Below are 144179 nucleotides of genomic sequence, written 5' to 3' on the forward strand. Positions count from 1 at the left end.
TTAGTTGAGTAGGCACATCTTATAATTGGACTAGTTGAGTGATCACTTCATATTGGCCTTGATGAGTGGCCACCTCCTTTTCCTATTGACCTTGGCTCCCTCCTCTTTTTGTTGGCCTTGTAGGGGTACTGGCAACTTCCCTTTCTATTGGTCTAGTTGAGTGGCCACTTTCTATTTACATTGTTGAGAAACCATTTTCCTTTTTATTGGTAGTGTTGAGTGTCTATTCCTATTAGCCTTGTTGGGTGGTCACCTCATATATACTCCTCCTCGCCATGGTGGGAGGCCATCTCTTATTGGCCTTCTTGGGTGCCCTTTCTGCCTCAATTAGCTTTCTCTTGGGTGGTGGGCTTGGTGTTATATATATCCATGCCCAACACCCGTTCTAACAACCACTCTTAGCTAGAGTTCCTCAGTCTCTCCCTCTTAAGCTACAATTCTCTCTTTTATTTCTTCTTTCTTTCTCTATGTCCCTCTCCTAGTGTTTGTCTTTACTTTTGAAGTAATAGAGAAGAGTCCCTCCATTGTTGTCATAGAAGGTCTTGTGGCTACTCTATAAGTTTTTTTCTTTCTCTTGTATTTTTTATTAGCGTAGAGACAAGTCATGTATTTGAGCCAGAAGTCTGTGTATCAAGAGGTTGTTCGAGGTGATCATGTCGAGGTCATTGGTCTCACTCAGTGTAGGACGTGGACCGATTTCGTGCAAAAGTGAAGCTCGGTTGTATCTTGATAGTGGAGTTGTGTTGACGCCCATTACACCTAAAGAATTATTCATAGTGGGGCAACTCTCGCTTTAAAGATAGTGTGTCTAACAAGTGCCCTTTGAGCCAACTAATTGAAGTGTAATTGTCATAATATGCAACCCACTAGACAAAAATTTTCAATAATTTTTAAGTGTGAGTTATGAAACATGGCAACTATGCTAAAGGTTGGCGATTAGGAGAATTATTTGCAAGTGCAAGATGAATTATTCAAATCATAGAAAATTGAATGGTGTGAGGTATGCTCTTAATCCCATATTAAAATTTATGTAAGCTTGGCTATAAACTTTGCTTTGTGGATCTGTTGATGACAATGCACTCATTTTCCTAAGCATAGAAAATCTTTGAGATATTTTTATGATATTTTTCAAAAATTGGGACTACCATTATATGGTTGAATTGTAGAAGTGTTTTCTTGTATTAAAGGGTAGAATATTAGAAGATACATGTTCTTTTATGTGGACCCTATATTATATCCGAATTTGTTGTTTGGATCTTATCGCATATCCATATCCAAATCTTCTTTGCATTTTGGGTTGAAGTTCTTCTATATTCTTTTATTGTTGATGGGCATGCGAAATAATGTTTAAGTGTTCTAGCATTGTGTTGCTATTACTAGATCTTGCATGTGGTCTAATTTCTTTTTACCGCTATTTGATGCATTAGGATCTAGATCCTTATCGGATTATTTTATCTCTCAAGTCCAGTGTATTTGGATCCTCTAAAGTATTATATTTATGTTTGGTGAAAACATATTTATGGTTAGACCCTATCATGAACTATTTTAGCGAAATCCATCACTGTTGTGTTTGGTTATTCTAAATATGAATATTATGACTTTTGGATCTGAGTATGGTCAAATATTAAAATATGCTTTTTAGGTTGGATATGCACTTTATCACGATTATATGTATTATATCTTTGTTTAATTTGATAATTGCATATCATTTGTGTTGCTCAAACTATATGTGTGTGGATTCGATTGTATGAACTTAGTGACCTTCATGCTATGTTTGTGAATTCAAAGATTTTAGACAATTTTAAATTTTTATCCATGTGCAATAACTCTTGATCCAAATCATGTGTTATTAATTGTGGGGGTATGAATCTTGATTAACCATCCAAGTAACTGATTTGTTGAGAAAGTGTAAAAAAATTATTTGAACATGTTCTTTAACTTTTGATTTTAGAACTAAAGTAAATATGATTACGTATTACCAAGATTCAAACCCATCTTTAGAATCAAGAATGAGATTTGTCTTGTTTTAAGAACAAAGATTTGGTATCTTATTTTCTTTGTCGCTAAACCAAGGTGCTTTGCGAAAATGCAAATTTTAGTTAAATTCTTTTATCACCTAGATGAGCACACATGATGACAACTTAGCGACAATAGTAGGTGAGATGTTAGTAATCAATTCAGATAAAGGGTGGAACATGTATTGTAGACTTATGGTTCATACATGAGAAATTGTGGGGGTAGACAATTAAGACTAATCTTATGGCCGGTTTATATGGCAAAGGGAGTGTGGTACTTCTCTCCACCTCCAAGAAATCCGTTACCCACTAATATGTATATCATGTACCTACTATGACTAACCTAACAACCTACCTAATATTCATAATTCTATGATTGTATTTATCTGTCAGTTTATATTGTCAATGATTCATAAGCTTGGAGACTTTTGCTACCAAGTTAAATATAGTAAATATAGCTAATGCTATGCATGATTATCATGATGTATGATATGTTAGTTTTGGGCATATGTTCTTTAAATTTTTTAGGAACATGTGCGTTTGGATTTTTTCCCTAAATGGATAATCAAGCATAAATAAATGAGATGAGAATCCAAGTTAAGAATGTAAAACATTAAAGTTCAAATTTTAATAATGTGAGTGTCTTCTAAACACCCAAAGTCGTGAGGGTAATAATTAATTATAACATTTATAAATGACCTTTCAAATTACATTTTGCATCTTATGAATGGGTCATTTTTCTCAAAGTTTGCAAGGAGTGAGCATTTTTTTTAAGCCTTAAAAAGAATTTTCTTAGAGATCCACTATATGTATATAGTGTTGAAAATTAAATTTTGGTCTATAGAGGTTTTGACAATGAGTTTGCATCCCTTGAGAAAATAACCAAAAAGTTGAAGAATTTTGATTTCAAAAATCATAAATTTTGACAAATGCAACTTGGTAGTACTATCATAATTTGTCTATTTATGAATTTTAAAAAAATGATCATAAGTTACATTGTGAAAATTCATAAATCGAGCTTTTTGGAAAAGATGTGTGATTTTACTTGTTAATACCTTGTATAAATATTGAGTAATTTTGTGAGGGAATATGTGAAGAAGATTTGAGAAAACATATAATCGTTTGATCTATTGTATGATTCTAGTGTTACTAATGTTGAAAGAAATATGTCCCAAATAAAACATGTATCATTGGCCATTTTATGTGCTAAGAATTGTCTAAGTAGACACACAATAAACATAAGCTAGATGAGCCAAGATATTGGAAATTCAAGAAAAAACATTGAAATTTCATCTAGTCTTGAAGAATTCAAGAACTCTGCAAAATATTTATGAGAGAAAAATCTTTGTACTTGGTAGGTACAATATTGTTACATGCAATTCTAATTTTAACTTCTAACCAAAGTTGGGTGAAGTTGCTATCCTTGAACCTAGAGCATTTGCTTGAGTATTCAAGAAGCAAATTGAGACAAACCACTCTAAAAATCTCTTAATTAAGATATCATTGGGCAATAATCCTATGCCTGCTATGCATTGTGATAGTTATGCAACTATAAGGTAAAGAATATTTATGGTGAATGTAGACGTGTCTAAAGTACATTCATGTGAACAACTTACTCAAGCAATGAGTAATCTTGATTAAACATAAAAAAATATGTGGGAATTTATGAATTCATTGACTAAAAAGACTTTTACAAGAAATTATTTAGCATCGAGAGGAATGGGGCTAAAGCCTATAAAAGAATTACCTATGATGAGAATCCAATCACTTGATATGGGTCAAACCAAGTTTAGTGGTTTAATGAGAAAAATAAATCACTGGAGTAATTGGATGGACACTAATAAATATAATGATAGTGAATTCTTTATTTCATTCTTGATGTTTAGTGCTTAATTAAAACCCAAGTTAAAGGTTGAGTTCATTTGAACTCTCGATGAAATTCATAGACCGTATGGTTTAGGTGTTTAAACAAGTTTGTCACCTTTAATGGACTCACCTATATGAGTGGGTCACCTTCTATGAGACTTAGGCTTGTTTTTAGAGCACTCATGAATCTGGTATATAATATAGAACCCTTAATTTGTAGCTTTTATAAATTATTTGACATATTATGATCACCTGAAGTAAAAGTATATATTAATTTGTTTGAAAAGTCAATTAGGATTTTCAATTCAAAGTTCATGCTATTGAGGTCTCGTACCGACTATGACTAAGTAAATACTATTGTGAATGTTCAAACTCAAAAAGTACCTTAATTTATGCACTGAACTTTTTGAATAGCCTCTTATTTCCTTGTTTCTTAATTTTGCCTTTGTTTCATAATTTTTATCCACATGGGGGGTTGTTGTTTTTTTGGCTCAAAGTTATTTAATTATACTAAGTTTTCTTAGTTTCTTTTTCCTTTTTTTCTAAGTTGGTCTTGTAGGAAAATTATACAAAGAAAAAAGTCTCATTCTATTTGTTTTGTTGTTTGGCTACTTTTTTTCTATTGGCCTAGCTGAGTAGTCCCATCCTATTGGTTAGCCACTTTCCTCCAATTGGCTTAGTTGAGTAGGCACATTTTATTGGCTTAATTGAGTAGCGACTTCCTATTGGCCTTGATGAGTGGCCACCTCCTTTTCCTATTGGCCTTAGTCACCTCTCTTTTCTGTTTTTTTATTGGTCTAGTTGAGTGGCCATTTCTTATTGGTCTTGTTGAGAGTCCATTTCCCTTTCTATTAGTTTTTGTTGAGTGGTCATTTCTATTGGCCTTGTTGAGTCATCTTATTGGCCTTCTTGGGTGGCCACCTCTCCTATTGGCCTTCTTGAAATTTTTCCAACACTTTCTTGCAAAAAACGTGTTGGCCAGTGAGGCAACTATTGGATCTTAGTTTATTTGGATTAGGTAACACAGATCCAAGTGTGGCTATAAGGGCTCATGTTGGATGCTGCATGAGCTATTATAAAACTCATATTTAATTGCATATGAACAGTTACAAGACTCATGAAGTTCCATATGAACTATTACATGAGAAACTAAGTCGTTCATTAATTTTCTATTTTTTAGTTTCATTATAGAATGGGCATGAAAAGGCTACTCCAGAGGTGGTAAAGAGAGCCAAGAAATCAACATAGAGAGGAAATTCTCTATGTTAAAACCCCTTTGAGAAGGCCCTTAATCATCCTTCTCAATCCTATTCCCTCTCCTTGATGGATTTTCTTTAAAAACCAACAACCCTGTGGCCTCGATGTTTTCGTGCAAGGCATGATATTTCATATGAAATGGAGGGTGAGGTAGCCCTTTTTCATGTATACGCAGCACTGCTATATGGTGGGCATGTAGTGACCTACTTGATAGCTGCCCATTTTGGCATTTCTTGATATGGGTGTGGTGTCCATCTCAAGAAATGTTGAGATGGATGGTCATCACAAGCGCCGCTGCATAAAAAAAATGACACATGCAACAAATAATTGCATTAAGGATCTGTTTAGGAGCTGGTGTTGAGAGCACAAAAAATTGTAGAAACTCCACCATTAGGGGCACATGCCCAACAAGAAAAACACTCATAGAAAAATAAAATTTTGCCTATGAGAAGATTTGATATCATAATTTTTTCTAAAATGAAAATTTTTCACTTGTAGCATGAGAAAAGAAAAATAAAAAATCTTAAAAACATAAGAGAGGAGGAGGGGGTGGTGGTGAACCTTCTTCGACGCAGTTTTTCGAGAGGTGGGTGATGGTGGGTGGTGATAGTAAGATGGATGGTGGTGGTGATGGTGGAACTTTTTCGTTGCAGGTTTTTGGGAGGTGGGTGGTAGTGGTGATGGTGAGATAGATGATGAAAAAATTGTAGGGAGGGCGGTGTTCTGGGAGGTGGGCGGTGGTGGTGGCCTGTGAGATAAGTGGTGTGGATTGTAAATCACCAATATGGTATTGTGGGAAAGGCCAACCCCGATAAGTGAGTAAAGGATAATGATAGTAGTGGTTGGTATGATTTTACTTATTCTTCAAAAAGTTGGGGAAAAAATGTCTTTCAGCAACTATCATGCATGAGGTCCCGACTTTGGTCACTTGGTTGGGATATAACCCGTGCGTCGATTGCTGGATAGTGCATCTTTGGTCGGGGCTCCACTCTTCCCCTCTAAAGTCCTTCCTGCATGAGAAACCTCTTCGTGGTCGCCTTACCTTTAATATGTGGCTAGGGTTGGCAACGAAATGTTGTCTTCGAGGCCCAACCAATCTTTAGGAACAATGAGAAGCCTGACAGAGGTAGCTCGACTGACCGCAATTGGGTCTGAAACTAATGTCACCAATGAGAGTCTAAGTCATTCCATCTGCGATGAATTCCAAATTCATCCACAAATTCGATAGAAGGTCTAACACAAAATTCCGTGGTGTTCTCATGGAGGATATCAAAGCTCGCCTTCAACAAATCTCGTGCATGTTGCAACTCCAAGTGGACTTATGACTCACTTGTCAGCTGCTACGACCCATTGAAATTGATTATGAGTTGCTCAGAAAGAAGGATGATGAGTCAAATGAGAAGATCATGCAAGAACCCTTTTGTGAGGAGTGCACGAGAATGGACTGAGTTCTCATAAATGAGATTTTGGAGGTCAATTTTGCTGATCCTATTGATGCATCCTCTGCAGGTGGTGTACGCTCTCTCCATTGACAGCGAACGAAAGTGGTTGCAACCATCCTTTTGGTAGAATTCATAACTTTGCGGGAGGAAGTGAAGACCTCGATCTCTAATATTGCCGCAACTTGTGTCCCTCTCGACAAAGCACTCCTTAGTTCAGAAAGGGAGCTAGTTGACTCGTTCCCTTCGAAGAGTGATGCATGGAAGGTCTAGAACAAGGATGGATCCTCGATTGTCATACTTGCAGCCATGAAAGCCCGCAATAATACCGTTTGCATGCTCATGCTTGTGGGAGTTGATGTGAAGCATCAGAACCATGATAGAGAGTTGGCCATGCCCATGGCCAAGTTACGTAAGATAGATGACATATTCGAGAAGGTGATGCTTGAATATGCACCTAAGAAGAGCAACCAGATTAGAGAATCCCATATACCTTATGGTGCAGTTGCACGTGAAAACAATCATAGACAAAAGGAATCATGTCAAGTTTAGTTCCAAGTTCCTCGGCATAAAACAAAGAACAAAGCAACATCAACAAAGATGCATGAAATATATCAAACTCGTGTGTTTGATTATGGGAGAGGCCAACTATGAGTGCACCATGGGTGAATGTGGCTCCATCAGTTGGAGTCTCACCTCAACAGGCCACTTGCGTATGCAAGATACACAAGTGTTGTGGGGGTAAAAGGCTTGAAGAAGAGCTTGCTGAGATTTTGTTTTTATTTCCTTATTGTTCTTTACTTTCCTCTTTGCTATGTATGGTCATGTAGAATCTCTCTAATGAAAACCAAGCTTGTTCAAAATTTTGAAAAATACCCCAGTCGCATACCCAACTCGTTTCCCTTAGCCCAACCAAGTAAGAACCACATATACCCAAGTGTGTCTAAACCTAAAACCCATAGCAACCCAAAACCTTGTTAGACTTCGAAAACTTCTCTAGCCCAAGTCGTGGTGAATTTGGATCTAAAATTTGGACCCAAGATTCTTCATTGTGTCCTTAATTTTCACCCCAAATTTTTGGATTTATTGAGTTTTCAATTATGAGAACTTGATTTTTCAATCCAGTTGGTTGTTAACCAAAGACTAATATGTTCTTTTGTAATTCCAAATTTTTCTAAACTTCAAAAATCCATAGCTCCCTATCCCCATACCCTCTACCCCTAACATTTTGAAAGAACCCTCCCTAGAATGTCTAATACCAGTTCCCAAACTTTTAGTTTTTTTCTGTTACACAGTTTGGGAGATGATTTTTTTCTTAGGCCCTGCACGAGTCATTTTGTCCAGCCATACAAACCTTTAGTAGACTATCCCAAGTAGGTCTACTTGAGTTCTGTAAGTTAACCCAACCTCAACCTAAGTCTAAGCCCACATTTTCAACCCTTAGACTCAAACTGGTTCCCAAAACCCAACCCATTCTGTATGTTGATAATTGCAGAAATAAACCCGACTTGTAGACCTTGTATCTTCCTGACCAAACCTCAACTACCTCTTTCATTCTTCTCTCTATCCCTTGTGAATCCCTACCCCCTGATTTGTTCACCCTATCTTAGGGCTTCTCTATCGGTTACTAAGGTGGTCTCAACCCTCCAAAGGTTTGGAGCTTACCTAAGGACTAAGTAGAATCAAAGCTCTACTTAGTTCTCATACAGACTACATCAACTTGCAGTGGATTCATACCAACTAACTCCAACGTTGTTCCTGTACCAACCCAAAAGGACCAGAGATCTCCGTCTTGCAAGCGATCTCCGACGGGTCGAGCTCTCTTCAGCGGAGTGCTGCCCCTCACGGCAGGCCGATCACCTCATGGCAAACCCCAAGGTGCCAACTGACGTTGAGGAGAAAGATAGAGAGAGGAAAAAGGGAACTAAGACCTCTTTGGCTTGAACCCCAAGGCATCCGACCACCACATGCGTCCCTACTGGTCTCAGATATGACCACCACCAGCCTCTAATGGCGTTCGATCAGACCATCACCGATAGATCTGGGGGTGGAAGAACAAATGACTCCCTTTTTATTTTTTCCCCCCTTTTTTGAATTTGAGACTGTAAAATTTTTATGTCACAGAAATCAGAAATGGCTCCACCGATCTCTGGTGATGGGTCTAGATGATCACCGATTGTCAGAAAAATAAGCTATATTTATATATATATTATTTGAAAAACTTTACCCGGATAAACCGGTTTTCCCAAATCACTGTTTGATAATACAAAACAATAAATGTCTGATTGACTTTAATTGTTTCTTTTTTCCTGTTTGACTTATTTATTTCTCTTTTTCGGCAATGCACGAGATACTGATTGGCGTGCACACGTTTATCGATAGAGATCTGTCGAACCTGGCTCTGATACCAATGTCAGAATCTACAATTGCAGAAGCGCAAATTTTGTGGGCTGAAGCATGCGCTGTTACGCTCAAAATCGCTAAAAAAGTCTATACTTTTCAACCTCTTACACGGTAGTAGTTCTCTATAGATCTAGAGAATTAGATTTTTGTTTTCTATATGAATTCAAATACCTTTGCAGTACATTGTATTTCTTGGATATCTATAATTCTATAAGAGGTTCAAGTTTGAAACACCACAATTGGAGAAATCCCTTCAGCCCTAAGAGACATATATCTTGGTGTTTTATACATGTAACTGTATTTTAAATATATATTATTATCTGATTAATTTATGTTTAATTTGTTTATGATTTAATTGTTTCATGTATAAACAATTGTATCCTTTGAGAGAAAGTGATTGTTGGGACAATCATTTTATGGCCACATGACTTTACAATTTGAACTCTAAATTGCTTGCTTACAAGCCAAACACTTCAACCATGTTCACTATATGATATAAAATAATCTTATATTTATTATTAATTAAGGAGCCTATACGAATTGAATTGAAGATTCATTGTTTAAGTTCAAGCTTAATTACCAAGCCTATTTCATGAGTTACCATCCAAACATGAGCCAGGTCACGAGCGACTCATCTGGTTTTTCAGTGCTACATCTAAATATATAATTGAGTCGAATTCTCAATAAGTTGACGGGGACCAATATGTGATGTTTTTTTTTTACAGCATATCTTTCTTCTTGTGATGACATGTTTTTTCTATTTTTGGGTGAAATATTTGACATGAACAAAACATCAAATCATTCATTAAAAAACAACTGTACTTGTAGTTTGGCATGGATGGATTGTATGGACAGGAAAACCAGCAGGGTTTGATCCAGTTAGGTCTTATCTCATCAGATCAGACTCCAAAGTGTATATCATGTTGGCTCAGGTGGAGCTGGTCCAATGTCCACTACCATGACCCATTAGCGAGGTCAATTTATCGAACCCAAGCTGGACTTAGGGATACAGATTTGATTTTGATGTGACCATACGGGTCTGAGTCTAGGTCCAACTAGAGCTGGCTTAGGTAGGTTAGATTCTGGTCCAAGTCCAATTAGCAGACCACAAACGTAGTAAAATCCCTTTCTTTTTTATATATTCTGAATTGAAATTTCATTACATAATCATAAGTAGGCTCTTGTTTGTAGGGATGTCAACGAACTGGATTTTATCTGATATCCGACCCAATTTGATTCCATTTAGTTGAATTTGTTGAGCAAAAACAATGTCTGATTACAATTGGATACGGATATGTTTTTTTTATTTTTTGCTACCAAATCCAGTAAATATTCAAATTTGATGGGTGTCTGAATCCGTTTACATGTAAAAAAGCGGATCTAGTATGAGCTTTCCATCATCATCTGAATCCAAATCCAAATATGAATCCCTTTAGCCAACATCTGACTGCTCGAACAACATCGGATCCGAGTCTGAACCATTTACATTCCTACTTGTTTCGAAATTTACAAACCAGACATAGATCCATGGGTTTCTTAGATCTTGTGGTTTCGACCCAGATAGCTAATTAAGCTCATTGTAATTGCAATAACACAGAACCTTCCGGGTCGGTATCACGAGGCACAAGATGGTTAATGGATTCTCTTTCTCAAAGTTGCTTGAGCTCCAGTGAATTCAATATACATTTTCATTCGTGTCTTGCTTGGGTTGGATCCAGATTAGTCAGATTGGGAGTCGGACTCTGGACAATGGATGCCCAAGTCCTGAAGACGATTAGTTTATATACCATAATGTGTTTACACCTGTTGCGTATGACTTTGTTGGATTTTGAGTGAGACCCAGATTTAGATTCGGATTTGGGTGTAAAAGTACAATAACTGTATTCATGTCCAATTAGTAATTGGATAGAGTTTTGTCTACTGAATCTAACAAAATGAACTTGGATTCAGCAAAATATTTGACCCAAACCCGAACCCATAATTTGTTTTTGCCTTGACATTAGGGCAGGTAAACAAGAGGAACGAACCGGACAAAGAGTGTTCAAGCTTGGTTTGTTTTTTGTGTCGAACTGAGCCGAGTTTGAACTCATAATAAGTGCAAAATAGAGTACAACTAGTTTACAAAAAAAAAAAAAAATTAAAATAAAAGTTGAAAACAATAAAATTTGAATCCTAAACCTACTAAGTCGAATGCAAGGTAGCCCATTTACAAAATTAATAATCATTTCAAATTTATAAGCAATAATTATTTTTTTTTTTAATTTTATAACCCAAAGAAACCACACCCAGCACTAAGACCTGAACACGCTGGCTCAGCCTACCATAACTACGGTCGTTGTGCCAGTGGCTTAAAACTCCTGAGGCCAATGCTATGCATTAGCATTAGGGGTGGCAATCGTGTGTCGGGTTGGCGGATCAGCATACCTCAACCTGAACCCGACCTGTTTATTAAACGGGTCGGCTGTGGCAAATCCGGCCCGTTTAATAAACGGGTAACCCGACACGACCCGCCAACCCATTTAATAAATGGGTTGGGTCGGGTAAACAGGTTCTCAAGTTCGCGGGTCGGGTTGGCAGGTCAACGGGTTGACCCGTCCGCCTAACCCGTTTATTAAACGGGTCAGCCGGGTTGGTGGGTTGGCATACCCCCAACCCAAACCCGACCCCTTTAATAAACCCCCAACCCAAACCCGACCCCTTTAATAAACGGGTTAGGCGTGTCGACCCGTTTATTAAACGGGTTGGCTTAAGCCCAACCCGAACCCGCCTAAGAGGCGGGTTGGCGGGTCGTGTCAGGTTTTGCCACCCCTAATTAGCATTAGCTTGTGCATAGGGGTGACACCCATGAAAATTGAACCTTGACTGCCAGTCAAGCAGCCAAAGCCCCCACCCCACTACTCCAACTCCAAAGGCATAAGCAATAGGATTTGAAGTCTAAACTTATTGTTTGCAAGCCAAATACTTCAACCATCTTCATCTTATAATATAAAATATATGTAAAATACACTTATTAACAAACAAACTTATAAAAGACAAACATTAGCTCCAGTTTGTGGATTGAGCTCGAGCTGAGTAGAACATGAGTAAAGCCATGAGCGGCTCATCTCGTTTCCCAGCTATGTGATGGGGAGACACTAGGGTGTGTTCCTGATGACACAATCTGATACGCCGACATACACAATATTATTTTAATAATATTTTAATACTTTTTATATTTTTCAATAAAGCATGTATTTGTATTATTAAAATATCAAAATTTATTTTTTATTGATTAAAAAAATAAAAATTTCGTGCCCTCGTACATATTTTTCGAATAAATTTTTGAACTTGGAAGTCAAACTTGCATCACGTGTCCTCGTGTCGACGAATCTTTGTAACATATTTTCCCAGACATACTTGGATTTTACTCAATTATACGGAGCCACAGGTTAACTATAAATTGCCGGACGGACTCAGCGTTGTTTCGGTAATTCGTTGAATGACAAGGCTATTTCAGTAAAATCATGATATAGAACGAATCGAAGCCGTCCAAATCTGTCCACAAAAAGACGGTCGAGATGGTAATCCGTGTGCTCGCTTCTGATTGGTCAATTCTCTTCCGAAGAATAGCTCGCACTATAAATACGACGACCGAATCTCATCCCTCACCCGCTCTCTCTCTCTCTCTCTCTCAAGTAAAAACCGACGGAAGGCGATGGCGGGAAGAGGAAAGTCTCTCGGAGCCGGTGGATCGAAGAAGGCAACCTCCCGGAGCAGCAAGGCCGGCCTGCAATTTCCGGTCGGCAGGATCGCCCGGTTTCTGAAGGCCGGCAAGTACGCCGAGAGGGTCGGTGCCGGAGCTCCGGTCTACCTGGCCGCCGTCCTCGAGTACCTCGCCGCTGAGGTAAGATCCCTTCCTTTCCTCCTAGGGTTTCTTGGTTTCAAGTTGTCGTTTATGGGTTCCTTCTTTGGGTTTTCTTGCTGTACTACACCCTTTTGATTTCCTCGCCGGTGTTATGTTTTTGATTCGTTTCGTCATTCCTTGTGAAGGTGCTTGAGCTTGCTGGGAACGCTGCCCGTGACAACAAGAAGAGTCGGATCGTGCCTCGCCACATCCAACTGGCCGTGAGGAATGACGAGGAGTTGAGCAAATTGCTCGGTGCTGTGACCATTGCTAATGGTGGGGTGATGCCCAACATCCACAATGTCTTGCTCCCAAAGAAGGTTGGAAGTTCTGGTTCGGGTAAAGTTTCGGGAGAGGACGATAGTTGAGGACAAAAAGCCGTTCCTGTTCAATTTCTACGTACTGTTTAAGCTGGTTTTCTTAATGTCCGCAACAAGTTCCACTTTTTGGTGGTCGTCTCTGTATCTCTGTAGATTTCTCTAACTGCCATTGGAACAATCATGGTGACTTTTAATGAGAGTTCATGCTGATTTTCTTAGTTCTCGTGTCATTTTTGTGCGTTAAAAGAGATCCGCGCAAGTGTTTTAGATGGGTTGTGTTTGATCAAATGGCACCATCCCATTTTCAGCACTGGATTCATCTCAATCGAAGTAGGAAGGAGGCCCTAGAATGGCACTGCGTTGTGTTTGAGTTCTTGAGTTTATATTAAGTTTCTCCCCCTCTCCTCGTTGATGACCTCCAATTCAGTTTCTGTCAGCCTCTGTCTCATTCTTGTCCAAGAAAAATTGAACTTGCAAATTTTGGTATTCAGCAATCACTAAAAGACATGGATTTGGTTTCTAATTGAGCTCAGTTTGATCTTGGTTAATTAGGTTTGAAGCCTAAATTATAAAAAAATGATTTCATTGTTAACAAGGCAACTCGAAATCGACTGATTCAACTCGAGCTGGCACTGAGCTCCCTCTGTTGTGTTTGTTTTGCACACTCACCAATCCTACGCACCGGAGCCAGATCACCACACCTATTATCTGGCAATCCTAACCATTGGATCCCATACACCAGATGATGACATGTGGCTCCACAGTTTTCCACCTTAAGAAGGGATGGTAGTAGACTGAGGTGGGTGTGGGGGACAAGGTCTCCATCTGTTAGTTTGAAAATAGTAACCTCCATTCCTGTGTTTGGTGGCCAGGGGGGCTTCGTCCCTTTACCCTGTCTTGTCTCCATCCTCACCCTTGTTCTCATATTTCAGCAAATTTACTGTGCCTGTCTGGTACTGTTACATTCGTTAGGAGAACAAAAAACCGAGTTATAGAGGGGCATGAAGAGCCTTGAGAGGAGACTGAAACTGTTGACAATGGTTACTGAAAGAAGAGAATTATAGTAAAAAAGGTTGTTTTAGGTTTTAAGGTTAGAAATTCTATATTAAGAACTTATATAGGAGTTACATGTAATTTTATTAAACAAATAAGAGTATTTTAATCATTTTACTAATGAGAATTTACTAACCAGAATTGAGGGTGAGGGGCAGAAAAATGTCACCGCCCCAAGCGAGGATCTGTGCAGGGGTGGTGGCGGTGATCTGAAAAGGGACCTATTATGAGTTGAAGATGGTGCAGAAAGGGATGTAGCTAAACCTTAATAGATGCCAACAAGAACCACTTTAATAGCATGTGTAGAATTTCTTAGTCCACATGCATCCAGTCTCTTTGGGACTATACGATTCGTTTGAGAAACATTGAACAAGTAGGGAAAATGTTTTTTAGATGCAGCTGCATGTAGACCTCATGCAAGCTAGCATGTTCTTTTGTCGAGGGAACATAGTGATTATCAATGTTTGGATAATGTAACTAAGGTGATGGTCTAGAGTCCCACGTATTCAAATTTTGTGCACATAAATCCAGAATTATATTCCTTCTTTGGATGGTGTTGAACAAACTCACTATTAATGTGTTCTTGACTAGCTGAACTTCGAATATTTAGAATTCTTGTCAAGGCCCTTTTTCTTGTGCTAAATGATCAGGCATTCAGGGGCGCTACTGGGTACTATTTTGAGAGAGGCATCCATAAAGAACCTGCTGGGACGACATCCAATTGAACTAAAAGTATTATTTTGAAGTGGTAGAAATTCAAGTTAATGTATTTACAAAAAAAAATGTTAACTTTTGGTGATGTGTATGGTGATGCTTTGGATACAACTGACAGCAAGAAAAGATCCAGCTCTTACGTTTCAAATTTTAATGGCGGTTCTGATAGATATAGAACAGAGGAATCATATGTAAATCTAAATTCTAAAGAGATGCAGGCAAAGAATGTTCTATAGTGTATGCAACTGCAAAAGTCCATCTGAGTATTGAAATAGCGTCCAAGATTAGATGCTGTGGAAAATTTCGATCATTCAAGTGCCGCCAGATCATTATGAGATGGAATAAAGTTTGGTGAGAGCAGTAGGAAAATAAATGCTGAATGCCTGAAGCACAAAATTCAAAAGCATGTTCACTGCACGCCTGAACACCATTTAATGCCCCTTCAACAAACGCATGAACCTTGCTGCAGCCATGTTCCTCTGATGGCTTAGAAGGTCAATCCTCAGCTCGAAATAACCTCCAATCGATCAAGACAAAAACCAGAATCAATGAACAGAAAAACTGCTAATCTAACAAGTTTGTAACAGTAACTCACAAAAGGTCTTCGCTGCAAAAGCACAAGCATACAAAAACACACCCATAGATAAAAAATATTTCATATCAACTTTTTAGAAACTTGAACCAATTTCATTTAGAAATTAACGTCTTCTAACACAAGACAAAAAAGAAAGCATTGCATTCTTCCACGTACAAATATCATCAGAACCAAAACTTATACCAACAAAAAAAAAGAGAAATCTAAAGCAACCGTCTTCACCAATTTACCTCTAACAAAAAACTTAGAATTCAAGAATTTGACGCCCTGAATCCCACCAACGCCAACTTCGTAAGCTCGATATCAACCTCCAGTTGCTTCAAATACACTTTCCATGTTTTCTCAAGTAGTTCATTCTCCTCCAGCAACCTCTTCGCTTCCGACCCCCTAACTGACATCAATCCTTTCCGAATGAGATCGGCCGCGTTGCTAAACTCAAGGTCCCCGCTCCACCCCAAATTCGTTCCGAGTACCCCTAAACCAGAGTTCCTTCGTGAACCCAAAGAATCCTTCATTACCACCAATCCATCCGGCTCAGAACCATCCTCTTCAATTGCTTCCTCACTCAATTGAGCCTTGTCACGGCGGCCATCGGCGTCATCCAGAGCTGGAATTTCAATCCCAACCTCGTCTTCTTCATCGCTCTCTGTCTCTTGCTCGCCCCAAATCTTCCGAGAGACTTCATAGACCTTCTGCTCGTGGGGAGTCTTGAAAACCAATTCCTTCCCGGCCAGCACCCTCTCCGCATTCTTCTGATACTCCCCCCTCAACCTCCCGAGCTTGTCGACCAGCTGGGACTTGTTGACGTCGAGACGGAGAGAGCCGCGGATGAACTTCAAGAACGCGGCCATATCGTTCATCGAACCCTTTGCCTCGCGGAGATACGCAGCGAGCCCATCCAGAAGCTCGATCTCACGCACTTCGGTCCACCTCCGGTGATCGCCCATCTTCCGATCGTCACATTGAGAGGCAGAGGGGTTCTTCTCAGTAGCCTCCACCTCGCCATTTCCCTCAACCACCTTCCTCTTCTTTCCCTGCCGGTCATCGTTCCCGGCGGCGGCAGAGCGCTTTGGGCGGACAAAAGAGGGTTTGACGGAATCCACCACCGGCTTCGAACTTGAGGATTTGATGGATGGCGACGATGGAGGAGCGGCCCGGGAACGGGCAGGGATCCGGGAGGCAGAGGGCTTTGGCGGGGAAGGCTCAGGATCGGAATCGGAGATGGACGAGCCGACGGGAGAGGAGTCCGGAGAATCTGAGGGATTGGCGATGGCTCGGGGCCTTGCTTCGAATTGAGAAGCAGTCGGTGAAGCGATTTCTCCGTCTTCCTCGTCGGAGGAGGAAGGCTTTGGGGCCATTTCGAGGGGGTTTCTTCTTCTTTCTTCTTCCTCTCTGGTTTTCGGCAGAGCAGCGAAGAGGCGGAGAGAGGGCTTTAGGGAGGGAACGACAGAGAGGTGAAGGGTTTTCGGGTATTTGTAAGGGAGCTGAGGTTTTAGGTTGTCATATTTACCCTTGGTCTAGAGTTTTTTTTTCGTAGAATGCTAGTTATCAGGGAAAGAATAATAGAGAATTTAACGGGTACTTTAGTTAGAAAATATTGGACGGTTGAGATGATTCGTTATTAAATTTCTTTCCCTCGCGGCTAGGGCTTGTAAACGAGACAAACAAGCCAAGCTTGGTCTGTTCGGGCTTGGCTCATTAAGGGCATGTTTGATGCCTGTTCTCAGCAGGATTCGGATGAAAATCCCACTGAGAACAACGAAAGTAGACAAACATTGGACGCCGCAGATGGCGTTCCGCGCGTCTGCCGCATCCATAATGGTTTGTAATTTTTGACCCCCCTCTCCCCGCTACAAAAAGAACCGGAACGGAAGGGACTAAAAAAAAATGCATCGATTGGCTCGCTGCGCCCGTCGATGCACCTCTCTCTCTCTCTCAGTATGCAAGGGCTCCGCTGGAGCAATGGGTGGCGGCACCACTGCCTTCGGCACCAAGAGGGGGCATCCCTTCGGCAGCAAAACGGTGGCTCCTCCTCGTCTGCCGCTGGCCACGATAAACCTCTTTCTAGATTTTATTGTTGTTATGTGAAAAGGATAATCTCTCTCTAGATTTTGTTGTTATTTCTAGGAAAAGGAGAAAGGGAAGAATAAAATGGAGTATTTGTAGCCATGAAAGAGGAATAGAATGGGTTTCTTGCTATTTTGGATTTTGCTTCTTCTGCCTGTCCTTCGTGCCACTACTGATCAAGCCGACGATAATTTCTTCCCGACACTTGCATTTTGTAAAATAACGAGCAGAAGAGGGAAAAAACCCATTTTTGTTTATGCAATTTTTTTGGTATTTCTCAAATCAAAATCTGGTTTTTCTCTTTGGTTGTAATGAAAGAAATGGATATCCTTCCATCATTTCCTGACTAGTGTTTTATTTATGTGTTAAAGAAATGATAAGGAGAAAATGGTTTTATTTGTTCTTCTACTTAGTTGCATTCATGTCTTTTTGCCATTTGATGGTTTGTTTATCGTTGTTGTTGGAGTTGCATTTTCAACAATAATAATCAGAAAGACATCACCACCATCAATAATAGATGAAGATGGTCTCTGGGAGAAGTTATAAAAGTATAATTTTGGTTTTGGTATCTCAGTTTTTGTACCTATCAATTTATGATTAACCATGAGAGAAAATTTCATGTTTGATTTTGTAAAAATTAGTTCTTTAACTATGTAGGATTCTGTAAAAGGGCATAAAAAGCTTCATTAAAATATCCCATTTCGGTTGACACCTTACTGTTTATTGATCTTCATCTGGTTAGCATCGTTAAGAACAGTGCTTGACTATAAAACATGCAGTAATCTCCCAAATGTTAAAATTCCAAGTACTATTTACCTGCAATGTCGCTTGTTTGGTGTGCATAAATAATATTGGTTGTGGAATGTGTAAGTCTTGACTATAAAACAAGAATGCAGTTGAATTTCTTTTCATCAGACGAATGATTCTATCCATTGCAACTTTGACCACTTTTTTTTGTTTAATCTATGGTACCAACCATCATCCTTTTTTTGTTTAATTCAAGCCCTTCAAGTTATATACAACTCATTGAACCAACCACCTCAGTTAACTGGTTGGAAAGCGAGCGGAGGTGATCCATGTGGGGAATCGTGGAAGGGAGTATCCTCTGTGGGGTCGTCAGATGTATTTATGTATGCACAATTTTTCTTTTAAATGTGCTTTGATGCTCTTTCAACATATTTTCATTGTTTTAATTCGACCCGTTGTTCGCACATCGCCATCAAACAATGGACATTTGGAACATAGCATTTGAGTACGGTCCAAACAAACGTTGAACTTCGAACAGTTGTTATGAAACGAACAAAACCAATGTTCCGTTTCATTCTTTTTGTTCATTTCGTCCCACCATGGACAAGCCATCAAACATACCCTAAGGATACACGTCCTGCACACAGGCTCTACTCGTGATCTGGTCACGAGTAGGGATGGCAGTGGACCGGGGGACAACGGTTTGGACCGGGGATGAAGGGCATGAAACGGGGATGGAGGCGAGAATGAAGGTTAAAATCTATCCCTGTGCAGGGATGAAGACGGGGATGGACTTACGCTTTTCCCCTCCCCGCCCCGCCCTGCCCCGTCCCGTCCCCAATCTTTTAAGGGATGACTATAGACTAAGGGAAAATGGGGCCCCGCCCCGCCCCCATTTGAACCAGGGATGGAGGACATGAAACGGGGATGGAGGAAAGGGTGGAGGTTAAAATCCATTCCCGTGCAGGGGCAAGGTTGAAGGTTCAGATTTTGAAACGGGGTGGGGGTGGAGACCTTGTCCCCCTCCCCAGTCCACTGCCATCCCTAGTCACGAGCTGAACTGAGCCCAATCTCGTTGCGAGCCCATCATGCGTTAGCTCGTCTATTAATAAATTATATGGAGATTTTCATAGGTTTTTTTATAAATCTAACCCTGTATATGCATAGATTTTTCGTGTTTTTCTGGCGTTGTGACAAACCAACTCTAAGGGGTCGTCCCTCGTGCCGCATATCCATTTACCTCTAGCTCTAGATGTTATTCATCTACATCATGAATGACAGAAAATTTTTGTGGGGCACCATTTAAGAAGCATTCAAATGGTGGAGGTTTCGAATGTTGTTCGTCACATGGATGGATGAATGGCATCAAAGGGACTCCTGACCTAATTTGATCTCAAAATAGATGGCTAAGATTCCTTCACAATAAGGAGCTTTTGATAGGCTCTAGGCCTTGGTCATTTTGATAACGAACGGCATTCAAGGAATCAAGGGGCCGTAGACAGTTCACTCCACAAAAGTTGCTTTGGACCTGATTTTTTCCAAGTTTTTTAATTGTACGGCCAATGAAATTGTATAAAATGAAAAAAAATCATATGAAAAGTATTTTTTTTATTTGGAAGTGCATAAAAAAAAATTCCCCCTTCATTTGGTACCCAATTTCCCAAATTTGTCACACTCACAAACTTGACCAGCCGCATTTGAAGGTACTGAAAATTTTCACCAAAAGAAACAAAGTTCTTCAATGGAAAAAATTACTTATTTGAAAAGCATGAGATTTATGGCTGACAAAACCATGCACATGCGAAATACAGTAAAAAACATTTCTTTTCTAATTGAATTTTTTTATGGCTGGCTGGAAACTTGTAAAAAACCAGGGAAAAATTCCCTAAATCCGAGTAGCACCAAAAGAATCTATTTTTCACATTTCTAAGAAAACTTTCTCATTTTCCCAGTTCCGGGTATGTCATAGAGCTAGGTCTGGATATTATATCGAGTCAAATTGAGGATGGATCGATCGCACTCGAGCCAACACTTATGAAAAAAGACCAAGGTGGTCTCATTGGTCTTGGCGTGGTCCGCATTGAAAAACCTGTCAAGATCAATTGGGCCCGTTTGTTTCATTCCAGTGGACAGGAAGGATCATTCATGGGAAAGGGCATGGATTTCTAAAAACTTCAGTCAGCTCAGCCTTCCCATCAAAGTTCTTTTATACCGGGGAGGTATGAAGAAATTTACACATAGAAGTGAAAGCCGAAAGGTGGTGAGAAAAACTGAAGCCCACTTGTGGCAGCATGGCACTTTCCTATCATGATACTTGGATGTTCCCCTGAAGGAGCTGTTAGTGCACGTCATCATGTGTTGGGACGTTGCAAGTTCAAAACCCAATGGAATTTTGTGTAACTGGTGGGCGGCTGCCTAACCCCAGCTTACCTTTCCAAAAAAAAACTTGGAATGGGATGCCAATCCAGCAACTTCCTACAAAACTACATGAAACGAACAACGATATGGCAGGAACACTGGTTCGTATCTATATTATACATGTTGCACTATGGCAAAACCATAAAAAAACAAAAATCACCCAGATGCACCAAGGTTTTTCCTTAGCCAAGAACCCATACAGAGGCAGGAAAAGCTCAAGCAATCAGAAAAATTTGTTGCTACATTTTCCCCTTAACAATGGGGCTTTGTACAAATGAATGAGATGAATCAAGAATGGGCTTACATTAAAAGAATGATAAAATGAACATGAAAAATGAACAGACTTCATACATGGAACACATCAACATGCCTTTTTCCTCTTTGCCCTCTTTAGCTTTTGTTGATCTGATGATAGTTGGTGATGCAACTACCACAAAGAAGCGATGGTGGAGCCCTTTTTTAGGTCCTCCATTCAAGGCAAGCCCCTTTTGATCCGCATCCTTGAGTACTTTTTGTAACTACCGACAGCTGAGGAGTATGTACAAGCTGGTCCCCCTAGCAGATCATGAGAATGCCTTCACCAATCGATTGCCCTCTTACAAAAAGGATGTTTCAGCTAGAAGTGTGGGGAACGGTGGATTTCCATATAACAAATGTATCTGCAGTTTCTGCCAGTGTATTAACTTTCAGGAGAACACCATGAAAAATTTCTCCAGAATTACCTGCCAAAAGCACCAAACAGGAAGATTAAAGACCGGAAATTCTCAATACTGCTAGAACATTGCCTATGAAAACATCTCACATTTGAAAGAGCAGTATTGTGATCTTTGAAATCAGCCTTTGTTTTAAATAATCTTACTACACTGGGTAGCAACATACCAACAGCCACTTAGGCAACCTTGATTCGAGCTTTACAGTAGATCACAGAACTGGGATACTTTAGATGCAAGAGGAAAAGTGTACCTCATGGTATAGCAATTGTACTAGGGAGACGGACTTTCATCATCATCCGAGCAATCTACCTGCCTATCCATTATGGAAGGGAACAGTAGATGCTTTGGGTTTGGAACTGGCATGGCTTGTGGCCCTTTCGTTTGTGATGTCGGCGGTGCACATCTTGGAGTCTCACGAACCTCTTTACATGCTTTATCCAACATACATAAAAAGTCACGCACTATGACAAACAGTCGTAATCCTTCTTCTTTCGCAGAATTACCATGGAAATAATCTGTCGTGCTCTTTACATGTGAGATTATCCTCTTCTCCTCATTCAGCAGCCATGCGATTTCCTTTTCCGCATGTTGTATAAAACACGTCAGGTTATGGACAAAGCGTCCACTTTCTTCTATGCCTTTCATCTCTGAATTCAAAAATTTATTTGTTTTCATAAGCATATTGCCAAGTCTTGACACAGTGCCTGTCAACATGTCTCCATCAATACCTGCTGCTTTTTTTACATTCTCAAGCTCACCCCCCAGCCCAGACACCACCTGTAAACCTAAGCTACGGTAATGATCTCCTGTTTCATGGGCATGTTCTTCCAAACTCTCCTCAGAATTCAGACTAGAGATACTCCCACTTTCTCTAGATGCCCGTGCTGCACGTACACCTTCAGATCGTATAATCTCCTGAACAACAAAGTGCAATAGAGTTGTCTTCCCATCCATTCCTTTGACATCAGACAGTTTTAGCAATGTGTCAAGCTTGAATGCCTGAGCACCTCCCCGGAATGTCCCATCATTCATGCGGTTTCCAGTTTTGAGAACAGCCTCCAGCAGTTTCCTAAAAAGACGACTGTTTCTGAGCTCTTTACAGGCCACCTGAAACAAGACACAACCAAAGGTAGCATGAAATAATAGGAAAGTATCAAAATGAGAATGAATACTATACAACTGATTTTGGGAATTTGGACACTTACCTCTAGAGTCACAAAGGACGTCTTGACACTAGCTACTTCCTCCTCAGCAATGCCCATGAAGAGCAATGCTTCAAGCCGCTTAAAAGCAAACGGGATATCTACCAGCGTCTTGAGAAACCGCTCTGCAGGTCCAAGCTGTCGAAGCTCACCAGTGTACAACCTAAGTTTAAATTCTTCTTCAGAAGTGGGTTCCATCTTCAGTAAAGTTTGAAGTAGCTCAGTGCTAAGCTCATTTCCTGAGTGTATAGCAATAAAGGTTATGCCAGCAACAAATTATGCTCAAATTCCTAGTCTCAATTAATCATATTAATGACAAGAAGCTGGCGATAAACATGTCAACACACAAACGAATGCAAAAATGTGAGCACTCAAGGAAAAAGTGCTCATAAATCTTAATAAAACCCATCAAGTGAGGTTCTCAATACAGTTTAAAGTTACTACATAAAGCTATCCTCAAAAAAGTTATTACATAAAGCCCAAAAGATTGACAGATGAATTATGAGATTTAAAGCAAAAGGTCATCACACTTCAAAACTTATGCATGAACCTGCATAAATGCATGATGTGGTTTTTTACATGAAATGTAGTGGAATGGAGTTTTTTTTTCAAGCATGATACCCCTCCAGACGCCATTTCAGAAATTCTGAGGAAATATTAAGCCTTTGGGCAGATAAGTGCATGCATGGGCACCAAGTATCAAACACAGATATACACATGCCTCCTAGCATATCATTGATCCACCAGAACCGCATGTGTCATAATAATAATCATTCAAATAAAAGTTGACGGCAATGGAGATGCTGTAGGCAAAAGTTCTTGCTGATTCAAGAAGAATGCCTCTTAGGAGGATTCATGTAAACATATATATCAATTACCTAGGTAGGAGGCAATAAAAAGTATTATACTAAAAAAACAGTCACCAGACTTGGAAAATTGCAGTCTCTCAGCAAGGCAATTTCTTAGTAAGTTCTCAAAGAAATGATCATTTCAGGAAAATATTAGGAAGGTCTCAACACATTTTCCTTGGAAAAACAGGGAAATGATCGGGAGAGAGAACTTTATTTGACACAGAAAGCATTTTTCAATCAATTTTCAAACTCCACATGGAAGTCATAAAAGTTTTTATTTCTCATAGGAAAAAAAGTTTGACATCAAAACATATAATTCACAATAAAAATCAACACATTGTTATGCCATAACGACTACCTCACTCCATTCTTGTAAATTTCTTAACCTATCACCTGACATACTAACACAAGAATAAGTGTATGTTGGGTTGCTGATTAACATGCTCGTGTTATGCCATAACTACTACCTCACTCCATTCTTGTAAATTTCATCACCTATCACTTGAAATACTAACATAAGAATAAGTGTATGTTTGGTCATTGATACTATCTCATGATCTGATCAGCAGAATGAGAACTCATTAGAAAAAAATTCTCACCTTCCAAAAGTGCATCACAAACTTCTTCGGTGGTCACATTAAGAGCTCGTAGAAGAATGGATAAGTTCTGCGACTTCTTGGGGTCAAGAATTTGAAGCCGCTGGAAAGCAGCATCACGAAGAGCTTCTTTCTTTGGATCATTCTTTTGTTTATCTGCAGATCGGAACCCAAAGAGAGATTCTATCATTTCTTCATTGAATCTGCACATGCATAAGCAATCGATTTAGAGATACTGCCAGGCCCGATTCATGACAGAGTTACGCAGGGGACAGAAGAGAAGAGTATCCTTACTGAAAAGATCCTGCTTTGATTTGATGCCAGACCATTGAGTCGTCAGGGTTCGCAAGAACTTTATCCCAGAAAAATGGTTTCAGCTTTGGCTTTGGAGCTCTGGATTCATCCGTTTCAGCAGGTTTGCTTGCAGATACAGAAGTTCCAGGATTACTAATCCCAAGAGGTGAAGGCCGAGTTGTCTTTGAAGGAATCAGGTTTGAAGGTGGTGGACGAGGAGGGATAGCGCCCTTTGGTGGTGGTGGTGGCGGCGGTCGTGGACCTGGCTTTACACCCGTGGGCAAGGCAGGAGGAGGAGGAGGAGGAGGTGGTGGTCCAGCAGAAGAACGAGAAAGAGGAGGAGGTGGTGATGGAGGTGAAGGGGAAGGTGAAGAAGGAGGAGGAGGAGGAGGAGCAGGAGGAGAGGTAGGGGGAAGAGGAGGTGTAGGGGAAGGAGGAGGGTTAGAGGGAGGACAAGGACTTGGCTGAGTACTTGAAGGTGTGGTTGGCAGATGAGGTGCTGTGAATGATGGAGTCTCAACTTGTGGAAATGGGTACTGAGGATTTTCAGATTCTAGAGGTGCAGAATTAGCTTGAAGAGATATTGACTGAAATTTTTGCCAAGCAAAAGATGGAGAAATCCCCACCTCATCAGCCTGCTTACTTTCGCTTGGGTCTGGTGAAAACAAAAAGGCTTCAAGTGTCGCCTTACTCATTCCTGCATATGATGCATCCACTACATGGTTATCCATAACCTGCAACTTTCGTGAATTCCCTTTAGCCATTCCTGCATATGATGCATCCACTACATAGTTATCCATAACCTGCAACTTTCGTGAATTCCCCTTAGCCATTCCTGCATATGATGCATCCACTACATCCATAACCTGCAACTTTCGTGAATTCCCCTTAGCCATTCCTGCATATGATGCATCCACTACATCCATAACCTGCAACTTTCGTGAATTCCCCTTAGCCATTCCTGCATATGATGCATCCACTACATAGTTATCCATAACCTGTGACTTTCGTGAAGAGCCTGAAATTTCATGTTCCCAGAAAAAGAAGGATAAATAAATAAGAGAAGACCAAAGAGCTGTATACAAAAGAGAGATGTAAAGGGTTGAGAGAACAAATCTAGTTACCAACTGAAAATGCACTCATGCTTAAGGAAAGAAGAGGCCTGTCATCCTTATGCATATACCCGGAGTTGGCACCACTGATACAGAATTTGTGATAACAATAAAACAGAAATCCAGTAAAAAGAAATGTAAAAGCTGCGGTTATGACAACAGCCTCTGTAATAGTCCTTGTGATGTTAACCTGGTTATCTGATTGCACAAGGGGAGCAAAATTCGGGCTTTTGTTTGTTGTATTTGTACTGCTTATAGGCGGCGCACTGAAGGAAACAAACTGATCCGATGGAGCAGTCTGGAATTGGGGAGTTGGAGTTTCAACAGGCACCTGGTGAAAGGGAGCAGAAGCGCTTGCAGGCTGGGAAAATGGAGATGGAGCAGGTGGATGAACTGAACCAGCAAAAGATACGGCTTTACCTTTTCCTTTTGCATCAACCAAACTTCTTCTCCCGTCTGTATGCCATCCAAGCAAGTGTTCAAGCTGCTCAATGTACCAATTGTTGGGTCTGTCATTTTTGCCTGAGACACTATGTGGAAAGTGTACTCTCATAAAACATTCAAATAGCAAGTGCTTCATTTGAGGTGGCAGCATCTTTATGATCTTCCGTAAACTGGCACTTGATGATGGACTTAACTTTAAATTGATTTCATTCGTATCCCCAAATTCTGAACTTCTAACAGAAGCTTCAGTATCCATCGCATCCTGATTGCAAGCATTCCATAGCCGGTTCACCTAAAGTAAAAGTTCAGACATTATTAAGGTCAATCTTGTAATGAAATGGTAGGCTCCACGAATGCACTTGAATCTACTCAAAAGGAAGTATCTAAAAGATACTTTAGACAAGACCCATAAAAGGGTATAAATGGAAAAGCATAAAAATAAATAAAACTTTATTTATGAGAGAAAAATGCTTAAAAAACATTTAGAGGAATGATTTACACAAGGGGGCACACCCCTATTTATACAACCCTTTTTAGCTTTTGGAGCTTCCAGAAGCTAGAATTCTAGCCGTTGCACTAGTTCCAACAGCTAGAAAGTTGTTCAAGTTCCAACTGGAACTTGACCAAACTAGATGTATCTAGTTCTAATAGAACTAGATACAAAAAACAAAAACAAAAATTACAAAAAAATAAAAAAATATAAATACAAAAATATATAATAATATTATTATAATATTATTATTATTATATATGTGTTGTTTACATTTTAACACTCTCCCTCAAACTTACGATACAATGAGCGAAAGTTTGTCTAAGAGGAAGTGAAATCTGAGAGCCGCGAGAGGCTTGGTGAAGAAGTCTGCTAATTGATATTCTGATGTCATATATGGCAGATCAATGGTTCCATGCAAGTACTCCTCTTTAACATAGTGACAATCCATCTCAATGTGTTTGGTGCGCTCATGGAAAGTCCGGTTGCTTGCGATGTAGATTGCATTCTTGTTGTCACAACACACTCGTGAGACTTGTGTTGCTTCAGCTCCCATATCAGCGAGCAGTGGCCTGAGCCAAACAACTTCCATTGTGGTGGTTGTCATAGCTTTATATTCAGCTTCAGTGGAGGAAAGAGAAACCTTCTGTTGCTTCTTGCACCTCCATGATATTAGAGATTCACCTAAAAATACATAGAAACCAGTGGTTGAGTCTCTATTATTAGGATCACCTTCCCTGTCAGCATCAGTATAAGCAATTAAATCTAATGATGACGATGCAGACAAGAAGAGTCATCGTAAGAGAGAACTCTTTAAATATCTAATAATACGTAAAACTGCTCCCATGTGAACAGAAGTGGGAGCATGTTGAAACTGGCTAGTTGTGTGTACAACATATGTTATATCTGACCGAGTGATGGAGAGATAAGAAAGTGCTCCAACAAGTTGTCTGAACGGAGTGGGATCATCAAGGCGCTCTCCATCATCAATTTTCATTTTAATATTGACCACTTCTGGAGTGTTCACCTTCTTATCATCTGTAATGCCAGACCTGGAAACAATATCAAAAGCAATGTTAGATTGAGATATCAAATATCCACGAGGGGAATAAACAACTTCTATTCCTAAAAAGTATCTCAATAATCCTAAATCAGACATTTCAAAATGAGTTTTAAGAAGAGTTTTGATATTGGTAACTCCCTGTTTGTCGTCTCCAGTGATGATCATATCATCCACATAAAAAAGAAGGATGATGATACCTGCATTAGATTGCTTAATAAACAAGGCAATGTCAGTCAAATAAGAATGAAATCCAATATCAGTCATAACATGACTAAATCTGTCATACCAGGCTTTTGGTGCATGTTTGAGGCCATAAAGGGCCTTCTCAAGACGAAGTGTTTTACCCTTAAGAATACTAATACCAGGCGAAGCTTCCATGTAGACTTTTTCAACAAGACTCTCATTTAAGAAAGCATTTTTAACATCCATTTGAATATATGTCATTTTTTCATAGAAGTCAAAGCAATTAAAGTTCTAACAATGGTCATACGGGCCACAAGGGCAAAGGTTTCTTCGTAGTCAATGCCATACTCTTGAGCCTATATAACAGGGATTCGGCTAGCAAGGTGTTGCACCCGCATCGACGCGACTCAACGCGGGTGCAGGTGCGGCACCGGGTGCGTTGACCGCACCCACGATCATTTCAGTCTATTTTTTTGGATTTTTTTTAAAAGAAAATTGCCCTATGAAATGGACCCGCGCCGGGGGAAACCCCCGGACCTCCCTTCTCTCTCTCTCTCTCTCTCTCTCTCTATATATATATATATATATATATTACATTTTTTCCCCTGCCACACCCAAGGTTTTTGAAAGTGCTGCACCCGCACCCGCACCCGCACCCGCACCCGCACCCATGTGACATAGTCTTGAGCATAACCTTTGGCTACGAGTCGTGCCTTATATCTTTCTAGAGTCCCATCACTTTTGCTTTTGACTTTATAGACCTATCTACAACCTATAGGTTTCTTTCTAAGATGAAAGTCTTGAATGGACCAAGTGTTGGCCTTCTCTAATGCATCCAATTCTATTTTCATAGCTTCAACCCATTCTTCATAGGTTTTTGCTTCAGAATAGGAGGAAGGTTCAACATAAGATTGGATTAATGCAAGGGTTGCCCTATACGAGGGTGAAAAAGGTTCGTAAGAGACAAATTTTTTGGGTCGTCGAAAAATTCTAGAAGTCTTACAAGGGAGAACTTCAGAAAACCTTTCTAATGCACATGATGGGTGTTGCTCTCCAACTCTTCATCTTGAATATTGCAGACCAACAACCCTACTGGTTTGGTCTTTGCTATCATTTTAAAAAATAATAGGACTTTGATCATTGTCAAAGTTATATTCAAAATCCTCTTCATTGAATTTTGAAGTTAAATCGATTAAAAAGGAATATTCAGTAATATCTTTGGATTTTTCACTTTCAAAAGAACTTTCTTTTTCTAGAAAAGACACATTTCTTTATACATATAATTTGTCATTTTAAAGATCATAGCACCTGTAGCCTTTTTTATTTTCAGCATATCCTAAAAAGGCACATGGGAGTGCACAAGGGGAGAATTTATCATTTTTGTTTGTAAATACAAAACATTTGCAACAAAAAACTCTTAATCTAGAGTAGTCTGGAGCTAAATCATAAAGTTTTTCAATTGGAGATATATTTTTTTAATGAAGAAGATGTCATTCTATTAACGAAATAGGTGACAGTTAGAGCAGCTTCAACCCCAAAACCTTTTGGAACTTGACTTGCAATTAGCAAAGTCCGAGTGGTTTCCATAATGTGGCGATGCTTGTGTTCCACAAGACCATTTTGTTGAGGGGTGTGTGGGCATAATCATTGATGAGCAATGCCATATAGATTAAGATAATTTTTAAATTCTCAAGACATAAATTCTCCCCCTGAATCAGTGCGAAAAATGAAAATATTACTTTGAAATTTGTTTGTGACCATTTTATGAAATATTTGAAAGTGAGCAAAAACTTTGGATTTATGTTTAAGAAAATAAATCCAAGTGTGTCTAGAAAAGTCATCAACAAAGATGACATAATACGCATAACCACCTTTAGAGATAACTTATGCGGGTCTCCAAACGTCCGAATGTATTAACTCAAGAGGTTTTGTAGAGACCAAAGTTCTACTAGAAAAAGATAATCTTTTCATTTTACCAAGAATGCAGTCTTTATAAGCAAAATTTTTAGATTTACAAAATTTTTCCAAACTTGGGAAGTATTGGATTTTTGACATATAAGGATGGCCAAGTCTTTTGTGCCATAATTCTGTTTCTAATTTATGAACATTTAAACAAAATACATTCTTTGGTAGTTCCAAAAAGTCCATGTAATATAGTCCTCCTTCTCTATGGCCTTCCCCAATCAGCTTCCCTGACTGGTGATCCTGTATCCAACAACCATCAGAAGAGAAGGATATATTACATCCATAATCAGAAATTTGTGAAACAGACAAAAAGTTCAAATTTAATTTTGGGATATATCTAACTTCTGGAATACAAAAAGTTTTGGATTTTTGAAAACTTTCAAAACATCCTATTCCTTTTATTTCAAGAGATGTTCCATCTGCTGTAAAGACTTTTGATATACTTGAGTTATTTTTAAGACATTCGGATAAACATTTAGCATTTGGGGTCATATGAAATGAAGCACCAGAATCTAAGAGCCAAAGGAAGTTACCTGGAGCAGATACAGATGCAACTGTCGCTCCAGTTGAGGCTTCAGTCGAAGAGGATACCCCTTTGAGAAGAGGTTGAAGAATCTCCATCAATTGAGCCATGAAAACAGATGCATCTTGATCTTTTGGCTCAGTTTCAACAGATGCTATAATCTTTTCGTCTCTCCTTTTTAGCTTCGAACATTGAGGCCTATAGTGCCCCGGTTCATGACAGTGGTGACAAATGATTTTTCTTTTATCAAACTCACTACTCTGTCTCCCAAAATGAGGCGGTCTATAAGTGTGAGTATGATTCCCTGGTCTAGACACAACTAGAACTAAATCATTATCAAATTTTGGAGTACTCTTTCTAAGATGATTTTCTTCTATAGTTAGTTCTTCAATAGTATCCACAATAGTAGGGATTTTACCACGATGAAGTAGAGCCGATTTGGTGGATTCAAATTCCGGCCTTAATCCATTCACAAATTGGTAAAAGTGTTCCATATCAAGTTGTTTTTGACGAAGCTCGATATCTTCAGCGCAATGCCATTTTGGCTCTAGAATAGCCAACTCTTCCCAAAGTTTGGACAACTCATTATAATATTCATGAATAGTTTTGTCATTTTGAGTTAATGTCTGAATTTTTTCTTGAAAATTGCACATATGGGCAATATCTTTAAGGGAATACATTGATTAGGGGTGGCAATTTCTGACACGACCCGCCAACCCGCCTCTTAGGCGGGTTCGGGTTGGGCTTAAGCCAACCCGTTTAATAAATGGGTCGACCCGCGTAACCCGTTTATTAAACAGGTCGGGTTCGGGTTGGGGGTATGCCAACCCGCCAACCCGTCTGCCCGACCCGCCAACCCGTCAACCCGACCCGCCAACCTGCCTACCCGATCCGTCAACCCGACCCGCGAACCTGAAAACCCGTTTACCCGACCCAACCCATTTATTAAATGGGTTGGCGGGTTGTGTCGGGTTACCCGTTTATTAAACGGGTCGGGTTCGTGTTTGCCACAGCCGACCCGTTTAATAAACGGGTCGGGTTCGGGTTGAGGTATGCTGACACGCCAACCCGCCAACCCGACCCGCCAACCCGACCCGATTGCCACCCCTAACATTGATGTATTCCCATGCCTTATTGGCATGTTCAAATTTATCGAGGCTAGAACATTTTTTAATGTCTATGCTATTAATAAGCCATGACATTATCTTTGCATGCCCCATCCTCCACTCTTTCCATTTCTTTTCATAAGAGGCTAGAACCTTAGTCTTCTCCTCTTCCGTTAGAGGGACTTCCTTATCACCCTCTTTTTTGGTGAAAGATAGTTTAGGTTCTGAATCAGAACCATCCATTATTCCCCATAAGCCTTTTCCCCATATGTGGTGCTTCATAATTGAAGCCCACATCACATAATTAGTATCATTCAACTTCATGAGTATGATGGTGACCTTATCATGGTCATCCATCATTTACAAGGGTGTAAAGAAGATAATAAGGAGAAGAAGAAAAATAGAGAAAAAGCAAGAAAGGGATACAATGTTGTTGCTCAAGTCCTTTTCTCCAAATGGATCCTCTTGTAGTCGATAGAAGAGTGATAAAACACTCTTTTGGCAAGTGATGAAACACTCCTTTGCAAGTGACAAAACACTTTTTGTAAGAACAAGGTAATAACACACCTTTACACAAGAGGCACGAAAATCGAGGAGAAAGTTGTTAAAGATCTAAGAGTTCCTTAGCTCTAATACCATGTAATGAAATGGTAGGCTCCAGAAATGCACTTGAATCTACTCAAAAGGAAGAATCTAAAAGATACTTTAGAGAAGACCCATAAAAGGGTATAAATGGAAAAGCATAAAAATAAATAACACTTTATTTGTGAGAGCAACATGCTTAAAAAACATTTAGAGGAATGATTTACACAAGGGGATGCACCCCTATTTATACAAGAGTATTAAGGAGAGCTCATAAGGAGCTCTCCCTTTCTAGATGTTGGAACTTCCAACAGCTAGAATTCTAGACGTTGGACTAGTTCCAACAGCTAGAAAGTTGGTCAAGTTCCAACTGGAACTTGACCAAACTAGATGTATCTAGTTCTAATAGAACTAGATACCAAAAACAAAAACAAAAATTACAAAAAAATTAAAAAGTATAAATACAAAAATATATAGACCCAGAATGATTTTCTTTTTTGGTTCATATCGCCGACCCCAATTGTTTTGGGATGAAGGCGTAGTTGTTGTTGTATATAATAATATTATTATATATGTGATGTTTACATTTTAACAAATCTACGCATAATCACTCACTGGAACACAAACAAACAACCAGCCATGTTTTAAAATATTATCAGTGCACCACCAAAGAGAACATAAAGATAAGAGATATAGGAATTAAAAAGCAAATACATATATCAAATAAAATTTTCAGAACATATGCTATGGATATTTCCATGTCCAACTACTTAAGTTTATAGATAAAAACTGGCATACATTATTGAGAGTCATATGGTGCCATACTTAAAGCTTTTGTGAAAGATTTTGAGAAAAAAAACATGCAGCCGGAAAGAAAACTAACAGCCATACAGTCCAAAAAAATAGAAAAGTTTTCAGTGCTCTTACCATGTCTTGCTCAATCGCTGTCAAAGCCTGTAATGAATCATCATTTATAAGCATTAAGAATTCCTCAACTCTCTGCCTCCCCACTGCTCCATCAATGATTGATAAAATCACAAAGACCACAACACAGCTTGCTCTGAATGTGCTGTGATCCATCTGCATGGAAAACAATTTTCAGGTGAATACGTGAAAGTTATCAGTACAAAGAGATCAGAAGATAATCCACAATACATATGACAACTCAGCTTGCAAAAGAAAACTGCAGAGTAACTTGGTAGCAATGCCACAGGACACTTGATTCACTTCCATGTTGTGTCCCTTATAACCTATTCTCAATAGGAAACTACACAAGAATTGTTCATCCGTATGTCCGTTAGTAATGTCCATGTGACATGGATTGGTAGTGACAACTGTTAGAGGACCAAGAAAGGAGAGGCGAAAACTTGTATGAACCTTCTTGAGAATGAACATGAAGGCATTGAGAGAAACCAAAAAAAAAGATATAATTTGTATCAACTTAGGACCAGATTTGGTCAGCAATCAAATTAATATGCAGATATACAAAGTAAAATACAGTTCACAACAAAAAATATATATAATTGGTATCAACTTAGGACCAGATTTAGTCAGCTGAGTCAAATTAATATGCAGACATACAAAGTAATATACAGTTCACAAATGCAAAGAAGTCCATAAGTTGGCATAACTCATCACTCATCAGGATCATGAACAGGTTATTGTGCATATGTCACTGGCGATCATATTGATCTTAGTATTATATGTTTTAGATCATCTGAACAAATTCTGGAAAGGATTGCAAATAAAGTAGAAACATGAAATCATTCATGGCGTGTGCCTCTGGTGGATGAAGTTGGAGGTTGGAATTATTCAAACTACAATAGTGGCCGTGATTATGCATGCATGATGCAAAAGCAGAATCGTCAGTTCTAGCCACAGTGAAAGATGCCATCCAATTAGCCACTCATTATATTTTCACTGGTTGCCTTGTCAATTGTAGCCAGTGTGATCACACGACTGACCAAGGTGCAAAATGGACGAGCATAGGCATACTTCATAGAAAAAAAAAATACAATAGAAATGAAGTGTATGGAGAAGTTATTTTTCCTTAAATGCAAGCAAGGATTCAACTCAAGCATCATCTTAAGAAACAAGAAGTACTACTTCCAGGCAGTGAGATACTGGAAAATGATCCATGGGGATACTAATCAGTTTGACGTTCATAGAGTTCAAATAGCAACCAAAAAGTTCTGAGAGAAAGGGTCTAGGCTGTTAATAACCAACGGGGGGGGGGGGTGGGGGGGGGGGGGGGGGCTTCACTCATCTAGTAGGAGCAGTTTGTGCACGTCACCATGTCATGGGATGTTGCAAGTTCGAAACCCACTGGTATATAGGTGGTTGAATAACTGCTGTAAAAGGAGGGGGCCTTAATTCCCCAGCTCTGTTATGGGAAAAGAAAAATGGCTAGGCTGATAATAAGACTTGGATTTTGCATTCAAGCTTGAAGGAAGGTTTAGTTCAATCATGCTAAAGAAGAAAAAACTTCAATTGGCATTTTACTGAACCCATTGTCTTTGTTCTTAATTAACTATTACCAGCATTTGGTTTTCTTGCAGAACCTGATGTTCCTTAGTGCATTTGAGAACATGCATAGAAACATAACCCAGTGCTAGCACTAGCTGTGGTATCAATCTCAAGTATGACCATACAGTATAATGTTAGCTCATTCTTGCAACTCAACCAGTCTTCTTGTCCCAGTTTGGAGACTGATGATTCCAATATCGAATTCAAGTCTGGCTATTTATCTAATGTAATGATAGATATACTTCATGTTGGAAAAAGAAGGCTGCCAAACTTAGAAAGAATAAAGGCTACTCCTATATAGAAGGTCAAGGGCTCTCAAGGATCAATCTTAAAAGGCCATTGTTTCATATGTTCAAGCACACATATAATGCATGCATGCATGGTGGTACTGAGCCACCATAACTCATTGTGGTAGACTCTTAATTTACAAAGATGTGATCTCCAAAATAAAAAACTAACCTTTGGACATGTTTTGAATGTTCTTATAATTTCCATGTTTCAAAGTTGACTGACTTCAATATGATGTTTTGAACCATTCTTGAGCCAGCCTTTTCTTCATGAACTGTTAACTGTCAAATTTCCATCACTGTGAACATTAAATAGTAAATTGGATATGATAAACCTACTAACAAAGTCAATAAATCATGTTAAACACATCCGTACAATGATATCCAATGTTTGGCGGCTAGGTTCTACCAAACAAGAGCGTGTACCGCTGTATGGCGTCTTGGTTCAGAACCATAATGAATTATCTGTTTTCTATATATATATATATATATATATATATATATATATATATATATATATATATATATATATATATATATATATCGCCATAAATTAAGGTGAGAACCACCAAGACCCCAAAGAAAAGTATCACGAATTTAAGTCCTTGGTAAATGAATACATAAGAAAATTAGAATCGAACAACGAATCCAAATTTGAATGAGGCTACCAAAGGCCAACAAATCGTCCTCTGTGAAGAAACGAAAAACAGAGGAGAACCATCGTTATCCGGCAAACGCATTATATGCAACCCTTCTTCGCTCAGAAACAAATCATGCATCACGAAATCCGAAGCAAAAACAGAAAATTCAGGCGCATGGAAAGATCGGCAGCTCAATCCATCCATTAATAGAGCTGAAAAAACCACCGAAATTTGTCAAAATAACGCAATAAACCTAATAACAACAAAAAATTCACGCATTGATAAATAATCATAAAGAAAAAAAAATCCGAACCAGAGCGAAAACCACGAATATTTTCCGATCAATAGAAATCCGAATTCTCCATCTCCCGACATCCAAAAAATTCAAATCGTTCCACAACTACGCGTAAAAAATTCAGGAAAAAGGAACGGAAAATCGAAGCATGAAAACGGATCGATTGTAGCGGTCTGCGAAGGAGGAGGAGACGCATTTGAATCTCCCCGCCACGATCACGTACCACGTGAAAAGAAAAACACAAATCCCACACATTTACGTCCTTTTCCTCCGCGAATTTAGGGTTTCTGATCTTCCTCCCCCCGTTTACTGACATGCTTTGCGATCTGTGTGTGTGTGTGAGAGAGAGAGAGAGAGACCTGGAATAGAATGAACGAATCAGTGCCTGTGATGGAATCCCTGGAGAGCGAGGGAAGAGGACGACGACGATGGCGACCACCGTCGGACGAGAGAGGGGAAGCTTTCGCGGGTGGAAGCCTTCCCCGTGGGGACCCAGGCCCCCAATTGGTTCTCTCCAACGGCGGGTGGATTTTCAAAAAATAAAATAAAATAAAGGATAAAAAAAATTCTTTTTTCGGTTTTGTACAACGTTGCGGAGGGAGGACGAGGATCATGAGGGGTTGACTATATAAAGCACCTTCAAGTCAAGCCTATTAACCACGTACCGGGTGAGGATATTTTGGAGGTTAAAGAAACTGGTAAAGAGCATTTTAGGTAAAATCGTTAGTTTAAAACGATGCTGGCTCCGGTCATTTGGTAGTAGGGGTGAGGACTGCTACACCAGATGGGATTACAATATATTTGTATTAATATTTTTTACTCTGTTCCAGGCCCAGAGACGAGAGGGTTGTGTATGTTCGCCCCGATGATTCACTGAATCCCACGTCTGTGTTCGGGGCTTTGAATGAGCACCACGTATACAAGCACATGGGGCTCGTATTCCCGTGTATGTTGACATAACTTTGCATCGGACTCTGGTGTTGTTGCAAAGACTTAAGTACCCTTTCTTGTTATTTTTCTCATAAAGTGATGGTTTGAGAAAATGACAAAAATGCCCTTCATTCAAAAAAGAAAAAACAAACAGTTCAAAAAAAGGACAAACATGTCCTCCATCCAGAAAGTCGAGGATGATGTTGACTCTTCAAAGTCTTCTTTTTTTTCTGTTCAAAAAAAGGACAAACATGTCTTCTTTTTTCTCCGTAAAACACTGTAAAACCCTCTCTCTCTCTAGAGAAGAAATCAAGGGAAACAAAGAGTTCTTCCTGGAGAAGGCCATGAACATCAACCCTCTCACTCTCTCTCCCTTCTCTCTCTACTTCTGTGCACATCCAACAGACGATCCTACATTGCTCCATCGTCATCTTCTTCTTCTTCCTTCTTCGTAAAACACTGTAAAACCCTCTCTTTCTCTAGAGAAGAAATCAAGGGAGGTAAAGGGTTCCTCCTGAAGAAAGCCATGAACACCAACCCTCTCACTCTCTCTCCCTTCTCTCTTTACTTATGTGTCTGATTTAGAGTTTTTGCCCTTACAGGAGGGGGTCCGGGGGCTCCCCCCGGCGCGGATCCCGCTGCGCGGTCAGCGGGCGGGGGTCCAGGGGGGGCCGCCCCTGGCGGGGGGCTCGGAGGGCAGCGCCCTCCGGACCAAATTTTTTTGGGCCTTCCAACAATGATTTGTAGTATTATCGGGCTTTCCTACAGCAATTTGTAGTATTTTCGGGTTTCCAACGAAACGCTATAGTGATTTGCAGAAGACATTATAAATCGCTATAGCGATTTGCGGAAGACACTACAAATCGCAAATCGCTATAGCGATTTGTAGTGTCTTCCGTGAATCGCTATAGCGATTTGTAGATTCTTTCACAAATCGCTATAGTGATTTGTAGTGTTTTCGCAAATCGTTATAGCGATTTGCGGAAGACACTACAAATCGCAAATCGCTATAGCGATTTGTAGTGTCTTCCGTGAATCGCTATAGCGATTTGTAGATTCTTTCGCAAATCACTATAGCGATTTGTAGTGTTTCCGCAAATCGTTATAGCGATTTGTAATGTTATTCAGTAAGCAAATCGTTGTAAATCGCTACCCGAATTAGGACCAACTTGTCAGGGCCATATCTCCCTAACCAGAGGTCATGTTCCAAATCCGTAAAAAGTGGGGTCTTCGTTATTGAGTCTAGTTTATTTCTGTAAATTTTCACAAATTTTATTGTCATTTCATTCCCCATTTTAACTTCAACGATACATTACAACCACAATCATCAAAAGAAAGATTGCCCAAGCTAAGAGTCACTGTTCTCGCCCTCCTCCTCGACAGCAACCCAGTCGGTGCAGTCGCGCTGAGGATGGCCAGCAGAAGCTCCACCACGTCGTCTTCCTCTCCCTAGCGAGGAGGTCTCAGCAGAGCCGCCGTTCCGGTGACGGGTGTTCATCTCGTTCCGGTGACGGGTGTTCTACGAAATGTAAATCCCCCCTCCTGTAAGGGCAAAAGGCCATGAAACACTGGGAGGAGCCCTCAGACCCCCCTTCTGTAAGGGTAAAAGCTCTGAATCAGACTCCATAACTATTCAAGTTGAATGATGCTACCCACACTGGTGATGCTACCCACGCTGGGAGGAGCCCCCAGACCCTCTTCCTGTGCAGGTCAGTCGGTGCTTGATGGAGCAATGTATGATCTTCTAATGGATGTGCACAGAAGCAGAAATAGAAGGGAGAGAGAGAGAGTAAGAGGGTTGATGTTCATGGCCTCCTCCAGGGGAGATTTCTTTCTCGGATAATCCTGCAGTGCAGAAACTGGGTCTTAAATAATCATCTTCGGGGCACTTAAGTCTTTACAACCACTCCTTTTCATGAACCGTCATTTTTTTTTGCACCAATGGAGGAGAGGGTACTTAAGTCTTTGCAATCCCATCAAACTCCAACGCTAATTAATGCTGACAAACATGGGGATACGAGACGCACATGCTTAAATACGTGGTGCTCTTTGGGACCCCCGATCATGAGATGCCCTGTTCGGGGGGGGGAAACATATAACCTGCTTCGCCCAGAGACCTAGCCTCGCTAGCCCATCATCCATGTCGGCATAAAACTCCACCAAGGGCTTACCCCTCGACTCAGTGAGTCGCCATTCGCCAAGCTTCGGCTTACACAGAGGGGTGACACCCATGAGATTTGAACCTAGACTGTCCAAGAGTCTAGGCTCCATCCCACTCCGTCTAACAGAATATATTTGTATTATTATTATCATAGTAAACCTACAATATACTTGGATCATGGTATGGTTTCATACACATAACATGTACCGGCATCAAATGTATTTACCAATTAATATAAATAACAATGTGCACGACCAGGACAGGCCTGGTTGATTTTTGTTCCAATCCTATGCCCCCCTCTTTCTCCTTGTCTTCCCTTGTCGAGATGCGCAGTCAGACCTCAACCCGACCCGGTTCCAAATTATTTAGGGTCAGGGTTTGGTGATAAGGAGGTCTGATTAAAATTTGGGTCAAACTCAAAAGTTCCAATTAGTATATGAAATCGGGTATAGTTTGTGAAATTTCATAATAAACCTGAGTTCTGATTAAGATCAGTAATGTAAAAAAGATTATACATATATAATTTTGTCGGATATGGTCTGGGTCTGGTCACATAATCCTTAAAGGATCCGGATATGGTCTCTTTTGGTGGGTTTGATTGGACCGGGTTTAAACCCAATACCAGCATCTCAAAACAAATATGGGTTTGGTTTCACTGGGTCTGATCCAAACCTAACCTCTTGACACCCCTATTTGGTAGGCATGACTAGATTTGAGAAATGAGTTGTGGCTTGGCTCATGTTAGGCTCATTCAAACTCAAAATGTAAAATAGTCTCAACAAGCTAAATATGAACATTAGGTACTTGGCTCAACTCGGATAGACTCGACTCGTGAAAGATGAGTAAGTAGTAATAAATATATCTTACATATTTTTTACATGAAAAAACCAGCAAACTATTTTTGCTGGTTTGAACCACCATGAGTTGTTCCGGTGTTTCTCCTTTTCCTTTCCTTTCTTTTCCATTTTCCCTCTCACCACCTCCACCACCATTGACCTCCTCCCCAACAACCACCGTAGCCACAACATCCTCCGTCCAAGTTGCCTGCCTCTTCCCCACCTCCACGCCCCTTCTGCCAGTCCTTCGGTTGTCCGCCCCCATCCCGCTGTCCATCCAGTCTGCCCGCCTGCCCCTTCTCCACCATCCATGCTACCTGTGAGGTGGTGATAGTGATAGAGGTTGCTAGGGTTGGGGTTTGGAAAGGGGAATGAAAGGAACCAACAAGAGTCGTTTGACCCCCAAATTATACGATTCTTGTTTGTCAAACCAGCAAATGCAGTTTGCTGGTAAACATATTTTAGTTTCCCTATTTTACATATTTTATACAAAAAATAATGTATTGTCCTTACTAAATAGTGTTTTCTTAAATACCTAGCAATTTGACAAAATTCTTTACATATCCAAAATTTTAATTCTCTATCTTTTTAAAATATTTTTACCCCTTCATAAAACTCTTACTAATGACTCCAAAATATGCAAGGGCAAGAAGACATTTGCAAATAGAGTATAACCTTCACAACTATGAATTGTGAATGTCTTCATGCCTATCATTTTTTTTACGAAGATGTTTGCAAATGTATCAAAACATTCACAAATGTGAGTCTTTAGTTAAAGGAGGTTCACACATTTTTTGGAGCTTCACGACTCATGACTGTAAAGTTTCAAAAAATGTGTGTTTAACTAAACACTCTCACATTTGATAAAAAGTAATAGTTGCTTAATCGATAGCTACCTAAATAGAACGTACCAATGGGTGATTAGCGCATAAAAATGATCAAAAGCACTTTGAAACACAAAAGAATGCTTTAGCGGTACTTTTGAAGCATCGCTAAAAGTCCTAGCCACTTTAAAATGCTACCCTTACGCAAGGGTGTCAACAAGGTTGGGTTTGGTTTAGACATGGGTAGAACCAGACCTGGCCCCGATTTTCAGGTATGGTATTGGGTCTAATCAGGCCCACCATAAGAGAAACCATACCCGAACCTTATAAGAACTACATGAACTAGACTTGAGCCATACCCGATAAAATAATATTTTTTTATCATTTTTACATTGAAAATTTGAGTCTTGATCAAAACTCGGGTCATACCCGAGTCTGGTATAAAATTTCACAAACTATACCTAGATCCACTGTATTAATCGGACCTTCGGGTCTGGACCTAGGTCTTAATCGGGTCTTCTTATTTATCATCATACCTGGACCCACCCATTGACACCCCTACCCCTGCGGGATGTGCCCATCAAATTTTTAATTGGTTTTATGGGCGCTTTAAACATTTGCGAACATCCTTAGTAAAAAAAAAATGGCATAGGCAGGAGGACATTCACAACCATGGAGTTAAGAAAGTCGTATTGTATTTGTGAATGTCCAACCTTTACCCATTTTTTTTACGGAGGTTCGCACATTTTGATGATATTCACAAGAGTTGTTCACAAGAGTTGGCCAAGCCCGAACCGCCTCTTTTTGGTTGATTTGGCTTGTTCACCAGCCTTCCTTACTGATAAGAGTTACGACTCATGAATGTCACCAAGTTGACAAGCACCCGTTCAAAACCCACGGGTGTATGTACTCCCTAATGGGGCAAAAGGAAGCTTGACGTTTTCTTTTTTTTTACCTGAAAGGCAAGTTAGGGTTAGGCAGACCCCTACCAGTTATACAAAGATACCATTGGGATTTGAACTTGCAACGTACGTCCCAGCACAAGGTGACGTGCACTAGCTGCTCCAACCAGACAAGCTGAGCCCCCATTGGTAGAAGCTTGAGGTTTTATGCCAATGAACTGGATGAGCTCAGCGGTTTTTCCCCAGTTATCCCAACAACAAGCAAAGAGTAATGCCAGAATAACTACGGGTTGCAAACAGGTTGATCATGAACCCATGAAACTTTTAAACAGCTCAGAAGGAATCTAAGGATGTCAATGGATCAGATTCTATCCGATATCTGACCGAATCCAGCTCCATTTAGTTGGATTTGGTACGCCAAAATGGTATTTGATTATGATCGGATGTGGACATGGTTTTGACTTTTTGCTACCGAATTCAACAAATTAATATCCGGATTAATGGATATCCAAATCTGATTACATGTAAAAAAATGGATATGATATGAGCTTTTCGCCATCCGAATTTGAATTTGAATGCATTTAGAGGCTTTAGCCAACCTCCTATTAATTGGATTTGGTACTGGGCACACCCAATCTGAATCCGAACCATTTACATCCCTAAGCAGCATCCAAATTATTTTGGACCCATATCTGGTTTGCATATGACTTTTGGGAATCAAGACTAAATGATTAAAGAGACATTATTGGTTTTTCAACCATGAAAAAAAGAGGTGACGAATTTTACTAATAATGGTAAAAAATGTCTTATACCCTATTGTGTAAAGGGGTGTGACTGGGTCCAGTATAGCCAACCCAACCCGATGTCGTGAAACAATTATGCCTGACCCGAACCAATATTAGTGGACCCATGGATTTGGGTACGTCCAAAATATAAACCTGTATTGAAATGGGTAGGGTCTTGGGTATTGTATATAATGACCCAAACCCGAATGGACCTGACCCGATTATGTAACCAGACCAAAATGGTTCTCCATATTCTAAAATTGAGCTGACCCGAACCCAACCCCATTATTTACCCGAACCAATTATACACCCATAACCGGACAGACCCATACCCGAACCCGCTTCATACTTGATCTATCTGAATGTTTCTAATCGGTAAATATTATATATTCAATTAAACATTTAAAGATGTTGACAAACTTAGAATTAATATGCATTGCATTTTAGTAATCTAAACTTTAATTTATTTTTGCATATACTTCCTATTGCCCTTTTTGTCCTGAAAATTATTGGATGAAAGTAAATCCCAAAATAATACTTGAGAACTCATTGAATTTGATACATTTTGAATATGATATATCATTATTTTTCTGTTTCAACTTAAAATGTTTGGTTGGCGTGGATATGTTTTGACATTATTTAGAGTAGATATTAAGCTTTTATTTTGTTAGCATATAATCTTCTTAATAAACAGTTGATTCCATTAATTTACATATTTTTTTACACCCCTAATTGTGTACTTGAATATTTAAAAAATAACAGAGGTTGGTCGTAATAACCAAAATGCTAAGCAGTTTTTTTGTGCACAAAAAGAAAAGAGTTATTTCACAATTAAAAGATTAAATTGTTTGTTTATACCATAGCCACAAATATGGCTGATATTTTGAAAATATGCAACTTTATTGCAAAATTTTCAACCGATGATATTAGCACAGGAAAATGTGATATTTACAAAATGTTGCTATGTCGACAATAACATTTATTTAGCCTGATACTGTTTTTTAATGACCTGATACTGTTACTAACACGATAAAACATTTTTACCTAGTTTTCATATAATTCATATTTTATTTTTAACACGTAGTTTGTATATTGATAGATACCCATATTTTCCCAACATTTTCTTGAGAAAGGCTTATTTTACAAACTATCATGAGAGTTTCCCTCACCAATATTTTCCTGAGAACCAGATTTGCAGCTATGTTTATAGTTATACACTTGTGTACTCGAAATGCATTTGGCAAACAGAGTTCAAGTGTAATAAACAAACTGTCAAGTGTCATCTTTGCAAATAAGCCATATTTTGGGTTTTTTTGTGATTTACCTAATTACCTCATAAATAATGATAGCATTCCATTTCTAATAATGCAGTCTAAGTTAGAGTAGTGTGAATTAAATAAGCTCCCTAATTTTGACATGAATGTAGCTAGTCAGCAGACATCCAATTTTGAAATGAATGTGTGGATTTTTTTGTCACTCCAGCAAGGAAAAAAAATCCTTGACCAAAACTGTTCCAATATATCCAATTCAAACAATTAAAAGTATAATGCTTGCCATGCAAAACATTGTTTAAAATCTGCCATTCTTAAAATCATTAAAAATCATTTTTATTAGAAAAATGAGTAATAGTTTATTATGTACAACCTAAACCCAACCCCAATCTGAATATTCAGAAATGAACATAAAAGTACTAGTCCAAACATCATTTGGATTGACTCGAATCTAACTAAAAGGATATTTAAGTCAGGTTTGGGCTATGATTTTTGCTAGATATCTGCCCCGAGTTTACCCTTAGTGAGTCTTTATATATATTTTAAACAAAAGAAAGTGCAGACTTAATCTGAGCATTCTTTAAACTATATGGGTCAGGTTTGCACTCTCATTTCTCTAACCAACATAATCCGAACCCGACTTCATGCTAACTGGGTGGATTCTCATCCTAATAGTCTAGTTTGGGCTTTCATTTGGGAGCCTTGCATTGGGATGGAAACACAAGTTTCATGTGTCGCCAAAATGTAGTACAGAACATAGTTATCCGAAGCGCTACCATGGGAAACTCACTTCCCATTTGGGAAAAGCGCACTTTCCACTCGCTTCTTAAATTGCTTCCCTCTCACATCCATCCGTTTTTGTTTCTCATTTGTTTCTTTTTTGCTTTTCCTTTGGTTTTCGTGTTTTTCATGTTATTATTCATTTTTTCGCTTACCGTCACTTCCCACTCGTTTCCTTTACATTTCCTTCTTTGCTTTTCACATGTTTTCACAACCGCTTCTAAAACGAATCCCGCTTCATACTACTTTATAACACTTTACTGCTTCAGCTTCATGCATCGCTTCCTATTAACTGTTGTAGATGATAGACTTGACAAAAACATTCTCTTGTAAATGGTGTTGAAACGTGATGTTGAGGCTGTCAATGCAACGTTTTGGAAACACCACTGCTTCCAAAGAGTCAAAGAGCATGAAAGCACTGGTAAAACAAAGAGTCTTGGGCTATGTTTTGGAGCCTTGCGTTGAGATGGAAACACCATTTCCATGTGTTGCCAAAACGTGGTGTTGATGATGGAGTTGCCAGCATCATCCTCACGTGAATGGTGTTGAAGTGTGATGTTGTGGCTGCCAACTCCACCCTCAATGGAGTGCTTTAGCAACACCACTAGCCCCCAACATCAGAGAGCATGAGAGAACTAGGAGAACCCAAAATATACCCCTTATTCATCGCTCCCAAACAGAGCCTTAGAAGCTTTGTGAAACTAGGGGTGCAGACAGATCGAATTCAATAAAATTCAGTTGGAATATGACTTATCTTTATCTTATACAGATCCTAAAATAAGATCAAAATTCATAATCATGTGGATTTATAACTTTTTGAATTCAGATTCTAATCGGAATCAATGTTTTTTTTTTGTTATATCTACATTTTGGTACAGATTAAATCCAGAGAGAGAGAGAGATCACTTCTGCATTTATTTGTGCCTGGATTTGGCAGGCCGAACATGGGCCAGGTGTGGACAGACATGGAACAGCCTGACCCACTATAGTCTATATATTTATATATAGGCTGGCTCGGCCCAGTGCAGCGGCATCCAGCCCTATTTGTGATCACAAGCAGGGCTGAACTTAAACAAATGCACTTTGATCACACATTGCCACCGAATTCAACGGACTTGGATAATACAAGGGAAAAGCTCCCCCAGCTGCTGGCCTTCGGTTGGTAAAACAGGGAAGTACACCCAGCTTTGGCCTTGCAGCAAGGGAGGCCACCCGTGGGCTTTGAACTTGTGACATCCCATCAACTTGGTGACATTCACAAATTGCCCCTACCAGATGAGTGGAGCCCTCGTGGGCCCAATGGACCGGATATTGAGAGGAAATGATAAATTGCATGGAAATGGGAGATAACACTGGAGTAGGACTTTATGAAATTTTACATATAAATGTGGTTTTGGAGAATTCCCTCCTAAAATAAATGTATAAACCGGGGATTGCAACTGAGTTCAAAGATTAAAAGCTCCGACATTCAGATTTAAAAAATGACATTATTACCTTATTTAAACAGTCTTCCTTGTACTTTCATGAAAAAAATAATTCTCAAGTTCTAAAAACACACATTTTCCAACAAAGAGCAGTAGATAGGGAGATTGAAACATCAACATTTTCATCTTCTCCAATAAATCATATGAATTTCCATATTTTCAAATGGAATCCAAATAACTTGGCACAAAATTCCCAGATACACAATGATTTGGGATCTCAGCTACAAAAAATGCTACCCAGAAAAACTTTTGAATAAAAAATATCCAAATAATTGGCTAGAGAACAAATAGTATAGTACATGTTGTCTAGAGTTACAATGATCGACCCAATCCACTCATTCCAACCTCTAAAACATCAATACTTCAAGCTTCTTTCCTGGTAATCCTGTCCAAAGATTAAAAAAAAAGGATTCAGAATGAAAGTCGGTAAAAGAATTTATTGAAGCTGGACCTTTAGCAGAAACCTGGCATAATGCCCAAAGAGTCAACGCAGACTAAGAAATGCCCGCTTTTCTTCAACTAAGATTGGAACATTTAATGCATTGGGCAATTAGGACCATCAGAGCCAAATTCTGTTGGTTGCAAGTGGAATTAATGACACATTACACAGTCTATCACTGATTCCTCTACAGTGCAGCCATCTTAAGTAACCTTTGTCAGACTTGAGTTTCAGATGGTGCTGTCGTAAAATTCCTTTTGCAGTCAAATAGTAATCTGACCTTAAGTCGATGTGCACAAGTAGTGCTTTGGACCAACACGCCTATATGCATTACTGATCCAAAATACTACTGACTGCTACCTTTAAGCTGTCTGAGTTCATTAGCAACTTGAACATGGTTTAAGTTAGTTTCGAGTCACTAACCAACTAATCCTGAGTAGTTTTTCTAGTGACAACCTTGATATACAACTTGTATTCCTGTGTGGAGCATCAACTTTCAAATATCATTTAGAGTAAACTAGGATAATTATTATACCTGAAGCAATATATACCAAGAGCAGATGTAATTTCATGGATGACTGAGGTGGCAAAATGCATGTAGAGAGCCACTAGAGCACAGAAGAAAAAGAAAGGTGAGACCACAGAAATTCAGCACCATGCAGCAAAAAAAAATTTGCAAGTAATTTACCGGTAAATGCACAATATCCAAGAGCAACTAAATACTCATCAACATACGGACTCCTGCAGAGAAACAAGCAACCAAGTTAGCCTTACTACATTTCCAAATTCTTAAAACTTAAAAGTCTCCAAATGCATTGAGTCATGTACCCGCCAAGAAGGCTTGAAGAGAGAGCATTTGCTATTGCAAATGGAAGATACAGCAATGACTATTCAAGGCAAAAGATGTTAGCAACATAAATATGCAAAAAAAAAATTGCAAAAGGAAAACGTCATTCCCTTGTTCCCAAGCCTTTTTAATGGAAATGAGATAGAGAGAGAGCAAAGGACAGCCATATACCATGCACATTCCAGTTTTTAAACCTTTTGGTTCATCACATAAATGGGCCAAAATCATTCTTCCCTGCCAAGAGATAATTTTAAAGTTCATGAGCAATACTAGACATATAAGAATCATACCAGTGGAAGAAATTCTAGCCATGTCGCAACATGCCAACAAAACATATCTTCCCATACGTGCATGCCCATATGTGCTTGAAAACTGTTGTCAGATGGCGAGCTCAGGTAAGATTAGCAGAGTGTAGAGTTAGTTGGGAGGATCCTTTGCATGTTGCAAAATTGGTCTCAACACCTAGTAAGTGACTGAAACTTATTCAGTCACTATTTTATCTTAATGATTATTATGTAGATATTTATAATAGTAGTTGAAACAGTATCAAGGCCATCCATGAACTATTTCTTAGAAATAAAACTTAAAAATACAAAGCACTTTTGGAATCTTCAAGTGATTATATGTAGCCCCAAAGGGGTTTGGCATAGTGGGATGGGACCTAGGCCGCTAGGCAGGTGGTCTAGGTTCAAATCCCATGGGCATCACCCCTTGCACAAGCCGAAGCGTGGCAACTAACTGGGGCAAGCCCACAGAGTTTTACGTTGTCAGGACAACGACAGTAAGTACAGCAGGCATAGCCACGACTAAGTCTCTGTTCCTGGGGACGGTTTCTCCATGTAAATATCAAAAAGAAAAAGTGATTACATGTACAAATAGTTGGTTCAATGATGAACTGATTAAGCCAGACTTTATTCTCTTTCTCACAATAGATAACCCAGATTCCAATTCAAAACTTCTTTTCTACTGTTCATACTTGAAAATTTGAGATGGGCACTGGTGACATAATTTTCCATGCATAAGTGCCATGGTTGATATATCAGAATTTAACATTAGTAAGATGACCTGTTATCAAGTTGCATACTGAACATTTATAAAAGATTAGCTATGGTGCAGCAGATAGAAATATATTGCAAGATGATCAGAAATTCTTGAAAATACATGAGGATATGGATAATTGAAGGCCTTCGCTAACCAACTGCTTGGGCGAGCTACCCTGGCTTGATGGATCTTCCATTACGCTATCAATACAAAGATTTTGTTCTGCAAGCACCAGCTTGCTCTGAATTCTCATAACATTCTTTAAGGTTGCGTTTAGCTTTAATAAATGTTCAAGCATGTGATAATTTAGCTTAAAACTAATAAACATCAGAATGTATGCTAAGGCAAGAAAACAAAGCACTTCTCAATTGGCAAATGAACCACAAAAGTTTAATGGGTACTCTACCACAAGAAACCCAAATGCAAATCCAGTTCCCACTATAAGCAAATGAGGATGACTACGCATGACATCTGATGGAGACAAGTAACACCTGAAGAATGGTTCAAGAGGTTATCTTGTTACCAGTTTTTGCCACTAATCGAGCTGACTTCAGAGTTCCATACAAAATTGAAATTTCTCTTACCATGTCAGAACTCCACCCAAGAGCACACTAAAAGGGAAAAGCTGCAATAAATAAGACATGAGTAACAAGATAAGGCCCTAAACACTTGCATAAGTATCGTTTCAAAGGAAAAATTATACCATAGCTAATGCAAGAAACATGCTTCCCCTTCTTGCTTGAACGACTTCGTGCACATTGAATATACTGCATAGAGGAATTATTACCACCAAATTAGAGTAGATTACCGATTGTTTCTTGCCAAGAAAGATCCATGACGAAAAGCACAATTTGCAAGAATTTTGTGAATACTCATAAAAATAATGTAAAAGATAGGCAACATGCTGCCAGGACAGTGACCATAAGTGTGGCAGGCAGTGACAGTGTGGCTACATCTCTGATCCTGGGGGTGGTTTCTCCGTGTAAATATCAAAAAATAAAATAAAATAGGCAACATGAACTAAGCATTTGGCCATCCAGTTAACACCGAATATTATGCACTCAATATACCATTGGGCACTAAACCAATTCCCAGCAAACCAATTGACAATTTCTGATAAAACAATTAATAATACTTTCAGATACTCTGAACTGCATACTTCTGTCCAGGAATGATGATCATATTCTGTCCTATTGAAGGCACTCTTTCATTTGAGATAGTGATGCAAATTTTTTTTTCAGAGAGAATTTCAGGCATAAAAAATCAAAAGATGCTTAGATGACCATTGCAAGCTACATAGACAATGATAAAGGCATCAACTTCAGACACAAAAATGGAGCGTCAAACATATCAAGGTTTAGAAAACCAGTATTTGTATATCTAGATGACATGGACATCAGAGTCAGAGACCAGCATGGAGTGTCAATTGTATTGAGACTTAGAAAACTAATGCTAACGCATGCATACACCCACGTTTAAACTTTAAACTAGAAATTTGTCAGAATATGAGTATTATGTCCCATGATTCTATGTTTGATGAATAAAAGAAAACCCATAAAGACATGGTCTCAATAAATTGGATATGAGAATACTTGTAATCTTTGATAAACCTAACAAAATTGATTTAAGAAATTATTCAAGTCCAGAAACAGAAAGCTTAAAGAAAAAATTGCAAAGAAAACTTCAATACTTAACTAAAAGTTGGACTCTCCAGAAGTGTCAGTGTCAGAATCAATGGCTAGTGTTGCCAAGTGCCTGACAGAACATGTCTGGTCAATAGGAGTGCACGGGTATCATGGGTTGCAAGAATGCATGATAAATTTGACTATGGTTGATCTTAAAATCATATCAATTTATGTGCATCACTAGGGTAACAGGTACAATTTTTGGTTGGTTGAAGCTGACCCATGTGTGTCCTGACTACTCCAAGATGCCATAATAGTACTGTTCACTACAGGTTCAACCATAAGAATACTGACACATTGGCTGACTGTTGCAAAAAATCTGTGTGACCAAGTCCCAATATCTAAGTGTTTGAAGTTATGAAAAGCTTGCTCAACCAACAATTTGAGCAAAATCATCAAAAGGAGCAGCCACAGCATCATTAGCATTAAAATTTTAAATCTGATAATGTTGATAATCATATTGCCCAATAGACCAATACTGTCCCAAAGAAGCTAACTAACAACCTCTTGAGCAGAAGAAAAAAGTCACATAAAATGAGGAAAGCTTAACAGTGCAATAAATTATGCTGATATAGTCACACGATTACCCTAATGAATAGAACACTTATCTATACTGAAACAGTACAAGAAACTTCAATGACCATCAAGCTGTAAGAACTAAGGAAAAAGACATTGCCAATGACTAGAAAGGCTAGGCATTTAATAAGCATGTGTGTCCCGTATCTGCATGACACAACACTGGATAGACCATGGTTGCCAGTTGAGGAAGCGGGAGCGGGAAGCGGGAAGCGAGGCACTTTCAAAATTTTAGGAAGCGGGAAGCATGGGACCACTTAGGAGCGAATCGGGAATCGTCTCGGAAGCGACCTAGGAAGTGAACCGGAAGCGACCTAGGAAGCAAGGGGGAAGCAAAAAAAATAAAAATAAAAAATACAAAAAAATAAAAAATAAAAAAAAATAAAAAAAAATGGGGGAAGCGAGGGGAAAGTGTGATGGGAACCGCGCTTCCCATTAAAGGGAAGTGCGCTTCCCATTAAAGAGAAGCACACTTCCCATTTAAAAATGGCGCTTCCCCGTGCATTTCGGAAGCGCGGCGTTTCGCGCTTCCGAAGCACGCTTCCCCGCTTACCTAGGCGTTTCCGGTAACTTTGAGATAGACTGACACTTCATAGCCACAGCCAAACATGCATCGGGCACAGTCAATACTTTTTTTCTAACTTATTCCATTTCTTTTTATGATCTCAATTGTTCATTTTGCATTTACTTGCATGATTTTCTTTTAAATTTGTCATTAATTATATTAACATCAATTTTCAACTTGTATTTACTATTATTGATTATAATAAAAAAGATTTAGAACAGTTGTCCAAGAATTTACACTTGCAACAATATTCATGATGTATTGCTTTAAGAATTTTGAATGTGCACACACACACAAACCATGTGTTGTGCCCTAGTATTACACAATTCTCGCTTGTACCAAGCATTTCTTTGTTGTGTTACGTATGCATGTCCATGTCTATATGACATAGGTGAAAGGAGCATTACTTCTTGAACCATACAAAAATAGCACTGAACAAGCATTTATAGATGCCTTGGTAAAAAATTGCAGCCTTACATACATACCAGTTCTAAATAGCAGAATATAAGTACAGAAGTTGACTTACTTGTATGAAACAGTAGGCACCACACCACCAACAATCAGGAAAAACAACACCACTTGATACGTTGGAATTTCTGAGAACAATAAATTTTAAGAACTTGCAGGTGCTGCAAGAAATTGAGAGAAACTCATGATAGAAAAGTGATTATGTAATAAATTAAAAAACAAGAATTCCAATTTTAGGAATGAAACACACACACACACACACACACACACACACACACGCGCACACACACACACACACACACACACAAGGTTGACAGAAACAGATTTTGAAGGATATTCAGTGTGACATTGCAACATTAAAGTATTACATCCAGAAAGCCATACAAAAATGTTGTCTAATTCCTAAAAAAATTCAAATCAGATGACAAAAAAGTAGGCGAAAGTTTCTCTTGGTGGATCCCACAATTTATTTTTGTGTTGTCCTACTACATACCAGAGTTACCGGAAACGCCTATAGAATAGGGGAAGCGCGCTTCCCCGGGATGCGCTTCGGAAGCGCGAAACGCAGCGCTTCCGAAACGCGAGGGGAAGCGCAGGTTCAATTGAGGAAGTGCGTCCCCCTTTAAAGGGAAGCGCGTACCTCTTTAAAGGGGTACGCGTACCCCTTTAAAGGGGGATGCGCACCCCGATAAAGGGAGACACATACCTCTTTAAAGGGGTACGTGTACCCCTTTAAAGGGGGACGCTATTGTGGAAAGGTCGAATTTGCCCTTAAAAAAAATTTACACATGAATATATTTTTTATTGAGGATAAAATGGGTATTTTACAAAACCCGTGAAAAAATAAAATCGAAAGGGGCTTAGGGTTTTGTTTTTTCATGTGTATCTTCTGACTCCTCTCTCTCTCTCTCTCTCTCTCTCTCTCTCTCTCTCTCTCTCTCTCTCTCTCTCTCTCTCTCTCGAGTTTTCGGCGAGCTCCGAGTTCAGGCGACCTCAAAAAATTCTGGTGGCCTCCACCGACTTCCGTCGATGAAGATGTTCAGGACCTTCAGGTACACTATCTTCTCTTACCCCTCTCTCTCACGCTCTGTCACTCTCTCTATCTCGAATATGGATCTGTTGGGTCCTTGGTGAAAAGGGGACGACAAGAAGCAAGGGTTTGTAACTTGGGTTGGAGGGCTCGACCAATCCCAACACGAAGCAAGGGCACACTGGGCGTAGGGTGACCTCCGGCCACAAAGATGCAAAGGGCTCGTGAGGAGTTGATGGCGGTTGGGTTCTGTAAACTGCGAGCCCTAGGGAGAGGAGGACCTCTGTCTGACCACCTGTGCATGGCAAGTGGCTTGGGCATGGGGGGGGTGGCTCGACAGAGACACACAAAGAGGGAGAAGGTTGGGGGAGGAGGCTCCAACAGGGAGCACCACCGGCAGTGGCGTAGCTAGGATTCATTGGGGGGGGGGGGGGAGGGGGGCAAATAGGGGCGTAGCAAGAAAAAAAAATTGTGTGATAGGGGTTCGGGGGCAGCGTCCCCGGTTTTTTTTTTTTAGATAAAATAAAACATGGCTACAATTATTAATAAAAATCTATTTCATATGGACAAATCAAACTATTTGCTGCAGTCAGGGTTGGGCTACAAAAATGGATAAAAATCTATTTCATATGGAATTAGAGTTGGGCTAGGACTGAGCTTTTAAATTTTTTTTTTAACTAGACCGGGAGGCCCATATTTTGCTTTGATGAAGAGTTTTCGAGTGATATAGGGCTGGTGTCTGACCTGTGTGGTGTGAGGTTCAGCTCGTGAGTAGAGGTTTGATTCCTTCATTCTCTCTAGAAAGTACATTTAGGGAACAGGGGATTGTTAGAGACTATTTGTTTCATTTTCCTGTTGCAATAACATGATGGTCTTTATCTTTTGTATTATCAATATGATGATCATTTGTATTCTTATTTGAGTCCCATGAATGAACAATATATTGGTTGAGAAACATTTCACATTTTGTGGTTTAACTGAGTTTATTTGGTTGTCTTTTTTAGGAATAAGGGTTAATGCAGTATTTTTTTATCATTCTTGTATGTTTTAACTTTTAAGTCATTTTGACGATTGCTTGAATCCTGATTCCTGATCAGATTGACTGGATCACTTTTATTATTCTTTTACTGTTGGATATGTATGGATTATTGATTTATTGTTTTCAATTTCAAAGTCAATGAAAAACATGTTCTGCCTCCACAAGTTGTTTTATGGTTTCATTATGGTGTTTGATCTTGCAGACTTTCATTCTCTCCTTAATCTCTTGAAGTGACTTTGCTTTATGTGAATTCTGAACTTACATGTTGATCAAGTGAACCAAGCATGATAAAAGAAACAAAACAAAAGAGATACTTATAAGTATCCTATAATATATAAAAAAATATATTATAGGAAAATTCTTGAATTCATATTATAAAAACATATTATACAAAATGTATACCAAGCATGATTGAGCTTATCATCCCTATTAAGTATGAATTCTTTGATATACCGAGCGTGGGCACACCCAGGCTCGACTCATTTACTCTATCAGAAGAGTGGGGCAACTAGTATGCTGCAGCTAGTTGTTTAAAATTTTAAATAAATATCATTATTGCTAGTAACAGTCGGCCAATATGAATTTTGTTTTTCTTCGTTGTTATGTTATCTTTCTTTAGCATTTTTTCATAAATGCAAACTTTTGAAAGAACTTTTTTTTTTTAAAAATTTGTCTGCTTTATCATAGTATATTATAGAATCATAGATCTTTCACCTCCTTAAATGATGTTTATTTATTTGTTTTAGTAATTGATAAATTATGAGTAATGATTTGTGTTCTTCACTCTCCATCATTTACTGTTAATAATAGCTTTTTTAAAGTGTTTTAGGCTGATTCTTATACTTTTATGATGCAGATATATTTGCATGTTCTTTGCTTCATTAATGACCATCTCAAGCTATGATCACGATAATTCTGATGACGATGACGATGACGATTCTTTGTACAATTTGGATCATGAATCATCTAGTGGTGTTGGGAAGGGCAAGAAGAGGTTTTCTGCTTGTCCATATCAGTTTGAAGACAAAAACGAAAATTGTTTTGACAAGGAAGATGAAGAAGATGACTTGGATGACTACAATTTTGAAGATGACCAAGATGATGAACCACCTAGCATGCATAAAACAACAGTGTTATGGCGCCATGTATTGAAACAAAAGAAGAGTGGGCAAGAAAAGCAAGGTGGAACCCAAGTTTTTATGTGCAGGCACTGCCAAAATATTTATCATGGGTCATATACTTGAGTTTTTGCACATCTCATGAGATCTCCAAAGGGACAAAGTGTTGGAATTGCCTTTTGCCCTGTAGTTGCAAAAAATGCAGAATTGGCAAAAAAAATTAAGAGGCAAGTTCGTCGAGTGGAGGTTTCATCAAGTGCATTTGAGTTGAGAAGATCAAGAATTGATACTCCGAAGAAGCCTATTAGTATGACTACATCATCTAGTGGAAGCCGAAAAACAGTTGATATTCGTGATACCTTTAAAAAGGTAGAAAGAGATTATGTAGATCACAAAATTATCAGATTTTTTTGTGCAAATGGCATACCTTTCGATGTGCTTCGATCACTATATTGGGAAGAGATGATATCTGCAGTTAGTAAAGTACCCGGATATAAACCCCCATCATATGAAAAACCGCGAACAGCATTGCTTGACAGTTAGAAAGAGTGTGTTCACAGGGAGTTAAACGAATTTCGAGAAAAGTTTAAGGAGTTTGGAGTTTCCATTGTATCAGACGGTTGGACAAATATCAAGAACAAACACTTGATAAATATATTTGCCTCAAACTGTTTTGGCTCGATGTTCTTATATGCAAGCGATTTTTCTAATGTGCAACAGTCAACTGCAAACATTGACGAGTTTTTTAAGACGGGATTTAAACTTGTGGGGCCTTCTAGTGTAGTGCAAGTGATTACAAACAATGCAGCAAATTGCAAGTTAGCAGGTGAAGAATTAAAACAAACGTACAAGTATATTTTTTGGTCACCTTGTGTTGTGCACACTTAATTTGATCTTCAAGGATTTGGCACATGAGTTTCATTGGTTGGGAGAAACATATTTGCAGAGTAAAGAAATTGTGAAGTATATCACAAATCATTCAAAAGCACTAGCAATCTTTAGAAGCAATGAAAAATTAAAATTAATAAAGATTGCAAAAACAAGGTTTGCTTCACATTATACTACTTTGAAACGCTTGCTTGATGTGAGGGAGAGCTTAAGGCTCACAGTAATTTCAGATAGATGGAGCGATTGGAAGCATGCACGGATGAAACTATGAAAAAAAGGGTTGTTACAACAGAAACAACTATTCTTAATGAAGAATATTGGGATATTGTATGTTTAGCATTATTGATTATAAAACCCATATATAAGATGATTAAATTTTGTGATCAGGAAGGCCCTATAATTGGTGAAGTGTATGAAGGCATGGACAACATGTTGGGAGAAATCAAAGACAATCTAAAAGGACAACCAGATTTATATGAAAAGATTCATAAGATTGACTCAAATAGATGGGATAGAATGAATGTGTTTTTCCATAGTCTAGCCCAAGGTTTTAAAACCCGTGACTCGGAACTCGACTCGTTCTTTATTGACTCGTGACTCGGCGGGTCAACTCGATGACTCAGACCGGGTTTTGTTAACTTTTGATTTTAAAAGAAAAACAATATATAAATTATCATTTAAACATATAAAAGTTTGTAGAATGACTTAATTACTAATGTAATTGATTAATAAGTAAAATAACATCAAGTAAAACTAGCACGATCAAGTTATCAACAACAAAAAAAAACCATTAGTGCATGCTTCGTTGCCAAAAAAAATAAATAATGGATCCATGCTAATTTTTTTGTCAAATCTGTTTGGTTAAAATAGCTAAAGAAATGAACTTGATCAGCGTTCACACATAATACATGTACACATGTATCCACGTAATCAAATTACACCTTTCCTTTTGCATTTTGTTTCCCTGAAAATACTGGTTGCTGAGATTTTACAAATGCATTTTTTGGTTAAAGTCATGACCATCAAATTGATATTGTTTGAGAGGAGCTTTTTCTTGTCCTTTTTGTAAAATTATATAAATACCCCTGGTGATGTATAATTTATATAACCATGTGGAAGTTCTCAATGCAAAAATCCAGTGAACTTGTCATATATTTATTAAAGGCTGAGGAATTTGACTTGCAGTATTTGTGTGTTTGTGCCTAGTTTTTAATGTGTATCCCTGATAACAATTCAGCTCCTGAAGTCATCAGAATTTCAGTGTGCAGGGTTGTATGTGTACATGCATGGACATACAATATGTTTATCATATAGTGATTCAGATTGTCCTTGGACACAATTCCCCCAAGCATAGAGAGCCAAATGAAAGTTTGGAATTTGATGGAAGGATTTGAAGTCACATGATTTGGTGTGGAGAAAGCAAGAACGTGTTGTAAAAATGAGCACCTTTAGTTTAGATCTCTTGGAAGGATGAAAGATAAATTTCATCGAATCAAAAGCAAAGGCATGATAAATTAGCATGCTTTGAGACAGTATCGATAGCGTGCGCCTTAGTACCTAGAGCGTGTGCCTCGCCTGTGAGGCGTACGCTTCAAGTACTGAGGCGTACACCTCGCCTGTGAGGCGTACGCTTCAAGTACTGAGGCGTACGCCTCACAGGCGAGGTCGCAGCAGCTGAAGGACCACCTTGAATCCTTGAATCCTTTACAAAACTCGCCGGAAAATCTTGCCGGAAATTATTGCAGCGGCAGAAAGAAACACAAAAGAGGAAAATTTGAAAAAACATACCTGGTGGCATCGAAAAATGTCGCCGATGCACTATTTTTGCTGGAGAAGACACGTCGGAGCTGCGACGATGCCTTACTATTCAGTATTCACCGTCGATGTGCCTTCGTCGGCGTCACTGTTCACGCCGGAGTTACTGTTCGCGATGCAAATACAAAACGCAAAAAAATAAACACTATTCACGCCAGCGTCACTGTTCACGCCGGAAACTCCTTTCCGGCATTGCTTTTCTCGCCGGAATTCTCGTCGGATGGCTGGAGCTGCAGCCGCACCTTCTTGGCTTTTCCTCTCTTCAGTCGAGGGTTGAACACAATGAACAGTGAAAACCTTAAGGGTTTTCGACTTTTCGTTAACAACTTAAAGGGTAAAAGAAATAATATTGCAAAAATGCCATTAACACAAACCATCCGAGTTGTTCGATTATATTTGACCCATGACTCGTCCCGAGTCGCGCGAGTCCTCCAGCGAGTTTTGTAAATCCGAAAACGACAGAACTCGTCTGAGTTCAACGTGACTCGTGACTCGTGACTCGGCCGAGTCAAGCCGAGTCATGCCCGAGTCTTGGCAACCCGAGTATGCCTTACCAGGTTGACTCGCTGGAGGGTCGAGCCAAGCCGAGTTGACTCAGCGAGTTTTTAAACGTTGGTCTAGCCCACATGCTTACTCTAAAATATTACGAGTCGGAGTATCTCAAAATCCCAGCAGTAGGAGGGGTCAAACGAGTTTCTCCTGGTAAAAATTTTATTCTATCTATTTAATAAAGTTTAAAGTTTAATGATTTAATTATTTTATTATTTCATTTGCATTTTCTTGTTATAGTTACTAAACATTTTTTTTGCAGAAAAGGATAATGATATCTTAGACGGTGCAATGCTCGCGCTTGAAGTCATATCTTCTGGAAATGAAGAGTTATCTACACTTTATAGGTCACAACTTGTGGTTTTTGCATCAAGAAGTGAAAGATTTAGCCGAAATGCAACAAGAATAGATGAACTGAATCCTACAATGTCAGTGCTTAATTGGTGGCGTTTTTATGGTGGTAATACACCTGAGTTGAGAGCATTAGCCATTAAGGTTTTATCTCAACCTATTAGCACATCTTCTGCAGAAAGAGTGTGGAGCACCTATAGTTATATTCACAATGTTAAAAGAAATAGGCTCAATGAAGATCGTGCTGATACCTTAGTGTATATTCATTTCAATCTTCGATTGATTGATAGGTATAATTAAACTGTGTTGTACTTTTGTTTTGGTATTTTTTTTTCTCTTTTTCTATCATTGATTGTTTATTAGCATTCATATTTTATATTCTTGTTATAAAAGGTGCAACAATCGCTACAAAGAAGGGCCTAGTCGAAAATGGGATATCAATCCAGAACTTCCTATTGTAGAAGAAAATACGTTGAGATTAGAGGATATGCGATGGAGAGATTTGGATGATAGTGCACAACAATCAAGCACTATTTTCAAATCCAAACGTAAAGATGCACAACCAAGAGCTCCATTACCTCCAATAATCATACGTACAAATGAAGTTGAAGAGGATACAAATCAATCCAACAAAGCTAGTAGAACTGCAGATATACAAGAGCGACCATCAGTTCTTCATGGTCGGATTGATCGTTTATTTAGCCGGAGACCTAAGCAAGGTATGTTGATATTGTGTTTTTTATATTTTAAATTATGATTTTTGAACATTTTAATTTTTTAACGTATTCATTATAGGAAATGAAGGAAGGAGCAGAAGACATGGTCGTGGAGGACAAGAAGCACGTGATGATGCAGAAAATTCGCGATCTATTGCTGACTTGAAGGGGAAGAGAAAGATGACAGATTAATGAACTCTTGAATTATTAATTTTTTTTTTATGATGTAGTTGGAGTAGTCCAACTTAAAAACTTTTATGTTACTTTTTTGTCATGGTCTTGTAATCTTTTTTTGGTATACTTTTATTTTGAATCTTGCATAATGAAGTGAAGTAGTGGATTATGTTAATTTTAAGTTTAGAGTTTATAACTTTGTAGCTTATAATTTACAATTTAGAAATTTATAGCTTAAAAATTTAAACATATCTCTATGTAATCTTTGAGTTTATTGATTTCTCGTTTTCTATGTTGCAGAGATGACAAGATTTACAACATCAAATAACAAGTCATTTGATTCTTTCGTTGAAAAAAGTACGCTTTTTAATCAAATTTATTTGTTTTCTTAATGCATTATTTAGTGTTTGCATGCATTTGTTAAATGGTTGCAACAAGAATGTGAATTATGATCTTCTCTTGATGTATAATTTTTTAAATGCTTGACAGTTACAATATGATGCATTTGTTAGATAATTACAACTTATATTATTTATTGTCTATATACGTGTTTTATTTTGTCAATGATGACATAAATCTTAGTTTTTGATAAAATAAAAATATATAATTACATTTTCGCTTCCCTTTCGCTTCTCACTCGAATCCTATGTCGCTTCCTTCTTCGCTTCTTAGGTCGCTTCTGGTTCGCTCCCTAGGTCGCTTTCGAGACGCTTCCGAGACGCTTCCTGGTTCGCTAAGTCGTCTTGCGCTTCCCGCTTCCTAAAATTTTAGAAGTGCCTTGCTTCCCGCTTCCGCTTCCCGTATCGCTTCCTCGACTGGCAACTCTGCTACATACATAGGGAGGATACAAAGAGTGGGTTTTTTCAAGTATACAAAACCAAAAGATTTTTGAGAAATCGAGAGGGTATGGCAAATGAGCTTGATACGAAGGTAGGCTTAGAGATATGCATTGGACACGCTTTCTTTAAAGCGTTGCTCCACTTGGATAAAGTCTTTGGTGCAATGGGATACATGCAACCTTACTCTCAAAATACAATCAAGCTTTGCCTACACGAAATGATCGATCCATGAATTGCACTGGTAAGACCGAGCTTACTCGACACAACCCACCTTTGACTAGCCTCTGGACTTGAACCGATCTAGGCTTAGACTAAGTCTAAGCTAGAGAGAGAGGCATGGAGAAGGAGATTGAACAGAGGAGAGAAGAGAGGTTGAGACTTCAATGGATGAAAAAAGGGGGTGGGCTTGGATTTATATAGGCCCAAGCCCATCAGCCACTAATAAATAATCAATGGCTAGCTATAAAGGCCAAACGGCTAGTCAACCATTGTTTACAAGATGGGAACGGGCAACGAACCAAAAGGTTAAGTCAAGGGTCTAAACTAATCCTACCAATCCGAATTATCCAATAAATAGGATGTTGGTCAAAGGTCAAAGCAGGTCAAACAATCAGGTATAAATAGGGTGGCTCTGGAACGTTTGACCATAAATCGTGCATGCAGGGATGTTGGACAAGTTTAGGTCTGGTCAAAGGTAGCTTAAATGGTTAGGTTGATTGGGTCTAGGTAAAAAGGACTTAGGGATATAATCGTCCCAAATACTAAAAAGATAGGACAAAAGTTTAATATGACCATGACCACACCAAACGAAACCGAACCGTACCGAACTGAGTTGAAACTGCAACCTAAACATAAATCCAAATCCAAGTCCAAACCCAAAGCTAAAGGCAAATCCAAAGTCCAAAGTTCAAAGTTCAATTGACATGCCTCCAAAGAGCCTTTCCCATAAAAGCAACTCTACCCCCTTATAAAGCCATGTGAAGGTTCCTCTTCTCTTTAATCTAGGACTAAACAAATTTCAAAGCAGTGTAGTTTTCCTCTAAAAGTAACAAACAAAAGGCTAAAACCCACATAATTTTGAGAGATAAACCCAACAAAGATCATGTACCATGTTGTGCATACCTCTTTTAGCCATAAAAGTCTCAATGTGATTTGTAATTAAAGAAAATAAATTAACCCCTTAAGTTCTTTGAAAACTTGTAAATTTGGCAAGAGAGAAGTGTTATGATATAGAAAATTGAGCATTTCAATGGAAACCCTTGAAAAAACAAGATTTATGGGGATAGAACATGGGGATAGGAGAATCTTAAACTCGCAGAGATTCATCAAACTGCGAGTAAGTACTACAGAGAACCTTTGGGCATTCGAGGACTACAAAGAAAAGATTGTTGTGGATCATATATTTCTTAATTGAAACAACTCCTAAACGTTCAAATTGATTCATATAATCTGATCTCTTCCTAAGCCAGCAAGACAACTGCCTAATCAAAACCGAAATGGCATCGGAGCACTTTGAATGCCTCAAAGAATATCATGTCACTAATTTTAAACAGTTTAAGACCACGTTGCCACCAAATGTTAATTTTACATATGTCCATTTATAGTTGCAAAGTAAAGTAGCTGTTAGATTCTGATATAAAAACACGGCTTTTCACCACAGCAGAAAACCAAAACCAAATATAAACACATATAAAACCAAAGTTGTGAACGACATCGCACTGCCAAAGAAAGTTCACTTCAATATGTCCAGAACCAGAAGTGTTGAATCAAAGATATCATAAAATTCAACTGTTAACAGGAGTGGTGGTGCACAGGATGGTTAACAATCAACCTTACAAAATTTGCAGACTTTAAAGTTGAAAGTGGGTAGGTTAACCATAACATCTTACCAGAAGATCTTACCAGGAAACAAAGGTATCCAACTCAGAAAGGGAATAGATGCCCTGAAATCCTGCACCCACCATTCAGCACCTGAAAATGCATGAAAAAATAATTGATACCAGATAAGGAACTAGATAAAGAAACTAACTAGTCTCTTTTTGCCCTATCATGTAATTCCAAATCATGCAATATAAAGAAAAAGAATCAGGAAAACATCAAGATAAGTTGCAAATGAGTGTAAGTAAACTTGAAAGATAGAAGGCAAAATCACTGATAAAGCAACCAGAAAAATGCAATTATGCACTAGTTCAAATACAAAGCACATGTACAACAACCAAATGTTGAAGACAATTCACAGGATGAATCAAAATGAACAATCATTGACATACCTACAGCAGCTGTGAAAAAATGAGCCGCATAAATCAGCATGAGCCCTTCTGTAGGTCCATTTATTTCTGGAAGAATAAGTGTATTTGTAAAGAAGCTGCAAATGACAAGAAATAAGTTTTATTTGAGATAAATAGATGCCTATAAAGCTTGCAGAGAAAAGTAATATAAAAAAAATTCTCTGGGCTTTGCAACAGTCTAAACAAACATCACTTACTGCTCCCATGTAGCACAGTAGAATGGAACTGCTGCCATCACCCAAAACCAGAAAGCATGCTTTCCACACATGGCAGTACTCCCAAAAGCCAGTGACTCAAACTAAGAAACAGCAGTTATTCAAGGAAAATATCTAATAAGGTCCCAGTGTTCAACATGGAAGATTGAAAAAAAAGGAGCATACCGCACATGCAAGGGCATCACATCCTGCAATAATTCACTCAAATAGTTCAATAGAAGAGTACTACAAAATTGGGTAGGTCTCTAAAGAACAAATATGATGAAGAAAATCACCATGATCAAAAAGTTCACCCAATGGACTAGATGAATTAGTGCGCCTGGCTTGCTTCCCATCCACAGCATCAAATGTCTGGAATACAAAATTCTCAAAAATAAGATATACACATGACAGAAACAAGAAAATCTCACAGATTCTTTGAAGATGCTCAGCAAGAACGTGAAGGGAATAATAGCATACACATCTCATAGCAGATTCGATAACACTTACTAGAATGACCTCCACTAGGCCAGTATTAAGGATGAATTTTAATATCATTTAACAATTTTATTAATTTTATACCACCACTCATCATGTGGATAGTTGTGCACAGAGGCTTGCTGGTGATGACAATCAGTTGTATACTTGCTTACCATCAAAAATAAAAACTTTACTTACCAAATCTCAACTTTTAGCATTTTCTACATGAGGAGCATGACTTCAGTGACAGCAAAATGCCAACAAAGGAATGTGCAAGCTAACCATATAAGCGAACAAGTTTTGAGAGATGTATGCAATACAAGCATACATCACTTAATTACAGAAATCACATCTGACTAAGAAAAACAGCACAACATACATATGGTTCTCATTGTTCACATATGAGGAAAGGGGGGGGGGGGGGGGGGGGATTGCAAACTGCCAAAAACACAAATATATAAGATAAAGAGTAAGAAAAAAATTAGAAAAAACAAAAAATAAAAATACTCTTGAGACACCATGATAATGTCGAAGCAATATCATTGCAATAATATCAAGATATTTTGGTGATCTCTATGATAATGACATTATAATATCATGATATTTTGGTGATCTCTGTGATAATGTCACTATAATATCATGATACTTTGGTGATATCTGTGGCAATGATATGTAGTATTTGAAGATATGGATGTACATACTACATAGATAGGTATCTGCAAATATGGTGTTTGCCAACATGCATGAGAAAAAAGAAAGAGAGGGCAAACTTGAACAAACCTGATACAGAAAGAGAAGCAATCCGTGTGCAAAATGCACCCAACGTGGTGGGGCTGAATCCAGATGAGGTGAATAAATCTACAGTCATAAAACAAAAACATGAGAATAACATGCAGATCATCTCAGGCTACCCTTTCATGAACTCTGATCCAAATAGCAAATGATAGAAGTGTGAAAAAGTCTACGAAGAGACAATATGTATACAAGCACAAATACTTTACAAAAGATGTGCACGAAGGCACTCACACAACACTTGAACAACTACGCACAAATGCGTAAAAATAGCAAACATGCACTAAGGCATGTGTTCCAATAAAAAAGGAGAATGCTTGAGACTCTCAAGCTTATCAATTACAAAGGAGGAACACCACTATTTATACAAGCACAAAGGGACCACATGAGGGGCTGCCAAAGGAGTCGTTGGGGGGCCCAATGACTCTATTGGGAGGCCCCCAATGTGATACGACACTTAAAAAGAAGAAAATAAAAAGAATAGAAAATAAAATAAAGAAGAAATTACAAGCATTATTCCAAGTGGAATATGCATAAAAGGTGAAATTACAGAAATACCCTTTAGGGTATTAAGGACAAATATATATATATATACACATAGAGATATGTATACATACATACATAGTATGTATGTATATATATATACTTACAATGTTGGTTTGCAATTACATTTTAACACCCCCCCTCAAACTTACGATGCGATAACCGCAAGTTTGCCAAGAAGGAAGTAAAATCTAGGCGAGCGAAGAGCCTTAGTGAAGAAGTCCGCCAGTTGATACTCAGACGTCACGTACGGGAGATCAATGACCTTCTTCAAGTATTCTTCCCTGACATAGTGGCAGTTCATTTCTATATGCTTTGTTCGCTCATAAAAAGTGTGATTCTTAGCAATATAAATTACACTCAGTGTTGTTAAAAACGCGTCTCAAGGCGCAAAAAGCGCATCTCGCCTCGAGGCGAGGGCCTTTGTGCCTTGAGGCGCAGTTAAAAAGCATAAATGCATAAGGGCCTCATGCGCCTTGAGGCGTACGTCTTGAGGCGAGGCGTGCATTAAAAAAAAATCTGATGGGCCCTTATCCGAGTCTGACCCAGACCCGTATTCTCGAAGGTTCGAGAGAACCTGTGTCTTTAAAAAAGACACAGGCGCCTCGGGCGAGGGGCAAAAGCCCTCGCCCCTTCTCTCTCCACTTTGTCCCCTCTCCTCCCCCGCGACCGCTGTCACCGACGACCACCCGTCGTCGGTCATTGTCTCTTCCACCTTCTTTCCTCTGTTGAGAAGGCGCCGACGACCCACCGGCCACCACCATCTTCTTTTCTCTGTTGCGAGGGCGCCAGCGACTCACCGCCACTGTCGTCCGTTCCGGCGACCTCGGCCGACATCCTCGACACCGCCTTTCCTCTGCGTTTTCCGGTGACGTCGGAGTCGCCGCCGCCGCCAGGTAAACCCCTCTTCTTTACTTCTTCTCCGTGAGGGGTCGACCGACAAGGGGGCAGAGCCCCCTGTCTTCGCCTCACGTTGACAGGAGGTACCCCCTACCTTTCTTATGGGGTCGACCGACAGGGGGGCGGTGCCCCCTATCGTCGGCAGGTGGTCCCCCCCCCGCTCTGTTTTTCTCTCTTGGTTGACCGACAGGGGGGCGGAGCCCCTATTGTCGCCTTTCGTCGATCAGGGGGGTTGAACTCTCCCCCCCCTGCCTCTTTCTTTGGGTCCACCGGCAGGGGGCCGGAGCCCCCTGTTGTCGCCTCTCGTCGGCAGGGGGCCGGAGCCCCCTATCGTCGCCTCTCATTGGCAGGGGGCTCCGCCCCCCGTCGCTTTCTTTAGGGAAGGGGGCTCCACCCCCCCCCCCTGTCGCCTTCTTTCTCGGCAGGGGGATTCGCCCCCTATCACCTTCTGTTCGGCAGGGAAGGGGGCTCCACCCCACCCCCCTTGTCACCTTCTTTCTCAGCAGGGGGCTTCGCCCCCTGTCGCTTTCTTTTTCGGTATGGGGCTCCGCCCCCTGTCACTCACCTTGTCATCAGGCAGGAGGCTCTGCACCCCTTGTCCTTCTTGTTTTGCCAGTAGGGGGCTCCACCCCTCCTGCCATTTGCCTTGTCGACAGGGGGCTCCGCTCCCCCTCTTCGCCTTACATCATGCATGGGTACACTTTAATGAAATTTTAAAAATTAAATTTGTATTCATTTAATTCGTAAGAATTCATTAAGGCGATGCAAAGAGTTATGTCCTTGTCAACCTATTTTAATGAAAAGACTTGTTTTTTAAGTTTTAGTGTAATACAATATGCTGATTTTTAGATTTCTTTAAAAATCTGACTAAACATGACAAGTTTTGAATGCAGTATGTGTTTTCAACTAAAAGAACTAAAGAGATCACAATCATGGGTCTGGTTTACAAAACTTGCAACGAACCAAACCTGGTTAAGATGGACAAATTACTTAATGATTTTTAGATTTTTAGTTTTTTATTAAATGAATGCTCATATTTTATTTCTTAGATACTTACATAGATCAAGTTGTTGCATTAATGTTACTTTTACATGTTAATCTCATATTTTTCCGTATTTAATTGAGATTTTTTATTTCATGTTGGTTGGTGCTTCATTAATAAAGCATTTCTTATTTATTTATAATTTTAGATAATTTTTATAGTTTTTTTAAGTTTAAAAAAAAATTTAAGGCTTACGCTTTGCGCCTCGAGGCTTAAGCCTCGCCTCAGATTTTGGTGGAGCGTCTCGCTACGCCTCAACGCTTTTCACAACACTGTTTGCACTCTATTTGTCGCAGCATAACTTGGTTGGTTCTCTAATGAAAACTCCCATATCTTCTAGAAGACGCTAAATCCATATAATTTACATGGTGGTGGACGCCATGACTCTATATTCTGCTTCGGTGGAGGACAGAGAGACCTTCTGTTGTTTTTTACATCGCCAAGAAATCAAAGACTCACCTAAGAAGACACAAAAACCAGTGGTGGAGTGACGATTATTAGGGTCACCTCCCCAATCTGAGTCAGTATAAGCAGAAGAAGAAGACAAGAATTCTCCCTTATTTACAGTTCCCTTTAAATATTTGATGATATGAAACACAACACTCATGTAAACGGTTGTGGGAGCATGCTGGAACTGACTGACAATGTGAATTGCATGAGACAAATTAGGCCGAGTGATGTTAAGGTACATCAACGAGCCTACCAGTTGCCGGTAAGGAGTAGGATCAGTTAGAAGGATCCCGTCATCGATCTTCATTTTTGAACCAACTATTTCAGGAGTTTCGCAAACTTTGTCGTCGGAAATTCCTGACCTGTCAATAATCTCACAGGCAAGTTTAGATTGAGATAAAAAATAATCACACTGAGAATAAGCAACCTCAATTCCAAGAAAGTATCTCAGAAAACCTAAATCTGACATCTCAAGTTTCGAAGTCAAGACGGACTTAATACCCTTGACTCCTTGAACATTATCACCTGTAATTAACATAGCATCAACATAGAGCAATAATATCACAATCCCTGCATCAAATTTTCTAGTAAATAATGCAGTATCAGTATAACAAAGAAGAAAATCCATTTTCTAGCATTACACTGTTAAATCTATCATACCAGGCTTTGAGAGCCTGTTTCAAACCATAGAGGGCTTTTCAAAGGCGAAGAACTTTATCTTTAGAAATCTTCATGCCTGGTGGGCATCCATATAAACTTCTTCGTTAAGATCACCATTTAAAAAAACATTTTTCATATCCATTTGAAAAATGTTCTAGTTTTTTATAAACGCAATAGTAATAAAACATCTAACTGTAACAATTCAGGCTACAGGAGCAAAAGTTTCTTTATAATCAATACCATATTCTTAGCCATACCCTTTTGCTATTAAGCGAGCTTTGTATCTCTCCAGAGATTCATCGCTCTTAGTCTTAACCTTAAATACCCAACGACAACCTATAGTTTTCTTTCCAATAGGTAGAGTTTGGAATTCCCATGTCTCAGCTTTCTAAGAGCATTGAGTTCATTTTGCATAGCTTCTTGCCATTCTATACATTTTTTAGCTTCTTCAAAATTTATTGGTTCAAAGTAAGAATAAATAGCACTAAGATAAACCGTATATCTGGGTGAAAACGAATCAAAAGAGACAAATCGAGTTGAAGGTCTCCTATTTCTTTCAGATCTCCTGTGATCAGGAGTGGAAACAGACTCACTATATTGATCAATAGCACTTCTGAAAGTATCTCGATTTCTACGAGAATACGTTATTGGGTCACTTGAAATTCTGCCTTCTTGGATATTGGGTGAGTTAAGTTCATCAATATCTACTCCATTTTCCCCATCATGATTTGATGATACTTGATCATTACGAGACATATCATCATTACTAGACAATAAGTCAAAAAAAAAAGAATAATCAGTATTTTCCTGGTGGAAAACATTTCCTTCAAATCCGCTCTCATTTTCTAAGAAAGTCACATTTCTGGAGACATATAACTTATCATTTCTAGGGTCATAACATCGAAACCCTTTTTGAATTTCTAAATATCCAAGAAAGACACAAGGAATAGCCTTGGGAGAGAGTTTGTCATTCTTATGAGTAAGTATAAAACACTTACAACCAAAGACTCGTAACCTATTATAATCAGTTCCATCTTATGTAAAACTTCAAAAGGAGAGATCTTTCCTAAATTCCTAGAATATAAGTCATTTATGAGATATACTGAAGCAAGGGCTGCCTCGGCCCAAAAGTTTTTAGGAATATTTTGGGATATAAAAAGGGTTATAGTGGTCTCAGTGATGTGTCTATGTTCCCTTTCGGCCAACCCATTTTGTTGAGGGGTTTTAGGACAAGACCTTTGGTGAACAATACCACTATCCTCAAGATATTTTTTGAATTCACTGGAGAGATATTCTCCTCCAGAATCACTTCTAAATATCTTTATGCTGTTGTTGAATTGATTCATGATCATTACATGAAAAGATTTGAAGCACGAAAATACTTCATGCTTATACTTGAGAAAATAAATCCATGAATATCTAGAAAAGTCATCCACAAAGATTACATATTAAGAAAAACCTCCTTTTGAAACAACTAGTGCAGGTCCCCAAACATCTCAATGAACAATTTTGAAAGGTTTAGAAGAGAACATAATTCTTCGCTCAAAAGGTAAATTTCGCATTTTCCCGAGAATACAATCATTACAAGAAAATGAACTTTTACAGAGATCTTTTGTAAAATGTAAATAAGACAACTTAGTGATGTTAGGATGACCAAGTCTTTTATGCCACACATTTACATCTTTGTGTCGGGCAACATTACAAAAAAAAATTGGAATTTGAAGAGAATCCATATAGTATAAGTCTTCCTTCCTAAAGTCTTCCCCAATCAATTTCTCGGACCGGCGATCCTGTATTGAACATTTATCAAAAGAAAATTTAATATCGCAACCATGGTCCGAGAGTTGAGAAACAGAGAGAAGGTTTAAGTTTAGCTTATGTATAAATCTGATTTTTGGAATAAAAAATCTTGAGTTTCGAAATTTCCTATGGTGTTAATTTCAAGAGAGGTTCCATCCGCTGTGAAAACAAAAGATGGTGAAATATTTTTTGAATAATCGAAAAGAGAATATATGTTTGGGGACATATGAAAAGATGCACCGAAGTAAAAAAGCCAAGAAACTTTACCTGGAGGGGAAGGGGTAGATACGGCGACACCGGAGGTAGCTCCCTTGAGGAGAGGTTGAAGAGCTTCCACTATTTGATTTAGTGAAAGAGATCCACTTGAAGATGCCTCCTCATTTTGAGGTATACCAGTGGTGGCCATGGCTAGAAGTCTCTTCCATTTAAGGCATATAGGTTTGATATGCCCCGGTTCTTTACAAAAATGGCAAAAAAATTTGCTATAGTCCTTTCCCCCTTGCCCACTATTTCCTCCTTGATTTTGTGGTTTGAAATGAGGAGGACGATAAGCTTTTACATTGTTTCCAGGTCTTGATACAGCATTGACTCCATCATTTTCTTCATAATTAAAAGGAACGGCAAGTACATTTGATCCTTGTTTACTTATACTCATACGGATCTCTTAACCACTTAATTTGGAGAGAACATCCTCAAGAGAGGGAGGAGTAAATGAGGATAAAAGAGATGACCATATTTGCTCAAATTCGGGCCTTAGCCCATTCAAAAAGTTGAAGAACCGATCTTCTTCAAGTTGCTTGTGACGGAATTCAATTGCTTCTCCACTCCATTTTGGTTCGAGCATAGCAAGCTCATCCCAAATAAAAGAAAGGTCGGCGAAATATTCTCTAATAGTCATGTCACCTTGTTGAAGAGTAAGAGCCTTCTTTTGAAGGTAGTATTTATGGGAAAGATCCCTTAAGGTATACATTTTTTCAAGATAATGTCATGCTTCCGAAGCTTTCTTGAACTTAATAATATTGGCATTAATCTTGGTTTCAACCGACGAAAAAATCCAAGAATCTTAAAATTCTTCATTTCCCATCCGTCATGTTTCTTGGAATAATCCTCAAGTGCTTTTGTTCTTTCATCCCCTTCAAGAATCGTGATTTCTCCATCTTTAACAATAGTAATTTTCGGTTTGGGTTCCAGGATTGTGCCTTGCACATAACCCCATAAACCCTTCCCTTTTATGTGAGCCTCCATGTTCCCGGCCCAAACATGATAGTTGGAGCCATTTAGTTTAAAGCCGAGAGCAAAGAATGACTCTTTTCGCCCATTAGAGAGTAAAGATAGAGGGAGAAATACGTACCAAAAGGATATCTTTAAGTCTTACTTGCACAAGATTCTTCTAAAATATTGGAGAAGCAAGATCCACCACTTTAATTTTCAAAACACCAAAGGCATGCTTTTCGAGGCACTCAAAAAATGAAGAATCCCACGATCCTTTATCACCAACTTTGCTCTGATACCATGTGAAAAAAGTCTACAAAGAGACAATATGTATACAAGCACAAATATTTTACAAAAGATGTGCACGAAGGCACTCACACAACACTTGAATAACTACGCACAAATGCGTAAAAATAGCAAACATGCACTAAGGCATGTGTTTCAATAAAAAAGGAAAATGCTTGATACTCTCAAGCTTATCAATTACAAAGGGGGAACACCCCTATTTATACAAGCAAAAAGGGACCATATGGGGGGCTCCCAAAGGAGTCGTTGGGGAGGCCCCAACGACTCTATTGGGAGGCCCCCAATGTGATACGACACTTAAAAAGAAGAAAATAAAAATAGAAAAAAAATAAAAAGAATAGAAAATAAAATAAAGAGGAAATTACAAGCATTATTCCAAGTGGAATATGTGTAAAAGGTGAAATTACAGAAATACCCTTTCGAGTATTAAGGACAAATATATATATATATATATATATATAATACACAGAGAGATATGTATACATACATACATAGCATATATGTATGTGTATCTTGTTAAAATGTATCATTCAACCTTTGTAATACTATATATATTTTATATATATAAAGGATAATACATATTCATATATTGTATATATGCATATGTATTGTCCTAATTATATATATAAAATATATATTTTTCTATTTATAGGCATAGGGGTAGTTTAGACATTTCCAGTTTTACGCATATTCCATTCGGAATATGTTTGTAATTTAATTTTATTTTTTCTTTTTTCTTTTTCTATTTTTTTGGGTTTGCGCCACCTAGGGAGGCTCCCCAAAGAGTCGTTGGGGAGCCCCAACGACTCCTTTGGGAGCCCCCTTTGTGGCTCCTCTCTTGTGTTATAAATAGGGGTCTCCCCCTTGTATTTCTTATAGATTTGGAGGAGCTCTTGCTCCATTGTAAGGGGGTTTTCCCCTCTTCTTCCTTTCTTTTAATAATATTCAACTTATGACTTTAAGTCATATTTTTGCCCCTTGTGTGGGTTTATGTGTTAGCACATTATGTGCTTATGTTGTTCCCTTTAATGGGTTTATTCGCACTTCATGTGCATGTATGGGTTCATTATTGAACCTAATGTATTCAAAGCCACTTTCTAACATGCTCTCTATATATATAAAAATATATATATATATAGATAGATAGATACTTACAATGTTGGTTTGCAATTACATTTTAACAAGAAGTAGCATCATGGATGAAAAGTAGAACAAATAAACAGAAAGCAGAATGGACCATGCCAAACTATAGCATGCCTAGAATACTCACTTATATGCAGCAACCAGTATATTATCCAGCATGAACAATTTCTTATTTTGCTTTTATGTCTAAAATTAGGCGTGTTCACAACAAAAAAATGGAACAAGTATCTCCGTTTTTCAAGCATTTAAGCTTCTTTCAATCATAGATATTTCCAAAATCAAAATGTATTAAAGTGTGTACTTCTGTGCGTCAGTTTCATCAATGATATTGAGTCACTTCTCGAATTTGCACCAACAAGGCTAGACATCACTGATATCCTCACCTTTGTGGAGCATGTTTCTCAACTTCCCCACAACTCTAGTTTTTCCCAACAGGGTTCAAATTTCAGTTCCATTATGGATCAAGTGCAAATTGTGAGCTGGTTATAGTTGCATTATATTAGTCAAGGGGTCTAAAAGCGCCCACACAGACTGTCCTACAGCTTGCCTATCAGTGGGAGAAAAATAAAACTGTCATTCTATAATAAAAGAAGCTGTTAGAAGGGCAAGAAAAGGAAAAGGCGGAGATGAGGAGCAGGTCAGCAGGAGATATAAGATGGAGCGCTATTGTTCCATCACTGAAAAATACAATGTCTGTGGATTAGGTTTCAGATAAATTTACATCTTCGCAATCAGAGTATGCCAACAAAAAAGTATACATACACAGATTTAAGAAAATACCACCAGATTTACATGTCTTATACTTCTCCCAGTGGATAGCAGATACGGTCATGTATAGCTTCACATCCACATTTTCAGAATCTAACAAATGATTTCAGCCTTAAAAGATGAGATATCTTTGGATAAGAACAAGACATGACAGCACTGATCTAGCAATTGTCCTCTAGAAATTTCACAATGATGTGATATATGGAATGCAGATTGGAAAGTTCTGAGCTTAGCACCAAACTGAATGAACAATGCACACGTATGATTTTGATGACATTCTGAACCCAAAAGTAAACAAACAGAAAACAATAGAGAATTACTTACATAACCCAGAAGAGCAGATGTCACCAAGAACATAAAACCCATCAAAGTGATCTGCAAAGAAGAATAGCAGATTCATCAAGTTTGCAAGGATAAAGAACTATAGACCATTATTATAAAGGCACATCAACTATTACAAGAGGATAAAAATAAACTTACCATATTTGGCCTGGCGATGAACCCAAGGGTGTGAAAAATGGGAGAAGACAAAAGGTCATAGTCAGTGAAAATAATTGTTTCAAATGACATCTTCAATAAAAAAATGGAAAAAAATATTAAAATGATCAGCCCATTCTGCAAATCGGAATCAAATTACCCTAAAACGACAATGAAATCCCCACATTTGTTCACATGCAGAAACAAAAATCTAAATTCAAATTCCTATCAAAACATATAAAATTAATGGATATACAAAGAAAAATCCATGTAAATAGATGAAGTGTATAGGAAGCAGTATGGGGAATCATTTGGGAAGGGGTATATTATACAGGATTATTTGTGAATAGATATAAGCAATGACCAGCCATAGTCAATGGACTATATTAACCCATTAGAGATTTCTAGATCACTTAATTTTAGAATAAGATAAAAACATGCATGCACCAAAGCTTCAAAAATGGTAATTATGCATGCAACATTTGAAATAAAAATCACGTTTATGAACAGCGAGCTCACTTCCAAAACCAAACATTGAAATGACAAGAAGAATTAGTGCAAAAGTTGATGTATATTTGAAAACACATATTACAAATCTAAGGGATTTCCAATATGCCAACCTGAACAACAGAAAAGGAATCATGTAAAAATTCATAGTTCCATAACTATGACAATATGATACTGATGCCAATCTTAACTAAGTAGAAGTCCTTCTGCATTATATGGGCATTCTTCAAAATATTGACTTTGTTGTTCCAGTAACACATTGATTTAGCATGTATACATTTGTTTTAACTTTTAAAAGATTTAAGTCTCTCTTTCCAGGAGTTCTAAGTACTTCTTTATAAATTTAGGTTCTTTTTTTGCCAAGAATTTTGACTGCCAAAAACAGGATATGAGAATGCCATATCCAGGAATCAAGATTCCTATCTCCAGGAATGACAATTCCTCTACTCATAATTCAGAATGTGAAAATCATGATTCTCAGCAACAAGAATTACATTCCTAACCGAATCCTCTTCGTTTACCAGCTTGCAAAGCTTGCTTCTTGGAAAGTTTGATTGATAATGCTGCTAGCTGCTTCTGGTATGTATGGTATACACAAATACTGTATTTATTCGTCATTTACTAAAAAGTCACTGCATAATTAATTGGTGAACCATATTGACTTGGATCGGAACTTCAGACTACATCATGTTACTATCCACGTGTAAGAACCTAGGTATCTCAGAACAAGATTGTTCATACCATGATAGCAAAATGTTATAAAATCATCTCAATAAGAGCAAAATGGAAACTGCCAATAACAGATCAGCCATCAATGTATACGAACTTACGGCATCCAAAGTGGGAAAAGATTCACGCAGCGGCTCCAAAATGGCTGCAGTACGTATTTGGCCACATAGGACCTATCAATGCCACTGTACTTGTATTTATGCAGTGTGCTGATACCATGAACACCAATATAACCCATTTGAAGGAAAAACCAAAAACACTCAAAGCTTGAGATGCACTGAACTAGAAACCGATAAAAGCTTCGATACGGTCAGTAGGCACCTGCACAAGAAGACCAATATGATTAACAAAACAAAGTAATAATAGCCGTGAAACGTCAACCAGAAAGTACATGAAATCAAAAGCCAACATTTTCAAATAGGAGATGGGAAAACACAATCCAACCCAGCATAAAACCTGCAATCCTATACTACTTGAAAGCATGGAATCGATCAATTTCATCAGGATCCTGTTTGTTATCTTGGGTTCTTTTATGGAAGATGAACCGACAAAGTTTTGAAACGGTACAATGAATAAAGGACTAAAACACTAGAATCAACATAAATGTACAAAACAAAAACCATTTTCTCTCCCAAAATGCATAAAACATCATCTTTTCTAGAGTAAGAAAGAGGGTCATTTAAACCCCAAAAACAGAATCCACTAAAAACCCAAAAATCTTCGGGAAAACTATGATCTTATTAGATTGACTACAATGGAAACGGATTAAAAAAAAAACAGAAAATGATGCGGATTCCATACGAAGGGAGGAAAGACAACAACCCACAAAAACATAACCAAAGAGAAACCATACAACACGACAAACAAAAACCCATGATCCCAGCTCAGGCAATGATTCAAATCAAGTTAAGGGCACGATCGAAATCCCAACAAACTAAACCAAGCAATCATATTTCAGGGTAAACTGAACCAAAAACACAAAAACAAAAACACCAGAAGCGAAAACACGAAATGCACAAAAGCCAAATAACGATACCAACTTCGAGAAAACAAATCAAGGAGATTCAGTCTCAAGAGTTCAAGCAACCAAGAAGAAAGAGAGATCGGCCCAAGCACAGCGAGAGAGAGAGAGAGACTCACTTGATCAAGAGGGGGAGAGAGAATAGGAATGATGGGAACGCTCGTTTCCTCCCGCCCTACGGATCTCACAAGAGAGATAGAGAGAGAGATCAGAGTACAAGTCGATCAGCCCCTCCCCTACTATGTAACTTAAGAGCCAGATACAGATCAGACATGACCCGTTGCCGAAGCCTTCAGAAATCGAATTTGATGCCCCTGAAAAAGATGTAGTTTCTTTCGGTCCATTTTTTTTTTTGTCGTTCAATCTTGGGACCAAGCAAGAAGTCCCGAATAACGGAGCACGGACGAGTTTGAACAGGTGGCGCACCCCAAGTTCAAAAAAATAAGTCTAGAACAACCGGGCAGAGCCAAAATAGGTGAGTCGTGTCCTCTACAGCCTTCTCGCAAAGAACGCACATGCTTGAAAATTGAATCTCCCGTTTCCTGACATTAATTTGGGTTTGAACACGATCCAGAGCCACAAGTCACGCCAAAGCTTTTGCCCTTGGAGCTGGCCCCTTACCCCACATACAATCACTGGGAAACCAGTTCATCCCGGACGGCAACAAGGAATGGTAAATTTGCTTAATGGAGAACCTATCTCCGCTCGTCATGGCCCAGTAAAGCCACGGCAGGCCATGAACCGGCCTAAGATCTCTGCCACTGAAGGATCGAAGTGTCTTCCGCCACTCCAGCCAGAGGGACGACTGACAGACTGAGCTGGGTGTGGAAAGAAGGGATTCATGTAGACTACCATATTTTTGCCTAACAAACGTAGCCCAAGAAGATTGAGATGTGGAAGCTTCCCAAGCCCATTTCAAGACTAAAACGATGCTCCTCTTTCTCAGAGCTGGAATCTCCAAGCCGCCTCGCTGCCTCGGGAGAACGATCTATTGCCAAGAAACAAGCGGGTACTTTTTGTGCGACACATTCCCAAACCAAAGGAAGTGCGAAAGCAGACGGTTAATCGTCTGCTCTACTATCGTCGGTATAATAGACATGCTCATTCGAAACTCTGATAATCTTGCTAAAACATGGCGAATGAGCGTCACTCGTCCCGCAAAAGATAAATATCGAGTCTTCCAAGCCTGCAATCTCCCTTGCACCCGCTCTATGGTAGACATCCAAGTAGAAGTTCCTGCTGGCTGCAGAGAGTGCAATGATAGACCCAAGAAATTGACAGGAAGGTCGGATATTGGGCAGTTGAAGATCCTTGCAGCAGCCGATTGGAGAAGAGGATCAGCATTGAGTAAGACCAGAGCGCACTTACTCTCGTTCAGGCGAAGGCCTGAAATTGCAGCGAAGACTTTAATAATGAAGCACAACCTAGACATTTGATTAACATTCGCATGTCCAAATATTAAAGTATCGTCTGCATATTGAATTGTGTGACCAACAAAACCAAGAATGCCCAAGGATTCCAAGAAGCCTGTTTCTTCTGCCCTTTTCATGAGAATAGGTAAACCATCTACCGCGATATTAAAAATGATAGGTGCTAGAGGACAACCTTGTCGTATACCTCTAGCCAACTTGAATTCTTCCCCTCTCATTCCATTGATGCAAACTGATGATACGAATTTTGTGATCAACTCCTTAACCCATGCTAAAAACCGGCTGCCAAACCCCATATTTGTTAGAGATTCAATCAGAAAATCCCATGTCAGACTGTCATAAGCCTTGTGAAAATCCAATTTTAGCATGAAGTGCGGTGATCCAGTCGACTGTAAAGAATGAAGAAGCTCAGTTGCACAAATAAAAGATCCTTGCAAACTTCGACCTGGGATAAAAGCACCCTGGCTCGGAGAAACAAGTTGATCAATGACAGCGCGCAATCGATTAGCCAACACCTTAGATATAATGCGATACAGAGCACCCATCACCGAAATCGGCCTGAAGTTGGATATGTCTGACGCCCCTTGCCTCTTAAGAATCAGAGAGAGAGAGAGATGGCGCTCATTTCTGTGAGTTTTTTTCTTAATTAAATATTTGGAAAAAATGAAGAAAAAAAAAGAAGAAGAAGCGAACACCCTGCTTTTCTGGGCCCCGCTGAATCCGGTCCATTCTTTTGACTCCAATTGGGTCTCTTTATATTTGCTATTTGTGGCCCTAATTTGTCCATGTATTACTTTGAAGACCTCATAGGCCAGGTGGGCCCAAGTGAGCATAAAAAAAAGGCATGTGGGTCCCACACTAAAATATATGTTGGACCAGGACCAGCAATCGGGAAGACCTCATGGACCAGCATGGACCAGGTGGGTCCAATCCAAGTGAGGATTGTTTTTTTCAAAGGCAAGCTGGGTTAGGCAGACCCCTACCAGTTATACAACTATACCATTGGGTTTTGAACCTGCAACGTCCCAACACAAGGGGACATGCAATAGCTGCTCCTACCAGACAACCGGAGCTCCCTTTGGCAAATCTGATTTTTTACATGTAGTTAGATTTAGATATCTGTCAAATTTAGATGCCCATCAAATTAGGTAGCAAAAATAAAAAACCATATTTGCATCTTATTATACTTGGATATGATTTTAGCTTACTAAATCCAACTAAGCATAATGGTTTTGGTTCGGATACCAGATAAAATCCCATCCATTGACATCCCTAACATCTCCTTGGTGTGGGAGCCCAAATATTTAGGTGTTCCAGATCACATCTGATCCACAAAGGTTTAATAAATGTGACGGAATAGTGTTTACCTCAAAGTGTATAACCTTGACCCTCGCATGTGGAGGACCTTGTCAAGTTGGTCCCAGTTCCAAGGCCTCATACCAATATATCGCCAAATCTAAACTCAAATCATAATCTGTGAGATCCAAGTTAAATCCAAATCCAAAACCAGACCCATTCTTCAAAAGACAGATGTTGTGACAAGACCCATATTTGACCTATTTGCTTCCCTTGGTATCAGGGACACAAAAGGGTTGGACATGGACCGTGTCAAGTTTGACAGAACACTGGATCCGGATTTTTAAGTGGGTCCAACTTAGGATCTATATCTGACTCAGATCTCTCAATGTGATTCTGAATCCGGTTATGACTTGAAACTCAAGTACTAGATCAGCCTAAAATAGGAAAACTATAATGTTTTTGTACTGGGAAAGGCTAAAATGGATCGGGTTACACCCAGCTGTTGAGAAATCCTGAAAACATTGTTGGCGTTTCACCCAAGTATACATATTATTTTAATATTTTTAATAATATCATATTAAAAATATATTTTTTATGTATTAAAATATCAACAATCATTGTCTATTGACTACAGAAATTAAAAAAACCCATGTCATCATGTCTTTAAAAAAAAAGATTTTCGATTTTTTCTGTCATACTCGTGTCACGTGTCTACTGCATAGTAACAAAAATTAAAAACGGCAAAATATCGTTTTTCAAAAACTTGCGAGAATTTGAAAATTTTTCATAAATCTTGTATTTTTTTAGTAAAATCTCAGCAATAAAAATAATTTTTATAATAAAATATTAATAAAAATTATTTAAAAATAAAAACACATGGTTTTTCATGATAAATAGCCGTTTAAAACGTAAATATCGTGTTTAACTCACAGTATTTATGTTTTTTCATAAATCTCAGGATATTTTGAAAATCTGGCAAAAAATTACCGTTTTATACTTTCAGGCAATTTTTTGTGATATTATCGCAAGATTTTAATAAAGCTCACGATAGTCTACGGCAACGTTTTTTTTTGTTTTTGGAAAGCCAAGCTGGGGTTAAGCAGACCGTTTTTTTTTTTTTGGAAAGCCAAGCTGGGGTTAAGCAGACCCCACCACTTATTATTAAAGCATACCACTGGGGTTTGAACCTGCAACGTCTCACCACAAGGAGACATGCACTGACAATGCCTACCAGCCTAATGCAACTTTGCAACATAGCGTTTAGATCGATTCCCTTTAGGATCATACCGGTGGGTGTCGGAAAATCCAGTAAGCCAAACCCTAACCCGGCTAAGAAGCGTGTTCGCGGGTAGGGTCAGATTTTGCCACCCCTACCGGTGGGTGTCCTTTGTTGGCTAAGGCACTCACTCGGGGTTTACTATATATCCATTATTGACTACCCCAGGGTCGCCTGGGTAGCCAGCAGGGTGATTGTGAGCGTGCTGAGATGAAAACACTAGATCAAACTCCACTAGCACACAGGTATATCCGTAGGTGGGCCATGTAAGTAGGGGTGGCAAAATCTGACCCGACCTGCCAACCCGCTTCTTAGCCGGGTTAGGGTTTGACTTAAACGGGTTCGTGCCGTAAATGGGTCGACCCGCCTAACCCATTTATTAAACAGGTCATGTTCGTGTTAGGGGTATGCCAACCCGCCAACCCGTTTGACCCGTTTAATAAACGGGTTAGGCGGGCGGGTCAACCCGTTTACATGAACCCGTCAACCCGCCAACCCGTTTATATACATATTAACTTATCTAACCCTAACTCCGACCCGCCAACCCGTTTGACCTGTTTAATAAATGGGTTAGGTGGGCGGATCAACCCGTTTACATTAACCCGTCAACCCACCGACCCGTATATATATATATATATATATATATAAAAACTTGTCTAACCCTAACTTTGACCTGCCAACCCTTTAATAAATGGGTCACCGTGTCGTGTTGACCCGACCCGTTTATTAAACGGGTTAACCGTGTCGTGTCAGGTTACCCGTTTAATAAATGGGTTGTGTTCGTGTTTGACACATCCAACCCGTTTAATAAACGGGTCATGTTCGTGCTGAGGTATTCTGACCCACCAACCCGACCCGATTGCCACCCCTACACCTAAGGAAAGGCGATCTTGGGGCCCCACCCTCGTCATAAAAAAAAGACATTTACATAAGTTTAGATGACCATCGGAGCATTGTTCTCCTATAAATATTGTTTCCATTATTTATTGCCCACCAAGAAAATAAGTTTCAGATTGAATGACCATTTGACATCCTGTTTTCATCAATAACAGGTGATACTCATATTCTTTCTGATAACTTTTTTTGTTTTTTAGAGTTCTCACTTTAGTCTAAAGTGTCCCGTTTATTAAGAATTTGGGTCAAATTTAAAAGTAAATTAAACTTAGCAAGTTGCTTCCACATGAGAATATTGGTCCATTAAGGTATGTTTGATAGCTTGTCCAGGGCGAAAAGAAATGAACAAAAAGAACGAAACAGTTTCAAGTTCAATGTTTGTTTGGACCGTACTCAAATGCTATGTTCCAAATGTCCGTTGTTTGATGATGATGTGCAATCAACTTGGATGGTCATGGGTAATGGGTCGAATTACTTTTTTTTGGATCGTATGACCCGATCCATTGACCATTTTACATGTTTTAACAAATTTATTATGGTTTTTTGCCTGGATATGAATCCAATTATGAAATTATATCTAAAATCATGATTTTTTGCCATGAATATGAATTTTGAATTGGATTTTGCCCCGAATATAGACCTTGAATGGCATTTTTGAAGTGAATATAGATTTTGCAAATAAGGATCTCAAATTGGATATTTACCCTCAATATAGATCTCAAATTGGATTTTTGGCCCAAATATGGATTTTTGCCTCGAATATGGATCTTGAATTGGATATTTGCCCTGAATATGTATTTTTGCCTCAAACATGGATTTCAAATTGAATTTTTGCCCAGAATATGAACCTCAAATTGAATTTTTGACCTAAGTATGGATCTCTAATTGGATTTTGCCTTCGGTATGTATATTTTTACCCAAGCCACATTAGAATAATCGTAATAATAACAATGTTTTTACCCAAACCATATGCACTCGTAGAATTTGGCCAAGAAGCCTTTAGCATTGAAAAAATCATTATTTTCACTACACAATTTAATTGATTAAAAAAATATGGGTACCCACCTAGTGGGAAAGAGTGGAAAAAATTGAACATAATCATCAAGTTTTTTATGAACTTGGTCATGTTTCATGTGATGCCAAATGCAAGCTTAGACTCAATTAAGAATACCTTTGTTCAAGAAAGGTGCCTTGGAACCTGGTGTTTTATCTTGATTTGGATTAGATTTACATTTGATTGAATCCCATTAGTCGGATTTGGTAAAACAAATTGAACCCAATTAATAGGACTTGGATTTGGTATGCAAATTTGCATCTAAATTCAAGCTCGAGTCAGAACTAGATCTTAGTTGATGGTTATCCAACCCAATACATTTACCATTTCAGGACAAGCAAATCAGCGTTGCAAGAACTACATGTTTTACAGGATCTCCAGAAGTGCAACCAAATTTGCACTTGTACCAATCATTTGGAGGAAGCGTACCCAGGTCAGGCATCAACACCTAAAATTTTGAAATAGTTCAAGAATCTAGCATGTCTTGCTTCACCAACAACAAAGGGTGTTAAAAAAATCACTCTACATTTGTACTTCTATGAATAGGTGTTGCACCTTGGAATGTTATTACAGGAAAAAGACGTCAAATTGCAAACGGATTTGACTAACCTCCATACAACCTTGACGTCAAAGTGGCAATCCACATGCATATGTGCACCATGTGTGTTTGCATGAACTACGTATGTAATATGTAATGCAACATAAACAATGTCCAAATAGTGTCATAGCCAAATCTAACATACATGCAGACTAATCTGAAACATTATAAGAGCGCCTAAAAAACCTAAAATAGAAAAGAGAGGACAAGCAATTGTACATGTAAATGGATGCTACAGCCTACACTCACTTGCACGACACAACTTCCACCAATTGACAAGATAGACACTAAACTGACTAGTTATATCCTTCCTGAAACATATATCTCCAAACAACAACTCTTTGTCCTTAATTATGATTCACAAATATTCAATTTATATGAGAAAGAGGTTTGAATTGTGATCAAGTCTACCATTTGTGTAAATCAAAAAACCAACTTTGACTCCAAATTCACATTTTTGATAAAAAGATTTGTATCTTCTGGAGAAGGGGAGGCTGGAAAACATATGGTGGTGCTGAAGTGCTATCCTCTTGGCAGACATCCAGCTTGAGACAATGCGGTGGCCACAATTATAGCATATACACCACAATGCTAAAACTGCATTTGCACATGCAGAATTTACAAGCAATTCACACAACAAAATTAGCAAACTTTGCTTAAATTCATCATTTCATCATTTTTGAAAATATCGTTTTAGATCAAGAACATATGATCTACATAGCAGATCTCCTCTATGCTTACAAATGATTTATGTACCACAAGATCTCTTGCATGAGAGCTTTCTTCATGGTTAGCAGTGACAGCAACTCCGTTTGATAATTAACCAATATTTTCATGCAGGTCTGTTTCTTCTCTCAACAGGTAATGAAATAACTTTTTGGTAGGGTATTGGTGCTGATTTTGCTAGAGCTTACCTGAGCAATGTGTGTGCAGCCAAAGAGCTGCACAGAAAGGGTATTCGTTATGCCCTAATTGACAAGTCGAAGAAAATTGCCAAGGGATGGGGTAAATCTCTGCAATACCACGTTATGGATGCATATGTACACATGCACACACATGCATATGTACCAATAACTTCAGATTTTGTATTGTGATTTGTGCACTAGTTCCTATAATTCACATCCAATGTAGAATTGATTTTTCCACTACAAAGACAAATAACAAGGAGAAAGATGACGAAGTCAAGTGCTTGCATAGCCAACCTTGTATAGATTGGATGAGACCTGTACGATGGTATCCTGAAAAAGATCAACATGGTTCATAATTCTTGACCTTCAGTACTAGAACAACACAACCATCATTTTAAAATGATAATTTACCAAGTGTTACTATATCCTTCTATTGTTTATTACTGTCAGATTCTGGATCTGAACTTTTTTATTTATTCAGGTATCACTGATCTTTATGCCCATGTTGTTGTGGATAATCAAGCAGTAAAGAAATTGTATACTAAGAGCGGTTTTGTTTATGAGAGTGATGAACCAGCATGGCAAGCAAGATTTCTAGGACGTCCTCGGTGAATTCTTCTATGGACTGACCTCTGTAAAATATGATTCTCCATAGATTGAGGCAAATCACATGTGGCCATATATGCAGAACATGAAACAGAAGTCATATCTTAATACCTCAGAGATTAGTGTATTGCATCCAGTTATCCTAATGGTATGGTTTTCAAGCCAGTGTACATAGTAACTTATCATATTTTTGTAGCTATTTCTGTGCAGGGCATTGTCTCTTTTCTTTGTAAATGTTGATTAAAAAATGTCTTTGAACTAATAATCTTCATTGTAATTTTTACAATGTAAAACCACCAATTAGTTGTATGATTATTATAAATTTGTTATTCCTCATTGATTGCATCTTATATTTGATCGAATTTAAAATTCTTTGAAGAATGGAGCTTTATATATTATGAAGGTTCCTTTTTCTGCTCTGATAGAAGGTTAGGCTCTTCAGAGTCTTCTAATTGCTGGTTTTGACAACTTTTGGCTCACAGTTATGTATCTTATATTGTGATCTCATAGCATGTTTAGCTTGCCTGAAATTGGCAGTTCAAAACATTATGTCACTACACTTGGTTCCACTCCTTTCTGCAACATTTCATCAACCAACTCCATGGCTTTATCCAACCTTCCATCTTTACATAGCGCGTTGAGAAGTCCCGTATGTAACAACATCATGATTGAGATCCTGTCTAACCATGCTATCATATATTTCTATTGCCTTCTTCCAGTTGCCAACCTTACAAAAACCATGAATCAAACTCGTATATGACACAACATTAGGAGATATCCTCTTCTCATGCATCTCGCCGAATAGTTCCATAGCCTTCTTAACATCTCCTCTATTACAGAAACTATTTATATGCGAACTATACACGAAAACATCAGGATTAAGGCCTTTCTCACACATCTCTAATAACATGCCCAAAACTTCGTCAAATCTACGATTTCCACGCAAAATCGATGGAAGCCCTAAAGAAACAAACTCCTACGAGATTGAGTCTCAACAAACATGGGAACCCTTTACGCCATCGATTTAGGGCACACATACAGATAGAAAGAGAAGGAGAGAGAGATGGTACCGTCTGTTGATGGGTGCTGGTTCAGGAAGCTTTGCTCGGAGAGGAAAAAGTCGTTCCAATGGTAGTGGAGAAAGGTGTCGGTTACTCAGCGAAGAGAGAGTGAGAGACCGACCAGAGGGAGACGCATCGACGGGCGTGACGTACCTGTCGATGCATTTTTTTCGTCCCTTTCGTTCCTATTTATTTTGTAGGTGGATCGAAAATCACAAACAATTATGGACGCAGTGGACGTGCGGAACGCCATCCGCCATGTTCAATGTTTATAGAAAATCGTCGTTCCCAGCATGATTTTTGTCCGAATCACGCTGGGAGCGGTGGATCAAACAGACTCTTAAGTCCATGATTCTTGCTCCTTTTGTTATATACTGCAAGTCTGCAACCTAAAGTTGGTGATTGAACTTTGTGCGGTCAATGGGATTATTCTTTTATTTCACAGTTCCAAAATGAATTGGCGGTTCACGAATGAATATAATATAAATAAATAGTGAAATGGGTAGGTGCTAAACCTATTTGGTACTAAACTGGAGTTAAAGCACGCTGACCATCAATCATGGTCAGCGCACAAAAAAAAATCATGTAGAAAACCCTTTAGTAGCGCACTAAAAGCGTCAATAAAGACCCCGCGAATGGTCTGGAACCTTTACTGATGCTTTTAGTGCACCACTAAAAACTTTTTTCAAAAATGTGTTTGAGGTCTCAAACCTTTAGCAACCTTTATAGGCATTTTTAGTGCATCACTAAAGGTCATTTTGCCTAAAAATCATGTTTTTGGTGTACTGATTATCCATGAACGTGCACGATGGATGGTCAACGAGCATGGACTATCCTGATAATGGCTCAATCTATTTTTAACAAGAAATTACTAGAATGATTCTTGTTTTGCAAACATTTTTTAACAAAGTTACGCCCACAGAGTTTTACACTGTCAGAACAATGATCGTAAGTACGGAAAGCAAGCAAAGCCAGTGCAACTATGTCTTTGATCTTGAGGTGGTTTCTTCATGTAAATATATTAAAAAAATAAACTCTTTTTTAACAAAAGAACAAGATAAATTGAAGAAAAAAAAGAAATTGTTAATCAACAACTTGTTTGAAGTGAAGGTCAAATAAAGGTGGCTTAGACAAGTCACATTATATTAATCAATGGATTTAGGGTTGAATTTCACCAAGGGATATTCCTTAGCATGAAAATTGCTACTGCCAAAACTTTGACAAAATAGAAGGCCTAGCAAGAAAAAAAATGGTCTTAGTGAAAAAACCAAGACATAGCTATAGCAAATATACAAATAAATAACGTGCATCTGATTGAAATGACTAAAACATTGATGTTTTTAGAAAGTAAATGATATGTTTTAGTTTGAACAAAAGCAAAAAAGTCTTACATTTTTGGTTAAGTGAATTGTGTACTTTGGCCATTTGAATTTGCCTTCTAAAACACTAAATGACCTTCTAAAAAGACAATTTGAATCAGAAAAAGGAAAAGTGACTTTTTTCGCTCTTAAAAACAATCGTGTATTTTAAAAAATGTCATTATTTTTTAAGAGGCTCGATGTTGCTAATGTCAATATAAAAAAATTAATGTTAGATAAACAACCCTACCTCGCACACATACACATTTTTCTTATATTTACACAGAGAAACCGCCGCCCAAGAACGTAGACCTAGCCACGCTGGCGCTGCCTGCCGTATTTACGATCAATGTTCTAGCAGCGTAAAACCCTGTGGGCTTACCCCTTGTCCTCAGGTCACACATACATATTTATAAACAATGTTGAATGCATATACAAGGTTGAGACAAGCAAGGAAGCTCACACCAATGATTTTCTAGTAGATAGAATGATAATATGGATACTTTTTTTAGGAAAGTATAATATAAAAAATATAAAAAATTGTCTCATGTGCATGTGCAGATGCAAATGAATTTTTTCTTAAATTTATGGTAAATAAGCAAATGGATTCCTTGTACTTTATAAGTCATTAATATAAACAAAACTAAGAAGTTACATACAGTCAAAACTCATGACATAGGTTTTTGTTTGTCACTAAGTTGCCTAATTAGCAAACACTACAAGAAAATCGTGAATTAGCGACGAATGATATCCGTCACTAAATAATTTATCGATGGACTAGCGACAGATTAATGATGAATAGCATTCGTCGCATAATCCTGGTCGCTAATTAGCAATAAAACTTATCCGTCGCTAATTTGCTACAGATTAGCGACGAACATGATTCATTATGAGTACGTTGCTATTTTAAATTAGTGACGGATAATATCCATCATGAGTTCGTCGCTATTTTAAATTAGCGACGAATATTATTCATCGCTAATCCATCGTTAAATTTAAAAAAAAAATTGCTCCCTATCGAGCGGTATTCTGACAGCAATAGGCCGAACTTGTACCACATCATACATGCGTTGCAGCCGAGCGGCCCGGCCCGCCACTGCGGGGTCTTTTGCATATAACCGACATGCTCTCCAGCGCGCTCTCTGACATGCTCTCTGGCGCCCTCCTGACCTGGTTCCCTGCTTTTCTGTCCCAGTTCGCCATTGCGGGGTCTTCTACACAATGCAATAGAGTGCACCTCTGAACCGGTGCCCTCTAGACCTTCGGTCCAGCCCGCCACTGCGGGGTGTTCTGCACAACGCAGTGGTTGCACCTCTGAACCGGCACGCTCTCCGACGTCCTCCCAACCTGGTTCCCTCGCTTGTCCGTCGACCTGAAACCATAACCCCCAACAGAATCGTTAGGCTAGGAACGAAAAGCCACTCTCAAAAAAGAAAATGACTTGCCAGACCAGAGAGGTCGGGCCGGCCTGGTCCTCCAGCGCCAGCGGGCAACTCCGACTCATCTTCTTCCTCGCGTTCCTCCGCCACGAAGTCATCATCGTTCGAGAAGTCATCAGTTTAAATTTTGAACGGAGAGAGAGGGAAAATTTTGCGCCTTAGATGGAATGGTTTAAATCGAAAATTAGCGACGGATTAGTGAGAGAATTTTTCTGTCGCTAATCCATTCCTAATGAGCGATGAATTAGCGAGGGAAAAATTCTCTCGCTAATTAACGTCAAATTAGCTACAGAATAATGCCTTCGCTAATTCCGTCTCTAATTAACATTTTTCTTGTAGTGTTTGGCGACAGAAAAATTTCGTCGCTAATATACGAGGAAGATATGTTTGTTACTAATTTTGCAAATATTTTGAATGTTAGCGACAGATAATTTTCTCTCGCTAATCGGTCGCACATTTGCGATGAAAAAAATTTGTCGCAAATGTCTGTTGCTAATTCACGTTTTTCTTGTAGTGAAGATTTAATGATCAAACTGTGTCAGACAATTTGATGCCCACAACAGTTTTAACTCTTATGAATCATTGTCAGAAAAATTTGGAAATTGAGATTTTCCTATATCTAGAATTTTGTCTGAAACTCCAAGATTTACATAGTAAGTATTCACATAGGCATTGATATGTTTACGTAGTCTGACTTCATAATGTCATGCTGCTAGGGCTAGGAAACGAGACAAGCAGCTTGCCGTTCAGTTCGGCTTGGTTCAGAAATTGAGCACGGTGCGGTGAGTTATTTATGAGCCAAGCACGAACATGGCAAGCTCAACTCGGCTCAGCTTGTATATAGGCTCGTTTTACATATTATATAGTTTATATTATATATATCATATACTATATGTGTTTTATAGATATTTTATATGTTATCAAGCTTAAGGAAAACTTGTCAGCTCGTGATCGACTCACCAAGCTCGGCTCATGATGATCGTATGAGTCAAGCGCGAGCTGGGGTATAGCCTTAACGAGTCTGAACAGCCCAAGCTCAGCTCATTCAGCTCGTTTATCAGCCCTACATGCTGCTACTGATAAAAAATCAAGGTGTTTTGGGGTTTACCAGGAAAGATAAGGATATATGGGAAAGAATTTCATACCTTTATTGGTGACTGTAAACAGCTACAAGGACTTATCTTTCATGCTCGCGCTTGTGTCAGGATCTCATTTTCTTATACGTGGGCTAGGGTTTGGTTCGGACGAAAACCTGATTTGAGATTATAGTACCGGGTTTGGACCAAAGTCTAATCAAACCTACTATAAGAGAAACCATACCCGGATCCTATAAAAATTACATGATCCAGACCTAGAACATGCCTGCTAAAATAATATTTTTTTATTATTTTTACATTGAAAATTTGTGGATCTTAATTGGAATTCGGGTTGAGCCCGGGTCTGGTATGAAGTTTTTCACAAACCATACACAGCTCCATATATTAATCAGACCCTTGAGGTCCGACCCAGAATCTAATCTGCAGGCCTTATTATTTGACACTAAACCCTGAACTTATAGGGTTTGGTACGGGGTCGATCGGGTGCAGGTCAAACCTAATCCATTGACAACCCCTAATGGATAGAGAGAGAGTTAGAGTTTAGTATCACTATATTCATTCTTTCAAGGTCAAATAGTTGAGTTGTTTTTAGATTTATTAGTGGATCGCCATTATTGATACCCCTTGGCCATGAAGGAGTACTTGGTAGTATAACAAATTGACATGACATTTTGCCCTACATATGGAAATTATGTGATGGGCCCTCATGTTAAAATCTTGTTTTCCCAATAAAGATGCTCACACAAAGGCATATAGCTACATTGTCCGACTTCCAGATGATGAAACCCCTTGAGGTCTTCCCTACTTGCATTGGAGTACACCTAGCCTTGACCTTATAGCAAGCAATGTCTCCCATAGGATTTGAACTCTTGACATCCCGACAACTTGGTGACATTCACAAGTTGCCCCTACTAGATGAGAAGAGCTCGAGGGATAAAGATGAATTTTATATAAGGATAGAAAACCATTTATATTTGAATGAAACATGTAGAAATAATCAGTTTGGAATGATATTTAGTGAATAGTGCCGACTTGGGGCCCAAACTCTTGGTTAGGAGGTCGGCTCTGCAACTCAAGTTGAACAGATGACATGAGTTCAATACCTGAAAGATGTGTCCCTTGTCGCAAGGTCGAAGCTGGGGGCTTCCCTTATTTGATGGGTTGTTTCCAGGGGCTTTGTGTTAGACACAAGGTAATTTGATAAAATAATAGCACCTATAGTGACAAAAAAAATGAGCAGTTTTTTTGTCCACCTATCCTAAAAGAAGCCATGTCACAATGATTCGTGGACTCGAGAACGCGGGATTCGGATTCGAGTTGACAGTTCAGAATTTTTTTTAAAAATGGGACACGAGGGCCCAATTTTTTATTATTTTAATAAAGAAAAAACTATTTTTGAATATTTTAACATTGAAAAATATATAGTTTTTTATTGAAATAAAATTAAAATATAATAAAATATTATTTAAACAAAATTAAAATAATGCCATACGTGTAAGCATATCCGAGTGTGTCCGCTCGTGTCACCAGGGACACACAGCCAAAATGGCGTGTCCATGTGACATATAGAAATAAGGATTCAGTCAATAGCATCACGTTAATGTAATCAGCTAAACACACTTCACTTACAAAAAAAGCTCCAAATTATCATGTAATGCATTCCATGTCCTTCCTACCTTAACCCATTTCTTTGCATTTTACTGCATCAAATTTTGAGTAGGGATGTCAATCTGCCGGATATTATCTGACATCAAACTGGAATGAGAATCCAGTCGCCTCGGATCCGATTAATAATCAGATTTGGACTTGGTATTGAGTTTTACATCCGAATCTGCGTCCGAGTCTGACTAAGATCCGATTCCAACTATAAACCAAATTCAAATAGGTGTAAATGTTGGATTTTAAGTTAGTCGGATCTTAATTTGGTTTTAGCTGATCCTATTTGGCTCCACATCCGACTAAGTCGGACTCAGTATTTGCCTATATTCAACCAGAATCCAACCCGTTTAGATGCCTAATTTTGAGTGCTCTACTTTAAAATCGTGGCCCTAGAGTGGAAGCAAACACCAGACAATATGTCAGGGACGCAACTGCCCTCTACCACCTCCTTGCATCCCACCCTCTGTAGTCCAGGTTGAGTTGTCCCGCACTACTTGTCCGGTGCATCATGGGAACACGGACCTAAGATAAAGTTTTGGCTTCCTTATTATGGCAAATTTTTACTTTTTTCGATTATGACCAATCCATTGGAAGAGGGAAATGAATATCAATATCTGCTAAATAAATTGCAAATATAGTCTATGCTTGACCACATTTGTGGCATTTGGATCTTCATTTCATAATCTATTGGTAAATTTGGTCTTAAGGCACAAGCCTAGGCATGATAAAAGGCAACTCAAACAAGGACCAGTAGAGAGAGAGAGAGGAGAGGAGAGAGAGAGAGAGAGATCATCTAGGAAATCTCCAAATATGAATTTGGAGTTGCATGTGAATGCTAACTATATACAGTATTTGTTGCATTGTGTTGAACAAAAACAAGTTAACAGAAATGTTTGTGGCATTGTTCACTATATACAATATTTCGTGTAGTTGATTATAGGGGCTATATATCTAGCAGAAAACAATATTTTTTTCACATTTTTTTTATTTTTTTTGTGGATCAGATCCTGTTGATGTGATCTACATGTTTTGTTTAGTAGAAGACAGGTTTCAAATCATAAGCTTTTGATAATATGCAGATTATTGTTTTGAAAGAAGATAATATGCATATTTTTAAAGAGCTTAAAAAATCAGTGGCCTATAATGTACCATAGTTTCATGATATGAAATATCATAATTTTGCATTGAAAAAAATATAATCTAAGAAGTGATCCCTAGTAAACAGACCAAGTTGAACATATCTATGCTCTCAGATTGAGTTAATACATCTTGCACATATGATCTTCCAACTAGATAGTATGTACAATCAATTTTGTTATGCATATATATTGGGGCTCTTAACCAGGACGGTGCAGTTGTACAGTCTTTTTTGTATGGTTCTAGCCACGAAATGAATCGAACCATGCAAATGTGTTTAATATGAGTTTTTTACTATGTTAGTAGTTGTTTGAAATATCTTCAATGCATCATATGATTCAATTTTCAAGACAATGAAAAATCAACGACTGGCAATTCATGTAGATAAATGTTTAAAAATTGATGTCAAACATCATGTTGGAATACAGCGCGTGCACACACACACACACACAAATACATATATAGTGTCTATTTACTTTAAAACATACTTTAAATTAATAATCTAATTACTTAAATATATCTTAAATAAAGCCAATTCTAGTTTGACCAAAATGTAATTATGAAAAGAAGGCCTTTCACTTCCAAAACCCTAGATTAAAACATAATTTGTACTAAATGAACAATGTGAAGTTCATCCATATGGATCGATGCACTTGAAAACTAATGAGGATGCATGTGAGATTGAACTCATTTAGATCATACGCAATATATATGTGTGTGTGTGCGAAGAGATAACGTCAGTTAGTGAAATGGGATGTGACAAGGACCCATGTTGAGGGGTGTCAATAGGTCGGGTTACCCAGGTGGAACCAAACCCAGGCCAGATTTGAGATTGTGGTACCAGGTCTGAACCCGAGTCCAATCAGATCCAGCATAAGAGAAACCATACCAGGTAAAATAATATTTTTTTTTAATCTTTTTTACATTGAAAAATTGTGGATCTTAGTCAGAACTCGGGTCAGGCCTGGGTCTGATATGAAATTTTGCAAACCATAGCTCGATCCATATATTAATCAGACCTTTCGGGTCCAACACCAATTCTAATCTGACCGTCTCATTTATTACCAAACCCTGACCCTATAGGGTTTGGTACGGGTCGGGTCCTTGTCAAATCCGACCCATTGACACCCCTACCCACGTTGTACAAAAATAGAAGCCAAGGCAGTGGACTAGTGGAGAACCAAACGAAGAGTGTTCTCCAATGACCATTCAGAAAGACTTCCACTAGAGCAGAAATAAGGCCAACGCATGCAGGTTAGAATTTCAAGAGTATACAGAAGAAGAGGGCTCTTGGAGCTGGAATCCGTGTTGGGCTTCTACGTGATGCACTACGGGGACGGTTTTTAAGTGGCGAGCAGCAGCCGACCCGGTTCAGCTTTCACTAGTTTGCAGAACCGTGAAGCATTAATGCACTCTATTCTTACACAAAGGTATAGGTTTCATACCCTTAAAATGCACGTAAGCACCTTACTTTAAGAGGTTGATCTTTAGTGAAATGCTCCAACTCAACCAAAAAAAGTACCACCAATAGGCCCTAATCTGGTACAGAAATTGTATATAAGGATGCAAACCAGGCCTGTGTTAGTCATTCAAGGACACCAACTTGTGCACATCTTCTGAAACTCTTTTGCTTCTTTAGTCTTACAAAATCATCAAACACTTGGTGTAATGGCCGCCCACCTTGCATCCCTCTCCACTCCCTCCATTGCTTCGCCAAGGCTTGCAACCAGCACCAAGGCAGGGTTCAAGCCATGGTGCGCCACCCTTGTGAGATGTGCCACAAGAGATCAAACATGTGGGTCCACACCTCAAAGAAGGCCCTCAAGATACCAACCAAATATGTGGAACTATGAGTTCATCCAGTCTATTACAAGCGCTGCAGCAGTAAGTTTGATTGGTTCAAACTCAAGTTTTTTTGGGTTTTGTAGCTCAATGTGACTTAACTCAAAGATTTAAAATTAATGCCTGCAGATTGAGACACAGAGTAGTAGGATTGAAGAATTGAGAAGGGAAGTCAGGCAAATTATAGTATCCACAACTGAGCCTGTGGCTCAGTTGGAGCTCATTGATTCTCTTGAACGTCTTGGTGTGGCCTACCACTTTGAGAGTGAGATTAAGAGAGTTCTAGATACCATATCTACTACCACCAGGGGATTTGAGGATCTCTACTCCTGTTCTCTTAGATTCAGGGTACTGAGACAGTATGGATACACTGTTTCTGCAGGTATATATATGCAGTGTGTGCTAATTGCATTGTGATTTAGCTAGTTCTTACTCTGCACTACTACTGAGCTCATGCTTGAAATGGTTTTCATGGCAGATGTCTTCAGCAGATTTAGGGATCAATCGGGGCGATTCACGGAAAGCCTGCGCGAAGATGTGAGGGCGTTGCTGAGCTTCTATGAAGCAGCACACCTGGCCTATGAGGGAGAAACCATACTAGAAGAAGCTGTGTCTTTCACCACTGAGCATCTCAGAGCGAGGGTAAGCCGTGTGGACCAGAGCCTGGCTAGACAGGTGCAGCGAGCCCTGCAAGTTCCTTTACACAGGAGGGTTCGCTGGATGGAGGCCAGAGAGTACATTGAGTACTTTGAGAGGACAGACCGCAGGAGCCAAGTCTTGCATGAGTTTGCTAGGTTGGACTTCAATGTGGTGCAGTCAATCCACCAAAGAGAACTTAGGGAGCTATCTGGGTAATAGTCCATATTGATGATCTTAACTTGGATGCTATTATATTCTTCAAATTATAACGTTTTTCTTATAATCTAATTAAGTATTAGAGTACTAATGTTTTTTTTTGTTCTTATTTTAGGTGGTGGAGACACTTGGGCTTAGCAGAACACATTAGCTTTGCAAGGGATAGGTTGGTTGAGAGCTACTTCATGGCAGTTGGGAAGATGTATGAGCCCCATTTCTCTCAGTATAGGATGGAACTCGCCAGAGTCTCTTACTTGATGGCCACTGTTGAGGATATCTTTGGTGAGCATCAATCGATTGAGGAGCTTGAACGCTTTGTACAAGCTGTTGAAAGGTAATACGATGGTGATGTTTGGAAAGGGATTCATTAACATAGGCTTATATACATGTTTATGAAACATTGCAGCTGGTGCTAAACAGAAATTGTTGTTATATGATAGATGGGATCTTCAAGCAATTGATCAACTGCCACAGTCCTTGAGGGTCTTCTATGCGGCTCTCTACAACACCACAAATCAAATTGCCTATACTGTCCTTAGGAGACATGGCCGGGACATCACTACATACCTGAGGAGAGCGGTATACTCTCTCTCTCTCTCATATATATATATATATATATATATATATATATATATATATACACTGAATGGAATTACATGTATCTGATGCTCCAAGTGTGGCTATTTTGTTTTTTTTCTTCAGTGGGTGAGTGTATGTAGATCATATTTGGTGGAAGCAAGGTGGTACCGCGGTGGACAGACACCAAGGCTGGAGGAGTACCTGAGCAACATACGCACATCTATGACCAGTCCTATACTGTTCCCTGCTTACTTCTTCCTCAGCCAAAACATAGAGGAGCAAGCAATCCAACGATTGCAGTCGGAATCCAGCATCATTCAATTGTCATCAACGATCCTTCGCCTTTCTGCAGATCTCCAGAGATCAAGGGTATGTAGTGTATAGCATTCAATCCACAACCATGAAGAATCACAATTTTTTTCAGAGTGGTCTTTTTGTTTCATCACAAGAAAGATGGTTTTACTTTTTTTTTCTTTTCACGAGGAAAACCCACCATTGGGATCAGAGACCTAAGCGTGCTGGTTAAGCCTATCGTACTCACCGTCGTTGTCTTGATAGCGACGGTATATACCCGCGACACACCCATTCCCCAAGGGAATTGCCAAGCTTCTTCTGACAAGGGCTCATGGGAATGGAACCCTGACCACCCACCTTGTGAACAAGGGCCCCTCCAAACCCCTTCGGGTTAGGAAAATGATTTGCTTGCTATTAGTATAATGAGCTTAGCTTTAACACCATTTAGACTTCAACATTAGTGTTACTAAAACAAGTCTTGCTAATACTTTTTTTTGTTTCTTCTTCTTTTTTATGCATCTTGAAGGTTGGATTCGGAAGAGGAAACCTGCCAAGATCGATTCAGATTTACATGAGTGAGGCAAAGGCATCGGAGGAGGCTGCACGCCAGCACATCAGGAACCTGCTGAGAGATGCATGGAGGAGGCTCAATAGGGAGTTGGCATCTCAGGCCTTCCCTCGTTCTTTTGCCAATGTGTCTCTTAATATTGCAAGGGTGGCACATTGCATGTATGAGTATGAAGATGGCTTTGGTGTCCTTGAGCACGAGTCTAGGGACCGCCTCCATGCTCTCTTAGCTGAGCCCTTCCAAATCGCATAGACTCTTTTAAGGCTGAAAACTCCCCCTTAAGTGCTACTATTACCTGAGGGGATGCTGGTTTATCATATGAAGCTTACAATAAAATATGGAAGAGATCGGTCATTTATAATAGTGATAGAGCTCTCTCTCTCTCTCTCTCTCCATGTGTGTACGTGTGCATGAATTGGACGCGTATCAAGCAACAATGATGATTTTTTGAGACACTATGTTGACCTGTTTTTATCTAATCTTTTTAGTAGATAATTAATGATGGAGGTGGGATCAGCCTAGGGGTGGCAATTTCTGACCCGACCCGCCAACCTGACCCGCCAACCCGCCTCTTAGGCGGGTTCGGGTTGGGCTTAAGCTAACCCGTTTAATAAACGGGTCGACCCGCGTAACCCGTTTATTAAACAGGTCGGGTTCGGGTTAGGGGTATGCCAACCCGGCTGACCCGTTTAATAAACGGGTTAGGCGGGTGGGTCAACCCGCCAACCCGTCTGCCCGACCCGTCAACCCGACCCTCCAACCCGACCCGTCAACCTGCCTACCTGCCAGCCCGATCCGTCAACCCGCCAACCCGACCCGCGAACCTGAAAACCCGTTTACCCGACCCAACCCATTTATTAAATGGGTTGGCGGGTCGTGTCGGGTTACCCGTTTATTAAATGGGTCAGGTTTGTGTTTGCCACAGCCCACCCGTTTAATAAACGGGTCGGGTTCGGGTTGAGGTATGCTGACCCGCCAACCCGACCCGATTGCCACCCCTAGATCAGCCGGATCAGGTACCAAACCAATTTGGTTTCACTTATCCCTTATGTCATCCCGATGCAAGTTGTTTTGATCAAATCTGACCTCATATTGATTTAATAATAATCAACCCTTTCATCATACTATTTTTTATGAGAAAACATGAATTTTTAAATCACAAAATTTTGCATTTTGGAATCCGTTGATTGTTGAATTCCAAAAATTCCTGCAAACAAGTCAAATTTCGGCGATTTTCAAGTGTTGATCTTTACTAAATGGACAATGTAGATCACATTTATAGAGTCCTATTTGATCAAACAACTTGCATCAATGAAATTTCAAAGAAGAGTATGAAGATAGGGATGACTTAGGGGACGGGTGAAAACTGAATCGGTACCAAACTGGAAACAGACCAGTATTGCATCTCATCAATCAATTGTGCATTAGATTGGGTCACTTTTCCCAATGGGATAGTGGAGTTAATTCGATGAATTCGCACTTGGTCAATTCATTTACCATTGCTTGGTCTCGTGTAATGATTTAGCCACATATAAGGTATTGAACACTATCACTAGTGAGCATGACCCATATTTACACTATTTGTTTCCTCAAATTTACACATAAGTAGGGCAATACCTAGTATGTCATAAGGATATTGGTGCAAGTGAACTGGTAGCCAGCAATCATTGTAATGGGTCTTCATCACCCAAGGATGGAAGAATGCTAACAAAGAGGTGAGTGGCCCGTGTTCTTTCCTTCCCCAGTTGGTAAACATTATCTTGAATCTAGCACGATGTAGACGGTGCATTTATGCGACCGGGTCAAGTCCTTGCTTGTTGAATCCATTCCTCCCAACAAGGGTTAGCGCAAACCAACTAGTACTTGTGTGCAGGATTCAATCTTCTCAAGGCTTTGGGCAATGCTTTCTAATGAAGCACAAAAATCAGTTAGATTGTGAGTGGAAATTCTCTCTCTCTCTCTCAATGTTGTTAAAATCGGGTCAGTAGTTGAATTGGTTTCTCAAAAAAACCTCCTAATCGAATCGTCTGTGGATCAGTACTTTTCACCATTGGTTGACATGTGTCATTAAAAAATAAAAAAGTATTTAAAAATGTTAAAAAAATCACACTCTTTAAAAATATTTAAAAACTTGAGTTGAAATGACAGGTGAATTGGCCGCATTTGAATCGGCTAAAGACCGATGATTTGATCCAATTCAAACCGATTCTGATAACATTGCTCTCTTCTTTTGAAGAACGCGTAAGCTTATGATAGTCCAATCTTATATTTTAAGGGGTTGATTTTTTTCCATTTATTACACAAAGAAACCACATCTGTGATCGAAGGCCTGATCGCTGGTCTTAGCTTTCCCGTACATACGATTGCCGTCCCGGCAGCTTAAAACTCTTATGGGCACCCCTTTCGACATCTAGGGGAGCCTCATGCTTTTTGCCTTGCGGAAGGAGGTAGATGGGGATTCGAACTTGGGATAGGGAGAAAGCTCCCTATCCACAAGTAGGGATGGCAGTGGACCAGGGGACAATGGGCCCCCGCCTCGCCTCGCCCCGTTTGGACCGGGAGTGAAGGGCATGAAACGGGGATAGAGGAGGGGATGAAGGTTAAAATCTATCCCCGTGTGGGGATGGACTTACCCCAGCCCCGCCCGGCCCCGTCCCAATCCCCACCTTGCCCCGCCCCGTCCCCAATCCTTCAAGGGATAACTATAAACCAAGGGGAAATGGGGCCCCGCCTCACCCCCGTTTGAACCGGGGATGGAGGCCGGGGTAGAGGTTAAAATCCATTCCCGTTCGGGGATGGAGGTTCGGATTTTGAAATAGGGCAGGGGTGGAGACCTTGTCCCCCCACCCCCGTCCTCCCGGTCCACTGCCACCCACCCCTATCCACAAGCCCAAGGTCAAGCGGTCTTGAATGTTGTATGCAAGATATGCCTAGGAATCGCATGTCCAACCTCTGTTCATTTTAGCAAAGTTCATTATGTTAAATAGAGGAAACTTTATGTTTCATGAATTTGGTGAAGGCTTAGTGAAATAAACTTAATTAGGTTTTTGCACCAAAGACATGGACTACGTCAAGATCCAACGTCGACCAAAATCGTGCTTGCCAATCAAACGTCCTAGCAACTAAAAAAAGGCGCTATACCAGTCTATGCAGTGATAAATCAGTGAATCTTGTCAAAGGATATTTCTAATCTTTTCATGTAATAACCATATTCAGCAAAGCTCAATATCCTCCAAGGAGATGGCCAAATCACACGAAACGGGTAACTACTGAAAAATATAACAAATGGAAAAGGACAGAGAACCAAGGAAAGCTTTCCCACAGCATCCATCAGACGTGATACAAGAACTGGATTTTGGATTGATTTGGAGAACACCAGTTAACCTTCTGAAGTAGTTCCACTGAATGCACAGTCTGCATTCAACGAATTCATGTGCGTCGACAATTGCATACACCCAGTAAGGAATGAAATTCTAAAACAGAAATTGAAACAAGCTTGGGAACATCCATGCCATCAATCACAAGAAACACCATCAAATAAGATAAAGCCTACCAAAATCCACAAACAGATAAGCAGAAATGAATCTGAATTTCTACCAACTTTACCATGAATCCAATATCAAAACAAAACTTCCACAACGGCTTGACAAAAGACTGAAAATGTTCCCATCCCACAAAGGGTGAGCTGAAGGAATAGCTGAACAAAACAACCTTACAAACAGAACAGTTCCAATCCCAACAAGAAAATGAAAAAAATGCATGAATATATCTTAAGCGCCCTTTTCTGCCTTGGCAGCGGTGGCAGCAGCCTGCCCCCTGAGACGACCGGTCCTTCTTGCAGCAATGAGACCTACCTTTTGGCCAGGAGGGGCATCGCGACGGACAGTGCTGGCATGACCGATGTGTTGATGGTTACCACCACCATGGGGATGCTCAACTGGATTCATAGCAACACCACGAACCTTGGGCCAGCAGTTCCTCTTCACCCGGTACTTGTGATAAGCATTACCTGCCTTCAGCATGGGTTTCTCAGTCCTACCACCACCAGCAACCTGACCGATCATAGCTCTGCAACCACTTGGCACAATCTTCTTGGCACCGGAGGGAAGCTTAATCCTATCGATGGCGAAAAAAGCACACAAGAAAACATGAAGTAGATGATTAATGCACACAGGCCAAACCTTATGTATTTAAAAAAAGCAGAAAGGTCACTGAAAAAAAAGATAATAAAATGGCAATGATCAAGGCAAACAGAAACGTCCACTGGTTAAGCATAAGTATTGATCTTACCCCAGACAGCAAATTTAAAGAGGGCATGAAGTTCATAAGATAACAGCTAATTCTTATAATGAACCTTCAAGAAAGAAACAAATAAAACAATAGAAAATTCTGTCATAGATCTAAGATCAAATGCTCAACATAAAAAAGTAAGCTTCAGGGTGTACAGGCCAGCACTGAATAAAACTTCGGATCATCAGACAGAAAAATTTGCAGCACTGCATTGGATGAAAGAGTTGCACACAACATAAACAAGAGGATGCACACTGTGAAAGGCCTTGACTCATCCATAATAGGCCTTACTGAAGGATGGGTCAGTATATAAAAGACAAAATAAGCATGTAATTAAAAATTCCTAAAAATAAATTTATGAGAGAAATCATGTATTCCTAACTGCATATCCAACATCATAGAATATGGAGGTTATCTATGGTTTTTCTGTGTTTACATGTATTGAATTTTGCTTGACATTCTGCAATATTTGGATGGCTGAAAGCCAGTGTATTTGGATGATCAAAGAGGTGCTAACATTCCATATTAACCACTTAATGGCACAAACTATGCACCATTACGAGTTGCACTTAACATACTGAAACCTAAACAGAACAAGTTATCATAAACACTGAATAAGAATTAATTGGTTCCATCACAACTAATTCTAAACCACAAATAGAGCAGAATGTTGACTCCGCCAAACCCCAGTGGCAGTGGAAGATTGACAATGGCAATCAAAATAAGAGAAATGCCAAACAACCAGAACTTAGCTCACTTCCATACAAAACCATGACAATTGACTAGCGCCAGCAATCAGATAATATTAGATAAGACTTACTAAATTAATGAAGATCTTAACTGAGTAAACATAGACATTACACAAACTCTTCATAAAGCACAACGAAAACACTAAATCACATACATAACAAGCATTAAATAAAAAGTCCAACATGACTGGATGTAGAAAAATAAGAAAGATCATTAACACCATAAGTATCAACCTACCTATGTCACATAGGTAAGGGTGCGGGTTCGACATGGCAATTTCACAAATTACGGGGACATGGCTATATATATATATATATATATAATCGGGTTGGATCCAATCCAGGTTGTATATCTACAAACTATGTTTCTTTACTTTTCATTCTCTTTCTCTCACCACCGACAGAAAAAAAGGGAAGGAGAAAGAAAGCAGGTATGCCTCTCCCCTCTCTCTCTCATTTCTTATTCTTCCCTCTCAGCCCTCTCTCTCTCTTGAGGGGGAAGAGGGGGGGAAGAGATGAGAGAGGCGAATCAAGAGAGGATAGAGAGAGACCGGGAAAGAGAGGCGAATCGAGAGAGGGGGAGAAAGATACCAGGGAGAGAGGAGGGTAGGGTTTCGGTCCCTTTTGAGCTTTTGAGAGAAGAGAGAGAGGGGGGGGGGTGACCCAATTTTTTTCAATGCAAAACACCCGACCTGGTGCAGTACCCGGCCCCTACCTGTGTCGACGCAGGTACAGAAATTGTTTTGCCGTAATCGTGTTAGATAGGTCTCAAAATGCCCAATCAATGTTGTGAAAAGCGTTGAGGCGTTGTTTAACGATCCACCAAAAACTGAAGCGAGGTGTAAGCCTGGAGGCATAAAGCCTAAGCCTAAAAATAATATTAACTTAAAAAAACATTTAAAAATATCTACAAATACAAAAATTGTTCAACTGCAAAAATTACACATATGAAAAGACTAAAACAAAGAATCAATTACAATTTAGAATTATAAAAACAAACAAATGAACAATCAATTACAATTACATATAAAAACACAAATAAGGAGATGTAGAACCTTTTCCAGCTTACGTATTTTACTACTTTATACTATTTCTTGCAGGAGATGTAGAACCTTTTCCAGCTTACGTATTTTACTACTTTACACTATTTCTTGCAGGAGATGTAGAACGACAATCAAAATTTTGCAAATAGCCTCAATCAACTAATACGAAAAATAAATCCAATAGCCAGGGAAAAGATTCATGATTTTCAGGACTAAAACAAGTATCAAAACAGCTTTCCGCGACATCATCGACTGCTAAGTTAATCACAAAAAATCCAACTTACCCAAACTGGTCGCAACTAAAATCCCACTAAATCACATCGATGACAAGCACGAAAGTAATTTCTCCATTATATCGGTAGCTAGCAATCAAATAACTTAGCCTATCCGAGTGCCATTAACATACGAACCCCGATTCAAATAAAAAAAAAAACACCAATTCAACAGAAAATCCTTAAAATTCCTTGAAAACGCTATCTTACCATAAGAATACCACAGAATCCACCCCCCCCTTCACACTACAGAGAAACCCACAAAACCGCATCCAAAAACCTTAGATCAGATCCATAACAAGCATCAGAACCAAATGCAAAATGAATTTCCAACATCGGACCAATCAATTGAAAGGAAACAGCATACACGATGATGAGGAAGACTGCGGAGAAGAGAAGAAAAAGAAAAAACGAATATCAAAGTCAACAGGGAGAGAGGCATGAGATCGGACCAGCCAACAGACCTGGAGGTGCCGTTATCGGGATTGTGGCTGATGACGATAGCGTAGTCGCCGGAGGTCCGGGCGAAGACGCCGCGGTCGCCGACGTGGTGCTCGACGTTGCAGACGACGGCGCCCTCGGGGATGGATCGGAGTGGGAGGACGTTGCCAACGGCGAGGGCGGCCTTCTTGCCGCAGTAGACGAACTGGCCGGTGTACATGCCCTCGGCGGCGACGAAGAGCTCCTTCTGATGCTTGTAGCGGAAGGGGTGGCGGAAGGTGACGCGGGCGAGCGGGGCACCCCTCCCGGGGTCGTGTAAGATCTCCGTGACCGTCCCCTTGAGGTACCCATTTCTCTCACCGAAGTCGAGCGAGCGGAACCTCGCGGCACCCTTCCGGTGGTGGGTGTGCGACCGGAACACCGACCCCGCACCCTTCCTCTGTGCCCTGATCACTCGACCCATCTCTCTCTCTCTCTCTCTCTCTCTCAAAGCAGAGGAAGGGAGCGGAAACGAGGGTTAGGGATGGAGAGGTTTTATAAGGGTTTATGGTTCCCATTTTACCCCTGGTTTATATGAAAATGACGGGTAAAAAGTAGGGGTTAAAACGGATCGGATACGGTCCGGATCATTAGATGTAATCCGACATGCACGTCATAGAACCGACTCCGAGATCGATGCGAGTGATATTCGTAACTTTGGGTTCGAGTCAGGACGGAAATGAACATGGTAGTACTTGATCCGAAACGACTAAAACCAATTAGAAAAAAATCACGTAAAAAAAAAGTAAAGTGCTAAACAGGTCGGATTTGATCTAGACCTAAGCATAGATCTGACCTGAAGTACTTCTTTTTAGTCCAATTAGGCACATAAAATTCCAGCCGAATGCACATTATAATGTGTCGGACTAAGATCAGATATCTAAACAAGTCCGATCCATTTGAAACCCTAGGGTTAAAGGATGATATGAGTTGGAGACCTATGTCACAGGAACATGCTGTTTTGGTGGCGTGTCCACAGTGACACGAGTGGACACAGACACTGACATGTATAAATAATATTTTAATACTATTTTGTTATTTTTTTAATGTTTTAAGGTTTATTATAATAAAAATATATTTAACTTTAAAATGTCAAAATTTTATTTTTTTATTGATTAATTTTTTTTTTAAATTTGTTTCCTCCTATCCTATTTTTCAAAACATTTTCAAACTAGCAAGTCTAAACCAGCATCACATCCTCGTGTCCACTTGTCTTTGTGACATAGTTCAAGACTATTCTAGCCGTGCTCTAGGCTGAACACCTCAGGTTTTTGTATTGAGTCTGCTCAGTCTGGGCCTAATAAGGTGAGGTAAACAGGTGACATGACCATCGATAGTTTTGAAAGTAGAAAGTATAAATTGTTGGTTATAACCACCGAGGTGGTATCCCATGTGGTAAGCGGGGTCCTGTGTCAAGCTGAAGGCTCATGATCGAACCCCGCTGTCACATGGGGGCTGCTGTTGCTTTTACACAGTTGGGTCTGTCACGTAAGGCTGGGTTGTCGTGTCTAGTTTTACCTTGCAAGGAGGCTGGCCCTTTAGTGACCCATTTCTTGGTGAGGGTTTGTCATAAAAAAAAAATTGTTGGTTAAGGACATGTTTGCAATGGTGGGTGCTTCTTGGATTCCCTTTGGATTGTAAAAATGGCACTAACTTTTTTGTTTTTGAAGAACACTAACAACTTATGTGAGAGGGACCGTGTCCATGCAACGTGACTAGAGTGCGGCACTCGGTGCAGTCAACCTGATCTTGAAAGCGGTCAATGCACTCAAGGTCATAAATGTCCAAATTTAGATTCGAAAAAAAATACGATGAAAGGGACTGGGCGGGGGATTAGGGAAAAAAATTTACCCCCCCCCCCCACCACACACACAAACTCGACACCTCCTCTTCTCCTATGAGTCTTCTCTTACTCTTACTTCTCTTCTCCTCATATGCTCCTCCGACGATTGCAAGTGCAAGGTATCTCTCTCTCTCTCTCTCTCTTTGAATTTTGCACAAGTCGGCAACCCAGCCCATCTGGGGGTGGGTTCTGAGCCAACAAACCCAACCTAGCAGGCTGGGTTTTGCCCGGTGTCGAACCCAGCTCTGCAAAACTAGGTTTTGCGTTGTTGAACTCAGTTCTGCTAGGCTAGGTTCAGCTACAAGTACTTTGGGTTGTCGAACCCAACATTTTTGGGCTGAGTTCGGCTCTCATCCTTGGGTTGTCGAACCAACCCTTCTTATATGAATTTTATTTTAATATAATATTTTTTTGTTTTAAGGATGAAAATGATTAATTGTAGATTGTTAATTTGATTTATTGCATGTATTATGAATTGATGATATGATAATTATTTTTTTATTTAATTAGTATTACTGTTAGTTGTTAAAAGTTATATATATATCCTCTTGCACCCAATTTTTTTTAAAGTGCTGCATCGCCGTACCCTTACACGCACTTGCACCCGCACCCACACCTACGTGACATAGCTAACAACAATTTTTAAATGTTAGTAAAACATGAAGAAATTATAAGCCAGTTGTGATTTTTTTTTCTTGAATCTTATGAAAGTTGGTTACAAGATTGATCGTGTGATTAGGGGTGAACAACTGGTTGAGCAGCCTGGTGGCCCACTATGAGTTGGGTTTGGGTCAAGACCCACTAGCTACTAGACCAAAACCTTGATCTTGGGTTGGCTCATGGACTACCAAGCTAACTCGATCGGTCAGAGATATATGATAATTGCCTAACTAATAATATATCTATATTATGCTTATATTATTTTGGAAAATTGATGTGAGCTTGTTAAAGGTAAATGTTATGCTATGCTTGGATGAAATATTTTGCTATGAACTTTTGATTTGAAAATTATGGATATTTTTGTAACATAGAATTTTGAAATTTATGTTTTTTTTTTTCAATTTAATTCATTGTTTTTATCTCATATGAAGATTTATTAATTTAATAGAAAAAACTTACAAACGAGTTTGGGATGGGTCAGATTGACCCACTGAACATTGGCCCATCAGGGCCAGGTCATTGGCTGCCTTTCAAACCCAAACTCGTTAAGAACAACGGGGTTGAAACCCGTCCTAATGGGCCGAGTCATTTTAGGGACAGATCACACTCAAAACCCAATGAACTGAGCTTCAAACATACCTGGGTGTTAAAGGAGCTGGTGGTTCATATTCTATTCTAGAGCGTTCTAACTTAGGGTACGTTTGCATGCCACAAAAAGTGAGTCTGCGTGGAGCCCTGTCTGACTTTGTTTTCTAGGGGAGGGGGGGCACAAAGTTCTTTTTTTTTTACAGAGAAAGCTGGGTTTAGGCAAACCCCTACCAGTTATACTACCATATACCATTGGGCTTTGAACATGCAGAGAGATCATATGTTTCAATGAGTTTGTAGGGCCCAAAAAAATGCATGAGGCATCGTGCATTTAATAAAAAACTCTTATTTTGTGGCATGCAAACATGTGCTTATCATCTTTTTTTTCTTTTTTTTGACAGAGAAAGCTGTGGTTTACCAGTTATTCAACTATACCATAGGGATTCAAACTTGCAACATCCCAACACAAGGTGACTTAACTGCTTCTGCTACACAAGCGGAGCCCCCTTTGGTAAAGGAACATATTTTTTTAAAGAATAAGATTTCTAAAATGGTTGTAACCTATTTCAAAGAGGACTCTTTAAGTAAAAGGTTTGTAAGGCAGACCCATTGAATTGTAAATTGTATGCATATAAAGAAGCATCTTGAAAGCACAAGAGAGAATATTGGTTGTAGATGTAGGCAATATGTGTCGGACCACGTTAAGTTTATATTATTTTTTTTTCTGTGTAATTTTTATTTATTCATGAGTCAGAGCACGGATTTTGATAGAAGGGTCCTTGAGGTGTTTGGGTTTTATCAGTTCAACTTAGCAGCAATAGAGATTGCACAATTCTATTCTAATTTTAGTTTATCTGCTAACCGCAATAGAAGTGAAGTTCTATTCTGATATCTGAACATCTTTTAGCAGCAACAAAAGTGGTGTTGTTACTAGTAGGCATCGGGCCGGCCCGTTTAGAGCTCGACTTGTCGGGCTTTAAGTGTGGCCAGACCCATTTACTAGTAGGTTGGGTTTTGGCCTTGTTCTTAACGGGGCTCGGGTTTGAGGAGCAGCCCATGACCCGACTCATTGGCCCAATGGGCCAATGTGAAGTGGGTCGGTCACCAACTAATTAGTGCAACTAATTATGTAAATAATAAACAATTAACAAGTTTCCATGTATTCAACTAATTATCTTTCTAGTTTTCATAAAATCAATGTATCTAATTAGGTAAATAATAATTATTATTAAGTTATTAATTAATTATTTTTATATTTTATTATTATTAAAAATTAATAAATAGCTCAAGCCCTGTCGGACTGACTTAGTAGTCTACGGCCCGACTCGTCCCTGGCCCATGTATATAATGGGTTGGGTTTCAGCCCGGTAGCTAATGGGACTGGACCTAAAACCTTGACCCAAACCCAACCCATGATGGGTCAGATTGGTTTGGTCCATGGCCCACCCCTAAGTGCAGTTGTGTTCTGATATTAGTTCGTCTTTTAGTAGCAGCAACAACAGTATAGTTCTAGCATCAACAATCGTGCAATTCTGGTTTGATTATGCTTGTGTCATTCATCTTGACAGTCTTTTTCTATTTCTTCTTTATTGCACTAGTTTTTATTTCGGTTATGATTTTGCAGATCTTTCATGGCATCTTTATAGACAAGTAATCTGACCTCTCCCAGTGTTTTCTGCTTCTACAAAATTGCATAGGAATCTTAGTTTGCTCCTTTGCTCTTATTATATGACATGCATGTCTTTATTGATGGTTTAAAACCATGTTCATCTTGGACTAAGGTTTCAAGTGACGGTAAAATTGATGAGCCTAACCCAGAATACCTTTCTTGGTTAAAGCAAGACCAAACTTTTGTTGAGTTTGATAATTTTATCACTATCTTAGAGCGTTCATGTTCAAATAGCTGGTTTAAAGACATCTTATGATGTTTGGAACACCCTTACAAATACCTCACTCACGTATTATGCAATCAAAGGAGCAACTCCGAAGCCTTAATAAAGGTATTCAGTCAATTGATGAGTACTTTTAGAAGGCTAAAATGATAGCTCATCAACTTTCAATGACAGCCAAACCTGTGAGTAAAAAATATATGGTGTTCCGTATTCTCCCTGGTCTTCCATTTGAATACTGATCATCATGAACCGGTCACTCTTACTGAGTTGCAAGGTTTATTACTTATGCAAGAATCTCGAGTGTCCAAACATGAGTATGATTCTACTGCATATGTAGCTAATCTTTTCCAACAAGAAGACTCTAATATGCAACTAGGACAATTCAACAATAGTGGCATGGTGATAGACAATTCAAACAAAATAGGAAACAATACTAGGGATAGCAGTGGACTGGGGTGGTGGACAAGGTCTCCACCCCCCACCCCATTTTAAAATTTTATCCTCTATCCCCACACGGGTTTTGATTTTAACCTTCATCCCTGTTTTATGTCCTCCATCCTTGGTCCAAATGGGGCAAGGCAGGACAAGGACCCATTTTCCCTCAGTCCACCATCATCCTTAAAGAGTATTTAGCATTTTACTAACGGAAATCGGGGATTGGGCAGGACGGGGCAAGATGGGGCGGGGGAAAATGTAAGTCCATCCCCACCTCCATCCTGCACTGGTTTTGATTTTAACCTCTATCCCTGCCTCAATCCCCATTTCATGTTCTCCATTCCCAATCCAAACGAGGTGAGGTGAGGCAGAGCCCCCCGTTTTCCCCGTCTAGTCAACCCTATGCAATACAATTGTTTAGGCAAAGACATTAATAGGGTGATTTGTCAATACTATGAGAAGTTGGGTCACATAATTAGAACTTCTTTTCAAATCACATGCATTATTATTAGAAATACAAGTAACACTCATAACAATAATAAACCTCAATGCACCATCCATCACTAGTGCAAGCGATTGACATCCAAACTCAGGTGCACCATACCATGTGACGCATGACCTGAACTTGTCTCTACATACACCATATAATGGACATGAGGCTATTAAAATAGCAAATGGTTCAGGTTTGAACATTAGTAATATTGGTTCTGCCAGGTTCTCTGTTTTGATTTTCTTGGCTTGTTCTTAATTAAAGATGTTCTTCATGTTCTTGAAGTTACAAGAAATTTACTTTTAGTAAACAAATTATGATGTGGTAATCAAGTTATATTTGAGTTTCACACTGATTTTTGTTGTGTTAAGGACTAATCAACAAAAAGAGAAATCATGTGGGGCAAGGGTGAGCATGGGCTATATCAGATCAACCTGCCCATTAATCAAAGGAAGGAAGCATATATAGGAGAAAGAAGTAGCATCGACCAGTGGTATGGAATGCTTGGACATTCTGTTCTTCGCATAGTGAATCAAATAGTTAGTTGTTTTGGTTTGCCATTTTTTCATGAAGAAGAAAACAATATTTGTGATGCTTGCTAGCAAAGGAAAAGTGATGCTTTATCATTTTCTTCATCATTACATAAATTTTCTCAACCTTAAGATTTGATTTATTCTAATGTACTATTCCAATTATTAATGTGGGTTATTATCATTCTTATGTTATTTTTGTTGATGCTTTCTCCAAGTTTAGCTGGATCTACTTGATAACATATAAATCTTATGTTAGCATGTTCTTCATCAATTCAAAGCCAATATTTTCTAAAATATTTTGCAGTAAAAAAATTAAGTTTTTACAAACATATGGAGGTGGCAAATATCAAGCTCTTGATTCCTACTTGTGTAGTAGTGGCATTGGTCATCTAGTGTCATATCCTCACACTCATAAGCAAAACGATGTTGTTGAACGCACGCACCATCTTGTGGTTGATACTTGATTCTGTCTCATGAGTCAGGCTAAGGTTTCCCTAAATACTCAATTTATGCATTCACAATCTACTTAATAATTAGGTTGCCAACTTATGTGAGAGGGAATAAATCTCCCTATTAAATTTTGTTTAAACAAAAATCAGATTACTCTTTCTTTCGAGTATTTGGCTGTGCCAGCTACTCATGCCTTAGACTTTATAGAGAATACAAACTTGATTTTTGATCCCAATGTAATGTGTTTGTTGGTTGTAGTTCAGGTCATCATGGATATCTTTGTCTCAACCTTTACATCAGAAAAATCATTCTCCCAAAACATAGTGTTTGATGAAGCTAGATTCCTGTTCCAAGATCCTAAACCAAATTCCACTCAACTTAGTCCTAAAGACTCATTACTCTCTCTTGAACCCATCACCATGCCTATCACACAAACACCTCAATCTAATGATAATCAAAATGAGGGCGTTTTACCAGTTAATCAACCACAAACCACAAATTGAACCTGGTTCTCCTCTTCTTGAACCTCAACACCTAGATGAACCTGATCCAGGTGTGCCACTCCCTCCTGTTGCTCTTCCTCTTCATACACATCTCATGGTAACCAAGTCATAGGATGGTACTTGTATTACAAAGCTCTATTTCATTACCATCTATCTCCCACCATATGCTTTGATTGTTGAATTTGTCCAAGACCAAGAACCTCCTAGTTTCCAATAGGACTATCAATATACTTACCCTTAAAATTTATACCTTGTTCTCAAGGTACAAACTCAGGAAATCTAGCCAAAATCTCATATTTGAGTTCTTAGGTTGAACACCTTATCGAGATGGGGCAATGCTGGGAGGCTCGCCGTTGTAAGGTTTTACACATAAAACATGAAAAACCGGATGAATTGTTGGCCCTTGAGGAAGGTCCAAGTGATAGGAGGTATGCTCTAAGTCTAATTGAAAAAATGTATCTGGTTGGTGTTAAACCGTGACGATTCCATTGTCTAGTTCAATGCTTCTTTCTACAAACCAAGGGGAAACATTCCATGATTCAACTATTTATCAAAGCATTATAGAGACTCTCTAGTATCTTACGTTAACCAAACTTGATTTATCATATGCCTCTTTAGCCTGCCAAATCAAATTCCTTGGCCCCTAAGCTGAAAACCCTAGTCAATAAGACTACATCGCCTTAGATCTCTGGCTAATCAGATACATGCACATGTATGGCACCCAAATGTGGTTTCTGTGACCCAAAATCCAGTTCAAAAACTATAAATAGGGGTCTTGTCCTCTATTTCAGGCATCTAGATGCTTTATAAGTGTGTGGTTTCCTTCCTACATTCCAGCTAACACCCTTCATCCACACTATGTCCAACATCCCCTTAGCCCAACACATATCTAAATGCACCTTGCCGGTGCCTCTACTAAAAAACTTAAATTTAGATCTTTGTCTCACCAGTCCTAGAGCCTCTATATAGATGAAGCTATATTCGTTTGTTGTCATAGAAAGAGCTGCCTCAACCTGAGGTGAGACTCATATTCACTCATTTTCTTCTCTTTTATTGATTTGTTTCGTTTAATCCATTATGAATTTGACTGACGTTCACATATTTTGTGTATTTTAGCCTTTTTTAGCGTTGGTTAGTGTTCTTACATCATCAAGCTCATTTTTTTTAAATAGGAGTCACATACAAGGTATATTCATATCGCCGACCCCAATTGTTTTGGGATAAAGGCTTAGTTGTTGTTGTTGTTGTTGTAGTCACATACAAGGTATAAAGTGCTGCATGTTAAAGCTAGGATCGAAGAAAGTTGAAGTTCTTGGCGAGGTTGATCTTTTGTCAGTAGAGAAGGAAAGACACTCAACTTGTTGGCGGGGATTCCCATATCACCTTTATTCAAAATCCTAATCCTTTTAAAAAAACTCATTGTATCCATTATTTATAGAACTGGCAGGCAGGGTAGGACCCTGCTGCCTCAACTAAGGCATCTTTAGATTCTAGATTTTAGCTTGCACATATTAGTTAGTGTCATTTTTTCTTGTTTTTCATGCCTTGAGATTCATATTCACCTAGGATCCAAAATCCATTTATGTCTTGACTACGCACACACTTGGCACAGTTATAATTTTGGGTCTAGGTGTCCATTTTCTACATTTTTGATGTTGTCAGAACACTTATTCATCATAATTCTTCTATGTTTTTTTGTGAAATGCCAGATTCATGTTCTAAGTAGCATGAAATCACATAAAAAGCTGAGAAAATGCACAAAAATTGGGCTATTTTTCCTGATAGTTTCTGCTATTCCAATTGTATCTTAACATCTATTTATTGTCTATCCTCACTTTATACCTTGTTGTAAAGTTGAGATTTGGCCGCTTCCCAGTCCTTTTGAGCATTTAAAAAAAAAAAACTATCATTTTATCCTCATTTTTTGCTCTCAAAGATAGATTAGAAATGTGTCCCTTATTTCTGTTATGACAAAATAGTTTGCCTTTCTGACCTTCTACCTCAGCTATCCCTATACAAAATTACCCCGTTTAAAAGCTAAGATAGTAACAATTTTCTGTTGTTTTTGCCATTTTTTGAGATTCTCCTTCTAGATACATGTTTCTATGTTTTTTCTACTGCAAACATGCATCTGGTTGCCTGTATTTTTTGTTTTTAGGCCCATAAACTAGAGCATATCTCTATCCCTATTTATCCTCTACGGACGAGCCTAGTATCTTTCGAAAGATCAAAGAGCCAACAATCTTTGCTCTTTTGTAAGTTCATCAGATTCTATCTCTGTTTCATGTTAAATGGCAGCGAACAAGTTGTTAGTTTCTGGATTGTAGAAATGTATTTACAACAATCCTCTTTTTGAGATCAGAACCTGGTGGTGTCTATCAGAATCTGATGATCCTAGTGGCGTCTGAAAGTTGTCTTAGTGCATGACAATTGTCATTGTTGGCAATTTTTAAGATTCTTCTTTTGGTGTGGCGTGACATTTGTTTTAATATGATTTGCTATAGGAAAATCCCATAGTGGGTTCACTTTCCTAAGATCAACTTCGGTTCCCACAACTTTTCTCGAGTCGTAAAAGAAAAAAAAATTCATTAAAAATCTTGTTTTCTTTTTCAAAACTATTAGTTTTTTTTTTAAAAAAAATCTTGTGGTACTTTATTTGCTTTTTCATGTAGAAACCTTAGGTAGGAAACTGATTGCTTGCATGTTAAAAACTACCTAGGAAATTCACTTCTAAATTTAAAAACCCTTGTTGAAAAATTAAGAAAAGCTCAAACTTCTAACAAGTTAGGTTAACACTTTGACTGAGACCTTGCTTGCTTCGTTTGTGCCCGTTAAGTGACCTTGATCTGGGTTAGGGTTCCTCGTTATACAATAAAATTAAATCCCAAGTCTCTAGAAGGGTGGTAAATGTTTGATTCCCATGGGCATCTCCTCTCTATGTAAGCCGGCGCGGCAGTCCTAACCTCGGAGTTTTACTCACCATAAGTATGACAGACTAAGCCAGCGCGAGCAGGTCTTCATGTTGGGTGCGGTTTCTTTGGTTTACAAATCCCCAAAAACCTCTTATTAGTTTTCCCCCTTATTTTTCTCTTACTCTTGAAAAATGATAGATCACTTGGTGGGTCATAATTCATTAGGAAATAATGAAGTGGATTGTGCAACACAAGTTTGGGCCAGTCCACCATCAATCACATGGTTCATTAAACAAACCTACCATTCAATACTATTCATGACCCAACATATACCAATATCATTTATTTCCTTATCCTTGACTTGTTCAACCAAAGTGGGTATGAGATGGTTTTTTGACTCAAACATTAGTACCTGAAATTGGACATATTCAAGTTTTTTTTTGTTGAGTTATAATTACACATTCAAATTGATTTTATGGGATTATAGGATGAGTGGCTACGATTCCTACTTGGACAAGGTTCTAGATTGAGCACTTTTAATTCTTGCTTGGACTGAATAACGTGGATTTCTTGATGTGGCACTAGGTGGATTATCCATGGACAGGTCCACACCTGGATCCACGTGCTCATGCAATTCTAGAAACTAGGGTTGCAAATGGATCAGGCTTGGTTAGACCTCTTATCCCAACCGAACACCTTGTCATCAATTTTAAAATAAAACCTGGATATGTATCTGCAACAGATTAGGCGGATTCAGATTAATACTTTTGCAGGATTTAATTTTGAATCTGGATCATATCCAATTCTTTTTTGCTTTAACTGCAAAACTTTGACCCTAACCTTATTTTTTAACTGGATCCAATACTACCATATTTACCCATAGTTAATCTACTACTTAATTGAACCTACTTTGTCTCAGATCTAAAATCTTGATCCACCTCCTAAAATTAGATTTGGATTTGGATCTGGATCACATGATCTGCATTGTGTCCGACTCGTTGGGACGAGAAAGGTGGCATGCTAAACGTGGCATATTGGAGACCAAGCCGCTTCAACGCGTATCCATAGTGACAAATCTTGCGAGATATATGAAAATCTCACAAGAAATTACCCGAAAGTTAAAACAGTAATTTCTTGCAAGTTTTCCATTAAAAACAAAAATATTGTGTTTTAAATGTGACATGTATGTTTTTATTGGCTATTTATCATGAAAAAAGCGTGTGATTTTTATTTTCATTTATTTTTTATTTATATTTCTTATGAATTTTTTTATATTTTTAATTTATTTTTTATTGCCAAGATTTTGCTGAAAATACGTAACATTTAAAAAAAAATCAATTTCTCACGAGTTTTTGCGTGCAGGTATTTTGTGGGTTTTAACTTTTGTCATTATGCACATAACCAAACCGTAAGTACACACGACCATCATTAAGGAAAGTAGATAGAGAGCTATGTCATTACATGAGTATGGCACTCATATGCCGTGTATACGGCTATCATTTTGTTGGCACACTTGCACCTTAAGGGTAGGGATGTCTGTGGACCGAGGTGGATGCAGGGGATAAGGTCCTCACCCTCGCCTCGTCTCAAAATTCTGCCGTCCATCACCGCCTTTATTCTCGCATGGGTTTTTATTTTAATCTCCATACCTGCCCCCATTCTCTTTTCACGTCCTCCATCCCTGGTCCAAATAGGACGGGGCCCCGATTTTTCTCCATCCACTACCATCCATAAAGAAAGAGGTTGAACCATTGAAGGGTTGACTGTGCCGACGAGAAGAAGAAAAAGGAGAATTACTGAAGAAGTGACGACCCAAAGAAAGAGAAAAGAAAGAGAGGATTGTTTTAGTTTTAGGGTTAGAAATTAGGAATATATAAGAGAGTTATATAAAATTTTATTAAATCATTAAAGATATTTTAGTTATTTTACTAACGAGGATCGGGAATAGGAGAAAGCCTAAGTTCTTCCCCGCCTCCATCTCCGCACGGGTTTTGATTTCAACCTACATCCTCACCTTTATCCTCATTTCATGTCCTCCATTTCTGGTCCAAACGAAACACGACAGGGCGGAATCCCGTTTCCCCCAGTTCCACTGCCCTCCCACTTAGGGGTGACAATGGTTCTGGTTTGACCCATAACCAACATGTACCAAACCCTATAGGGTCAGGGTTTGGTGACAAAGTTGGAGGTCCGATTAGAATCCATGTTAGACCCAAAATGTTTGATTAATATATAAACCTAGGTATGATTTGTGAAGTTTCATTCCAAACTGGTCCCGTCCGAATTCTGATTAAAACCCATGATTTTTCAATGCAAAAAGGATCAAAAGTATTAGTTTACTGGTATGGACTATGTGTGGTTCATGTAATCTTTATAAGACCCAGCTATGTTTTTTTTATGTCACACCCAAGTCCGGACCTGGTACCTACACTGCAAAGTCAGATCCAGAATCAGACTTGAATTCGAACCAGATCCGACTCTCTTAGTCCCCCTCCAGTCAATGTCGCACCTGTCGGCCATGCAATAGTGCAACTTAAGATTGAAAATTTGAAATTGAATAATTCAGGACCAAATGGATTCATATCCAATTTTAAAGATTGAGATGAGATTGTGAACACGCATCTTGTACACACGTGAATCGTATGAGGCTATTAACCTAAAGAGTTGGACACGCAACCTACACCACATCCATTAACCTTCAATGCATATCCATAACCTGTTATCCACGGTCCAGAAAGTAACTCATCCAAGCTACACGGGCACCATCCTCATGCAACCCTTTCTCTTACAAAGATTTCTCCCCAGCTGTCTGGAATATCCTTCTTCTTCACCACATTCTTTAAATTTTATTTATTTATTTATTTTTTATGAGGAAGAACCCTTGCCAAAGCAAAAAAAACCCCAACACCTTTGCCTTGCCCGCCTCAAACACAGCCTTGAGACAGTAGAAAAAACCCAAGTGAAACCTACGCCCTAGTGCCAGTAGAGTTTGATCCGGTGCCATATGCCGACCTTCACCAGTTATACATCATACCAGTGAGATTTGAACTTGCAACGTCCCAAACACAAGGTGACGTGCACTAGCAGCTCCTACCAATGATCACTGTTCACTTCACGAAATCTACGCAACGAATATACTGCCTGGCTTTTACTTTCACTCTCTCTAAACTTGTATATAAACCAAATTTGTTTATCGTCAAAAATACGCCCAACACATCAACTATTTACAAAGAGCTGCATGATATTTCCGGCATTACAACTTAGTTCCTTTATCTCAACTCGCAACTTATTTCACATCAACTACGAAAATTGCTTTATGAGGATTTTTTTCTATGAAAGCTTTAAAATTTTCGTTTTCATGGTACATCTAAAAAAAAAAAAGTTTATTAGTATATGTTGAATTTAACATATATAAAATATATAAGAACATAAATAAATATAATGAGTTATTTTTAAAAAATTTAAAGTGTTAACATAAAAAATATCACCTTAAAGTAGTCGCATTTTGGAAATATTTTAAAAAATACTAACATTCATTGTATTTGAAAATTTCATGATAAAATCTTGCTACTTGAAATGTTACCGCTATTTTCAGTTTAATCTAGTATGATAAAAAACTCATTCTCAATTTTAAAAAAATAATAATGACGGCAGTTTAATCATTTTATTTGTGTAAACAAAGTTCAACTAAATGATTGTGGGAATAATCGTATCTCTGCAACATAAAACAGAAAATAAGCAGCAGCAGAGTGTAATAAGTGGAAAGAAAAGGTGGATTTCCGTAAATAATTGATAAACCGGCAGTTCTCTAGAAATTACATTTCTTTTTGACGTTTTGTTTTGATGCTCTCGGCTGGCGTCGGCTATCGTTTGCTCTAAGTATAAAAATCGCGAAAACCCTCGTCTTTCCCCCCACTCCGATCGCGATTTCTGGATGGCTGCCGTTGGTTCTCTCAGCTTCGCATCTCGGAAGATTATGATCTTTTGCTTCCTATTTTCGTGTTTTTGGTCCCATTTTCTGAACAAGCACATAGATTACCTTTAGGAGGAAAGGGAGAAGGAAGGAGGAGACGGGAGGAATGGGGAAAGGTGAATTATTTTCCTTATTTTTCTTTTTTTTGTCCATTTTTAGAGGTTTCTGTTATCCTCTCTCTCTCCCGGTGTTGTGATACAGTGAATTTCGGTGGTTTCATCTTCTCTCTTCTGAATTTTTGTTGGAGAAATTTAGGTTTTTTTTTTCTGAATTTCTGTTATTGCTCTGTTTTCTTATTTTTCTTAGTTTTATTTTTAGGGCTGAATATTTGGAGATGTTGATCCGAGAAAATTAGGGTCTTTCTCTGCTGATGAGCTTTTTTTTTTCTTTTTCGCTAATTTTCTTCTTTTTTAATTATAATTTAGTGGATGAAATGGATTTATATTTGATTACGAGACTTTTTCGATTTCTCCTGTGAGATTTTTCCTTTTTATGATTTTGATCGGATTATCTATGGAAGGTTAGCCTTTTCTCTCACCTGATCAACGAGCTAATTTTTACATTTGTTTGTTTTCCCACGCCTGAAGCAGTGGAATTTGGGGATTCTTTCCCTTTTTCTTGAAATTTCTTTCTATTTTATATGAAAACTTTTTGAGATAAATGAAAATACTTCAAGTTAAAAAAAAATCTCCTAAAATTTCCCAACTTTTTCGCATGTTATTTTTTATTTTTGTAAATCGAGGAAATGAAGCAATAAAATTTAGTTTCTTTGTTTTTTTTTTAAAAAATTTCTGAGCTGATTAACGTCTTGGATTGAGAGCTTCTTCTTTTTTCTCTAATTTTGTTCTCTTTTTTTTCCAATGTACAAATTAGATTATTTTGTTATGAATAATGGATATAAAATTTGGAAGAGAGATGATTCCTGGACAATGTGTTCCTTTGCGCATCTGTTGCTAAACATATGGAATTGTTAGAAATGTAAGAAAGGGAGGTCTCTTTTATCCTCTATCTTCCTTTTGGTGAATTTGTTCCCTTGCGTTGATAGGAAAGAGCCGGCGCCGAGCTGCTTCTTTGTTTGCTAGCGATGACGAGACCCTCAGTACGGTTTCAACAGCTGAGTCGTCCGAGCTTTCTTTGGCGCCGGAAGTTGATGAGGTTCACAGTGAGACAGCTGAACTCGATAGCTACTTGGATGCCCTCTACGAGAAGAGGTAACATTTCTTTTTGATGTCCTTTGATTTTCTTTGGGGAGAGTTATTGAATTCTATGGATGATTGAGAGCAGAATTTTTCCCCTGAGCGAGATTCTTTGGCTAAAATATTTGTAACTGAGAGGAACACCTTCTGTTAATCCATTACTGTTTGTAGAACAATGTTACTTGATAGTTGTTTCAGAAACATGTTTGGAGTATATATATATATATGTCTGTGCTTTCATTCGTGTACTTGTGTTGATTTTCTTTTGCATTCCAAGTTCTAGAAAGGTAGGATATTTAACTGACTCTTGAACCATCAAATTCAGTCGATGGTTTACCGTGCTTTTGCTTTATTTCTTCAGTGTGTTTTGGGCCAACATCACCCACCCAAATGCAAAGATAAAATTGCTTTCATGTTCTTGAACGATAATCATGGTAGGTGCTAATTGAGTGGAGCTTGTCTTACTAAATCATAATCTGCTTGTTTTTCTTTCCCCGTGATTTTAGAATGATGAGCCCAAGTTATGGCAGCTCCAGGTGAAAAGGGAATAGGGGTATTAAGAAAAGGGATTTCCCATGGATCTAAAACCCCAATCTCTTTTGGGTGCCAAATACCTCCGATCTCTACTGTAGATGCCCAAGAAGAATGAGAAGGCAAAAAGGAACGTAACCTCCAATATGATGAACAAAATAGAGACATACCGAAGTCCTAATTGTACAACTTTGGTACGATGCCCTTCCAATGTGGATTCACATAGAACATCATGCCACCATACAAACATGGTATATAGGATAAATAGAAGGCCCAAACTGAGAAGTGTTGCACCCTCTTGAAATAACTGCATGTACATCACACCTCCTACGATGGTTGCCAAAGCTCTGAGTGAACTTGATAAGAATGCCTCTGATATGAAATCATAAACCACTTTGACACCATTATGTGTTAACCCTCCCTTCACCCTATCCTCTAAAGTTGTAAAGAAGGGTGGGGCCTCTCTTTCTATCTGATAGGACAAATCCAATAGGAAGGGATGGTTCTTTCATTGCATTGATAGAAAGAAGTGTTGTTATAGAATCTCTGTGTGTGAATAGCTTTATGCTTTTGGATCTCTTGTATCAAGGATTTTCAAGTTTGCAAATGTATAACTAATTGCAGTTGCTTGTGTTTGTAATCATAGTAAGTGCTAATTGTGGTGCTTGTGTTTTTATCTGATCTGCAAGAAATGTATATCTTTTTTTAGGTTATCAACGAGGGAAGCTGGACTAAATGGCCTATGCAAGGTATTCATGAGTGGAATACATGTTGATTTTGCAGCAAACAAGTAAGTGTGCAAATCTACAACGTGTAATATTTTATTAGAGATAAGGGAGGAACACCTGATATCTTAATTATTCACATCTTCTAGTCATCACGTTCATCTTATGTTTCTTATAAAGGGGTGAAACTTTGCTCCATCAGTGTGTGTCCATCCTCAAAAAAGGCTCTGCTTCTGAGATTTCCTTAGCTGCGCGTGTCTTGGGTGAGAATAAGTCAGCTGCTGTCACATTTGTTGAGAAGTTCCATACTGTGATTTATTAAGAATCTTTTGATTTTGCAGGTTTGCTTATTGTTACAGTAGGAGAGAGTGAACTGGCTTCCATGATTTACAGTGAATCAAGTGCGCACTTATCTCGTATTGCTAAGCAAGGCTCAAATGTTGCTAGTCGTATCTCGGTATGCATGCTTTTGGATTCTTGGTTCATTTAAGAAATGGTATTGTGGAGGAGCAGACATGGGCTGTGCTGGTGGCCAGTCCTCAGGGTACCAGGTGGGCCAAAGGGAAATGTTAGATCTGACTGGGCCTGTTTTCTATTGGCTCAAGTCCCCAAAACCTGCTGTTCATGCGTAATATCAGGCCTGGTTTTGGTCGACCTGAGTTATCTTCCACCAAGGCACAATTTCTATCTGACCTGAGCCCATTACCATTTTCATGTAGGGCTGATTCTAAACCTGAGCAATTCAGGTTCAGTCCAAAATTTGTGCCCAGGATTGGCACATTTTAGGCCGGATAGCCTATCAACCTACTCCAGTGTCCACTCCAACCTGGATCATTGTATTCTCGTAATTCCATTGAATATGTGTTATGATAATCAATATTTTTCAGGCACTGAAGTCTCTCGCTATTATGACCTTTGTTGTGGGAAGTGATGAAGATACAGATAGTATACTTAATGTTCTCTGGCAAGTTGGTGCTTATAATAAGGCTAAGGTGATTATTACTGCTTCCTGGATGTTCTATACTTCTATTAATCTGTTAACATGTCGTGAATGATGCTGAATATCGTGGTTTCCTCCTGTGAATATTTTGTCATTGTATTCTTGCAGGCTTCTGGAATCACTGAACCAAATCATGAAGTTAGGGCAGCTGCACTAACTTCATGGGCTTTCCTTTTGACAACAGCAACTGCAGATCATATTGATTCTTTTTGCATGAAGGGGTAAGCGTTAACTCCTTGTTTTTAGTTCACTTTTCTACCTGTGGTCGGCTTTTTAAAATTTTAAATCTAACTGCATCATCTTTAAACTCGGATCCAGATTCCCTGCTCTGGTCCAGCTGTTAAAGATAGGAGAACGCTCTGTGCGGCTTTCTGCTGGAGAAGGGGTTGTCATAATTTTTGAAAGGGAGAGTGTAAATGCATCTGAGTTTGATGATCGAGAGCCCTTCAAGTCCATTAGTGGAAACTTGTCAAGAAATACATATGAAGATGTAATCTGTCAGATGGAGGCTCTCTCTATTGAAGCTGGTGGAAAGGGAACATCAAAGAAAGAACTGGGTAGTCAGCGGAGTTTTTTCTGTGACATTCTAGCTTACATACAGGTTAGTTTTTCGCCACCTATTCCTGTGGTAAGTTGTTTGACTTTGTTAACTGGAGAGCTTAATTTACCTTATTATACGTGGTGACCGCGGAATCCAACATTTGTATCTCATTGATGTTGGCAGAAGTAAAGGACCTTTTGGTTTTAATTTTTAAGATAAAGATCATAGGATGGACCTACTGAATCGCTTACTTCAAGTGTCTATATGGTATCCTTTTTGTTCGTGTCCCATTGTTCTAGTCTCTGTCAGCAATTGGTTAGCTTTTCTTTTGAAAGAAAATTGTACGGAGTTTGCTTCATTTCACTACTTTTAACAAATCATTACTGATGGAACATGCCCTTTCTAGTAGTAGGCATCCCTGTCTGATTGTGTATCATTGGCGCTCGCGATTCTGTGGGGCCTGTGCAATTCATGTAGTATGGGAGAATGTTTTCTTTGTATATCCTTAGGAAAGTTATATTCATCTCACTTGAATGGAGCTGGTCAGACTACTGTCTATGGGACATCGACTCTTTGCAACCTTCTCTAAGTAACCACTCACTCTATGATCTTACAGGAGGGAGTAAGTCCAGATGTGGCTGTGAAATTGAGCAACTCTGATTGTTTAAGGGTTACTTCCTGGGTGCAGTCAATACAGGTATAGCTTCCCTGTTTAAGGGTTTAAGGATTCATTATTATGGTAGCTGATCGCCGTTGTACATTGACAAACCTGGGCTTATTAATAAATGCAGATGAACATGTTCAAAGGCTTTCTTGGAGGTGGCTTTCAGGCACACTTGTTGGCAAGTATCCTTTATCTTTGTAGCATATATATATAACCAATAGGAACCATCCTATGTAACCCTAACCCACCCACCCACCCATCTTTTTTCTTTTTTCTCCTCTTCTTTCCCCTTTCCCCTCCGACCATCTCCACCACACTCCCACCACCACCACCACCACCACCACCACCCTGGCCACCATCCACTGCCCTGCTGGACGACCTCCTGCCGCCCTGCCAGCCGCCGAACAGCCTCCCGTCACCCTCCCTTTGCTGGTTTGAATAATCTCCCATTTCCCCTCCCTCTACCTCCCCCCGCCCCTGCCCTGCCGGACAGCCTCCCGCCGCCCCTCTTTTCTTTCTCTCTCTCTCTCTCTCTCAGCATCGCCAGACAGCATCCCTGCCGCCCAGCTGGATGGCCTCCTGCTGTGGTGGTCCTCTGGTGAGAGAGAGAGATGAGTGGGTTAGGGTTACACAGGAACCATCCGATCTGAACATCGGATGGTTCCTGCTGGTTCAACAAGTATACAGATTTTACAGGTTTACATATTCTAGTTTTCCTATATGGGTAACTTGAAAATGTAAACCAGCGAAATATGTAAACTGGTATGCACTAAGATTTTCATAGTTTTTTTTTTCTAAAATTTCACAGTACTGATGTGATCTAGATGCTTGGTTTTATTTTATAGAAACAGACTCTTCCAATTACGATGTATAAGAAGGATCTTTTAAGGCTCGAAAATCAACGGCTCAAAATTTTTTGTAAATATTCATGCATACAAAATCACATTTCTTGATTCAATACAATGATCCAATAGACGATTCTAAGCAAATGGACCGCGCCAAATGCATCTTCAGGGTTAGATTTTCAAAAAACCCTATGAAAATCTCGGTTCATACTAGTTTACATATTTTGCTGGTTTACACATTTCAGTTGCCATATTTATATAGTCACTAAAATATGAGAACTATTGTGTGAACCACGATTTTTATAGATTTTTTTTTTCTTTTCTCTTGAATCTGACTGTACTGATGTGATATACATGCTTAGTTTTATAAGAACCCACTCTTGAATCATCTGATTTTGATGCATAAATGAGATCTTTTAAATCTTTAAAATCAATGGCTCATAATCTTCATAAATATTCAAGCATTCAAAAATCACATTTTTTCATCGAAAATACACGATCCAATGGTTGATTCCTAGCAAATTCACCATGCCAAGCATATCTCTATGGTTGGATTTGCAAAAAGAAGTGTTGAAAATGCCCATATTTCTAGTTCTCATATTCTAGTAATTCTCTCTCTCTCTCTCTCTCTCTCTCTATATATATATATATATATATATATATATATATATATATATATATATGGAAACTGAAATATGCTTACCAACCAAATATGTTTGCTGGTATGAATCGAGATTTTTTTAGTTTTTTTTGCAACCCTGCAGATGCATTTGACATGATCCATTTGCTATGAATCAATTGTTGGATGATCGTAATTGAATCAAGAAATGTGTTTTTTTATGCTTAAATATTATGAAAATTCTAAGCCATTGATTTTCAACCCTTAAAAGTTCCTTCTTATACATCTTAATTGGATGATCCAAGAGTCTATTTCTATAAAACCAAGCATCTAGATCACTTCCGTGGTGAAATTTTCGAAAAAAAGTAAAAAAAAAAACTATGAAAATCTTGGTTCATACCATTTAGCATATATATATATATATATATATATATATATATAATCACTAGAATATGAGAACTGAAATATGAGAACTAATGTGTGAACCGCAATTTTCATGAATTTTTATTCTTTTAAATCTAACTGTACCGATGTGATCTACATGTTTGGTTTTATAAGAACACACTCTTGAATCATCTGATTTTGATGCATAAATGAGATTTTTTTATGACTTTAAAATCAATGACTCATATTCTTCATAAATATTCTAGCATTCAAAAATCATATTTTTCATCGAAAATACACGATCCAATGGTTGATTCCTAGTAAATTCATCATGCCAAGCACATCCACATGGTTGGATTTGCAAAAAAAAGTGTTGGGAATGCCCATATTTTTAGTTTTCATATTTTGATTTTCATATTTCAGTTATTATATTCCAGTGATTATATATATATATATATATATATATATAGCCAAGGGAGACCATCCAACCAAATAATGGTCCAAAATTTAGGACCGATGATAATCAACTGTGTTTTTTCTCTAATGATCGAGTTGTTCATTGTTCAGACTTTATATATTGGATTTTTATCGTTCATTTAGTGAGTCATATTTTGGGTTATGAAATTTTGATGTTTTAATGCGTTTTTGAAAGCGCTAAAAATCAATGCCCGCAATACTTTGTATTGTAACATTTTAAAGTCGATTTTTTGCATTTCAAAAAACATGTCTATATGCCATAAAGTCTGTGTAAAGCATATTTCTTACAAAATAATTATATAGAACAAATATATGAGGTCTGATCATTGGAATGCTCAAGCATTGGAGAAGGGAGGCCGTCCAATCGTCGTTGGTTGTAGATTTTGGACCTTCCTTCTGCTGGACGGTCCTCCTTCCACATATATATATATATATTTGAATATTGAGAACAAATGTAACAGCTGAAATACACGTGGTTTGCAGGGTAATGCTTTTCTGCACGAAGTTTTCGACTTTAAACCAAAGCAGAGCAAGAAACAAGTATTGACAACAAAAGAGAAGGTAAAAGTACTCGTTTGGCAGTATCATACGCAAAAGTTTCCTGAAGTTCTGTTCTTGAACTAACTTTTTTTTTTGGTGCAGAGGATGTATTTGTCCCCAAATTCGGTTGTAAACAAAGCCAGGACACAAGAGTTGAACAAGCAAAGGTCAAATACTCGGGTATAGTATATCTCTCTCTCTCTCTCTCTCTCTCTCTTTGATTTAATCTTGTTCATAGAGGAATGGTTTTATACAGGTTGGTAATTATGGGCACTATAGCATCAGCGCGGGTGAGGATTAGCTGTACTAGTGTTGTTGGTATAAACCCCTTTTACCCCTCAAATTGGATGGAGGATTTAGCCCTTCTTCTCGTGGCACTTTTTCTACTATGGGGGACTTGTCTGTAGTTAAAAACATTTTTTGCAGGGGCCATATTTCAGTACTTGGTTGGCCACTGCCGGCGTGAAGTTCAAACACATAAATGCTCGAGTAAAGTTGAGCTCTATGCTTTAGTAAAGTTGAGCTCTGAAGAGCGTTTGAGATTTGTATTTCAATGCAATATGATCAAAAAATCGTTTTGGATCAATGATGTCCGCATCATGCTTTCTGCTTTTAGCCTAATTATTTATTTTGTCTTTCAATAACTGCAAATTATGAGTCAATGCATGTGATTGCCCTCTACTGGAGATGAGATGTGGGAACATTGGGTTGTCCCTTGTTAGTGGGTTTCTGGTTCGACCTGACTCAGATTGTAGAGGGTTCGACTTGAGAGTCCGATTTGATCTGGATATCCAACTGATCAATTGCAGTTTACTCTGATGTTTGGGCTATTTCAGATCCAGTTATCCTTAAACTAGTTGGATCTGGTTTTGCCTTAGGGGTGCAAGTGGATCATAATTGGTTGGGCGTGTGATCCAAATCTGACACATGATTCTGTGATATGGAGCTTGAAATAAGATTTGAATGCATGTTTTGATTGGATTCTGGCCTACATGATCAAGACTTTCTCGCATGGGGATTTGGTTGGGATTGGTTCCTTCTATCATATTTACATTCAGATGCTGATGAATCTAATTTGTGCCCCTTTTACACCTGTTACATGTAAAAACATCCCTATAATTTAAAGTTCGAATCCAGTTTTGACTCTACTACATCAGATTTAGTTTGGATCTGGATCTGGATTTGGGTTCAGACTTTCTTGCCCAACAAGAAGATTTGGGTTTGGATCTGCCATATGCAAATCTTGGGTTTTGTGTGTTGACCTGATCACCATCTTGAGTTCCAACTGCGTGTAAGATTTTATTCAACAAGTGCAAATATTTAATGAACACTTAAGTGTCTGATTAGTTTGCCTATAACCATGCATAATTTGTTAAATTCTCAATTTGGAGCTGTACTTACCCAACCTGCTTGGTTAGGCTTCATCAACACTGGACGTAGTTAGAGCTGGTAAGCGAGTCAAACCAACCAAACATAAAAGTGTTACAAGCGAGTCAACCTGCATGGTGAGGCCGAGTCTTTCATGGTTTCATATGAAAGAATTTCGTGGCACATCGTTTCATACAACATTCCGTACCATATAGTAAAGTCCATACTGTTGTTGTTGTATCGTTTCATACAAAAAGTGGAGCACGCCTAGTGACCGTCTGTTTCAAGCTGGTGGAAAAACTGCTCATTTTCATAAGAAAATGGGTCATTTTCCAGCAAAATTAAAGGAAAACAAATGGCCTTTCAGGTGGTGTTTGTTTCACCCAAAGTACATGAAAGAGGCCCTCTTTTCACGTCCTCTATCTCCCCATGGAGTTAAAGTGGCCGCACCCACGTTCTTTCATACGAAACTATCAGGTGCAATCACATTATACATTTTTGATGTGTTGCGACACCTGATCACACTGTGAAAAGATCAGGTGCAATATGATTGCACTAATATTTGTGCATTAAGCACCTTATCACCCTCTATCTTGGGAATATGGCCTGTCAGTTGTGGGGCCTAAGCCCTGATGGAGGGAAATCAGGTGTTTAATGCATAAATTTTGTGCCATGCCATTGCACCCGATCCACCCTCCATCTTTCTCGTGCAGCCTGTCAGCTATGGGGCTCAACAACAGATGATTGGTGCTTAAGTATAGAAGCACATTTGAAATGTGCAATGCAATTGCACCAGATCTTTTTCCGAGTTCCTCCTAGAATATATATGTATAGTAATGGGTGGGTGCCAAACCAATGTGGTGCTAAACTGGGTGCTAAATGAGTTTTTTGGGCCTTTTCCATTTTATTTTTAAATTCTGACTGTACAGATTTGATCTATGTACTTGATTTTAGAGGAATCAGCTCTTGAAACCTTTGATTCCAACACATTGGTGGGTTTTTATAAAGTTCAAAAAATCAACGGTCCAAAATCTTTATAAATTTTCAAAGCTCCAAACATCATTTTTTTCATCGAAAACACATGATCCATGTGTGGATTCTTAGTAAATCTATCATGCCCAAAGAAAGCACCGAAGAAACCCGAAAAACCCATTTAACACGCAGTTTAGCACCAAATTGGTTTAGGACAGACCCATTTTCCTATATATATATATATATATATATATATATATACACACACAAAATTGCAGCTGCCTGACCAAAATGGATGCACGCTGAGCGTGCATTGTGCGTCACGATAGACGGACTTTTAGAAGCGATAAAAGTGTTTGAGTGGGATTTTTTTGTTGAACGCGCGATGGACGCTCAGCACGCATCCATTCTAGTCAGACAGAACCACTCTCACTCTCACTCCCTCTCTATATATGCCATTTAAATCTAATCATGATCTTTTTCAGTGTGACAATAATGGAACTCTTGACTAACCCATCTGGTAGGACTGTTGTGAATGTCACCAAATTGATAGGGTGTTCTTGGTCTGAACCATGGCTGGTGTCCCATGCTACAAGGTCGAAGCCGTGTGTACTCCTCATTGGGCAAGGGGGACGTCAAGGGTTTTATCAGCCGTAGGCCAGCCAATGTGGAGTTAGTAATGAGTTTTTTTCCCTTGAATTATAAAAAGAAGAAGAATGGTCGCATCCAATCAGATTGGGTCGGATCTATGGATTAGGATATGCATGATGACGAAACAATGTTCAAGCCTGTCAATGGGTCAGATCTGACCCAGACCAATAGGGTCTGAATAAGATCTAATTTAAGGTGCTGGTGTTGGTTATCTTTCTTCGTCCGATTGGACCTGGCTTAGTCAGGACCAGAACCCTAGTCTGTGTTCGTATAATTTGTAAACTCTTTATTTTCCAAGAGCAACATAATTTGTGAACTCTCAAACCAGAACTTGGACCAGCTACTGTTCCTTCCGATGAATCCAGTTATCTAGATTCTGATTAGGTATCGGGCCCATCATGTTATCCGGTTGAATAAAGTCCAACACTCAGTGGACTGGTGGAACAAAACACTCCTACGAAGCCGCTACTCGAGATCACAATGATCCAATACTTTTGAGTGGTTGATATCTAACCGGATCAGTCCTATTAAACTCGATTCATGAGTCCGAGACCCGCTTAAAGGTCTGAAACCTATTGGAATTGGGAATGAGTAATTTGGGTTTCCAAGTCCTTCGTCTACTCATCCGCTTGAATCTTCTAGTGTAGATTTTGATCGAGAAAAACCCTCATGTGATCGTCTTCTAGGGTCTCTCTCTCTCTCTCTCTCTCCAAGCGTCGGCTCTTGATTTCACAGCAAAAATGGCACCTTCATCAGGTGAAGTTTTTGAATTTCGTGGTTTTCTTTTTTGATAAAGTATGAAGGGAATCACATCGATTGGGGTTTGTTGGTTGTTGATAGTCGCGTCTATTGATTCCACAAAGCTCCGTTTTTGTTCTCTCTCTTCAGGTGGGTAGACATCCATGGTAGTGATACATTCGTTACCCACTTCTTTAATTTCATCTTCCCTGCCCTTCCTCTTATTGCCCATTTGCGTCTGTATTGTCTCTATGTTCCGTGAGTACTGCATTTTCCTAACAAGAAAACAGATCTAGAATAAACCAACATATCTTTTCTTTTTTGTTTTTTTTTGTTTGGTTACGTGCTATTTTAGTTCCTTTTAGAGTGTGGACTCGTATGCAAAATAAAGGCAAAATATTTGGAGTTCTTTTATCTATTTATTTTATTTTTGGTTTATTTTTTGTTTGTTTATTTGTGTGGAGAGTTAAACGGTGTTAGTTTGCTTTAGCTGAATTGTTATATGTTGTTATTTGGCTCAAAATTTACCTCTTTGGAATCAAGGTTTTCTCTTTCTTGTGCCAGAGAAAGCCTTTTTGGAGTTAAAAACCCACTTTATGAAATTGTTTAGTCCTAATTGATCATTCTTGAAAACTTTATAAGTTTAAAAAAATGAGGAGAGGGAACACCCTAGTTGCGGCAGCTCATGGTCATAGTTGCGGCAGATCATGGTAAGTGACACGTGGTGTTTATGATGAATACTGATGACAGGTATTGCCAATGCCGGGACAATTATCTTGCACTAGTTGGTTTGATATACTTCAGTTGAGTTAGAAGAAAAAAAAGAGACTAATCTCATCTTTCTACTCTCTTAAGGTAACTCTGTCATGGTGACTAACCTACCTAATGCTAAAGGAGGTTAGTATTGCACGAGAGGTACAGACTTGGTTGTATTCAGAGTTGCCAGTCGAGAAAGCGATATGGGAAGTAGAAGCGGGAAGCGAGGCACTTCTAAAATTTTAGGAAGCGGAAAGCGCAGGATGACTTATGAGCGAACCAGGAACCATCTCGAAAGCGACTTAAAAAGTGTATCGAAAGCGACCTAAGAAACGAAGAAAGAAGCGACATAAGAGTTAAGTGAGAAGCGAAAAGAAAGCGAATAAGAATCGAAAGGGAAAAAATGTAATTATATATTTTTATTTCACCAAAAAATAAGATTTATGTCATCATTGACAAAATAAAACATGTATTAAAGACAATAAATAATATAAGTTACAATTATCTAACAAATGCATCATATTGCAACTATCAATCATTTAAAAAATAATACATCAAGAGAAGATCATAATTCACATTCGTGTTGTAACCATTTAACAAATACATGCAACCACTAAATAATGCATTAAGAAAATAAATAAATTTGATTAAAAAACATACATTTTTCAACAAAAAAATCAAATGACTTGTTATTTGATATTGTGATTGTTGTAAATCTTGTGAACTCTTCAACATAGAAAATGAGAAATCAATAAACTCAAAGATTACATAGATATATGATTAAATTTTTAAGCTATAAAGTTCTAAACTATAATTATAAGATATAAAGTTTTAAACTATAAACTTAAAATTAACATAATCCACTACTTCATTCAAAATAAAAGTACATATCAAACCAATAAAATATTACAAGACCATGATAAAAAAAGTAACATAAAAGTTTCTAAGTTGGACTACTCAAACTATATCATCAAAAGAATAATTAAGAATTCAAGAGTTTATTAATCTGTCATCTTTCTCTTCTCCTTCAATCAGCAATAAATCGAGAACTTTCTGCATTATCACGTGCTTCTTGTCCTCCGCGATCGGCATGAATAATATGTAAAAGAGCATTAGCAACTCTTTCCATACTAGTAAAGGAAAGTTTGTACATCTTACTAACAACATAACTTGAACAAAAGAAATCGCAAGAGCTGCTATCAAGATGCAACTTATTTTTAAGCAAACAAAATAAAGTGTTCTGACCCACATGTCCTAATCGACAGTGCCAAATCTGTGAGTCTAATTTATTTCGTCCAAAAGTCAGATTTGCCTCTCGGGTGGACTGCTTATTATTTGTCCATACATAGAGTCCTCCTCTAACCGGTCCTACCTTGAGTACCTTCCCTGTCTGCTGATCCTTCACCACAAATTTATCAAAAATTCAAAATAGTAATGATTCTCTTGCGTGAACTTTACTACTGACATGAGATTCCTTTTAATATTTGGAACATGAAGAGCATGTTTCAAAATAAATAACTTGTTTTTGTGAGGAAGATAAACATTACTTGAGTGATTGACCTCTAGCTCAGTTCTATCACCAACCATTATAGAGTCCGGCCCCTTATATTCGAACTTGTTGTTCAGAAGTTGGTCATTGTCAGTGACATGATGAGTTGCGCCAGTGTCCGGGTACCAACTCTGATCTTGGGACAATCCCATTGCCAAGGCTGCAAAAACCTTAGGGATATCATAACAGGTCTTGGCCGTATGATTTTTTCGGCCACAAAACTAACAAATGACACCTTCCTTAGAGTTGTCCTTGGGTTTGAAGTTGTTGAAGAAGTTCAGACCATTGTTATTATTGTAATGTTAACCTCGGCGTCCATGATAAGAATTGCGACCTCTGCCACGTTGAGAGAAGAATGCAGTGGCTGATGCTTCAGTATTAGCAGCAACAGGTGTTGGTGATGATTTAGAGTTGAGCATTAGAAGTCGTTTCTCCTGATTTAACAGAAGATCATAGACTTCAACAAAACTGGGAATCACCTTAAAAGTGAAAATCGTTGTAATGAAACTCTCATAGTCGGAACTTAATCCGTTGAGAGTGTGATGAATAAGATCTGCATCTGAGATTCGGCCACTGCGCAGAGAGAATCGGCAAGGAACTTGACTTCATTTAAATAGTCGATCATTGTTTTGTCACCTTTCTTAATATTTTGGAGATCCTTCTTTAATTGAAGAATGTGCATGCTTGACTGAGATGCATAAGAGCGTTCAAGATGAAGCCACACATCACGAGCAGTAGTAATGCGTATGATTTGAACTCCTTCTGTAACAGTTGCTTTGATTCAGCTTAAGGCAAGCTGGTCAGAGCGCTTCCAAACATGAAACTCAGGATTAGGAACAGTTTTGTCACCTTCAACAATAGTTGGAGATGGGGCAGAGGAAGATCCATCGACGGACTTGATTAAATCCTGGCTATACATGACAGACTCAATCTGTGAGCGCCAGAGGAGATAGTTTGATCTATCAAGCTTCATAGAGACCAAACTGGAAAAGGCATTCCATTGAACGGTATGTGATGCTGAGAAGACTGAAGAAGAAGATCCTGTTGATCCTACTGACAACGCCATTAGAGCAATGGAGATTCACACACCGAGAATCTCTGATACCATGAAAAGTTAAAGAGACACTAACAATTTTAGCGTGGTTCGGTGTTTTGATCCACCTACTCCACGATACTAGACTCACTTTTTAACTTATCTCTACGTGAGCTAGTTTTTCCTTTTTATATATGGCAATATAAGGATCTTTTTTATTTGGCGTGTGAATCGCCTTTACAATAGGAATAATCTTTTGTTCCTTATTTTTTGCAACTACAATATCTTCAGTGATTGCTGCCTTGTGTTTGTTATAATCCAGCGCATGATTCCCAGATTTGGCAGTAACTGTTTTGAATTGCTGACCATTATCTATAGCCGAAACCTTAGAATGATCTGGATGTTGATCTTCACGGTTAGCTTTATCTTCAATGTGTAACATATTATGCAAACTTATATAAAATAAAGGGATTTGATCATTTTTAAGGGAAAAAGAATTTCTTATTTTCAATAGACGTCCAAATTTCCTCCTTTTTGACTGATTCATTCAAGGTTTTAAGAAGGTTTATATTTTTTTTCATTAATATGGTGGATTAAAGGTTTGCTAGAGTTTAGCACTCTTTGAGGTCAAAACAAATCAATGGATCGATAGGGCTGAAGTTATCTATGACAGACAATTGAAGGCACATTGGTTTTTAATGCCTATTCTTTCTGGAAAATGATGGTGAGAAGAAATATCGAGAGTATCAGATCATTGGCTTATTCTGACAATAAAGCGATACATTTTTTCATTACAACTAAGAAGAAAATTCCTTTAAATAATACAACTAATAAGACAACAAATAAAACAGGTTTTGAACATATGCATAAAGTCAAATGCACATTGAATAAGGACTATGCATAGTGCACCAATCACCAATGACAGATCGGAAGATCAACCCAGCTAACAATATTTTTCAATATTTACTGATAACCTTAATTTTGCTCCTAATTCAGTTTTTAAACACCGACAGACAATAGGTTTTGCTCATACAATCTGAACCAAACTACGATTAGTGGCAGTATCTCGCATGTATCAACCAAAGGTCAAAACCAAACATGCATGCTCATTAGACCAGCACCCTTTGCAAACTGCAAACTTGATGTTTAATGATAAACACTTATCTAAGCCAATGTCGAGCACTGAATCCCATTCATAACCAGATCAATGTAGCAACAGGCAAAGAGGAATACTTATAAGATGAGTACATACACACACACACACACAGACGTACACACCACACACACGAGTGTGCACGCATGCACACACACACACAGGTAGTTTATTTGGATAAACAGGTGCACGGGTGCACACACACATGCAGTTTTCTGATTGCAAACCAAAGTGGATCTTCTACTCCATGGTAGTTTATTTACGTCTGAAATGCAATGTTGAAGGAGGCTGACGAAATACAGAACCAGAGTTTGCTTTATCCATGATCATTCCCAAATTTCTTCATTCATTAAAGTTGAAGTAGGCTTCAAGAGCAGCCATGTTACTCTGGTCTTCCCACAACAGTCCCTTCAGCCATTCCTTTTCTCCTCTGATACTTTTTATTCTCTTAGAATGCTTCAGATCCAGAGGGAGCTTCTTTAGAATTGGACATTTGCTTACCTCAAGGAGTTCCAAGGAACTCAAGGGTAACATACCATCATATATGATGGATAATTTCTGCAAGTTATGGACATTGAAACTTGTTAATTTTGGGAGGACAATCTCTGCACCAACTTTACCTTCAATTATCATCTCCATTTCAGGGCAGTCAGACACCTCCAAGTAGTTTAGACTTTGCAATTGCTTCAACAAGGCACAAGTAAAGAGACTCTTCAACAGGTTGCAACCTTTAACTGTCAACTTTTCTAGGCTTTGGAAGTTTATGTGCCCCTCTGTTCCCATGCAAATGCGTTCCAGTTTTGGTAGCTCCTCCAGCTGAAGTAAACGTAAATCAGGAAATATAACCTCATTACAATCATTTCCGCTGACAAGTTCCTTCAAATCTGGACATGATGCTACTGAAAGTGCACGCATTTTTGTCAAATTCCTTGCCTGAAATGAACAAATCCCCTTGAAGTCAACACAACTCTCTATAGCCAATCCTTCAAGGCGATTTACCAGTGTACTGTTTAGAAGCCATTCAAGGCTCTCACAACTGTCTTTGATGGTGATGTCTAGAGTACTCAAACGTGTTAAGTTTGCCAAGTCCTGCAAATTTAGCCTATATCGCAACTCATCTGAGCTGTTCAGACCATCAGAACCTGTTGCCCAGTATCCATAGCTTCTATACATAATTAGTACTTCTAAGAATGGCAAACAGGCAAACAGATTAGGTGGGATTTTGTTGAGATTAAGAGTAAAGCCCATTCTAAGTATCCTCAGATTGTGCAGATTCACAAACCCTTCAGGCAACTCTTTTATGCCGGTCAAGTACAGGTCCAGCACTTGAAGATTGGGAAGATCTCCTACAACTTCTACATCCTCCAACTTCTTGCACAAGTAAAAATAGAGCGCACGAAGATTTTTCAGTGAAGATAGAGAGGATGGCAATGAAGAAATGCCAGTCCTACTGAGATTGAGTATTTTCAGAGCATGCATGGACTGAAAGAAACCACTTGGGATCCTTGTTAGCCTTTCATTTCCTTCTAGCAACAATGTCAACAGTTGGGGGCAATTTGGCTTGTCTGGAAGTCTATCTATGCAAGCCCCCATGAGTGAAATCCTCTTGGGTTTCTTCCATTTTTCTTCACTTGCTGATTCATGCACTCCTGTACCTGTCTTTGTCAAACACATAGGCTCATCTCTGGATGATGTGATCCACATAGCCATGTCCCGGACTAAATCATGCATCTTTACATTTCTAGAATAATTCCCACTTTCCAATAAGCATGCATCTTTAAGCTTGTTGATAATAGCACTACCCGTGTTGTCAACTTCCTTAAAATTATTTACAGCGTCCATGAAACCTTCCAAGTACCAATTTACACTCAAGAAGTACGTGAAAATGATCTCATCCTCAGGAAATAAAGAAAAATATAAGAAACAATTTTTGGTCACATCATCCAAGCAATCATAACTAAGTTTCAGACATTCAAAGACTTTGGGCTCCATGCCTTGAATCTCACCAGTAGACTGTTGCAGGGTCCTCAAGGCATTCTCCCACGGCCCCACATCCCTCTTGTTTCTCATGGCCTTTCCAACTGTGCTAATGGCCAGTGGTAAACCCCCACACTCCTTCAAGACCTTCATTGCAGTTTCTTCTATGGTTGGTTGCAGGATCACATCTCCTGCCTTCTCAAGAAACAGCTTCCATGCATCACCCTTAGACATGACTTCCACCTTGAGGTTTATGTTGGTCTCCATGGCATTGCATACATCCAGAGATCTACTCACTACCACGACTTTACAACCATTATCTCTGGTGGGATTTGGCATTCCCAACTCATGCAGTTCAAAGCCAGCCCAGACATCATCTAAGATCAATAGGTACTTTCTCTTCTTCAACCTTGCAAACACTTGACGTGCTCTTTCCTCTGTTCCAGAATCCTCATGCCAAGAGACGAGCAAATCTCCAGCAATGTTATTTTGGATTTTTTGATAGTTAGGATTTCTGGATACAGTGATAAAGCAAACATAATCGAAACCACCAACTTGGTTGAACACATGCTTTACCAGGGTGGTCTTGCCGATTCCTCCCATCCCATAGATGCCAATCCTAGTGGTTGTTTTATCTTGTATGTAACTGAGAACCCTCTGGATTGTTGCAGGGGCTCCCTCTTGGCCATCCAATGGTACGGTAGGAATTTCTAGTGCCAACTCTTCCTTTGAGGTTGATGCCTTGGCATCAAAACTTCTTCGACCGCTGTGGTCGATTACATCCATGGGTTTAAGGCTCTTTAGCTGCTTTTGCTTCGTTTATACTAAAGACGACCAACAATTGGGAAAGGACATCAGCAGAAGCACTCACAAAGAGTCACCAAGCAAGAGCTTACCTTTGCCGGCAGGGGGGTGTATCCATGCTGTTGACTCCTGGCAGACTGTACAACAGAAGATGAAAGGTGATCAAGTGCAGCGACACATTGCATTTGGCCTTATCTCGTATGGGTGGTATCGTACTGCACAAAGAATAAAAAGAAAGGCATCTCAAAGTGTGGCTTGGAGGATCCAAGTGGCTTCAAGAAGTCAGTCAGGAAACAGGAGTGCAACTAGGCCCAAGGGGTTTGGTGCGAGAGGGTGTTGCGGGGGGAGGGACATATAACCCTGCCCCCGTTTGGTGCAGTCAAATAGTGAACATCAGCTCCTTGCATTAATGAGAGCAAGGGATAACTTCTTGCTCAGCCGAAGTCTGGCAACTTTTTAGAGGTAAGGGGTGCGCCACGTCGAGACAGCAACCACCCGTAAGTACATCAGGCTTAACCAAAGCGATTAGGTCTCTGTTTCATGATGGGTTTCTCCATCCTTCATGAAAAAAAAAAACTGCAACTTGACGTTTGTTTTATTCCAGGAGCCAACTCAAAAAGGAGAGAGGGAGAGAGAGCATATACATGGTTGAAATTTCTGGTGAATCAGATCCATTCTGATCATAAATTGGATGTGGATCCAAGATGCATGATATGATCGTATTCGTAGGCACTCTCTTGCAGATTCGCGTCCACTTAAGATTTTAACAGGTCAGGCTAAATATGGTGGGCTGATCTATTGGATCTCAGACAGAGACGTGATCCAGATCAAAAAGTCGGAGCAGGGTCCAACTGGTGCACTACTGATCCAGATCATTATCTCACCTTGGCCTGCTTAGCATGAGTTACCAGAAACATATTATAGTAAAGCCTCATACAGTAAGGTCCAATCTTTTCAAGTGGGAAAGAAAAGGAGAACAAAGGACAAATCGGTGGATGGCTAGGAGAGAATAAACAAAGGTGAGTCCTGCCAAAGGTTGGTGAGGTTTTGTTTGGTATGGAATATCAAACGCAAGTTGTTGAGTTTGGGCGGCTAAATTTGTCTGTCACCCAATTTTTATTCACGAAAACAACGAGGATCCAAATCATTCGTAGACATAATCTTTAAAATACTTTTACGCCACCACATCAAGGAGAATATGCATAGGATTGCGGGCTTTCAGTGCATTGGAAGTTCAACTCAAGTTGCTTTTTTCTTTCATTAGATTACAAAATTGCAATTCAATCGTTTGCTTGGAGTAACTTTCATGCTAATATAATCAATTTATTTCAGAAAGAATATCTACAAATTGCCTTGCCTTGAAGGGGCAAATTGTAGTTCAGGACAATTTTATTTCAAAAAATGATCGTACTGTCCTTGCAAAAATGAAACGCTTACCAACATACTTAGCAATTTGACAAATTTTCTCATATTTCAAATTGTCAAAACCTATTTTTTTTTAAAGATATTTGTGTCATTTCTACATGCAAACCGGCTGACGCTATGGAGGCATATAGGTACGTTGTAGGAAATTCATAATCTTTCAATAAAAAAAAGATTACAAAAACATCCCTAAATACAGTACGACATTCACAAATGTATTAGACATTCATGAATATAGCCTGCGGATCTTAAGTAAATATTATTTAAGGAGCTCGGCTAATGTGTGTGACATTTGCATTCACCTGTTGCGAATGTTCCTAACATTTGCACTCTGATGCTATGCAAATACAATACGATAATAAAAAAATTCAGTATAACCTTCATGAATATAACCAACAAACCTCTTTTAAGTAAATACTCTTTAAGAAGGTTCGCAAATGTCTGCTGACATTCGTAAATACCTGTTGCAAATATCCTCACTCATTTATGAATGTTTGAAAGATGTGTAAAACCCAATTGACACAGTCGGGTGGGGAAGATAATCCTAAAAAAACAAAACAATTTTTGAAAAAAAAGTCATCGGGAAGACGGTTCCCCCAACTGGAGAATTGTCTCCCCCTTTTTCATTGCAGGGAGGGTGAGGATAAACCTCCCCCCCCCCGATGATCGTCTGGTGGGGTGAGGTTTATCTTCACACACTATGAGGACTCTTTAAACAGTGAGGTCCTTGCCTTACTCGATGAAAGAGAAAAAAAATAGGAATTGTGAGCGGGAGTTGAGAATGAGAGAGAAGGTTGGGAGTGTTGCTGGAGCGCCACCAGAAGAGGTTAAACTCCTTCCCTTTTCCTTTTTCTGTTTGTTTTCTTGAGAAGGCCGACAACCATAGCTATTGACATCATTAAAGAGAAATAGAAACAAAAAAGAAAGAGAGAGAGGCTGATGAAGTTGGCAACCTCAGCCTTTGCGGTATATATATATATATATATATATATATATATATATATATATAGAGAGAGAGAGAGAGAGAGAGAGAGAGAGAGAGAGAGAGAGAGAGAGAGAGAGTTGACAACCTCAACCCAGTCAGCATAACTGACTTAATCTGAGGGTAAATAAGACTGAGTCAGGTCTGTCGAGACTTAGCTGGGTCAGTCTAGGTGAGACCCAGATTGAACCAGTTAAAAAAATAATTTGATTGACTGAACTGGTCTTGATTGAATCAGACTGAGTCGATCTAACCAAACTGGTCTGGGTGTGAATCTAGATCGGGTCAGGTCTGACTGAGACTTACTTGGTCTGGGTCAGTCCAGACCGAGTCTGGTCAACATGTTCTTGAGCTCGTTTCTGTCGACCAAATCAGTTTGAACTAAATCAGACAGAGTCGATCTGATCGAACTGGATTGGGTCGGGTCTGACAAGTCTTGGTTTTCTATTTTTGGGTTGGATTAAACTAGACCAGACTGGGTCTAGGTCCAATTCGATCCAGTTAGTCTGGAGTAGACCCAAACTGAACTAGGTCTGGATCTAGTCTGTGACTAGTTGGACCAATCCTAGATCCATATTAGAACTAGATCTGGGTCCAGACAGTGACTAGTGAGATCAGTTCTGGATCTAGATTATAATTGGATCTAGACTCAATCCATATCTAGATGGATTAGTTTTGGATCCAGATAAGAACTGGGACTGGATCCAATAAACTGAGTTTGGATCCAGATCAAAACTATGCCTGGATCTAGTCTGTGACTAGCTGGATCAATTCTGATTCCTGACTGGGACAAAACTAAACCAGTCCAATTATACTAATCTGGATATAGATTTGCACCATTTAGTAAGTGGATCTCGTAATTTTAGAGAGTCCAGATGGGTCTGAACCCAAACATAGTTGAGTCAAGACTAAGTTTAGTAAACCTAGTGTTTTAAACTCAGATTGAGCCCGATCTAACCTGAGCTGTGTGAGGCTAAATCGTAGAAAGTTAAAATGACCAAATTAACCTTGTATGTGTGACTCATTGTCAAGTTAGTAAAACGAGCATAACTTTGCACCCCAAATTTAGAATGAGGTTTAGTGCATTGGGTTTGTATCATAGAGAAGAATTTGCTTGTTCTATGATTCTGACCAAACCAGAGGCACAAAATTTGAGGTTTAACCAAATATCATAAGATGGGTATTTTGGTATTTTTTATCAAGTATAAAGAATGTATGTTTATTGATATAAATATGCTTGTATGATGATCAAATTCTATTATTAGAACCACATGAGACTCGATTGTAGACTAAAGTGCAATGTTTGCATTCAAGATAAGAAAAATTATATGCATTTTAGTTAATAAAACATTGTGTGCTCACATATTTGTGAATTAGACTATATAAAATCATGTTTAATTGAGATCACGACTACATTCAAATGAATTTGCAACTATATATTAGAGATACACTTTTCTTGTGATTAGAAAATGAATGCATGTGAATTAGTTCTAATGCCATAAATTATTTCATGTATACGTGATACTCAAACGTGAGTTGCATATATTGAATTATTATATTTTAGATGAAATGCATACCTAAGTTTGTGAAGAAGTTATAAATATATGCATGAGAACAAAGTTCTTGAGATGAGATTGAGTCTCATACTAGTTACATAGGTGCTATTGTGACTTGAAATACTTTAGCATGCTAAAACTCTATAAATTACTAGGGGTATCAGGTGAAAATGGTTACTGGATGGTTGTCAGCATGAGAGACGCCACTATCGGGGTCCTCAAGATTTATAGATGTAGAGAGACTACGTCTCTGTATGCTTAGAAAATTAGGGAACCTCAAAACCCTAGGATTGTCCATTGAGAATATTTGATTGGGAATGTTCTTTGAGAACACTTGTCAGGAGACAGTGGGTATGAACTCGAGTGAGAGTTCATGTGAATGCATAAGATGCATATATCTTGAGGAGTTTTAGGGTTTGACCAAAAGACTTGGGACTCTAGAGTTAGATTAAGATGTGTCATGAACCACGAAAAACCTTAAGGCAAGTATAGCTCTAGATTACTGACTTGCCGGTTCGCTATCGGGGGTCCTACACTACAATAAATAGAGAGAGGAGTTCATAGTTTGACCAACACCGTAGAATTGAAATATTCTACACGATTGCAGTAGATAGTGTTTAGCATTGATAGTATGCTAACTTATGAGAATTGAGTATGAAACTGGGGAAGAATTAAAAGGCAAAAATATGTGTGTAATTTGTGAATGAAAACTAAAATAAGACTAGGGGCTTAGAATTCACTACAATCATAATATGAGTTTATTTTGCTTATAATTTATTTCTTATTGAGTTGTAGACTCAACCCCCTTTTAATTATTATAACTATAGGTTCTAGGTGAATTTTGTAGGATAGGACTTGGTGTAGGATATTGCGAGCCTTCTTCAAGACATAGGTGGCCTCATCTTTCGATAAATCAATTTTTTCTTTCTTTTTTTATTTATTGAACTTGAGAAGCAATACCTCATTTCGATGATGTAACCTTTATAACTTATATGAAATTTCTTTATTTGAATTTAATTAATGATGTCTATTTAGAAAAAATATTTGGTTCCATGTTTCTATGCACTACTTCGGTATTTTCCTCTGAGAAGTAATACCCATGAACTTGAACTCTAGAGGTTCCGGATCGAGGTGTTACAAGATAATTTGTGAACATCCTCCTTATATGTGGATATTGTGCCTCATTTCTAGACTTTTCGAACATTCACACATTGAGCATGAGATTCATAACTTTTCTCAAGAATTAAATGAGAATCTCTCATGTTTTTTGTGAATATTCATACGAGCATTAAATGTGACGCTTTATTTTTTTAAAAGAAATGGTTCATATTTTAGGGCTTTGTTTTTTGTCCCCAACCCCTTTTGCCCCACTAGATTTTTTTGACAAAATTTTTCGGTGACTATTTTTTGCAACACTTTATTGATGACTGTTTTAGCGTCTGGGATATCATCAATGGCAAGACATTCTGGTAAGTACATTTTTAACAGCTGAAATAGTTATTTTATAAAATTTTTGGAAATAATAAGTTATTTTAATTGAACATTGGCATGAATCAATTATTTTGTAAAAGAAATGCATGGTTCTCAAGTTATCTTCCATGTTTAATAGCCTATTCCATTTTTTTGTTTGTTTAATTCATTTTTCATGTGTCTTTGTTTCTCATTATGTTTCTATAATTCGATATGCCTTTATTTTCATGTGGTTATTTATTTGATGTAGTCATGAGCTCTACACTAAAAACAAATTGTATTTAGTGCATTGATAATTAAATTTGTTGTTTCTGAGAGTGTATTAATCAGATTTTTTATCATTAAAATTGTTGAATATAGTTGTTTTTAAGAAGTAACTGATGAATTCTAAACATCGTGATGCTTATAAGCCTACATTTGATCATTAATTTTTGAAAACAAATAAAGCACAAGATCCGTATATATAGAGAAAGTTTATGAATCATCTTACGAACATCACGAAGACATACGCAAATGAGTTGGAGACATTCACAACAAGTATTTGTGAATGTCAACAAACATTTGCAGGCCTCCTCGAATAATATTTACTTAAAAGAGGTTCACATGTTATATTCGTGAAGGTCGCATTGTATTTGTGAATGATGTACTGTATTTACGGAGGTCTCATAATAGTGCAAAAATCGAGGACATTCATAATCGGTGACTGAGAATGTCACACACATTAGCGAAGCTCCTTGAAGGGTATTTAGTTAAGTGAGGTCTGCAGGTTATATTTGTGAAGGTCATATTGTATTTATGAATGTCATGTTGTATTTCACTATAAGAAAAATGTTAATTAGCGATAGAAATTTACGATGAAAATAATCTATCATAAATTTGTGATGGGTTAGCTAGAGAAAACTAGTCGTCTCTAAAATCAGAATTAGTTGTGAAATTAATGATGCACAAATTCTGTCTCAAAATCCATCGCTAAGTAACACCGGATTAGCGACGGATAAATTAGGTCTCAAACTCCATCGGTAAATAGCGACAAATTTTTTTTGTCTCAAACTCCATCGCTACTTAGCAATGGATGAGTGACACAATTTTTCGTCGCTAAGTAGCGACAAATTTTGAGACAAAATATGTCTGTCGCTAAGACACCACTACTTTTCAATGTAAAATGACCCATCTAGGGCGCAAAATTGTCTCCCTGCTCTCTCTCTCTCTCTCTTCCCTCTTCCGTTGATCCACTCCCCTTTCTCCTCCCTCGCTCAATCCCCCTCTATCATCCCCCACCCTTCGAGCAGACGTCGATGACCGTAGCTGCCAGCCACCCCTCTGAACACCACCACTGTCTCCTTCTTCCCTGCTGCAATCGACGACCACTGACTGTCGGTCACCCCCTCTTCGATCGCCACCATCTCCCCTTCTTCCCTCAGCGACTCCACCGACGACCCACCACCTGTTCCTCCAGCTCCGTCAACTCGATCGAAGCCATTTTCGACCACGTCGGTGAGCTCGCATCCCGTACCCTCGTGCCTCCCCCTATCTCTCTTTCCAACCTGTCGACAGAGGGCCCCACCTCCCTGCCGTTGGTACTTTCTGGCAGGGGGCTCCACCCCCTGCCCTTGTTTAAGCAACAACAGTAGGGGGATCCGCCCACCTTGCCGTTGTGTTTGCTCGCCCGGTAGGCCCCCCCACCCCGCTACCGTTGATACTTTATGACAAGGGGCTCTGCCCCCTACCCTTGTTTAAGCAACAACGACAGGGGGATCCGCCCCCCCTGTCGTTGTGTTTGCTCGGTCAACAGGGGGCCCCACCCCTCTATCGCTGGTACTCTCTGGAAGGGGGCTCTGCCCCCTGCCCTTGTTTAAGCAACAACGGCAGAGGGATCTGCCCCCCCTGCCGTTGTGTTTGCTCGACCGATAGGAGGCCCCTCCCCCTATCGCTGGTACTTTCCGGTAGGGGGCTCCACCCGCTGCCCTTGTTTAAGCAACAACGATAGGGGGATCCGCCCCCCTTGTCGTTGTGTTTGCTCGATCGACAAAGGGCCCAACCCTTCCGTTGGTACTTTTTGGTAGGGGGCTCCATCTCCTTGCCCTTGTTTAAGCAATAACGGCAGAGAGATCGACCCCCTTGCCTTTGTGTTTGCTCGACCGGCATAGGCCCCTGCTTGTGTCTTTATCTTGGGCCGGTAACCTGTTTTCTTCTGCTTCTCCTTGTGTCTTTGTCTTTGGCCGGCAAGAGTAATGTGCGTAGCAGAGCAAAATGTGTGATGCTTAATGCTAAGCATCGCATGCAGCTTAAATTATCATGTGAAAAGAAATAAGAAAAATGCAAATGCAAAAGCATGCAAACCGGGTAAATACCTGTGGTGAGTAAGTGATGCAAGCGTATCACATGTTATTTACTTTCTTGGATGCAACACTTTCCTGCTCACACACTCACTTAATTGTGGATATCCAGGATTGTTTTGCTGGAGCTTGAAGAGCATGCTGAGCATGATTTGAATGTATGAGAATATGCTAGTCATTGTTGTAGTTAGCAAAATATTAGAGTGTGTTTGTTGCAGGTACATATTTGACATTGTTATGATATGAATGATTGAATGTATTGCAATATTGGACATGACTATCCATGCTTGCATGAAGTTATTTTCGATTTGATTATGCATTCCATGTGAAATTGTATCATGAAAACATGCTTAAAATGAATGTATCGTGTGTGTGTGATATATATATTAAATCATTACATCCACCATCAATGCATGATAAATTAAATATTTTCTTCATCATAGCATTATTATGATTCTCTTTTAACTGGTTAAGATAATATCTGTAACATCATAGGATAAAATGACTGCAAACCGTGAATGAATGTACCGTACGATTGTTGATAATGAGGTGTCGCTAGAATATATGGATGGTGTTGACAATTTTATTGAATTTGCAATGGCAAGTGTCAGTAAAGTGAATCCCACCGGTCGAATCAGGTGCCCCTGCACGATGTTTAAGAATAATCGATTTATAGAACCTCATGGTGTTAGACATCATCAATACATGAGGGGTTTTGTTAGTGGTTATCAGAATTGGACGATTCATGATGAAGAATTTTGAAACAATTTTGATGCACGGGTGGATGTGGTGCACGATAATCCATATATGGATTTGATATTCGATACCGCAGGACTAGAACTGAGTTCTGCTATGGGTCCTAGTGATGTACCAATTGGAGTAGAGAAAAAAGCAACAAACGATGCAACTAATAGATTTTATGACTTACTTAGAGATGCTGATGAGCTACTGTGGAATGGTTGCGAGAGTCACACTATCTTGTCTACAGTTCTTCAACTACTCAATTTGAAGTTAAAGTATAATTTGAGTCAATCATGTTTTGACCATCTGTGCTCTATTGTGAAGACTATGTTGCCCAAAGATGAGAAATTGCCACAAAATTTCTACCAGGCGAAGGTTATGGTCAACGCTCTAGGTATGAGGTATCAAAAGATAGATGCTTGTTCAAATCACTATATGTTGTATTTCAAAGTTAAAAAAAATAGTAGATCACATTCGTCATGTGGGCATCATCGATTCAAGCCAAAGACAAGGGGTAATGCTAGCACGAGGTTAAAAGAAATGTCATACAAGTCACTCTGCTACTTCCCTCTCACCCCTAGATTGCAATGACTATATATGTCTTCGAAGACAACTAAACACATGAGATGACATGCAAATAAAGTTTGATATGATGAAGATAAGATCACACATCCTATTGACGCGAAAGCTTACAAGCACTTTGATCGTACTCATCAGACCTTCACAATGAAAATGAGAAATGTTAGGCTCGATTTATGTACAGATGAATTTAATCTATTTGGGGGTAGATCAACCTCATACTCTTGTTGACCAGTATTTCTCACTCCATACAACCTTTCTCCAAGCTTATGTATGAAGCATCAAAAATTGTTCTTGTCTCTATTGATCCCTAGTCCGATGTATTCGAACCAAAATCTTGATGTATATTTAAGTCTATTGATTGATGAACTGAAAATACTGCAGGATGATGGTGTTCTCACATACGATGCCCGCAAAAAATAAAACTT

The 144179-nt window shown here is 38.9% G+C and overlaps 7 protein-coding genes across 8 annotated transcripts; 3 read left to right on the forward strand and 4 right to left on the reverse strand.

The window, feature by feature from the left end:
- The first annotated feature begins 12637 nt into the window (after positions 1-12637).
- LOC149823033 (histone H2A.6) lies at positions 12638-13401 on the forward strand. The gene is made up of 2 exons (XM_089981384.1): positions 12638-12863; positions 13010-13401. Exons 1-2 carry the CDS (start codon positions 12675-12677, stop codon positions 13229-13231), a joined length of 411 nt encoding a protein of 136 aa, XP_089837510.1. The 5' UTR covers positions 12638-12674; the 3' UTR covers positions 13232-13401.
- A 7602-nt stretch (positions 13402-21003) lies between these two features.
- Positions 21004-34999, reverse strand: LOC149823034 (uncharacterized). Its single transcript, XM_089980512.1, has 8 exons — positions 34887-34999; positions 32829-32981; positions 25558-26281; positions 24434-25451; positions 24143-24342; positions 22696-22931; positions 21741-22597; positions 21004-21499 (listed from the first exon to the last, which is right to left on the reverse strand). The coding sequence occupies exons 1-7, from the start codon at positions 34920-34922 to the stop codon at positions 21761-21763; spliced, it is 3204 nt and encodes a 1067-aa protein (XP_089836638.1). The 5' UTR covers positions 34923-34999; the 3' UTR covers positions 21004-21499; positions 21741-21760.
- Positions 35000-45750: 10751 nt separating this feature from the next.
- Positions 45751-75332, reverse strand: LOC149823035 (choline/ethanolaminephosphotransferase 1-like). Its single transcript, XM_089980513.1, has 19 exons — positions 75195-75332; positions 74156-74375; positions 72822-72831; positions 72666-72716; positions 63506-63583; positions 62542-62617; positions 62432-62454; positions 62249-62349; positions 62034-62128; positions 61666-61734; positions 51303-51372; positions 48654-48717; positions 48535-48575; positions 48357-48441; positions 47081-47143; positions 46891-46949; positions 46751-46803; positions 46598-46670; positions 45751-46008 (listed from the first exon to the last, which is right to left on the reverse strand). Exons 2-19 carry the CDS (start codon positions 74290-74292, stop codon positions 45987-45989), a joined length of 1170 nt encoding a protein of 389 aa, XP_089836639.1. The 5' UTR covers positions 74293-74375; positions 75195-75332; the 3' UTR covers positions 45751-45986.
- Positions 75333-92559: 17227 nt separating this feature from the next.
- Positions 92560-95281, forward strand: LOC149823036 (alpha-terpineol synthase, chloroplastic-like). The gene is made up of 7 exons (XM_089980421.1): positions 92560-92775; positions 92863-93115; positions 93212-93584; positions 93704-93922; positions 94029-94167; positions 94291-94536; positions 94988-95281. Exons 1-7 carry the CDS (start codon positions 92560-92562, stop codon positions 95279-95281), a joined length of 1740 nt encoding a protein of 579 aa, XP_089836547.1.
- Positions 95282-98525: 3244 nt separating this feature from the next.
- LOC149823037 (large ribosomal subunit protein uL2-like) lies at positions 98526-102313 on the reverse strand. Of its 2 annotated transcripts, none has more exons than XM_089980515.1 (2): positions 101848-102313; positions 98526-99145 (listed from the first exon to the last, which is right to left on the reverse strand). In XM_089980515.1, exons 1-2 carry the CDS (start codon positions 102285-102287, stop codon positions 98800-98802), a joined length of 786 nt encoding a protein of 261 aa, XP_089836641.1. In that variant the 5' UTR covers positions 102288-102313; the 3' UTR covers positions 98526-98799. The 2 variants fall into 2 exon arrangements, with proteins under 2 accessions (XP_089836641.1, XP_089836640.1); XM_089980514.1 differs by having other exon boundaries at positions 101836-102313.
- Positions 102314-116083: 13770 nt separating this feature from the next.
- LOC149823038 (uncharacterized) lies at positions 116084-124250 on the forward strand. Its single transcript, XM_089980495.1, has 13 exons — positions 116084-116258; positions 117188-117353; positions 118579-118659; positions 118775-118857; positions 118936-119051; positions 119482-119586; positions 119703-119815; positions 119913-120195; positions 120752-120832; positions 120927-120977; positions 123608-123685; positions 123767-123844; positions 123921-124250. Exons 1-13 carry the CDS (start codon positions 116249-116251, stop codon positions 123963-123965), a joined length of 1290 nt encoding a protein of 429 aa, XP_089836621.1. The 5' UTR covers positions 116084-116248; the 3' UTR covers positions 123966-124250.
- Positions 124251-131941: 7691 nt separating this feature from the next.
- Positions 131942-135014, reverse strand: LOC149823039 (disease resistance protein At4g27190-like). Its single transcript, XM_089981391.1, has one exon. It carries the CDS (start codon positions 134645-134647, stop codon positions 132227-132229), a length of 2421 nt encoding a protein of 806 aa, XP_089837517.1. The 5' UTR covers positions 134648-135014; the 3' UTR covers positions 131942-132226.
- Between the last annotated feature and the right edge of the window lie 9165 nt (positions 135015-144179).

Source organism: Nuphar pumila, chromosome 11, assembly GCF_984573655.1.
Source record: "Nuphar pumila chromosome 11, dmNupPumi1.hap1.1, whole genome shotgun sequence".
NCBI lineage: Eukaryota > Viridiplantae > Streptophyta > Magnoliopsida > Nymphaeales > Nymphaeaceae > Nuphar > Nuphar pumila.

Excerpts from the sequence above, each read along its gene's own strand:
- LOC149823033 (XM_089981384.1), top strand. The coding sequence starts at position 12,675 with ATGGCGGGAAGAGGAAAGTCTCTCGGAGCCGGTGGATCGAAGAAGGCA. Across the intron at positions 12,864-13,009 it reads TCGAGTACCTCGCCGCTGAG|GTGCTTGAGCTTGCTGGGAA; the intron begins GTAAGATCCCTT and ends TTCCTTGTGAAG.
- LOC149823034 (XM_089980512.1), bottom strand. The coding sequence starts at position 34,922 with ATGGAAATTATAAGAACATTCAAAACATGTCCAAAG. Across the intron at positions 32,982-34,886 it reads CATTCAAAACATGTCCAAAG|ATGGATCACAGCACATTCAG; the intron begins GTTAGTTTTTTA and ends TTTTCCATGCAG. Across the intron at positions 22,598-22,695 it reads CGTCCTTTGTGACTCTAGAG|GTGGCCTGTAAAGAGCTCAG; the intron begins GTAAGTGTCCAA and ends GTCTTGTTTCAG.
- LOC149823035 (XM_089980513.1), bottom strand. The coding sequence starts at position 74,292 with ATGGGTTATATTGGTGTTCATGGTATCAGCACACTGCATAAATACAAG. Across the intron at positions 63,584-72,665 it reads CATCTGCTCTTCTGGGTTAT|ATTTATTCACCTCATCTGGA; the intron begins GTAAGTAATTCT and ends TTATGACTGTAG. Across the intron at positions 62,618-63,505 it reads TGCTTCTCTTTCTGTATCAG|ACATTTGATGCTGTGGATGG; the intron begins GTTTGTTCAAGT and ends TTTGTATTCCAG.
- LOC149823036 (XM_089980421.1), top strand. The coding sequence starts at position 92,560 with ATGGCCGCCCACCTTGCATCCCTCTCCACTCCCTCCATTGCTTCGCCA. Across the intron at positions 92,776-92,862 it reads CTATTACAAGCGCTGCAGCA|ATTGAGACACAGAGTAGTAG; the intron begins GTAAGTTTGATT and ends TAATGCCTGCAG. Across the intron at positions 94,537-94,987 it reads CAGATCTCCAGAGATCAAGG|GTTGGATTCGGAAGAGGAAA; the intron begins GTATGTAGTGTA and ends TGCATCTTGAAG.
- LOC149823037 (XM_089980514.1), bottom strand. The coding sequence starts at position 102,287 with ATGGGTCGAGTGATCAGGGCACAGAGGAAGGGTGCGGGGTCGGTGTTC. Across the intron at positions 99,146-101,835 it reads ACCTCCAGGTCTGTTGGCTG|GATTAAGCTTCCCTCCGGTG; the intron begins GTCCGATCTCAT and ends CGCCATCGATAG.
- LOC149823038 (XM_089980495.1), top strand. Across the intron at positions 119,052-119,481 it reads ATGTTGCTAGTCGTATCTCG|GCACTGAAGTCTCTCGCTAT; the intron begins GTATGCATGCTT and ends AATATTTTTCAG. Across the intron at positions 120,196-120,751 it reads ACATTCTAGCTTACATACAG|GAGGGAGTAAGTCCAGATGT; the intron begins GTTAGTTTTTCG and ends ATGATCTTACAG.
- LOC149823039 (XM_089981391.1), bottom strand. The coding sequence starts at position 134,647 with ATGGATGTAATCGACCACAGCGGTCGAAGAAGTTTTGATGCCAAGGCA.